This window comes from Mirounga leonina, unplaced genomic scaffold (assembly GCF_011800145.1).
Source record: "Mirounga leonina isolate KUSES-001 unplaced genomic scaffold, KU_Mleo_1.0 Mir_98, whole genome shotgun sequence".
NCBI lineage: Eukaryota > Metazoa > Chordata > Mammalia > Carnivora > Phocidae > Mirounga > Mirounga leonina.
The window spans coordinates 5,694,716-5,836,128 of NW_023270921.1; the positions used below are offsets into that span (position 1 = coordinate 5,694,716).

Consider the following 141,413-nt stretch of genomic DNA (forward strand, 5'->3'; position numbering starts at 1 on the left):
TTCTTTCTTTCTTTCTTTCTTTCTTTCTTTCTTTCTTTCTTTCTTTCCTTCCTTCCTTCCTTCCTTCCTTCCTTCCTTCCTTCCTTCCTTTCTTTCTTTCTTGTAGGCACCATGCCCAGCATGGAGCCCAACGTGGGGCTTGAACTCAAGACCCTGAGATCAAGACCTGAGCTGAAATCAAAAGTCAGATGAACTGACTGAGCCACCCAGGTGGGACCCCTTGGTCATGCATTTATGACTTTCAACCAACTAAGTGCAATAGAAGTGAAGCTATGTGCCTTTCGAGGCTAGATTGTAAAAGACTTTACAGGGTCCTCTTTGTTTTCTGGAACACTGGCTCTTGAAGTCCTTAGCTGTCATTTAAGCACAGACTGCTCTGAGACTGCCATGGTGTGAGGAAGCCCAAACTAGCCCACACAGAGAGTCACGAGGAGAGGGCCAGACAGCCTTCAGCTGCTTCATTCCCATGCCATGTCCCCACCCTGGCCACTCTCTGACTGTAGGTCTATGAGACACCACCCAGTCAAGCTCTTAGCAAATTCCTGACCCACAGAAACTGCAAATTAGCAAAATGATAACTGTTGTTTTAAGCCACTGAGTTTTGGAGTGATTTGTTACTCAGCAATAGATAGCCTGAAAGGAGATCTTTATGCACTGATATGGAACAGCCTTCAACTGTTCATTTGTAAAAAATGTAAAATAGTGTATATTGTATGTCCCTTTTGTTTAAAGAGATATAGTCTTGTATCTGCGTAGATCACTGGTTTGCCAACCCTCTGTGTGCATTAGAATCTCCTGGGGGGCTTTTAAAAATATCAATGCCTGAGCCCACTCTACTCGAATTCAATCGATCATAATATCTGGGAAGGGGACCCAAACATTGTTATCTTTTAAAAGTTCTCCAGGAGATTCTGGTGGGTAGCCAGGACTGAGAACTGTTGGTATAGAATAACCAGAAGGTAACACAAGAAACTGGTGCTGTGTTTGCTTCCAGAAGGAACAATGGGGTAAGAATGGATAGTGTGGGAGAAAGACTTACTTTTCATCCTAAACTTTTTGATCTTTTAAATTTACTTGTACATGTTACCAGTTTTCAAGAACAATCAAATTTAAAAAAAAAAAGTAAAACACCCATAGCAGTGAAAATAAATCAGAATAGCAAATCGGGAATAGTCTATTCAATAATGGGAGTCAGCCTGGGACCCACTAGAGCAAGGCCTCAGAGCAAGTGACCTGTCCTACCTGGGAAGTGTGGCTGGTCAGCAAGTGCTGCAGAGGTAATTCCTCAAGTGGCCTCTCACCTGAAATGACTTACCTCTTGGCCCACAATACCCCCACTTTAGTTACTCTTTGGAAAGTGGTTGGGGACAGAGTAATGGCTATAATATGCGACCCTCCAGCTACCAGCACCTCTGTGAACTCTAAGACCAACAGGAGGGAAAATGCCCAGGCTTACATGGCTTCTGGCTGGCTGGGCAGCTGACCTGCTGTTATTGAGGAAAAGCAGATTAGCAGGGATTTGGTTATCCGTTTCACCTCTTAGATTCCTGCAGCAGGGGCCTAGAGCATTGATGAAGGTAAGGTAGGAATGGCAGACCCAAGTCTGCTTCCAGGGGCCCCTTGGGATGTGTGTGTGGGGAGGCAGAGAGGCCCACTGCATTAAATAGCATTTGGAGATGCTGAACTGGGAGAGAGAGAGGCACCAATGACTTGCCTAAAGCTCCTCTCTAGCACCTTCCCCTTGCATTGGGTCAGTGCCACAGGTTCTTGGGTTTTGGCATCTGGCAGCTCTCAGTTTGAAAATTCACCTCTGTCCCACCTCAAAATCCACTTCTGGCTAGTTGCATGACCTCTTAAGTAACTTAATATTCTGACCTTCAGCTTCCTCATCTGTAATGTGGATTGAAAAGCATGAAATAAGAGAAAGAAAATCATAGCTATTATTAAATTATTAACTAGACACCAGTTTTTATTGGTGTCTATTACATGCAAGGATGCAAGGTGGATTCTTACATTTGACCAACACAATGGGTGTAGTGGTTAAGAGTGGGCTTTGCCATCAGATGTAACCGGGTTAAAATCATATTACTGTCACTTACTAACTGGGACCTTGGGCAAGTCACCTAACATCTCTGAGTCTCATTTCCTCACCTATAAAGGGAGCATCATAACATAGCACCTCCTTGAAAGCTGCTATTAGGATTAAATTAAATAATGAATGTGAACAGTTTTGTGCATCCAGAAATATACATCCAGAAATCAGCATCTGTTGCCACTGTATGTTTTGCAGGCTTACAGGGAGTTGGCAAAGTACTTTACACTCACTGTCTTACTTGACCATCTCCAGGTCTAGGAGGGAGGGGCACATTAGGTGTGGGGGGTGGGGTGGGGGCATCAACTACCTTTGGAGAAATGAGAACACTGATGGCTACTGACTTATCTCCAGTCACAAGGGACAGCATCAGGAGTAGAACCCAGGTGTTCTGATTCCCAATATGGCTTGTGACTTCTGGAAGCTCTGGATCTGATGGTTAACAGAAACTTGAGGATCATCTCTAGACAAGAAATGGAATTCCTTAAAATTACTGTGAAGAGGCTCGCTGGAAAGGGAAGGAAAGGAAGTTAACCATTTTGCTTCTTTCACAGGTCCTCTTGACCTTCCACTCCCATCCCTTCCCCGCTCCCGCCGGCTATAAACAAGAGGAAGAAAGAATGAATAAACATGTATTCAGTATCAGAGAGGGCCCAGTTAGGGGGCAGATCATTAAAGCAGGATGACACGGTAGGATGTGACTGGCAGGGTAGGTAGGCCTCTGTGGGGAGAGAGAATGGGCTTTTAGTTTACGACCTGAGACTAGAAAGAAACCAGGCATTAGGAACCAGTGTTCGGGTCCCAAAAGAGAACAAGCTTGGCGGGCAAAGGAGGCCAGGATGGGTGGAGAGCAGAGAGGGAAAGACAGATGTCCGGTGAGGAGAAAGGCGCCAGGGCCCAGAGTATTCAGGGCCTCGAAAGAATAGGGAGGAATTTGATTTTATCTATATATAAATGTCAAGACAACCCACTGATGATTTTAAACGAGGTTGGAATTACATTTCATATTTATTCTTACATTTTTATTCACATGTTAAAAGGCAACTCTGGCTATTGGGACCTTCAGTGGAGAGTAGGTTACACTGAGGGCAAAATCCCCTAATTTCCCAGCTGACCTTTCCCCATTCTGGGCCTTCATTCCCCATCTACAAGGCGGGGGTGGGAGGGAATGGGGTTCCAAGGAATCAGCGATCAAGACTTTGCCCTCACGCAAACGCAGAACACTTAACAGCCCTAGACAGAACGCTTCCGGATTTCTCCTGACACTTTTTCCTCCCTACGCTTTCAGAGTTAAGGCGGAAAACCGGCAAGAACTCCTCGCAGCTGCGATCGGAGGAGGACTCGCCCTAAGAATCTGGGACTCGTGGCTCCGCTGCCCAGGGCAGCCAATGGTGAGGAGGAGAGCAGCCAGGGGGGCGGTACCCCCGCGGGCCGGGCCGAGTCATTGGCTGGCGGCCGCGTCGCTCGCCGACGGGGCCACGTGACTGCCACCTCCTGAATGGTTATACTGGTTGGGTCTTCCGCACCTCTCGGTCGGGGGCTCCTGGCCGCTCCCCGCGGTCCCGCCCGGGCCCCGCCTTTTTCGGGGGCTGGGCGATGGGCGGAGAAGGGGACGGGCGGGTTAAAGGGAGGCCGGCCCGGGACCAGGCTACCTCTGCTCGCGCCGCGGTGTCCGCTCAGTCCCGCCACGGCGGAGGACGTGCCGCGAGCCCTCGTTGAGCGGGGAGGCCCAACACTGAGAGGTGAGAAGTGGGGGGGGGGGGGGGCGCGAGAAGGGCGAAGGGAGCGGTGCCGCCATGCGTGCGGTCAGCCGGCCCCTCTTGGCGGCATCCTGGCCTGTGTCCGAGGCGTGGTGGGAAGAAGCCCCGGCGTCGTGGCCAGGCCGTGGTAGGTGGGCGTGCGTCGCGGTTGTACCCTCGGGCAGCAGGGGCGGGAGCTGGAGCCAGGCCCCCCCCTCCCACCGCGGCCGTCCCGACCCTGCTTCTCGGCTACCCACCCTCTACCCCGCATCTCGTCGGGGCCCCCGCACCTCGTAGATAACGGTGCTGTTCTTCTCCCTGAGTCCTCATCTGACCGTCTCGACCCCAGATAACTGGGAGAAAGACCGAGGAGATCGGAGCCGCCACCACCACCCGGCCTCCCACCCTTGGACAGATGGGGAAACTGAGGCTTGGACACGCGAGAGAACTTCATTATCTTGGTTTTTAAAACCACACACCTGGTTAGGTACACATCAGGAACTGTGCTTCTTCGTAGACTAAGTTGAAATGCTTTCGCTGGATAGATAGGGATACTGAAAGGACACAGAGCGGGCCAGATCTTTGCCTGACATTATACAGTAAGTCATTTGCAGAGCTAGGACTTGTACCCAGCTGTCCCAGACTCACAGAATATCAGCCTGGGCCCTTTCTTTGCACAGATTGGGGACCACGTGAGTTAGAAATATACAGGCATCCATTAAACTTTCTGGCACCCATTCCAGTTCCTTTTTTCCATTTCCTTATTTCTAGGGCTCTTTATATAAAATCTGGAACTAATGTGATATCCAGTATTGGGGAAAGCAGAAATTCTTGTTTTTGAAAATCGAGTAAGAAATGGAGAGCCAGTCGTGTTGGAAGAAATAAGCCCATTTTTTCCCTTCAAGAATCTCAAAGGACAGACTAGTAGCTGTCATTTATTGAACAAATGCCATGTGCCAGGCACTGTGTTAAGTACTTGTGTTAGCTTTATACAACTTGCAAGTTAGATAATGTTATTCCAATTTTATAGGTGAGAAGTTGATGCTGAGTAAAATGAGGTTTTTCACCAGTGCCATACAGTTGTTGAATAGTGTAGCTGGGATCTGAATAGAGATCTGTCTGACTCCAGTACATACCCAGTGATTCTCCTAGTATGGCCCTCACCTCACTGGCTCTGAGTCACCCAGGGTGCAGTCTTGGATCTCATTCCTGAATTTGCCTGAGAATCTGAATTTTAAAAGATTTCTGCATTTGAATATCACTGTACTATATAATATGCTGCCTCCCAGGGGAAGATCGAGATTTACATATTCTGGGCTTTGGAGAAGTCTAGATTAGATTTATGAGGGGTGAGCATTTTGGGCATTGACATTACTTTTAGTGAGCATAAACCCCCAAGCAGATGGTTGCCAAACTGTAATTTCTTGACTTAGCTTAGTTATGGTGAATGGAGGTGGAGAGAGAGGGGTCACTGCTTTTTCTTTACTCCATAGCTGTTAAGCTATCATTCATCCATTCACTCAACAAATATTTGTTAAGCACTTACTAGGTGCTGTACATGGTTCAAGGCATAGGAGATAACAACTGTCAACAAAACAGCAAGTTCCTATCCTCATGAGAAAGACAATTAACCATAAATGAATGAATGAATGAATGAATGTAGTGCGAGGTGATGAGAAAGGCCATGGAGAAAAATAAAGCCAAGTAAGTACGATAGGAGTGCAGGGCAGGGATGGGCCCAGGAGGGAGGCATGGCGGCAGCAATGGTGCTATTTTAGAAGTTGTGTCTGGGAAGGAACTGATTAGGACAGTAGTTGAACAGAAACCTAAAAGAAGCAAGAGACAAATCCATGAACATAGCCCCAAGCAGCATTCCAGTTAGAGGGTCAGCAAAAGTAGATGGAGGTAGGAACCTGCTTGGCTTGTTTGACTCTTGGCTGGGATACGGATTATTCTAACCAAAGTGTAGTTACAGAGGTAAATTTTACATTGTTTCTCCTGATAGAGAAGGAAAATGAAAATGTTACCAATGCATGTGTGTCATATGAAAGATAAGTAATTTTATTCTTAATCCTTTACCAAACCTGCTTCAATAATGTTGTGTAAACCGCTTCAAGCAGTTTGTTACCTTCACTTATTAAAATTAATAAGATTCAGAAATGAGTTGAGCACTTAACCACGAAATATTGATTTGAGCTAGCTCTTAAAACTTCTTAGCAAGGAAACAAATTTGGGGGTGAGGTGGTATTTTAGAAAGAGAGGGAACCTTGGAAATGGGAAAATGAGGGTTGAGAATCTGGTCCTACTAGTTGAGCAGGTGACCGGAGGAGAGGATTCATAATCGGTTCTCAGATTTATTGAGGAGTCAAATGGGAGGTGTATGTGAAATATTTTTGAAAGCATTGAATTACTGTTAAGGAACTATTTAATAATTCAATCGTGGTTTTACATTAAGTTGTTTCCCTCTTGGGTATTTTACTTTTCTGTCTTACATTGGGCTTTATGCCAGAATAATACATCATAACGCTTGTACTACTGCTATATGGTGGTTCTTCTTTTTGCCTCACGGACATAAATGAACATTGTTAATCATTTGTGATGACTGGAAGATAGGAAGACTTTTTTGTCTTTATTACGTTTACTTGAAACTTCACCTGTTCGTTCATTTCAATAAATATAGGTATACCACTGTCTACACCAATGGGAGGCATTGGGTAAGGTGTTGGGTTATGTAGGAATGAAGATGACTTGATGTTTGCCTTTAAATGAATACTGTAGTTTGAAAGACATGTAACTTTAAGTGCTAAGTAGTTATATGGAATATGTCAGGGCAGCATAGCCAAAGGAGTTTCAGCCCCCTTGCCCTGTGGCATTTGAGGTGGGCCTTTAAGGATTAGGAAAAGGACCAAGATAGATGGCGATAGAAGGAAAAGGCATTCCAGATGAACAAACAACATGAGCGAAGACCCAGAGGAACAAAGGATGCTTAATATTTTCATGGATGCACCAGTGCATGGAAGCAAGCAAAAGAAAGGCAGGTTCAGCTCATTTATGGAGAGAAGCCTATACTAAGCTTTTTAGGTTATATGCAGTAGAAGGTGGGGAACCATTGCAGATTTTTGAAGAGTGAGTGTATCCAAATGGTTTGATCTCATGTTGTTAATGAATGTTTCTCTTGAAGAAGAGGGAGCATAGCATGGTGGTTCAAAAATGTTGGTTCCGGGATGCCTGGGTGGCTCCGTTGGTGGCGTCTGCCTTCAGCTCAGGTCATGATCCTGTGGTCCTGGGATCGAGCACCAGGCTCCCTGCTCAGCGGGGAGCCTGCTTCTCCCTCTGCCTGCAGCTCCCCCTGCTTGTGCTCTCTTTCTCTCTGGCAAATAAATAAATAAAATCTTAAAAAAAAAAAAAAGTTCCCATTAAGTGTTTAAGGCTAAAATATGTCTGTGATTTTCAAGTAGTTGAACGGAAAAAACCCCAAACAAGTATGTTTGGAGAGTGCAGAAGTGCAGATGTAGCAAAACATTAACAATTGGTGAATTGTGAAGTTGTGTAATAGGTGAATTGTGAATAGCCAGTGTTCCATGTATCATTCTTTTAACTTTTCTGAAGATTTGGAAAGTTTCAAAATAAGCAGTCCAGAGACAGAGTAGGTGTGAATCAGACAGGCTTTGGCTCCAGTCAAAATTATTTGCAAACTACACAGTCCACACCAATTACAGCCTAGTTTAACTGAGATTTTTCCACATAAGTGAAGAGAGTCTCTTGGTAGAGAACTTGTTCACCTCAATAATAGGTTCATGTTAAGACTGCAAGTTTTCCACAAACTTTAGATCTAGTTTATTTTATAGGGTTGCTATTTATTTCCCCTTCTCTGTCTGCTTTTGGATTATTCAGTATTTTCTGTGATTCCATTTTATCTCCGTTGTTGGTTTATTAGCCATAACTCTTTGTGATTAATGGAATTGCATTAGGGTTTATAGTAGGAATCCTTAATTTATCACAGCCTACCTTCAGTGATATTAAACCATTTTGTGTATAGCATAAGAACCTTATAGTACTATGCTTCCTCTCCTCCTACTTTTGTTTATGTTAAAATATATATTTAACATAAAATTGGGGGCGCCTGGGTGGCTCAATTGGTTAAGCAACTGCCTTTGGCTCAGGTCATGATCCCAGGACCATTGCGCTCCCTGCTCAGTGGGGAGCCTGCTTCTCCCTCTCCCTCTGCCGCTGCCCCCCCCACCCCCCCACCCCCGGCCCCGGCCGCCATTTGTGCTTGCCTGCTCTTTCTCTGTCAAATAAAGAAAGAAAATCTTTTTAAAAAACCATAAAATTGGCCATTTTAACCATTTTAAATTTACAGTTCAGTACATTAAGTACAATTCCACAATGTTTTGTAACTATCTATAGTCGTTATTTTTAAAACTTAAAACAGAGACTGTAACCATTAAGCAAGAAATCATTCCCTGCAGTCCCTGGTAATCTCTAATCTATTTTCTGTCTCTAAAAATTTGCCTGTTGTAGATATCTCTTGTAAGTGGAATCATGCAGTGTTTGTCCTTTTGTGCCTGGCTTCTTTCACTTAGCATCACGGGTTCAGAGTTCATCCATGATGTAGATAAAGAGTATCAGAACTACATTCGTTTTTAGTGGCTAAACAATATTCCATTGTATGGCTTGTACCACGGTGTTTATCCATTCATCTGTGGGTGGATACATAGGTTGTTTCCACCTTTGGGCTGTTGTGAATAATGCTATTATGAACAGTGGTATACAAATATTTCAGTCCCTGTTTTTAATTTTTATTTTGGGGGGGTTATATAGCTAAGAGTGGAATTGTTGGGTCATATAGTGATTCTCTCTGTTTGAGGAACTACCAGACTGTTTTCCACCAGGGGTTGTACCACTTTACATTCCCACCAGCAGTGTATCAATTATCTTTCAGAGAAACAAAAATCAGATTTTAACAGTCAAAGGTAATTCTTTTTGGAATTTTTTTGTTAAAACAGCTTTTTAAAAATAGAAACCAGTCCATTAACAAAATATTTATTAAATGCCTTCTGTGTGCCAAATTTTATGCTAGGTATTGTGAGAGTTTCCAAAAAATGTAAAATATCTCCTTGAACAATTTTTAATCCAGTTGAGAAGGTAAAGCATATATTCAGCGCGTTTATTGAACATCGAAACAACGGGAATTCAGAGAAAAATGAGATAGCATTTATGTGCTAATGACCAATATATTCCTTCTCTCTTCATTTATTTTTCCAGTTTCGGCTTCTCTCTTGTGCTTGATACCCCATTTCTAAGTGCTCACTGGACACCCTCATTTGGACATCTAATAGAAATGTCAAACCTATGAAACCTAAGTCAAACTTCTTGTTGTCTCCTTTCTTTCCATTTCCTCCTGCATATTCCTATACGTCATTCTTCCTTTTGTGTGATCCACCTCACGATTCGTCTTAGATTTGTCCTCCTTTACTGTCTCTTGTCTGGTTGTACCGCTGAAATGTCAAACCTCTTGCACCCCTGCCCTGCCTTGGAGTTTATGCCTTTGTCAGCTGTAGCCTACAGGATGAAGTCCAGGCTTCTTGGGATCAAATGAGAAACTAATCTTTCAGTCTAGTCTTAATCTCCTGCTGCTTCACCCCAGGAATCTGGCATTCTGGGTGACTTTTTCCTGGGTCTTAGATTATACTAGGACTTTCAACTGCCCTGAGTTTCCTTTCCTTTCTTATTTGCAACTTCCTCACATTGGCCTATACCCTATTTTCCACTCTCAGAATACGACAAACCTCTGTTAATGGCACTTAGAGTGTTATAGCTTATCTGTTTATAATTGTCTTAACCCTTTGATTGTGGGTAAAAACTGGGTTTCTTATTCATTTTAGCAAGAACTTATTGATCTGTTATGTGCTAAGCATTGTTTTTGGTACTGGGGTTACAGTATGTGTGAGAAAGACTGTAATAGTTTCTTTAATGTATAAATACATAATAGAATTTCAAAAGCTACTGTGAAAGTGCTATGAAGAAATAAAGCCAGGTAAGGGTTTAGAGAATAATGGGGTGGAGTATTATTTCATTTGGAATGTTCAAGGAAGGTCTCTCTAAGGAGATGATACATCAGCTGAGACCTGAAGGATGAGAAAAAACCTGCAAAGATCTGGGGTGTGATTATTCCAGGCAAAGAGAACTTGAGCAAGTGCAAAGACCCTGAAAAGGGAATCAGCTTGGCATGTTCCAGGAACAGCAAGAAGGCTGTAGGAAATGAGGGTGGAGAGGTAGGCAGGGTTCAGATTTCGTAGGCTATTAGAATAGCCCAGATAAGATGTGATGGTGGAGGGGAGTGAAAAGTGGTTAGATTCCAGGTCCTTTGGGCAGTAGGGAGAAGAGCAGCCAGGACTTACTGATGGATCATATATAGGATTCGTGGGGTAGGGAAAAGAAAGATTGACCCCTCTGTTTGGGGTCTAGGTTCTGATGCATTGTGTCTAGCACAGTGGTTCGCTTATAGTAGGTGCTTAGTAAATATTTATGATGTGATGAAGACCAGTACCCAATCTCTAGGAGCTCCCATAGAAAAGTTAACCAGTCCAACCTTGGAGGGCTTGTTGGCACTAATGAACATTTGTGGAGTAAGCAAGGGTTGCAAACCCACAGAACAAGGATGGGTCTGAATTTTCATCCAATGGGCAGCAGTCCTTCCTTTTCTTCCAGGAGGCCTGCCCTCTCACAGTGCTAACTTCTCAGTCTTGGGCAAGAGCCTGGAACAGTTGCCTAGGCTCCAATCATCCTGACTGCAGTTACCTGTGAATGGGATGGAGATGGGTATGGAAGCTATGATCTTCCCTGGATTTGTTGGGCAACAGTGAGTTGGAGGATCAGATGGTACTGTGTAAATGGAGACTCTGCCTTAGTTGTACCTGTTTATGGTTTAGTTTTTTTTATCTTAAGCTATTTCTTTATTCATGAAAGGCAAAAAAAGTAAAATGTTAATTGCTTAGTAGGAAAAGAAATATTAGCATAACAGAAGATGGAATAAGATAATATATAATTATTTATCAAAGATGTAATCAGATAATATATAATCAGAAGATGTAATAAGATAATATATAATTGTTTATCAAATGAGTGATATTTTAAACCCTTCTCAGAAACCTTCAGGGACTCTGTACTGTCTGCAGATCAAAGTCTACCTTTTTAAATCTGGCATACAGGATCCTCCAGAATCTCCCCCACGTACCTTTGCAAAAGCTTCCTCTTAAACCAATTTCCCATGTGCATCTGGTGCTGTAAACATTCTAATTTCTTTTCTAACAACCTCAGAACTATCTCTGAGTTTTCTTCTCCCCCATACATTTTCCAAGTCCTCTCTTATTCTTTCAACTCTGACCCAGACTTTAGAGCCCAGGTGAGACATGAGACCGGTTCTTCCCTTGAAGCCTTTCTAAACTATTCCAGCTCTTGGAGATTTCTCCCCTGTGCAGATGCTGTGATCATGGTAGTTGGCAGCTTCGGTTTTATGTAGCAGTGAGTCGTGGTGGCACGTACATCCAGGTCGAACAAAACATGACTATGGAACCGTTATGTTTCAGAGGCCAACTTTACCGTTCTCCTCTGAAAACGATTGCCCTCTGAAGAGGCATTTCAGTTTCACAAATTGCAAAACTGTTATATAAGCACTGTTAGTTAGAATTATATGCTGTAATTACCAAAAGTAGACATTGTTTTGCTTATATCCAAATCTTCAAATAGAAGTTGGCTGACCACTATCGGGCATATATAGAAGAGGCGTAAGCTCTCTTCTAGTCCAGGGCTCTAGCCTCTCGGTAATTCACACGGGAATTGTGCCAGTGCTGCTGATTACTCATCTGGATCCAGACGACCCTCTAGGTGGTCCCAGCTGCATGTGTGCAGTTGAAGAAGAAAGTACAGAAATGTCTTTCCTTTTGGGGTTGCCTGAACTCCTGTTGTTTAATGCATGCCTGTGTAAATGTACTTTGCAAACGTTTTATTGTTTTTCCTTCTGATTCCTGCAAAGTAATGTGGACAGTTCGAGTGTTTTCCTCTTGAACCTTTTCTTTTCTCACTCTTAGTGAGTAAAGTTAGTAAAGGGAGAAACTAGCCTCGACGCTACAGTAGAATCATGTTTTATTGATCTTCATGCAATGTACAGTTTGTATTTCAACTTCCTTAAAATGGCTGTCTGGCTGTAGGCTCTATTCCAAGGATAAACACTGTCATCTCTTAATTTTCATGAAGCAGTTGATGAATACTATAATTGAAAGCAGTAATTGCCTTGGGGAAATGAGAGGATTTTGGTGCAAAAAGGGATATTTGAAAAATATATCCCAAAGGAGGTATTTCCACTTGAAAAGAAATATTGCTTTGCATCCTACTTTTTTTTCTGTATTTGAGTTATTTGCTTAGCAAATGTTGTAGTTCCTATTTTTAGAAAGCATATACCTGGACATTTTGGAGGATACAAAGATGAATTAGAGTGGAACTTGCTTTCAAGGAGTTTAGTTTGTATGAAGGTCATACCTACAATTTAGTTTTAAGACAATTTTTTTTTAAAGATTTTATTTATTTATTTGACAGAGAGAGGCACAGCGAGAGAGGGAACACAAGCAGGGGGAGTGGGAGAGGGAGAAGCAAGCTTCCCACCGAGCAGGGAGCCCGATGCGGGGCTTGATCCCAGGACCCTGGGACCATGACCTGAGCCGAAGGCAGACGCTTAACGACTGAGCCACCCAGGCGCCCCAGTTTTAAGACAATTTTTAAAGTAGCTTTATGTTGCCTTGAGTTTTAATATACGTATGAAAAAGAAAAAAATATAGTGTTGAGGAGAATTTTGGGCGGTGAGTAGGACAGATAAAGGAGACTATAGAGGGCTTTTGGATTCAGACTGATGGCTCTGTCAGTTCCACTGCTAGGACTGTTTGTGAATGAATGCCTAAATTTTTGAGAGCTAGAGCTGAAAAAGGACCATGGCCAAGAGTATAGCGAACGGGGAATGGGGTACAAGTTTGTAGTTGTCAGTGCTAGGTAGCAGGTAGGTGAAAGTGGGATGTGTAGGGTAGCTGAATTCTATTAGCAATAATCGCGCCTCGGATAAACCTCATTGGCTACGATACTGCCACTGCGCAAAGCTTAGGGTAGCTGAACTCTAATGTGTTTGGAAGTATCTGAGGTTAGAGAAAGCTAATTAGATAGGTGATAGGAATAGCGTCATGCTCAAAAAGAGCTATGCTTAGAGTCCTAAAATCTGGATTTTATTACCTGGCTCAGTCATTTACAAGCTAAATAAAGGATTACATTGGGCAAGTGCTTTCTATATATATATATATATATATTATAATCTATTTATATTTAAAGTAGGTTTCTTGGGGCGCCTGGGTGGCTCAGTTGGTTAAGTGTCTGACTCTTGATCTCAGCTCAGGTCATGACGTCAGGGTCCTGAGATCTAGCCCTGTGTCAGGCTCCATGCTGGGCGTGGAGTCTGCTTAAGATTCTCTCTCTCCCTCTGCCTCTCCCCCCACCCTTCCTGTCATGCTCTCTCTCAAATATAAGTAAGTAAGTAAGTAAGTAAAAAAATAAATAAATAAATAAATATTGGGTTTCTTATAGATAGCATATAGGTGGGTTTTATTTTTTTAATCTAATCTGACACTCACTACCTTTTAATTGACACCTTTAGACCATTCACAGTTGTAATTATTTCCGTTTGTTTTAAACTCTACCATCTTGTATGGTACTGGCACAAAAATAGACACATAGATCACTGGAACAGACTAGAGAGCCCAGAAATGGACCCTCAACTCTATGGTCAACTAATCTTCGACAAAGCAGGAAAGAATGTCCAATGGAAAAAAGACAGTCTCTTCAACAGATGATGTTGGGAAAATTGGACAGCCACATGCAGAAGAATGAAACTGGACCATTTCCTTACACCGCACACAAAAATAGACTCAAAATGGTTAGAAGACTAAATGTGAGACAGGAGTCCATCAGAATCCTAAAGGAGAACACAGGCAGCAACCTCTTCGACCTCTTCACAACAACTTCTTCCTAGAAACATCGCCAAAGGCAAGGGAAGCAATGGCGAAAATTGGGACTTCATCAAGATAAAAAGCTTTTGCACAGCAAAAGAAACAGTCAACAAAACCAAAATACAACCGACAGAATGGGAGAAGATATTTGCAAATGACATATCAGATAAAGGGCTAGTATCCAAAATCTATAAAGAACTTATTAAACTCAACACCCAAAGAACAAATGAGCCAATCAAGAAATGGGCAGAAGACATGAACAGACATTTTTCCAAAGAAGACATCCAAATGGCCAACAGACACATGAAAAAGTGCTCAACGTTGCTCGGCATCAGGGAAATCCAAATCAAAACCTCAATGAGATATCACCTCACACCAGTCAGAATGGCTAAAATTAACAAGTCAGGAAACGACAGATGTTGGCGGGGATGCGGAGAAAGGGGAACCATCCTACACTGTTGGTGGGAATGCAAGCTGGTGCAGCCACTGTGGAAAACAGTATGGAGGTTCCTCAAAAAGTTGAAAATAGAGCTACCATGTGATCCAGCAATTGCACTGGGATCCGAAGGGGTACATGCACCCCAATGTTTATAGCAGCAATGTCCACAATAGTCAAACTGTGGAAAGAGCCAAGATGTCCATCAACAGATGAATGGATAAAGAAGTTATGGTATACACACACACACACACACACACACACACACAATGGAATATTATGCAGCCATCAAAAGGAATGAAATCTTGCCATTTGCAACGACGAGGATGGAACTGGAGGGTATTATGCTGAGCGAAATAAGTCAATCAGAGAAAGACATGTATCATATGACCTCACTGATATGAGGAATTCTTAATATCAGGAAACAAACTGAGGGTTGCTGGAGTGGTTGGGGGTGGGAGGGATGGGGTGGCGGGGTGATAGACATTGGGGAGGGTATGTGCTATAGTGAGTGCTGTGAATTGTGTAAGACTGTTGAATCACAGACCTGTACCTCTGAAACAAATAATACATTATATGTTAAAAAAAAAAAAAAAGAAGAAGAAGAAGATAGCAGGAGGGGAAGAATGAAGGCGGGGAAATCAGAGGGGGAGACGAACCATGAGAGACTATGGACTCTGAAAAACAAACTGAGGTTTCTAGAGGGGAGGGGGGTGGGGGGGGTTAGCCTGGTGATGGGTATTAAAGAGGGCACATTCTGCATGGAGCACTGTGTGTTATATGCAAACAATGAATCATGGGACATTACATCAAAAACTAATGATGTAATGTGTGGTGATTAACATAACATAAAAAAAGATAAACTCTACCATCTTGCAAGCTGTTTTCAATGTGTTCTATCTACTTTTGGTCCCCTTTTTCTTCTTTCTTTGCTTTCTTTTGGATTGAGAATTTTTTATGATCCCATTTTATCTCTACAATTGACTTATTATTTATACTTTAAAAAAATTTAGTGGTTACTCTTGGGTTTGTAATATACATCTATAATCAGAGCCTACCTTCAAATAATAATGTATCACTTCACATCTAGCTTAAGACCCTACAATTCCCAATTCCTCTACCCATTTTTTGTGCTATTTTTATACATTTTATTTTGCATATGCTATAAACAAAATACATTCCTATTGTTGCTTAAATGTTTATCTTTTAGAGCAATTAAAGATATTTTAAATTAAATTATTTTATTTTCATATGTTCCATTCCTGGACTTTATTTCTTTGTTGTGCATTGTGTAGACGTACTTTCTGTCAGCTATATGTATATATAGTAGTGCTGGTCTACTGGAAATTCTCTTAGTGTTTGTCTGAGAAAGTTTTTACTTCTCCATCTTTTAAAAGATATTTTCTCTGGGTATAGAATTCTGGGTTGGCAGCTGTTTTTCTGTGGTAAAGGCATTACTCTTTTATCTTCTGATGTTTCAAATGAGAAGTCGGCTATAATTTTTGTCTTTGTTCCAGTGTGTTTAATGTGTGTTTTTAATTTGGCTGCCATCAGGCTGTTCTTTGTCTTCAGGATTTTATCTTTGTTTCCAGCAGCTTGAGTATGATATATGTAGGTGTAGAGTTTTGTTTTTGTTTCTGTATTTGTTCTTTTTGGTATTCTCTGAGATTCTTGGATCTATAGTTTGGTGTCTGTCTTTAATTTTGGAAAATTCTTGGCTACTATGTCTTCAAATATTTTTTCTGCCCGTTCTTTGTCCTCTCCTTTTGAGATTCCAATTGTACGTAAGTTAGATTGCTTAATATGTCCCATAGCTCTTGGATGTTCTCTTACATTATTGTTATTGATTTAAAAAAAAAAAATTCTGTTTTTCTCTTTCTTTTTCAGTTTGGGTAATTTCTATTGACCTGTCCTCAATTTCATGGATTCTTTCTTTGGCTCTGTCAAGTATGTTGATGACCCTGTCAGAGGCATTCCTTCTCCATCTGTTACTTTGTTTTTCACTTTTAGTATTTCAGTTCAATTCTTTCTTACAGTTTCTATCACTCTGTTGCATTTTCTAGTATTAACTTTTATCTTTTTCCTTCCCAGATAGCAACCATGTAGGGCAAAATTTAGATTTTCTTAGTTTTTTCTTATGCCTCTTTTGCATTTCTTAGGTTTGGAAAAGCCTTTTGACCCAGGAATCACCAGAGCTGTTCCAAAATAGAAGGACATAAGAAATTTATTCAAACTAGCTTGGCCTGAGTAGGAAGTAAGAAGAGAGTTATAGACGGGTTGCATTGAGGAATGAAGAGCTGCTGTGTGTATCCACAAATCTGATTGACTTGCTCAGGGTAAGTGGTCATCTAAATCTGTTCTTTTCTTCTTTATCTACTTAATAAGACCATCAAGTAACTATTATTTCACTCTTGTTAAGTGGGATGACCAGCTATAGCCCCTTCATCCAAAAAAAATTAATGTGTGTTACTTTTACAATAAAGGATATGTTTTTCTCTCAGTTCCAAAACAGGAAATTTTCTGAGTCTTCCATCTAGTATATTTTATCTCTGTTTGGCCACAGTCATAAAGTTGTATGTTCATTTGTTCTTTGATTCATTCATTTTGTAAGCCTACTGTCTCAGAGTTGCTATGCATTTGTTGGTGATTACAATGATGAACAAGATATCCTTTCCTCCAGGAGCTAGAGAGACTCTTACTTAACTAACAGAAGAGTGTGATTAGTACTATAATGAAGGTGCAAAATGCTATGGGACACAGAGGGTATAGTGATTCACTTGAGCTAGGGGATTGGTCGGTGTAGAAGAGGTAGCATTTTAACTGGGTATAAAAATGATTAGAATCTTGATGGGCAGAGAGGTCAGTGGCCATTCTAAGCTAAGCAAACAGCTAACTCAAAGACATTGATTTGTGAAGTATCTGGTAAACAGTTTATGGTCTACTCCAAGAAAAAGACCATCTTATGTTTCAGGGACTTGCAGGTAGCAGTGAAGGTTTGAGACTAGATCCTGTTTTGCAGTACACCTGGAAGTGAAAAACTTGGAAAGAAGACAGTGATAGCAGGACAAGACAGACCACCCTGAAACCTTTTCTAGAGGAAAAAACTGCAGGGGGAACCATGCAGAGATGGAGAAGAATTCTTGATGGTTTATACTTTTGGGAAGTCCTATACCCAATGACTTATTTGCTTTGACTTGGCTATTTGTAGTCTGTTTTTTTGTTTTTGTTTTCCCCGATCAAGACATATGAAGCTCAACTAAAGAAAGTGAATATAAGATACCTATCCCCCAAACTGAACTCCTTAACTCTCATGAATGACAAATAGAACTGTTAAAATGTGTGAGCACTGAGAATTACTTAATCCATTAATTCTGGTGTTTTCTTCACTGTAGGAGGCTAAAGCATCTATCTCCAGAAATGTCTTTGGAAAGTAAAGAGCAATATGATCTGTCACCCAAGAATTCAGTTGAAGGAAATCACCAACACAGTCCTCTGTCTGATATGCATCCGGAGCTTGAAAAGGAATCAGGTACCAACTTGAAGCAATTTGAAGCCAGTGATCAATGCACACCTTATCGTAGGATCCATATGGAGCCTCAAGAGAAACCAAGTACTAACTTCAAGCAATTTGTCACTAAAAAACTGCAGAAGAGTTGCCAGTGCAGCCCAGCCAAAGCCAAAAATATGATTTTGGGTTTCCTTCCTGTTTTGCAATGGCTCCCAAAATATGATCTGAAGAAAAACATTTTAGGGGATGTGATGTCTGGCCTGATTGTGGGCATCTTATTAGTGCCCCAGTCCATTGCCTATTCCCTCTTGGCTGGTCAAGAGCCTATCTATGGTCTGTACACGTCTTTTTTTGCCAGCATCATTTATTTCCTGTCGGGCACCTCCCGTCACATCTCTGTGGGCATTTTTGGAATCTTGTGCCTTATGATTGGTGAGGTAGTTGACCGAGAACTACACAAAGCTGGCTATGACACTGCCGAAAACGCGCCTTCTACTTTAGGAACGGTTTCAAATGGGAGCACGTTATTAAACCAGACCTCAGACTGGGTGTGTGACAGAAGTTGCTATGCAATTACTGTTGGCAGCACTGTGACCTTTATGGCTGGAGTTTATCAGGTAAGAAATGGTGGAGGAAGTGGTTACTTCTAGCAAAAGAAATCACTGTACCTGAAATGTCAGATCTGTAAAGGATCGCAGAGATCATGATGATTAAAGCTGTCATTCGTTGAATGCTGCTTAGGATATGTGAGGGATAGAGCCAAAATTCAAACCCTGGTCTGCCTCTGCAGGTAAGTTAAGGCTGCTTCTCTTTTCTCAACCTTAGGCTGCCCTCTTAACCAATGAGTTTCAGTCAGCCAGATTGTCATTATTTGGTCATAAAAATGTTGACCAGAAAGGGACCTGAGATCACTCAGTACAACCCCTTCATTTTATATGTTGAGAAACAATGAGTTTGCTTGAGATGGTGTGTGGTTGGTTATTGGCAGAGTCGGCATTAACAAGCAGGAGGAGGATGACAGGCTGAGGGCTGGCAAAAGGAAGAGGGCAGGAGGTTTCAAATTATAGATGCCTCCCCTCCCCACCTTTAGATTTGCTGCTCTAGTGAGTGACTCTCACCCCAGATAGCAATTTTCTTGGACTTCTGGGGAACAAGTTGAGAACCACTATTTCATGTTATTAGCCAGAAGAAAGGATTAGAAAATGAGATTCTCTTCGGGTCTCCCATAGAATCTACTAACCCACCGTTATCATCATGCCCCTGTCTTTTGGCATCCAGGAGTTAATGCCAGCATTAAACCTCTTCTCCCTTATAGGCATTTGGTTCCAATATGGGCAGGGGGAGAGTAGCTCTCTTCATGTTGTTCCTGGTGAAGAGGAGAGGGAGAAGTGGATAATGTGCAGAAGAGTGATGCTCTGCAGGGTCCGTTTTTGCTTTTTTATTAGTATGTCTCACCAATGAGAAAGGGCTCCGTAGAATTCTGAGGAATCATTGGGAAGAGGAAAAAATAAAGAAATAAAAAAGTTTTGTCTTTGAGGATGCAGATTTAGTATGGGGAGCAGTTTGGCATAAGCACATATACACTGAATGAGAATAGTTTCTCAGCATGAGGTTAAAGAGTGTGTTCTATAATGATTTTAAATGTGATTCTTTGATGTGAATCCAGTGTTTTGTTTTATCAGTTAAAACTTCACTTTTATTGTAATGATTTGTAATTTAATGAAAACACATGGTTTTTTAATTAGGAGAATTGTTCCAGTTTGAGTTTTTATAATTTCTTGTGGATCCTTAAGAATTTTTTCTTTTTCAAAGAGGTCTGAGCTTATTCGTGTTTAAGAAACATTGTAGAGGGCACCTGGGTGGCTCAGTTGGTTAGGCGACTGCCTTCGGCTCAGGTCATGATCCTGGAGTCCCGGGATCGAGTCCCGCATCGGGCTCCCTGCTCGGCGGGGAGTCTGCTTCTCCCTCTGACCCTCCTCCCTCTCATTCTCTCTGTCTCAAATAAATAAAATAAAATCTTTAAAAAAAAAAAGAAACATTGTAGAAGAAGGCGAATCCTAAGTTCTTGTCTCATCTGGGCTGAGTAACAGTGTGACTTTGGGCTAGTTGCTTAGCCCTCTGAGTGTCAGTAAAATGAGCCCTCTCTTTGTAAAACAAGAGGACTGATGTAGAGTTGCGTTTTTTTCTACCTCTGACATTTTGTGATGCCCCAGTGGTATGTCTCCATGCAAAGCAATGCCAGGGTATTTATTGGAGGGTTTAGAAGCTCTTTGACACTTACATGTAACACTTGTATATCCTTCCTTCCAGGTAGCGATGGGCTTCTTCCAAGTGGGTTTTGTTTCTGTCTACCTCTCAGATGCCTTGCTGAGTGGATTTGTCACTGGTGCCTCCTTCACTATTCTTACGTCTCAGGCCAAGTATCTCCTTGGGCTCAGCCTTCCTCGGAGTAATGGTGTGGGCTCGCTCATCACTACTTGGATACAAATCTTCAGAAACATCCATAAGACCAATCTCTGTGATCTCATCACCAGCCTTTTGTGCCTTTTGGTTCTTTTGCCAACCAAAGAACTCAATGAGCACTTCAAGTCCAAGCTTAAGGCACCGATTCCTACTGAACTTATTGTCGTCGTGGCAGCCACATTAGCCTCTCATTTTGGAAAACTAAATGAGAAATACAATACCAGTATTGCTGGGCCTATCCCCACGGGGTTTATGCCACCGAAAGCACCAGACTGGAATCTAATTCCTAGTTTGGCTGTAGATGCAATAGCTATTTCGATCATTGGTTTTGCTATCACTGTATCACTTTCTGAGATGTTTGCCAAGAAACATGGCTACACGGTCAAAGCCAATCAGGAAATGTATGCCATTGGCTTTTGCAATATCATCCCCTCCTTCTTCCACTGCTTTACTACCAGCGCAGCTCTTGCAAAGACCTTGGTTAAAGAATCAACAGGCTGCCAAACTCAGCTTTCTGGTGTGGTGACAGCCTTGGTTCTTTTGTTGGTCCTCCTGGTAATAGCTCCTTTATTCTATTCCCTTCAGAAAAGTGTCCTTGGTGTAATCACCATTGTAAATCTCCGGGGAGCCCTACGCAAATTTAAGGATCTGCCCAAGATGTGGAAGGTTAGCAGAATGGATACAGTTATCTGGTTTGTTACCATGCTGTCCTCTGCACTGATAAGTACTGAAATAGGCCTGCTAATTGGGGTTTGTTTTTCTATGTTTTGTGTCATTCTCCGCACTCAGAAGCCAAAGACTTCGTTGCTTGGTTTGGTGGAAGAGTCTGAAATCTTTGAATCCGTGTCTGCTTACAAGAATCTTCAGACTAAGCCGGGCATCAAGATATTCCGTTTTGTAGCCCCTCTCTACTACATAAACAAAGAATGTTTTAAATCTGCTTTATACAAAAAAACTCTCAACCCAATCTTAGTAAAGGCAGCTCAGAAGAAGGCCGCAAAGAGAAAGATCACAAAGGAAACAGTGATTCTCAGTGGAATCCAGGACGAAGTTTCAGTGCAACTTTCCTGTGATCCCTTGGAGCTTCATACCATAGTGATTGACTGCAGCACAATACAGTTTTTAGATACAGCAGGGATCCATACACTGAAAGAAGTTCGTAGAGATTATGAAGCCATTGGCATCCAGGTTCTGCTGGCTCAATGCAGTCCCTCTGTGAGGGATTCCCTGGCCTCCGGAGAGTATTTCAAAGAGGAAGAAGAGAACCTTCTCTTTTATAGTGTGTATGAAGCAGTGGCCTTTGCAGAATATCAGAATCAGAAAGGAGTATGTATTCCCAATGGTCTGAGCCTTTCCAGTGATTGACTGAGAAAGTGGATGGAAAGGAGAATGATGTCCAGCCAATAGGTTAAGGTTTGAAGTATATAACATTTTCTAGTTCCACAGTGGAAACTGTTGCACTTGAAATTTTAACCTGGGACGCCTGGGTGGCTCAGTCGGTTAAGCATCTGCCTTTGGCTCAGGTCATGATCCCAGGGTGTGGGATCGAGCCCCATATCGGGCTCCCTGCTCAGTGGGGAGTCTGCTTCTCCCTCTCCCTCTGTGTGCTCACCCTCGCTCTCTCTCTCTAATAAACAAATAAATCTTTTAAAAAATTGTTTTAACCTGTTGGTTAGACATTATTCCGTTGACGCCGATGGCCTCTATAGGTAGACAAATGCAGCAGGGTTTATAGTTGGGCAGAATCGCAAAGAAGAAAATATTGCAGTTTCAGGTTTTCTTGCAGATATGAGGTATTCTTGGAATTAAATAAACAACTATTGAATTGAACTGTAAAGTAGCCCCCAAACTCATGCTGTTGAAGATAAGCATTTGGACTCTTCCTCGAGAACCAGGAGGTAAAGCTGACGTTGACGTGGCAAGTGCTGGAGCCCACTTGCTGTGACACTTTGGAGAGGGAGTAGAAAGGATCAAGACGACAGTGTTGTGCCTTCTCTGATACCAGCAGGCCAGGAGACTTCTGGGGCAAAGGTTTGTTCTTACTTGTACTTCTCTGTTCCCAGTCTTTGCTCCCTAGATGGCAGTAGGATCTCTGGCTTTGAGTAGGAGAGCACCATCCCTTAAGGCAGGGAACCACAGGCACAGTCTTATCGGGGGTGGGGTGGCTGAGCAGGCTGGTGAAATCCTACCACCGGCCTCATGTTACCTAGAGCATTCTTTGTAATACATTTGATGTTTTATTCCTGCCTTTTTATTTAAGGTAAGTAGGTAAGTGAAGAGCTCTTCTTCATAATCAGCCAAAATAATAGGAATCCTCCCTGTCTTTTCTGTGATCTCAATCTGTCCCTGTTTCTGAGTATTTCTCTACCATTAAGCTCTATTGTAGCTTTCATTCATTTAGTGTTTCTCATGGAATCTGTCTTATACTGCTGTGGATTACCAGCGACAAGCTTGCTAGGTAAAAGGCACAACGCTGACTCCACAATTCTAGACAGCATTTTAAATGAGCTTGAGGCAACTGTTAAGGATGGATTGAGAAAAGGAATGATTGACGGTTTCCCTTAAGAATTTGTTTACTTAGCAGTGGATTTTTTTTCCTTCCCATGGCATTTTAGCAAGGGTCCCCTGGGGATTGACAGTCTTCCTCAAATAGAAGGTACTATTCATCTTTACTCTTGCAGGAATATTTTATTGTAACCAATGGAAAGGAGTGCATGGAAGTGATAAAGTGCTTCCAAAAGAACATCAATAATTAATTGGTAGATGTTTTAGTGAAAACAAAACTGATGCTTACTGCCGTGCACCCTATTGATGTACAATAAATACAGATGACAGCGACAGCTTTTACCTCTTTAGGTCACCTAAAACTGTCATGCAAGAGGATTTAGAAACATCACATTCATACATCCCAAGTTCTGTGTATATATTATTTCACAGGTTGTGGCCACAGGAATAGTTCCTTTTTAAAAGCAAGAATGTCCAACATTAAAAGCTTTTCATTCTGTATGTGGACCTTGATAGGCAACAACAACAACAAAAAAACAGGTTTTCCAAAGTTAGGACTAGGAGACTAATTGATGTGAGATTGAAACATTTAGCCACACTATTTAAAGCAAGCAAAATAATTACAGAAATGCAAATCATTTTTAACCTGTTACTACATTCTAAACAACTTAAATTTATTTATGAGAAGCAAACCCTATGTGTAGGGCATCTGTTGGAGTGGGACACTTTTAAACATATGTAGCCTCCTTGTTGGCTCCAGAAACTCCAAGTGTTGCGTTTCTATTGGTAGAGCTCTGTCCATCTGTTTACATGGAAAATGCCTTTCTGTTAAAACGAAACTGTTTCTCAATAAAAAAAAAAAAAAAAAAAAAGCTGGATTTCTGTCTTGGAAGTGATTGACTTCATGATTAAATGTAATAGTACTAAATTTTGACATCCGTTTACAACTTAAGTCTAGAAATACTAACTGCTGTTTGTTATGTGGGGTTTTTTCTTTTGTTGGTTTTTAGCCACTATTTGCCCTTTCTGTCCAGTTTTAGGAATAGTAATAATAAAATCACTGTGTCTTGGTTAGTTGTTTGTTTTTAATCCCTCTTAACCACCCCTCCCAAGCCAGGTTTGAATCCAGACCATTATAGATGTCTAATGCCATGTGAGAGAGTAAATGAGTACATGTTCAAGATGACCCTATCATTTAGCAAACACAAGCAAAAAAAAAGTGTCCAAAGAATTTGGAAAATGGAGTAACAGGATCTGACTTTACCTGACACTTCTGTCCATATGTGGATATAAACAATTCTGAAGCTTTATGCAATTAGCAGATTCCTGAATTATGTTCTGGTTTGTTCCTCTTCTACCCAAACAAACAAACAAACAAGAGATTCTACTTTTGGCAGCCACTGGTAAAAACATTTAAGATTTCACTAGAATTTGTACCTCACTTCTCTGCTTGAGTTGAGGTCCACCTATACTGACACATTGTTGATTGCTAGTATTTAAAGAAATCAAACCTGAAACTAAAATCTAATTCACCAACAAAACTATTCTTTCCATTTTCTTTCTTGCTCAAGGCTTGGATTTTAGTTCAGTAGCTGATACTTTTACACACTTTATTGATACAAAAATATCTCGCTTACCCTAAACTTTAGAGTCTAAAGGAAGCATTTTCTCATTGCTTAATAACAAATGTATAAAATTCTAAATATCTTAAAATGGTCATTTAATTGAAACATAGTGTATACATTCTTGATGGTTAAAACTTTACAGTTGGAGGGGTGGAGTATGCCAATGCACAGAAAGAGTAAGGATTACATTCAAGAGGAGTGAAGGGAATACACCGTTGAAAAAAACTCTTGGGGGCGCCTGGGTGGCTCAGTCGTTAAGCGTCTGCCTTTGGCTCAGGTCGTGATCCCGGGGTCCTGGGATCGAGCCCCTCATTGGGCTCCCTGCTCTGCGGGAAGCCTGCTTCTCCCTCTTCTACGCCCCCTACTTGTGTTCCCTCTCTTGCTGTGTCTCTCTCTGTCAAATAAATAAAACAAAACAAAACAAAACAAAAAAAACCTCTTGGACCGAATGGGGAAGAAAGGAGAGGGACTCAGTTGAATAGGATCCAATCCCTGGTTAGCCCCACTCAGCAGTAGGGAGATCAGGAATAGGAGCCACACCTTAGTTTGACAGCAGGGTCAGAACTGGGTTCTGTTTCTAGAAAGGGAGGGCAGATTCACCAAAGCTGAAAGAGCTGAAGAGCCTGTGGTACCCCAGAGGTGGGGCAAAGGCCCAATTGACTGACTCTGGAGCATAGACTGAGGGACTGTAGCCTCCGATGGTAAAAGTGACAAATGTCTCGTTGACAATTTTTTTTTTTAATGGGACCAAAGGAAAACAAATTTGGATAGTCCAACTTAGCTTTTAAACAATAGTAGTCATTGAAACCAAAATTCGGGTTACAGTATGATAAATGGTGATCTTTAAACATGTATCAAGATGTTAGAGAGTTCATTAGACTATTCTAATGCTAATGAATATGTTTTAACAAGAACAGTTATTCTCTGCAGGTGTATTTTCTTAATAGTTTGTCACCAAAGAACACATTATCTGGGTATTAGCCCTACTCTTAATATGTAAGTGAGAAAAAGGCAGTGAATTTCTTGGGAACTTAAATGGAGTCTAGAAGTTACAATGATAAATTTGAGCTCTGATCTTTGTTGATGTTCTTAATGAATTGTTTTCCTCTCTCCGTTGCTATAGATGAGCTATAGGTTCTTTTTGCACCAATGTAAATAAAACCTCAATACTTGGGGTGCCTGGGTGGCTCAGTCATTGAGCATCTGCCTTCGGCTCAGGTCATGATCCCAGGGTCCTGGCATCAAGCCCCGCATCGGGCTCCCTGCTCAGCGGGAAGCCTGCTTCTCCCTCTCCCACTCCCCCTGCTTGTGTTCCCTCTCTCACTGTGTCTCCGTCAAATAAATAAATAAAATCTTAAAAAAAAAAAAACAACCCTCAATACTTACTGAGGACCCGTGCAGGGGTCTAGGGCCCTGGGCCAGGTGCTGGGACTATGGTACTAAATCTAGTAGGTGGGCTATACAGTAACTCTCCTAGGTTAACACCTGGGGCACTTAGGAGGTGCTTTATGGAGGGGCTTAGCTGAGCCTGGACTGAGGTCTGAACAGGAGACAGGCAACTGAGGCAAACAAGGAGGCATGGATGCCCCGGTCTATTCAGGGAATGATTCCACAGTGAGATGGCAAAAACCCAATCAACAGGGTTTAGGCTTTGTTTAGTTTTTCTGTTCTTTGAGGTTTCTCTTTTCCCCCTCTGTTTTCTTTATCTGTTCTAGTGGTGCCTTAATTTGCAACTGGATTTTAAAAACTGCAAGGAGGAGGAAATTAGATCTAGAAGGCTTTTAGGCTTTGAACTAATTTGGCTTTTCTTTTGTATTAAGATTTTATTAGATAATCAAGATAAGAATCATCAAGTGTTAATACAAGAATGAAAAGTATAATGGGGGTGGTGCCTGGGTGGCTCAGTTGGTTAAGTGTCTGCCTTTGGCTCAGGTCCTGATCACAGGGCCCTGGGATCGAGGCCTGCATCGGGCTCCTTGCTCAGTGGGGAGCCCGCTTCTCCCTCTCCCTCCTGCTCATTCTCTCTCTCTCTCTCTAAAATGAATAAAATCTTAAAAAAAAAAAAAAGTGAGAAATATAATGGAACAGGCCAAAATAATGAACCTACTGCTTTGTTATCATAGCCTATTATTATTAAAGTAAAATACTATTGAAATATTGTAAGTTAAGGGTACAGTTTAGTTTTTTAGAAAACTGTTAGTAACTTTAGTGAAGGAGAATTTAGATCTGGGAGTAGGGAAAGATTTATTTTTATAAGGTAATTTTTATCCTGACAAGGACTATTATTTTTAAAAATGTTTGGCACCTAGAATTTTTTAAGTAAACATGTTAAATACAATTGGGAAAGTTAAATAAGCAATATACTAAATAGTGGGGTTTTTTGGTGTGTGTTCTGTTTTTCTCTTTGTGATATAAAATAAGGAGAAATTGAATTGTGAAAACTAGAATACTAAATGCCTTTATTTGAGATACCGTCTTTGCAAGCCTACACTGGAACCTTGTACCTTTCTTAGACTGAATTATGGCTCTGAGAAAGGCCAAATAATTATAATCTTATTACAAAATACCAATGACAAAATTTCTAACTGAAGGCTTTTTAGTTGGCAAATAGACAAGCAGCCTTAGCCAGAAAGGATTTTTAACTGCAGCTTTAATAAACATATTTTAGGGAAGTTCTCTCCACCTCTTCCTCGTCCCCCATCCCTAAAATAATAAGATACTGGGAATCAAAAAGCTCTTGCCCTTTCCATTCAGATCAGTTGGGAAATTACTATTTGAGATCTGATGCTGCTGTGATTTCTCAAAAATTAGTGGGAACAAACCAATCTACATAAAATGCTACCTTTTTTGTCTCCTTTGCAATTTTATATACAAATCAAGACAATACCAGGGTGACAGGTGAATGAACATAAATTCTCAGTTTTGTCTATCCCCTAAAAAGTAAACTGCCCTTTTTTTCCCAATTATTCACAGCTAGTGACTTTTAGGAACACGTTTTATACCACATATATCTTTTTTAATTAAAGCAAGTGCCTTGATGCCATTCCATATAAATCAGGCTTAACCCTCTATGGGATGAGGATGAGTTGATGGATTGCAGCCTGTTGCAGGAGAGGGGGAGTTGGTTAATAGCAAATCTTTTTCTTTTGGAAAGATATGTTCATGTTGTTTATTATGTAAGTACTATATGTGTTGAGATCTAGAGGTGTCATTTCATTTCTACTAATAAATTGTTAATGCTAATAAAATTTTACTCTGTGTCTAAATTATTTAAGTGCAACTAAGAAACACATGTAGGTCACCAGTGAGCTTTGGAATACCATCTCTTTACATTTGGAAAGTGATGCGGTCATTAATTTTTCCCAACTACAGCAAGAAGATCTGTTTTTATAGAAAGACATAATGCATAAAGAAATGCATTTCTTTGCTTTTTTGCTTTGTGGTCCTGAGGGTGTACATTAACCTTTGGGGACTCAGTTTTTTCATCAATGAAGAGGGGAGGAGCACTAGATTGCTGAGGACCTTTCCAGCTCTCATGTTGCATGACTACTATTCTGTACCATGATGGAATCAGAAAACCGGAAACTGGCTCATGTTTAACTACTCCTACCTCTAAATTTTGGTAAGTGAATTTTGAGCCAGATTTTCCCATATAACACCTTATATGCAGAATGAAGGAGTTAGACTGAATGGTCTTCGAAGGGCCCTTCCAGTTTTACCATCCTGTATACTCATTCATGTGCACGCAGCATGTGGGATCCAGAGCCTTGTGAAGTGCTTCACATACTCATTCTCTGGCATCTCTCCAGCTACCTTGGAGGGCTCTGCTTCCCATCTGTCCTTTCAGTGCTTGTGTCCTTGGCCTCTTCTCTCCTCATTTAGCATCATTGCTTAAGGTTTGCCTTTTCAGATCTGATTGAGACTGATGGAAGTATGGCTCTTCTTGGAGAAATACCACATGCGCATGTGTACATACACATGATTTATAAAAAGGCTGGTTCATGGACCCCCATGTCATGAATACTTCGCGTTATAAGCTCTCTTCGGATGACTACATCCACATCCATGGCTTCAACTGCTTTATTATCTGTGTGCTGATGGCAGCCAAACATGATTTCTAGCCTTTCCAGAACACCAGCCAGCATATCTGTCTATATATAAATCTCCAGAGCTGTCCAATAACAGCTGGATGCCCAGAGGCACCTCACATAGAACACATTCTCACAAACTCATCTTCTCTTCCCCTGTTAACCTGTCTTGATCATAGCATGACCCAGCAACTCAAGCCAGAAACCTGGAAAATTTTAGAATATTCCTCTTCAAATCCATCTACCTGGTAAGAGTCTCAAATCCAACAACTCTTTCTTGCCCTCAGTGTTCATTTATCTTCAGGACTATGCCACCGCCTACCTAGTTAATCTGTTTCTCTACAACTTAGCCTCCACACTAGTTATCAATTATTTTCTTAAAAAAAAAAAAAAAGACCTTTGTTACTTCTAAGTGGTTCTTTAGTGTTTTCAGAATAAGTTCAGAATCAATGCTATAGCCAACAAGACCTTAAAAACTTTGCCCTTGGGCGCCTGGGTGGCTCAGTTGGTTGAGCGACTGCCTTCGGCTCAGGTCATGATCCTGGAGTCCCTGGATCGAGTCCCGCATGGGGCTCCCTGCTCTGCAGGGAGTCTGCTTCTCCCTCTGACCCTCCCAACCCTCCCCCCTCTCATGTGCTCTCTCTCTCAGTCTCTCTCTCTCAAATAAATAAATAAAATCTTTAAAAAAAAAACAAAACAAAACAAAAAACTTTGCCCTTGCTTTCATCTTCAACCTCTTGTCCTGTCACACATCCCTTTGCTTGACCAATAAACCTCTGACCTTAAGTGATCCCAAAAGGACCATTTTAAAATACCCCAGGCCTTTATATATGTTGTTCCTTCTGCCAGGAGTAGCCTCCCAGCCCCATATGCATAACTTTTTACTACTCTTTCCAAATACTTCTTACTAAAAATCTCTTGCTCTTGGCAATATTTCTTATTGAATTCCTCTTCTGTCATGCTGTCTCCTTTGGACCTCATCTCTGCCTCTAAAATGGCATTTACCATTCTATTATTTTTTCTTCCCTATCTGCTAACTGGACTCCCTGAGGATAGGGCCGTGTATTTCATCCTTAGAGCCCCTATGGCCAGCAGTGGGTATAATGTCCAAGCATGGATGTATTTGGTGGATAGTTACTTCTCTAGCATTGGTTAATTTGCAGAGCATGTCTGTCTGTCTCAGGTCAATTACATGACCTTTCCAATAGGTTGGAAAAAGTCCCTGGTGAAGGGATAGGTGTGTAATGGGGTTGGTTTAGGTGGCCCAAGGCACAGTTATTTCTAAGTTAGTTGCCTGAACAAGTATTACATCCTATGTCTTTTCTATCTTTCCTTGTCTCCCTTTTCAATCAGAGAAATTAAACATGGCTGCTTCTAAGGGTTCTTGAGTTGGCCAAATTATCTCTATTGTGTAGTCTCCCTCTGCCCTCTGGTGGCCGGAATATGCAACCACGTTTCACTTCAAAGAACTATGGCTTCTGGTAGCATGAACAGTTCTTTAATAGGTAAATTTGGAATACATTATCTGAGCCTATTTGTCTTTTTGCACTACAATTTATTGGAAAGATCAAATGACAAGGAGTAAAACGGTGCTTGGAATGTAATAGGCAACAATTCTTCGCTTCCTCCCTTTTTAATGAAAGAGCCCATCTTAAGAACAGGGCAAAGAAAACTTGAGTTTTATCTAATGATCACTTTTGGTGGTTCTGGAATACTAAACTCCAAGATCTGTTAGTGAAAGGAAGGTCTGGTAAGGGAGGTCCCTGCCTCTAGATAGTACCTGTAAAGTTCCAAATAAGGATGGATAGTAATGACATAGCATTTATAGAACTTAGTCTGTGTCAGATATACATTTTTATCCTCATAACAGCTCAATTGAGGTAAGTACCTAGTTTCAGAATGTTGGCCTACAGAGTGGATTGGTGAACTGGGGCAAACTAATCCTCAATTGGGGCAGGAGGGACCAGAGAGTCAGGGAGAAGCCATGGAGGGCCTGATGAAGACAGCCAACTCAGAAGGGATATCTTCTTCTAGTTTAAAAAAACAAAAGTATCAAACAAACAAAACCCTAATGTCCCAACAGACTCGAAGGTTTAACCAGTGTAAACCAGACTGCAAAAGCTCTCTCTTTTGGATATGATTTCCATCTGTAAGGATCTAATTCATTATGATACATTAAATGAGTCAAGAATATGAAATTTTTTTTTAAAGCAAGTTTAAGCACATATTTACTGAATACTACTATGTGCAAGGCACTTAAAGCCTTTCATACCAAAGTCTTGTGTGTGTAAATCCTACAATGACTTTATGTGGAAGGAAATGGCTTAACTTTATATATGGGAATTCCTCATTATCAAAGAACAGATGATAACCTGGACTGGAATACTATTTGAGGCAATAATATTCATAGAAAAATTTGCAAATTCTTTTAAATAGCGGACAGCCCTATCCTATCCTCAAGTCATATTCTAGTAGAATCAATGCTTCATACAGCTTTAAAAAAAAGTGACACTGACACATTACATGTATATATCAATTTATACACAAATGTTTATTGAAGTGCCTATGATGTGCCCGGCACAGTGCTAGGCATCATTAAAGTTACAAAGTTCCCTGCTCCCACGGAGCTTACAGTCTAGTCAAAGAGCCACAGAACATTGACAAAAATGTAGGTGCTTAAGTGAGTGGTAGAGACAAAAAGTGCCAAGGAGTTGAGAGAAGGGTGGAGCAGGTGCTGAAGTCTTTCAAACAAGGCTGGCAAAAGAGGACTCCAGTTAGTTCCTGGAGGGCCTTATGTGCAGGGCCCACCTCGGTAGCGAGCAGGGTGAGGCATTCAAGTAAAGGCGTGCCAGCCCTCGGGTACAGAGTGAAAGAAAACGGCCTATCGGGGCGCCTGGGTGGCTCAGTCGTTAAGCATCTGCCTTCGGCTCAGGTCGTGATCCCAGGGTCCTGGGATCGAGCCCCGCATCAGGCTCCCTGCTCAGCGGGAAGCCTGCTTCTCCCTCTCCCACTCCCCCTGCTTGTGTTCCTCTCTCGCTGTATCTCTCTCTGTCAAATAAATAAAATCTTTAAAAAAAAAAAAGAAAAGAAAACGGCCCATCCAGGGGCAGCACACACGCTCAATGGTACTGAGCAAGCAAGCTGCAAATGTGGGTTGGAACCAACTCTAGAGGGGGCTAACACTCAACCGAATAATCCAGTCTTTTATATTTTTAGGCATTTGGGAGCCACCACAGACACTTGGGCAGGGGAAATGGCATGATTTCAATAGCTCTAACATTATGTGCCAAATGGACTTCAGGGGAAGAAAGGTGAGCAAAGGAATTCAAAATTGTGTCAGTAATCCTGACACAAAATGATAGCAGTAAATGTGCTGACAATGAGCAGAACCACAGGACTTAGCCAGAAGTTTTCCTCCCCTATGTGTTAAGGATTTAAAATATGTACAGTACTTTTAATTCAAAATCTACTAGTTTGTTAAGAAGAAAAATATACAAAATAAGATTTCAAAAATCCATTTAAATATGTTTTTTGTGACTGTCGTTTTGTTCAACTTGGAAGCAGTCTGTGATTCATCTGTTTTACATGTGTCTCAGTTAAATGATTACAGAAAGAAAAACAACTGAATTGCTATGGGTTTCTGAAATAACCAAAAAATTAACCTGTATGGGGGCGGAAAACTACACTACAACACTGACAGGTATTGTATGTACCTTCTAAAAATGAAACGGACACTTATCTCGCATATTAGGAACAGATACTAGGGTTATGAAGGATATTAAAAATGTCTTCTTTATAGGAGAAAAACTTTAATATAAATCTGATTATAAATTTATTTAGTTCTAGATAATTTAAAATCAACTCTGCTCTAGCAGATGTCTCTGCCAAACAAACATAAAGGAATAAAGGTGAAGTAATTTTAGCAAAGGCAAACAGTGTGCCTTCATCTTAATCACAAAGTCCAGGCTGGATTATCCACAGGTGGAATAATCCAAAGCGGGAACGATCCAAATCCTGTCACACGTGTCCTCTCTCCCACAAACTTCCCTCCCACCTTGTCTGGAAAGTGAGAGGTACACTGGGCTGTATGTTCTCTCCCGGGATTCTCTGATATATAAGGCCTCCTACGTTGCATTATATCTCCTCTTATAATGCTCCTCGTATTCCCCGGTGCCCCAGCTCCCTCTGACTAATAGGCATTACAAGCTGTGTTCACATCCTAGGCGGTTCCTGTTAATTCTTTGGGCACAGACAGATGTACCTCTACTCACTACTTGGCGAGCTGGTGCAGCATTCAAGAGAAAAGCTAAGATTCTAGAGTTACCAAATCAGCAGAAAGGAGTTAACAGATCTGGAATAAGAACTGCTAATGTTTTTTTTTTTTTCCTTTTCTTTTTTGCTAGTGAGTGGGAGTATTCGGATGGCTGGCTGAAGAGAGAAGTACTAGACTCCAGCTAGACCAGTGGTTCTCAAAGTAAGGATCCTGGACCACATTAGCATCAGCATGGCCTGGGAACTTGTTAGAAATGCAAATTTTGGGGCCCCACCTAAGATCCACTGAATCAAAACACTGGAGGTGAAGCCCAGCTATCGGGTTTTAGCAAGCCTTCCAAGTGATTCTGAAGTGAGCCAACATTTGGAAACCACTGAGCTAGACTCATTGGGAAGAAGTTGGCTCCAGACCCACAGTGTGCTTGATTTTCCTGTGGTCAATCCAGTAATTCCCAAACTTCCCTGCACATTGGAATCACCTGGGCAGTTTCACAAACTACTAATGCCTGTGCCCCATCACCATAGATTGTGATTTAATTGGTCTGGGATAAGGCCTGGGCTTTAGAAATTTATTTAAAGGTCCTCAAGAGAGCCTAAGGTGCAGACAACTTTGGAAACCATTTGATTAATCAAAAGATAACATACATATTGGTCAAATTTCATTTCCAAATTCCATTCAAGGAAGTTTCCTGATTATTTCAGAGGACTGGAATGTTGTCATTATAATATTGCTTAAAACTTAAGTTCAATATCCTATCTAAAAAAAAACAAACAAGCTTTGTCCTTGTAAACTACATTTTCTAAATTAAAAGAGGCAGTTAATGCCTACATTATTTTGTTTGGAGGAAATCTGTAATTTTGGAGTCAACAAGAGTTTGTGTCACTTTTCTCATTAAATATTCATCTATGCCATTTAGCTGTCCAAAAACAGCGTCAGGAACACCTACACAAGTGGAAAGGAACTGTCTAAGTTTCTGTACACTTGAGATGGCCTCTGTGATGGTGATTTTTGGCTGCTGTGGTAAAGATGCCTCCCCCTCCTCTTCGCTTCCAGCTTCATCTGTATTTTCACCAGCCTCCATGCCCTGGATGACCTCTGTGTCTATCTGCTCCTGAGAGATGATGAGATCATCATCTGCGGTGACGAAGTCCTGGAAATTTATTTCATTGGGGACACAGGTGGCAAGCGCCACGGAGTGCCACAACTTTTCACTGGCTGCCTCTGGGTCGCTGGCTGCCACTTCCGTGTCCGAATCTGTCAGTTCCAGAGGGATGATGCCTGCCTTCTGCCAGCATCTCACCACTGTGGACTGCTTGACTGACCACCATGCTGCAGCAATCATGTCGATGGCCTGCCTGATGTCCACTTTTTCTTGGTCCTCACTGCTGTGGAGCTTGAGGAGGATCTGTTTCAGGAGGTGGCTTCGGTAGAGCACTTTCATGGCGCGAATTATGCCGAGATTCAGTGGCTGCAGGACGGCAGTACAGTTAGAGGGCAGGTAGCCCACCTGGATCCTTTCCAAGCGTGGCAGCATGTTGTGAGCGGAGCAGTTGTCGATCAGCAGGAGGATGCGGCGTTCCGCCCGCTTCATCCTGGCATCTACTTGCATCAGCCACTCATTAAACAGCTCCTGCGTCATCCATGCCCCCTGGTTGGCTCGGTAATCACAAGGGAGGGAATGGACGTTCTTGAGACAGTGTGGGTTGGCTGACCTACCAACAATCAATGGTCTCATTTTTTCAGTCCCTGAAGCGTTGCAACAAAAGAGTGCTGTCAACCGCTGCTTTGCTTTCTTGCCCCCTCTACAATGGTCCCCTTTAGCAGCAAGCGTGTGCTGGGGAAGCAACTGGAAAAACACTCCTGTCTCGTCAGCATTAAAGATATCATCTGGGCTGTAGTCAGCAATCAGTTTTATAATTTCCCCTGCATGCCACTCGTTAACCTTATCTATTCCTAGACCATTCATTAATCTGTCACTATCCTCTCTACAGACTGCTTTCAAAGCAATTCCGTGGCGATCCCTAAATCTGTTCAGCCAGCCCACGCTTGCTTGAAAATTGTCATAGCCAAGCATGTTGGCCAAGTTTAGTGCTTTTTTCCGAATGACAGAACCAGTCACAAGAATGTTTTTGGCATGGATTTCTTGAAACCAAGCAAAAACAGCCTTATCGATGTCGTCATAGAGAGCGTTCCTCATCCTTTTCCGCTGGGGTCCTACAGATGCCTCCCGTACCTTCTCTTCAAATTTGGCACGATCCTTTAAGAATGTAGACAAGGTAGAAGGAGTGATACCAAATTCTTTTGCCACATCACCTTTCCTCTTTCCTGAGTCTACAGCTTCCACCACCTTCATTTTCTCCTCCAGGGAGAACTGCCGACGCTTCTTGTTCCCCTTGTTTGCCATATTCACAGAATGAGTGCTGGGCCACAATTACTGGGGCTGAGTGTGTTCCTCCTCTCAGCTTGTTTTGCCACAATTGTAGAAAACTGAGGAGACAAAATGTGGAGTACCTGTCAGGAACCAGAGATAATGGATTCCCCCTAAAAGATGGGTCAGATTTTTCAAAATTCTACTAGGAAATGATAATATAAGGCCAAAGTCAAGAGAAAATAGGATTCATGCTACTGACTTTTTGTAGGGATTGCTTATACAGACTCATAGAGTGTTTGAAAAAGAAGAGATCTTACAGAGAATCTAGTTCACTTAAACTTTCCGAGCTTCTGTAAAAATAATGTCTGTTCTGTCTACCGTGGGAATAGACTGAAAAAATAAATGGTGAAAGAGGTTTGCAAATAGCAGTGCACTGTATAAATGCAAGGGATTATTATCCGGCTCTTTTTATAACAGAAACTGAGGCTCAGAGAAGGGGCCTACCCAAGTTCATACAGCTCGGATTTCTTGGCTCAGAATTAGTGCCATTTCTGCAACTCCATACTCCTCCTGGATATTCCACCAAAGTGAGATCTCAAAGCTCTATCACCATTTGGCCTGGAAGGATTTTCACTGTGGGAATACGTTTCTGATAGCCACAATAGCCTCACATTCATTTAGTGTTTATAAGTGTCAAGTGGTAAGGATACAGCGATGAACACCGTCAAGGTCCCTGCCCTTATGAAATATACAATATGGTGGAGGAAGATAAACAAAAAGAGAACAGATAAATAAGGTAATTATAGAGTGTGATATGGCTGTGAAGGAAATAAACATGATCAGACAGTAGCAGTTTTGGTAACTGCCTGAGAAGACATTTATCATGAGAGTCCTCACAGGAGAGGAGAAGCTGCTGTGACCTTATGCTGTGACTGCCCCTTTGCAAGGGCTGACTCCTACTACCACATCCACACATTTATCTATCCATTCTTGCCATCCTCTATGTGCTAAGCACTGTGCTCGATGCCAGCCATCCAGAGATGGATGGAGCATAGTGCCCACCACTCAGAAACCTATCGTGGGGGGGAGGGGAAAGAAGCCTATTGGGGAAGCAGGGAAGACAAACACTAGAGTGCATGAAAACTATAAAAGAGGTTACAGAGTACTACGAACTAGAATATAGAAGTGGGGATGATCAACCGGGTGGGACATGGATGGGCAGTGCACTTCAAAGAGGAAACAGTATTGATGTTGGGCCTTAAAGTATAAACAACTAGAAGTTCATGAAACAGAAGGAAATATGTGTAAAGGCGATAAAATGCTATAGAAAACATGACGGCATGGTCAGGAAAAAAATCTTTGGAGAAGAAAACAAGAGCCAAATCATAGAGATTTTAGCTTGATCCTGGGACAAAAAGAGGCCATAGAGGTCTGTTTATTTGAAATATGTGATCAGATTTGCACTTCAGAAAGAGTCCTTTGGTTGCAAAATGGAGAACCTAAGGGGTAAAATCCAACTTCCTAAGAGGTGGCCCTAAATCTGTAGATAAAAAAGGCCATAGCCAGTTGAGGTATGTTAATTTGAATGCAAAGGGAAGCTACTGAAGGATTTTAATCGAGGAGAAAGATGACTACTATGTGAAGAATGGAATTGAAGGGTGTCAGAGAAATAGCAGGAGACTAGTTAGGAGGCTGCTGCAGGAGTCCAGATGTGAGATAATGGTGGCTTGGATTAGAGTAATAGTGGCTATGGTAAGAAGTAGTCAGTTTGGGGCTATGTTTTTGCAGATCTTGCTGATGGACTGGATGTCAGGTGCAAGAGGAGTTAAGGATAACTCCCAGATTTCTGGTGGGAGCACTGACCAATCCAATGGATGGTTGTGCCATGTAGTGAGATGGGAACCAATCGAGGAGATGGAAACCAATTACTGAAGATCTACTCCATAAACTTGTTACTTTACATGCTTAATACAGCTTAAATATGGCAGGACTTGGAATCAAATCCAGGGAACTCAGCACAAAGCCAGTGTTCTGAACGCTATAGCGTACTATATACCTTGTTCTGGGAGAGGCGACATGGAAAGAGAATGAAGAGCCAAGCCATAAAAAAAAAAAAAAAAAAAAAAAGATCTTGCCATTTGCAGTCAAATGCTCTACCACTGAGCTATACCCCCTTGATCTTGCCATTTGCAACGATGTGGATGGATCTAGAGGGTATTATGCTAAGCGAAATAGGTCAATCAGAGAAACACAAGTATCATATGATCTCACCGATATGAGGAATGTGAGAAACAAGACAGAGGATCATAGGGGAAGGGAGGGAAAAATGAAACAAGACAAAACCATAGAGGGAGACAAACCTTAAGAGACTTTTAATCTCAGGAAACAAACTGAGGGTTGCTGGAGAGGTGGGGGGTGGGAGGGATGGGGTGGCTGGGTGATAGACATTGGGGAGGGTATGTGCTATGGTGAGCGCTGTGAATTGTGTAAGACTGATGAATCACAGACCTGTACCCCTGAAACAGATAATACATTATATGTTAATTAAAAAATTTTTAAAAAAGTTTAAGAAAAAGAACCAAGCCAAAGTCTTGTAGGTCAAGCTAAGTTTGAATTTTATTCTAACTGAACGAAAAGAGACTAGAAGGTTTTAAGCAGGGAGTGACTGATTCAGTTACAGTGCAAAAAGATCAATCTGCCTGTTGTGTGGAGAATAGATTGCAGAGCGACAAGAGGGGAGGTGGGAAAAACGGCATCAGTCCAGGAGGAGATAATGGTGACTAGGAGGTTCGTGACAGTGGTACATGGAGAAAAGTATGCAGATTGGAAATACATCTGCAAGACAGTGAGGGTCGTGCAAGGACTTGTACAAATGTGGAACAATCTGTGACACTGGCGGGAAAAAGTATACTATTCTTGTCCGATTCCAGAGCCTCTCCACTTGGTCATTCAGCTCAGTTTGAATCACTCCAGGAACTCACTACCATAACTGTGTGGGGGACGGTGGGAAGGACGCATTGGGTGAGGAGAACGGCTTGATCCGGCACTAAGAAGAACCCTATCCTGAACAAGCGGGGACAGACTGGGCAGGGCTGGGGTCAGGCCTTGAACACTGTGCTGAGAGGGTGGTGCTGGGGCTCCCCACGGCCCGACGTGGCTGTGAGAGTTCAGGCGGGGCCTCGACCTCTCACGCTCGGCACAGCCCCGCCCCAGTTACCTGAGCGCCCTACGGCAATGCCCCGGGGCTAAGCGGCCCGGGCGTCCCACCGCGGGCGGCCGCAGCTTCCTCCTCCTCCCGGAACCTCTAGCCGGAAACAGTCCGTCCGCCTTATCAGCCCCCTCTAAGCATCTAAGCTGTTCCTATGAGCCCGCCCCTCGACCAGGGCTGGACTGTTGCGCATGCGCAGAGAGACGCACGCAGTCACGCGCAGCCGGCCGCTTCCGGTGCGCCGCGAGGGCCGCCGGGAAGGGTCTCCCTGGCGATCTGAGGTGTGCTGGTGCTGCTGCCGCCGCCGCCGAACCGGTGCTGCGGCGACGACCGCGTCCCTGCTGTCTTCTTCGGGCTCCCCGGGGCTTGACCCCCGGGGCCCTCGGCAGGCGTCGGTGAAGAGCCTGCGGAGCGAACCTGTGCTCCCATACCCGCCCTCCACGACCCTATATCGCGACTCCGAAAAGGGGGAGCGAGAGGAGCTGTCGCGACTCCGCGCCGTGTGTCGCCGGGCGGGGCCGCGGGGCCGGGGCTCCTCCAGCCCCCGGGATGCGCGCGCGAGCCCTCGCCTCCACTTCCTTGTTGCCGCTGTCACGACTGGAGCCGCCTCTCGCCGACAGCGGGGAGCGCGAGTGCGCCGGCCAGCCCCCTCGTCGAGCCCCCGGCCCGGGCGCCTCCGGGAATGTGAGCCGCGCGGCTCGCGCGCTCCTCCGGGTAAGTCCCGCCCTCGAGCGCCTCGCTGCACCGTGCCGCGGACATGCTGGGCGACCTCGAGCCGAGTGCTGGGGCTCTCTGAGCCCTGTTGTCCCTTCCACAAAGTAGGACCAGTAAGCCTTAGTCTTCTACTCCCGCCTTCGGTACGTTTGGGACATCTAAGAGCGAGAGAGGGGAATGAACTAGCCCAAAGGCAAGCCGGGGCCCCTAGCCGAACCGTCAAAGGCCATCTCATGAGGTTTTGAGGAGCATCTGATGGAACAGTGAAAGTGGCTCAGATTTCAAGTACTGCCCTTAATCCTGTTTTACAGATGAGGAAACTGAGGCTTAGAGTACGTAGGGTGCTCAAGGTCATAGAGCTCTATGCGGGTGCTATAAAAATGTGTAACTTGGTCCTGATCTTTTGCTTTCCACAAAAGCCCTTGGTTTTAACCTTTATATTATTCTGCATTTTTTGGCATTGCTGTACTGAGGCCTAGGGTCTGAAAATAATCTTGGACCCAGGCTTAAAATGGGGTATTCAAGCGAGCAGAAACCCTGGGTAGTCTCTTCCTGCCCCACCCCAAGGTGGTTGTAATGGCTCTGCTTCCTAAATTGTTTTGCTCTGGGTGCTAAAACCCTATATGTCATTCTTTACAGATCCTCTTCTTGCAGTTACTGCTTCTCTGCAAGACTCTCAAGGACTGAGAAGTCAATTATTAAGGGTAAAAAAAGCATAGTACCCACATAGTCTTGATTTTAATTCTAGCTACCCTTATTCTGTGAAGGTGCTGGCCTATTACCAAATCAAGTTGTGGGTTATGTTCTCTTGGTTGTGCTGTGACAGAATGCAGGGTTTATTTGTTTTAATGGGAAGGGAAATCATTAGAGATGACACAGAACAAGAAACCTTAGGAATAAAGTGTTTTTAACTGGGGACTATCCTTAAAATTATAGGTGACATATTGCTTGTCTGCGTTTTCTAGGGGAGGGGTTTTTAGCTTTCACAACATTCTCAAAGGTATTCTTGCCTCCCCCAAATTTAGGAGCTACTGATTTCAGCCTTTTCATCTCACGTGAGGAACAATTGAAATTCAGGATGTAGTATAGACTTGTCTGAGATCACATGGTTAGAGTTGAGCCTTGGAGCCAGATCTCCTGACTTGATCTTTTTCTCATTATACCTTAACCAGATACCTCATCAGTTGTAGAGTGAGGTTTAAATGAGATGTGAGTGGGTCTGTAATACAAAGATCTGTCTTCCCAGAATCCTAAGTTCTTTTCTGACAAATTTTCAAGAGCAACTACAGTATATCATTTCTGTCTCATAAAATTGAAGTGGTTTCTGGAAACCTTTCGTCCTCCAAGGATTGAGTCTTTTGGGTAAAACTCCAACTAAGAACGTGGTCACAAATAGTGGCCGCTCCTCTTGAACTAGTCATTCAGGTTTTTTTATGCCTTCCTTTTCCTAGGAAAAGCTGTTAATAGATTTTCTGTTTTTTTAGGCCAGGGAGTTAATGTTGGTCTGTCAGATTACTGTTCAGACCTAAGCTGTCCAATACTATAGCCACTAGCCATATGTGGCTAATTTAAATTAATTACAATTAAACAAAACAAAATTCGGTTCCTCAATCACACTAGCCATATTTCAGGCGCTTAATAGCCATATTGGAGAGTGCACATATAGAACGTTTCCATCATTGCAGAAAGTTCATTGAACAGTGCTGGGGAAATGGGGAGCAGTGTAGTATAAAAAAAAGTTGATTTTGAATGAAAAAAATCTTTCAAGTCCCTGTTTGGTTGTGGTGGTTGTGGTTAGGCTGATCATTAAGCATTTCAGCTGTAGATCTTTAATCTTTACTAATAAACCGTTTCCTTTGCATAGCACTTGACTATTCTCAAATAGAGTTGTATCTGTGGTATTCTTTGGGCCTTATCACTATAAATCTGTAGTAAGGTGGGTGAGACATCTATCTTTTCATATGTGAAAAAATTTGAACCTGAAATAGCTAAAGGACCTGCTCAAAGTCACAGAAGCTAGCAGGGTGTAAAAAAATCTCTTACATACAGGCATTTACTGTGTGTCTGAATGAATAACTGAATGAATCAATGAAGCAGTTCGCTTAAGGTACTGAAACATGAGAGAAGGTCCAGAACTTATGACTACTGGCCAAATATTCTTTTCACTTTTTACCATATGGAATTGTTGTAATGTGGGGCTGATCTTTTGAGTTGAAGAATTATTATATCCCAGGAGTGTATATAAGCAAATGAGTTGTCAAAGCTAGTGATCCTGGGTCAGAGGAATCACCTGGGGCACTTGTTAAGCATACAGATTTCCATACCCTCTGGAGATTCTGATTCAGAAGAGCTGAGGTGGAACCCTGGGATCTGTATATTTATTAAGTACCCCCAGTGCTGCTTAGGATCTGCTGAGTTTGGGAAATGACTGAACCTTGAGGCCCTGGCAGAGATAGGGGATCATTGGATCAAGTGGCTGCCGTCCTCTTTAGGATGGATTCTTGAAACCTGTTTGTGTTTGACTTTCCTCTAGCCATGGATGCATCATATGATGGTACTGAGGTAACTGTCGTGATGGAGGAAATTGAGGAAGCCTACTGTTATACCTCCCCTGGGCCACCCAAGAAGAAGAAAAAGTATAAAATACATGGAGAGAAGGCCAAGAAACCCAGGTTAGCTAACACCTTTCGGTAGCTGGCATTTAGAAACACAAACTGCTTGGGAAACTGTGTTGAGGAAGATTTTAGGCTGCGTCCAGATTCATTGAGAGTGTCGTGTCTATTGTTGAAGTCTCTGGATGGGCAGTGGTGTTGTGGGGAGAGGGAGATGGGGAATAGGAAGTGGTAGGTTGATACTAGCAGTTGCCATTCCTGGCTGGATCTTGATCATGTTTTCAGGCTGTCATATGAGATTGTACCATACAAATGGTGGAAGCTATGTACAAATGAAGTATGTTATTTATTATTAACGTTATCGATATTTAAGCACTTAAAATAGGGAATTAATAAAAAGATAGAATTATAATAGTACCAATGATATCTATAAAGATTATCCATGTTATAGCTCTAATCTCCCTCTTAACTGAACACTCCAAAACTTCTTGTTGAGGTTACCACTTTTGGGTTACTTTGGTAGTTAATTTACTTCCCTTTCTCAGCTCTGGGGAGGTGCTGTTGGCCAATGAGATGACCAGAGGCTGTGTGGAGGAGTAAAGCATGTGGGTGATAACCAGACTGTGATTAGCCCCCTAAGTAACCTTTCCCTGAGAGTGGGATGACAGTGCACCTATAGATCTTTGCTCATATTTGCCTATAGAGCCAATCCTTCTTATAGAAAAAGTGGTCCATGGAAAAGTAAGTCAGACAAGCTTTTGCTTCCAGGTTTCTGGAGGGAGAAACCTGTACATCATCTGGGGCTGTTATTTATGTATATATGTATTTATGTTTTAAAGATTTTATTAGAGTGTGCGAGAGAGCGATCACAAACGGGGGAGGGTAGAGGGAGAAGCAGACTCCCTGCTGAACAGGGAGTTCAGCCCGATGAGGGATTCGATCATCCTGGGACGGTCTGGGACCGAAGATCATGCAGATGCTTAACCGATTGAGCCACCCAGGTGCCCTGGGGCTGTTATTTAAATGTTTGTTTGCTTCAGTTCCTATTTAGATAAATGCTTTGAAATCAAAAGCTCGGTTTTTGCCTCTTTACTCTCAAACCCTGACACTGTACTATTTACTGGTTGAATGAGGGAAAACCTTAAGAAGTCATTGCTTCCTGTAGGTCGGCTTACCTTCTATACTATTACGACATCTACTTGAAAGTGCAGCAGGAACTCCCCCACCTCCCTCAGTCTGAGATCAATAAGAAGATTAGTGAAAGTTGGAGGCTCCTCAGCGTGGCCGAGAGGAGTTACTACCTGGAGAAAGCCAAATTAGAGAAAGAAGGTTTGGATCCTGTAAGTAATTTTTTTCCCCAACTAATTTCTCCATTGCGTCAGTGGTGAAGGCCTTGGGAAGACCCCACACCCTGTTCTCCTGTTTCCTTTTCTTTTCTTAGGAAAACTTTGAGTTGAGTCAGTTTTATCATTCTTTTTTTTTATAGAATCCAGCCTGCTGGGTTTTTTTTTTTTTTTTTAAGATTTTATTTATTTTTATTTGAGAGAGAGGGAGTACATGAGAGGGGGGAGGGTCAGAGGGAGAAGCAGACCCCCTGCCGAGCAGGGAGCCCGATGCGGGACTCGATCCAGGGACTCCAGGATCATGACCTGAGCCGAAGGCAGTCGCTTAACTGACTGAGCCACCCAGGCGCCCCAGTTTTATCATTCTTAATGTAGTAGTTTGTAAGGCATTTCTCCTGCACCCCATCAGTTTTCACCTTACTAATGGAAGGTAATGAATACGTGTTATACTGATTGCTGTCAGTTATAACATAATCAGCAATTGGGCTGGTGAGTTTGGAAGTAGATACAGCTGCCTTGTATGTGTCACATTCTTCTGTTAACACTGGTGGTTGTGCACTATGCCAGAAGCAGAACATGATGGAGGAGACAGGCTTGAATTAAAGAATGCATAAGGACGTGTTCTAGTTTGTGTCTGTCAGCCATTTTGTATTTCTAGTTCACAATAACAGAACACTGACACCTGTTAATACTCCTAGTTTTTTGTTAAACTGAAATTCCTGCAGGAAAAATAACCTTGTTATTGCAAGGTTAACCTTAACTCCTTTTTTCAATTGAAACATTGTCTCTGATTTCTTCTTTGATAATGTAGAGCAAAGGTTCTTTAGGCATACAACAGCTATGTTACAGCAGAAGAGGTTGTGTTTTCCTTAGTGGAGGCCATCTGCCACTGCCATTTAGATTATTTTGCCCTTATTGGCTTGGCATTCCTCTTTCCGGAAGAGTTTTGTGTTATCTAAAGTCTTGGAGATACCAGTCTGTACCCCCTCCTTTTTAAATTTTTTTTATTTTTTAATTTTTTTCAAAGGTTATTTATTTGTCAGAGAGAGATAGCCACGCACAAGCAGGGGGAGCGGCAGGCAGAGGGAGAAGCAGGCTCCCTGCTGAGCAAGGAGCCCGATACAGGACTCGATCCCAGGACCCTGGGATCATGACCTGAGCCGAAGGCAGACGCTTAACTGACTGAGCCACCCAGGCGTCCCAAAACATTTTTTAAATAAATCATCCTCAATGATTTTTTTCTTATCCATGTGGGACTTTATATCTACCATCATCTCTACTATTACTATCAAGAACATGAATGGATTAGCTCTGATATTAACTAGCTGTGACCTTGGAAGAATCACTTAACCTTTGAGTCTTGGTTTCCTCGTTCATAAAGCGGGGAATAATAGTATCTACTCATAGTGTTTAAATTAGATAATATAAAGCATCCAGCTGAGTCATTGGCACATACTGCCTTGGTCAGTAAATATCACTCTTTAGTAGGTTAAGTGTCTAGTGACCATATAATAAGAAAAGGTGGTATTTAATGAGCATCTGAATGTGCCAAGACTGAGTAAGGCTTTGGGTGCTGTGTTAGACCTCTCCGAGATTGCCTGGTATGAAAGCAAGACCCTCCTGCCTTCATACTTTGGGAGCCTGTCAGAGACCTTGTGGCATTCTGGCTTCTCGGCAGCCCTTCCAGTCTCTTGCTAAGTGGCAAAGCCCGTGGTTCCAGTGTCATCTAGCTCTCCCTGGTGTCTAGATGCCTGGATTTGTTGATTAAGTCCAGATCATTCTATGCATTTACTACATTTAATCTTGTTCTAACCTGTCTGCTTCAAAGGGTGACTTGAGAATGTCATTTCTCCATTATCTCTCCAGTAAAGGCTCCAGAAAAGATTTGACCTGCTTTTATGTTTCGTCTGAGTGCTTCTTTCAACTTTCATCTCTGAGTGCTTCCTGTGTACCTTAAGTAGTCTCATTGACTTCTTGCTTTTGATGTACTTAAGGATCCTTTTGTAATGGACTTAGTGTTCCTTTTAAAAGATGCATCTGAAATTATTTCCATTTAATTTCAGTTCTCACTTAACTGTTGACTTTGAACTTTTCTGTTTTTCTTATTAGGTAACTTGCAGTTTAATTTGAAAAAGTAAAACAAAAGTACCTTTTTCTTGGCCATGAACGGTTTTGCTTCTAGTACCTGGTTTCGTTGCTCCTTGGAAGACCTGGCTTGGAGTCTTTACTACTTACTAGTTTTATGTTTGGGGGAAGTTTACCTCCCTGAGCTTCAGTAGGAACAATAATAATACCCAACCTAATAGTGTTGTTAATGTTAAGGTCAGGAAAGTATTTTCTGAACGTTAAGTTCCCAGTCAGTGTTAATATTTATATCCCCCCACTGCTGCCCCCAGTATAGTCAGGTTCTTGTCAGATATTCCCATCCATGCATACTTTCTCTCATGAAGTGATCGGTTCATCCTCTGTTTTGTAAGTCTAGGAGAAACCAGTGTTACCAGAGTCCTTGCTTGCTGCCTTGAGTTCCATTTTGGCTTGTTGACTTGTATTTTGTGCTTTTTGGGGTTTTACTGAACATTATACATTCTAGTTTTTAAATCTTCTGCTACTTTGCAATCCAATGTATCAGAGCTGGAAAGGAACTCACAAATAGCTAAATTCGGATAGGGCAGCAAGACCTAAAAATTGGGAAGTATTTGCTCAGGACTGCAGATCTGGGATTTCAGCTCACAGTTTCAAATGCCAAGATAAGTGCCCTTTCCAGAGTCTGATCCCTGTTACCTATTTCCTGTGTGATTGAGCAAGTAAGCTACATGGGCTAAAGTGTGATTCAGAGGAGGACGACATTGCCCTTGACAGAGGCTGACCCTCTCGAAGTCTTAGGTCAAGAGAGGAGTCTTTATGGTCCCTTTTGCAGAAAACAATCCAAAAAACGAAAAAAATAACAAATGTGCATGTGGTCTCACACCATTTATCTCTGCTTGTCTCCCCTTCCCCGGCTTCCCGGTCCTCAGAACTCCAAGCTCTCTGCACTGACTGCTGTGGTTCCGGACATCCCAGGTTTCCGCAAGATCCTCCCCCGCTCAGATTACATCATCATCCCCAAGAGCAGCCTGCAGGAGGACCGCAACTGCCCTCAGCTAGAGCTTTGTGTGGCCCAGAACCAGATGTCTCCTAAAGGACCATCGCTTGTGTCCAGCACTGCCCCGGAGGCAGTGCCCAGCCATGCAGGCGTGGCAGAGCAGTGCCTGGCTGTGGAGGCCCTAGCTGAGGAGGTGGGAGCCCTTGCCCAGCCGGGTGCCGTACAAGAGATCGCCACCTCAGAGATCCTCAGCCAGGATGTGCTCCTGGAGGAGGCTTCCCTGGAGGTAGGGGAGAGCCACCAACCATACCAGACAAGCCTGGTAATTGAAGAGACCTTAGTGAACGGCTCACCAGACCTCCCTGCTGGAAGCCTGGCCGTGCCCCACCCCCAGGTTGGGGAGAGCATGTCAGTGGTAACTGTCATGAGGGTGAGTGACTTTGGTACTTACGTCTCTGTTGCTTTATCTGGAGTTACTACAAAGGCAGCTAGCACCATGCAGTGGAATTAAGAGTACTGGTGTGGACTTCTAGTAGGACTGCAGTTCTCTTGAACCTTTTTCCCTTGGGCTTGCTTACTTTAAAGTTCTCCTCAGTTTCTTAGGCACTCTTATCAACTCCTCTTGCCCAGCATAGCCAGGACTTTCTTCACATGAGAGAGTACATGAGATACATTAATAGCATTTAAATGATACGGGCTATCCATGAATCAAAGCCGGAATCGCTCAAGCTGTTAGGATTTTATGTTCCCTGAAGATTGTTTCAGCAAACACAATGGCACCTTGAACTGTTTAGGAGAATTTTCAAGTGGTCTTCCTGGGCGCAGAGTGGGTAGGAAAAAGGAAGCTGTCTTCAAGGCCAGCTTGATAGGACTTAGAAGTAAGAGAGAAGTCTCTCCAGTGGTGTAAGTCCAGCCATGCCCAGTTGACGGGAAGAGCAGCTCAGTGATCCCCTGGAAGCGGGGGAGCCACCACCATGCCCTCTATTACTCTGGGTAGTGTGGCATCCTCAGAGTAGGAGTTCTGCTCAGGCCAAGAGGAATGTAGGATGGTCTGGTTGTATGAGAGCAGGTAGCCCCTTGCAAAGGACTCTATGGTGGGCCTAAATCCATTTTTTTGTTTGTTGCCTCAGGGCTGTTTATGATAATGAAGCATGCCACCTGCCTGGTTTAGGCAGATCAATAGGATGTTAAAAACACTTGACAGGGTCAGAATGGTTGGGTTCTTTCACTCACCGCTTATCTGATCTTCAGAGTCCTAAGTCTCCTGGGACCTCCGTTTTCTCATCTGTAAAATGAGGATAGCACGTTCTCTGTGGTAAAAGTTTTCTGTATCTTTTTTTTGTTTTAAAGTTTTGAGATAATTGTAGATCCATTTTTTTGGATAAGCACACTGCTGTGGTTATTGGAGTTGTGGGTGTTGTGGTTGTGGGTGGCCCTGGCTATTCATTCCATCTCAGTAAAACTGTCCTTCTCTCCATGTGCCCACAGGATTCCAATGAGAGTAGCTCCTCTGTGCCAGCCACGCAGTTCATCATGTTGCCTCTTCCTGCCTACTCAGTTGTGGAGAACCCCACCTCCATCAAACTGGTCAGTGTGTGGGGAGTTAATGGAGATCAGGGCTCCGTAAGAATTCTCTTCCAGGTAGTTTTCTAAGTCTTAATAACGTTAAGACAGTAGGACTGTCCAAGGTCTCAAATTATCTGCTCTCCAGGTATTCTTTACTGGGGATAGGGGTGTAGGGGGAGGGTCTTTGAATGGAGCTCTGCAGGATCCTTAAACTCCTCAAGGTACATAAAACTTTTCTCTTTAAGAGCATTTACCTGGGATAGGTTCAGTGCCTCTAATCAAATTTTCAGAAGCATACATGATTTAGAAAAATTGAGGGCCATTGATTTGATTCAATTTTATTATTTGTACATATTACAGAAAAAGCCTAGAGAAGAGAAAGGACTTGTTCTCTGTATGATTCAGAGCCACTGGGCTGCGAAACAAGCCAGAACCAGGACCCTGGTCTTTTGATTATCAGTTAATGGTTTTTCCATCACATACTGCAGTATCTGGGCTGAGATTTATCCTTAAATAGTTCATGGGTTTTTTTTTTTATACTAATGTAAATGGTAGTTCAAAACTTTTTTCAATACCTGATTGTTCACTAGTAATATAACATAGTTGATTTTTTTGCATATTAAACTTATATTCTGCAACTTTGTTAAACTCATGTATTCTGGTAGCCTTTTTGTAGTTTCTCTTGCATTTTCTACATAGATGACTGTGTTGTCTGTGAATAAAGGTAGTTTTATTTCTTCCTTTCTGATTTGGATTCCTTATTTCTTAATACACTGTCTGGGACCTCCAGTATAATATTGACTAGAAATGGTGAGAGCAGATATCTTTGTTTTGTTCCTCATCTTAGGAGGAAAGCCCTCAGTCTTTCACCATTAGGTGTAATATTAGCTATAGGTTTTTTGTAGGTGCCCTCTTTAAGTTTAGGAAGTTCTCTTATATTCCTAATTTGCTGGGAGCTTTTATCAGGAATGGATGTTGGATTTTGTCAAGTGTTTTTCCTAGGTCTGTTGAGATGGTTGTAGGAATTTTCCAGTTTGTTAATGTGGTTAATTTCATTGTTTTCAAATGTTAAACCAATCCTGCATTGTTGGAATAAACCCCACTTGGCAATCATGTATTATCTTTCTAGTATATTGTTGGATTTGATTTGCTGAAACTTTGCTCAGGAATTTTGTGTCTATATTCATGAGGTCTCTAATTTTCTTGTATAGTGTTTGGTTTTAGTATCAGGGTAATGTTTATCTAATAGAGTTAGGAAATACTTTTTCTTCTTCATCTTCCAGGAAGAGTTTGTGTGGTATTGGTATTAATTTCTTCCTTAAATGTTTGGTAATTGCCAGTGAGGTCAATCTGGGCCTGGAGATTTCTTTGTGGGATGATTTTTAATTGCAAGTCCACAATTTTTAAAATATGTATAGGACTATTTAGATTATTTTAAAATAATTTTAGATTATTTAGATTTAGGTTATTTTTGAGTGAGCTTTGGTAGTAGTTTGTCTTTCAGGGAATTTGTCCATCTCATCTAAGTTGTCAAATTTATTGACGTAAAATTGTTCAGAACATTCCCTTACTCTTTTTTTAAAAAACTGGTAAAATATGCATAACATAAAATTTACCATTTTAACCATTATTAAGTGTACAATTCAGGGTCGTTAAGTATATTCAGTGTTGTGGAGTCATTGCCAGTACCTATTTCCAGAAGTTTTCATCATCCCAGACAGAAACCTTGTGCCCATTAAACAATAACTCCATTCTTCCCTCCCCCAGCCCCTGGTAACCTCTGTTTTATTTTCCATCTCTGAATTTGCATATTTTAGGTACCTCATAAAACGGAATCATGCAAATATTGTCCTTATGATCTCATTTTTTTCACTTAGCAGGTTTCAGGGTTCAGCTATCTTGTACCATGTATCAGAATTTCATTCCTTTTTATGGCTGAATAATAATCCATTGTGTGTATAGCCTACATTTTGTTTATCCATTCATAGACATTGGTGGACATTTAGTTTGTTTTCACCTTTGGGCTGTTCTGAATATTGCTGCTATGAACTTTAGTAGATACATGTCTGTTTGAGCCCCTGATTTCAGTTTTTTGGGGGGATATACCTGAGTGGAATTGCTGGATCATATGGTAATTCTGTGTTTAAAATTCTGAGGCATGCCTATTCTTTAATATCTGTAGACTTTAGTGATTTTACCTGTCTCATCACTGATAGTGGTAATTTGGGTGTCCTTTCTGTTTTTCCTGACAAGCCTGGCTAGAGGTTATCAATTGTATTGACCTTTGAAGAACCAGGTTTTGGTTTCATTGATTTTCTCTATTGTTTTTCTGTGTTGTATTTCACTGATACTAGCCCAGATCTTTATCTTTCTTCTGCTTACTTTGGGCTTAATTTATTCTTTTCTAGTTTCTTAAGATTAAGATAGAAGCTGAGTCATTGATCTGAGACCTTTCTTTCCTAATACAGCTGCTTAGTGCTATAAATTTCCCTCTAAGGACTACTTTGGGGGGTGCCTGGGTGGCTCAGTTGGTTAAACGACTGCCTTCAGCTCAGGTCATAATCCCGGAGTACCGGGATCGAGTCCCGCATCGGGCTCTCTGCACACGGCGCGGAGTCTGCTTCTCCCTCTGACCCTACCCCCTCTTGTACTCTCTCTCTCACTCTCTCAAATAAATAAAATAAAATCTTTAAAAAAAAAAAGGACTACTTTGGTGGCATCCCACAAATTTTGATATGGTATGTTTTTATTTTTATTTTGTTCAGAATACTTTCTGATTTATTCTTTGACCCGTAAGTTACTTAAAAGTACATTATTTGCTTTCCAAATATTTGGGATTTTCCAGATATCTTCCTTTTATTGATTTCTGATTTAATTCCGTTATAGTCAGAACTTTGTAGTTTATAAGACTTGAATCCTCTTAAATTTATTAAAACTTATTTTATGGCCCAAAATATGATTTGTCTTGGTAAATGTTCTGTGTGCACCTGAAAAGAATGTGTCTTCTGTTGAGTTAGAGTGTTCTATGTGTGTCAGGTTAGGTCAGGTTGATTGATAGTGGTCAGCTCTTTTATATCCTGACTGATTTTCTGTCTGCTTGTTCTGTCAGTTATTGAGAGAAGGCATTACCTGTCACTATAAATAGTATTTGTATTCTCTGTTATTAGTTTTTGTGTCATGTGTTTTGACTCTGTTATTAAGTATTTAAACATTTAAGATGATTATATCTTCTTCTTCTTTTTTTTTTTTTTTAAAGATTTTATTTATTTGAGAGCAGGGGCAGGGGCAGAGGAAGAGGGAGAAGCAGATTCCCGTTGGGCAGGGAGCCCAGCACGCAGGACCCTGAGATCATGACCTGAGCTGAAGGCAGACGCTTAACCATTTGAGCCACCCAGACATCCCAGGATTGTTATGTCTTCTTGATGAATTGGCCCCTTTATTGTTATGAAATGACCTTCTTTATCTCTGGCAGTATTGTCTGCTATGAAATTTACTTTGATAATGAGCTTTCTTTTGATTATTATTATTAGGAAGTTATTTTTTTTCCCAGCATTTTACTTTTAACCTATTTATCTTTATATTTAAGGTACTTTTTTTGTAGGTGGTATATAGTTTGGATCTAAGAGCAAGACCTATGTGACAATCTCTATTTTTAATTGCGGTATTTAGGCCGTATACATTTAACGTATAAATGTGTAGTTAGGTTTAGATCTGTCATTTTACTCTTTGTTTTCTTTTTGTCCTGTGTTATTTTGCTTTCTGTTGAATTGAATATTTCTTATGAATTCATTTTATTTCTCTTATTGGCTTATTAGCTATTAACTGTGTTTTAGCTATTTGGTGGTTTCTTGAGGATTAATAGTGTATGTCTTTAACTTACCACAGTCTATCTTCTAAAACCTATGGATAAACAGTCTATTTTTAGATGAGAAATTTATCATATCTTCAGAAGGAACAGCCATTGCATCCCAATTCATGGAGAAATTACAGGTTTCTCCTGAGCCTTTGCTCTCCTGGAAATTACTCTTTTATGACTTAATAAGTGTCAGCCAGACTCTTCCAGAAAGCCTTTATAAATAATACTGAAGAATGAAACATCAGCCTTGAACACTAGCATTTTTTTCCTAAAATTATTTCTATAAGCTGCTATTTAGGAGTCTTTCCAAGTTCATGGTAATTTATTTATAGAACTGACCTGACTTAAATTTTTATTCTGCTTTCTGGTGGTGTTCAGAATGAATATTCCATGTGGAGCCACAGTCTGAGCAAAGATGAGAGATGTTTTATAGCCCAGTAATAATAGTTTCTCACAAACCTGTAGAATCTTTTACAAGTTACTAAGCAACGTATTTCCTTATTTCTTACCTCATTTGCTCTTTAGGATATAGGAAGGGCAGGTGATTTTACAGAGGAGGAAACCCAGGGCCTAAGAGCTAAAATGACTTTACCTCCAGGTCATCCACTGTGTTAGTGGTAGAGTATGGAACTCAAAGCCGGGTCAGTCTCTTTCCCGGGTGCCACACCACTCACCCTCATCCCTGACTTGCTACCACTATTACAATCACCTTTTCCCTAGGCGTTCTGGTAGTGGTAACCTAGTGGCAGCTTGAGCTTTTTGCTTTTCGGCCAGTCTCAGGAAGGTGGGATTAATATCTGAGTAAACACCCATAAGTGACAGAACAAATCTGACAGGGAAATGTTTTCTTTTCAGCATTAATCAAGAAATGGGGCATGGCTAATTTCTATTTGCAGTTGAAATGTAATAACCCCTTGTAATCATTCTGTTCAAAGGGAAGTCATTGGAGATGGTGAGAGCCAGTAGCTGAATATATTCATATGCAAATAAATTCTGTTGAGTGTAAAAGAACTTGATTTCTATTGGAATTCCCTCCTTTTTTTTTTTTAAGTGGCCATTGTCTATTTTTATATCTCTGAACCCTTAGTCCTTGGTTCTCTGATTTTTTTTTTTACTATGTTTTTGATGTAGTATTCATGATTCATTGGTTGCGTATAACACCCAGTGTTCCATTCAATATGTGCCCTCTTTAATACCCATCACCAGGCTAACCCATCCCCCCACGCCCCTCCCCTCTAGAACCTGCAGTTTGTTTCTCAGAGTCCATAGTCTCTCGTGGTCCGTCTCTCCCTCCGATTTCCCCCCTTCATTTTTCCCTTCCTACTATCTTTTTTTTTTTTTTAATTTTTAACAAGAATGAAGATGAAGCAAATTCTTTGAAGTATTTAGGACTGTGGGTGCAGCTAAGTGCATGGAAGCAATCTTGGACCAAGAATCAAAGACTTCAGGGTTCTAGGTCTAGGTGTGCCCTTGATTCACTATACAATTTGAGGCAAAGCATTTAACCACTTTGAACCTCAGTAGTTAATAATACCTACTTCATAGGATTGCTGAGAGTGTTAAATGAGATATTGGTAGAACATTTTAGCACTATGTGGTATTTGGCTTAATTAGTAGTAATTATTGCTACCTTTATTCTTCTGATACTTATCTGTGTAACCTTGGGCAGCTGTTTTTCCTCATTTGAACCCAGTTTCTCCATTTCTAAATAGTGAATTAATTGTATCTTAGGACCTTTCCAATTCTGACCTTTTTAGATACCATGAATTGACTATTCTTCTACAAGCTGACATCTTCCTGGCATTGTTGTGGTTATAATGGTCATCAGGCTCCGAGAGGGGTTACACTGTGGTGTTGATTCTGACCTGCTCTTTTCCTTACAGACCACTACGTATACCCGCCGGGGCCATGGGACCTGCACCAGCCCAGGTTGCTCCTTTACATACGTCACCAGGCACAAACCACCTAAGTGCCCTACCTGTGGTAACTTCCTTGGAGGGAAGTGGGTCCCAAAGGTAAGTCCAGTGGTCATTGCTGCTTTGGAGGCCCCACAAAGTAGGCTTCCTGGTCCCCTTTAGAGCAGAGGACTTAAAAAATAAATACTCGTTTTTATTTTCTGACTATTCAAGTAAGTTTCATTGTGACTATTTAAAAAAGAGAATAAAATGTTATCCATAATCTTATGCCATCCAAAGAAAAACCATTGTTAATATTTTGGGGTCTTTTCTTTCAGTCTTTTTTCTGTGAATATCCAAGTTCTGTAGCTTGCCTTTTTTTTTTTTTTTTAACTTACCATGCCATTAAATACTCTTCAAGACTATTATCTTTAATTCCTTTATAACTTCCCATGAATGACTACACCATGTTGATTTATTCATTTCCTGTTACAGTTAAATTTTTAACTAATTTTCCACCCTCCACACTGACTGCTTAGTTACTCAGATGCATAACTCACATCTGCTCTCTTCTTAGCTCAAAGTCCTTTCAGTATCCTATAGTTCCCATTTAATGTAGAGGTCCTTAACCTGATATTTAGGTCTTTCATAATTAACTTTCCAAGTGTATACCTGTGTCTGTTTCTCTCTAAGTAAATGATGCTTGATAAATAAATGAGCACCAGAGCTATGCCCCTGTGAAGTTCAGTTCACCATGTTTTTTTGTTACTTGTTTTATGCTTTGCACTGATTATATAAATCATACATACTTGCCACATTTTTTATATGAGACTATAAAGTAGGGTCAAAAGAACTAGAGTAGTCAAGGATGGGTTATAGAGGAGATGGTCTTGAAGGATTAGTAGAATTTGGGTAGGTAGAAAAGGAAAGAGAGTGCTTTGTTTTTGCGAAAATCCTTAGGCTAGGTTTGTGTTTGTTAGGTGTCTAACTCAGCATGGTCCAGATTTATCCATGTAGAGAAAATTTATGTAGTGGCATACTTGTTAAGTTTCTTGGGGGCAGTTTCCATAGAACATCTCTGAAAAACACTGGGATGGTGACTTTTGCCTTCTGGCTGAGTGTTGGGGGTTCAGGGCATCACTAGTTCCAGAAGACAGAATAGGTTAATAATTAAGAATACACTTCCGGGGGGGCGCCTGGGTGGCTCAGTCGTTAAGCGTCTGCTTTCGGCTCAGGTCATGATCCCGGGGTCCTGGGATTGAGCCCCACATCGGGCGCCCTGCTCAGCGGGAAGCCTGCTTCTCCCTCTCCCACTCCCCCTGCTTGTGTTCCCTCTCTCGCTGTGTCTCTTTCTGTCAAAAAAATAAATAAAATCTTAAAAAATAATAATAATAATAACTTCTGCGGGTGCCTGACTGGCTGAGTCGGGAGAGCCTGAGACTCTTGATCTCAGGGTTGTGGGTTGGAGCTCCACATTGAGTGTGGAGATTACATACATACAGATAGACATACACAAACAAATATGAAAGAAAGAAAGGAAAGGAAAAAGAAAAGAAACGTGTGCTTGGTCTCTGCACCAGGTTCCTGGCACTGAGTTCCTAAAACCCTAGAAATTTCCTGAGTGATAGAAGAGAAAGGAGCATCCTTGGGGGTAGGAGGAAGTACACTTCTGGAATCAGCTTTCCTCAGTTTAAACTTGCCTCCCAGGGATTTTAGCTGTGAAACCTTGGCCAAATCACTTTATGTCTATTCTTTATTTGGTTTATCTTTCATTTGTAAATGGAAATTAACAATAGTGCCTACCTCTTTAGGGTTGGTGGAGGGATCAAATGAGATTATCCCTGTAAAGTGGATGGCACATTCCTAGTATAGATTAAATCCTCAGTCAGGGGTCACTGCTGTTGCTGTTGGCAGCAGTGGAATTGTCTCTCTTATTGCTCTTCACGCTTTTACTTCAAGGGGCAGGAAGGACCCAGTGCTAGTGTGTTTCAGGAAATTTTGTTGAGTTTCTTGTGCTCACCATCTCTGTTGGGCTGCTGTGCAGCCATTCGGTTTCCTCCCACTCTAATTATTCTCCCCAAAATGTACTTCCTCAGCTGCAGTAGAGAGATTGAATAGGACAGTCAGGATCCTCCTTGGCTCTTCTTCACAGATGCACGCTGCTGTCAGGTCTGTCAAATGACCTTATTTCTTGTGCTTTTGCATGGAAGAGTTCTAACGGATCCTGTGGCCTTGTCTCCTTCAGGTTCTGTTTTTACTTTGGCTTTCTTTTCTTCTTCATTTATGTCCATTTTCCCCTTTGATTGAAATAACTTCTGAGCCATGGTTCTTTTTCTAAGATCAAACTTATAATGTGAAATCAATTTTTTTCTTAGCTACTTGTCCCCCATCTTGACTTGCTAAGTCAGATTTTTTTCTCCAAAGGTTTTTATAAGAACTGCCATGTAAAGAGTCGGTGCTGTGATTTCTAAATCTCATAGGATCAGAATAAGTCCGTGTAAGAAGAAAAAGGATAACATTTTAGCATCATTGCACTTGGAATTTTAGATATAAAAGTGACACTGGTTTTTAGATAGTCCAGGTCTCTTGCTGAAGAAAAATACATTCAAGAGAAGTAACTTGTTAAGTTCACATGGCTAATTATGTCTAAATCACACTTCTTAGGCATTGCTGTGCTGTTTAGCTGCAGAATCTTAAGATTTCTGGAGTTCTGGCTTTTGAAGCAAGCATAAATGGTTCCTAAAAGCTCCAGATGTGTTCGTGCCCGTCAGGACATGACTCACCTTTCTTGTATTGTTCCAGAGTTCATCCTGGCTAAAATCAGCCCAAGAAAGTTTGGCACTGTTCCCAGTGAATTGGATGGAACAAAAGATGGGGTCTAAAGCTCTGTAGCCCAAAGCCTCACTCCTTTGGCTCTCTGATAGTGGTAATTGAGGTCTCTGGAAGCGGGCAACTGGTAGTGTTTACCTTCCATCTTAAAAAGAAAGTGACATCTAAAAGGGTAGGCTGAGTTAAGGAAATGTGAGCTCACTAGCTAGCTTTTTGCTCTGATTCCTTAAATTATTCAGTCTCCCTGCAAAGGATTTTTATCTAAAATAGCCCACTTAGTGGGCAGTGCTTTGCTCAGAGATTTCATTGCAGGGATTTAGTTTAACTTGTCTCCTGTTTTCTGCTGACTTTTCCCTCTCCCGCAGTCAGTGGGCTCTGTGCAGTTGGAATTTTTCTCTGTATTTACTTGTCTTTGTGGATTATTATTGTGTGTTAGAATCTGGGAATGCTTTACTGGAGATTTTTTTTAAGGTCATCCATATTGGTTCTTAATCAGAGGCAATGTGCTGCCCAGGTGGCTTTGGAAAAGTGAGGGGTTTTGGTAGTCAGTGACTGGGTGAGAATACTGAAATTTAATAACATTAGCCACAGATGGTAATCTTCTGCAATGTGCAGGGGAATCCTGCACCATGAATTGGGCTACCCAAAAGGCTATTGGACTGCTGTTGATGAACACTGAAAGCCTGACTCTTCTTATTTCATGGTGGCAAAATGAGGGTTCTAATGAAGTTTGTCTTAGGTGACGTAAGTAATTAGATGTGAAGCACAGCCTAGATAGAACCCAGCTTTTATCCTTGTTTATAGTGCCTTTCGCTATTCCCATGGCATCCTTAAAAACTTTCCTGAGACCTGTTCTGGAGACGACACTGTTTTAAAAAAAAAAAAAATTGTTTATGCGTATCTATATAAATATACCTATATTTAGATGTTTATGTGTACAGGTGTGTGCATAAATAATAGTATATTTCCACAGCAATGCTGATGGGATAAAAGCTACCGCACCAAGGAATTTTTTAAAGTAAGCCGATCTGAAATAGCAGCTGGTATTTTTAGTGAGTTTAAGTATTTTCTAGTAAGTAATTAATATGTTTGAGTTAATTTGACCAAGGGAGAAGTTTGTGGCATGGGTGTAGGTCAGCCTTAAGATTCACCTGAAAGAATCTGGGACAGAAGAGTTTTCCCCAATAGAATTGGAAGCTTTCAGTCTCTCCGTGTGAGATTTGACCACATTGGGATTAACTGAATCTCATAAAGGGACCACCAAAACAATCTAGAACTTTTAGGCCCAGTATGGCAATATGTCAGCTTCTACCTAGACGTAGAGAAGCAGGCTTTGAAGAAAGGTCAGGTCCAAAATGCCAGCGTTTGTTTGCTGAAACTTAAAGAAGCTATCAATGAGAAATTTGTTAGGAGGAGAACAGCTTTATCCTAAGTGGGGTGTTGAATACTGTGGTGAAAAGGACCCGAAGTCAGAAGACTTAAATTCAGGCCAGTTTTGTACTTGGGCCCTTAAGTTAGCCTATTACTCTCTCTGGGTCTCTGTCTCCTAATCTGTTACCCATACATTTTTGTTGTGAGGATCGAATGAGAGAATACTTGTGATGTGGTGTCCGCTGTAAAATGCTGTATGCATACAGGCATTCTTTTTTTTTTTTCTAGGAAAAGCCAGCCAAAGTCAAAGTGGAATTGGCTCCTGGTAGCTCCTCCAGAGGCTCGGTGGTTAAAAGAAATCAGCAGCCTGTCAACACTGAGCAAAACTCCCCTAAGGAAAACGCCTCCAAACTGACTCTGGAGAACTCGGAAGCTGTAAGCCAGCTCCTAAGTGTAGCTCCTCCAAGAGAAGTGGGTGAGGAGAATGAGTGGGAGGAAGTGATCATCTCAGATGCCCATGTTTTGGTCAAGGAAGCTCCTGGGAATCGTGGTACAGCAGCCACGAAGACGCCGATGGTCAAGAGTGGTGTGCAGCCTGAGGTCTCTCTGGGGACAACTGAGAATGACAGTCCTGGACCAGACATACCACCACCAGCTGAGAGGACCAGCACCTCCAGTCCTCTCCCTGCTCCTAAGAAGCCTACAGGGTAAATTAATGTGCTCATATATTATAGGATTGTATTTAGAATAGCAGGTTGGGAAATGCTCCTTGTTTTATCCTGTGTTCTTAGAGCATTCCTAAGAGGGAGGAGTTAACCTAGTTAACGGTTCCTATTTTAGAGATACAGAAACCAAGGCCTAGAGCCACGGAATGATTTGTCTTTCCTCTTACACTCAGCTATCCCTGCTTTGCTGTTAAATTCCTGTACATATTTTCTTGTCATTTTCTCTGAAGCAGTTATTAGGGTCCTGCTGGTACAGGCTGAGGGTGGTGTTACAAACTAGTATCCAATCGTGGATACTAGATTTGGAAAAAAAAAAAACCACCTTATTAAGACATCTTATAGCATGATCCCTGTCCTGGTGGTCAGAGAATTCAGTTTTGGTTGTGATCTGTCTCTGACTTTGGGCATTGTCCCTTCATGCCCGTTTGATCTTGGGCATTGTCCCTTCATGCCCATTCTCTCCTGAAAAATCTTGAGTTGGGTATTGAAAAATATCTAAAATTTAATGGCTGACCTTAACAGCCTGAACAAGATTGTGTGTAAAGCATGCATAGCCCAGTGCCTTGCAGATAGGAGGAGGCCCATAAATATGGGCTATTTTTCCTCCCCTTCTCTCCTTAAAGGCCTGACCAGATTTTTCATGTGGCCCCTTCCCAGAGGCGATTGTGGTCTTATGACTAATGGCCCTTATGGCCCTTATTTGTTTATATCGGTGGTTCTCGACAGGGAACACTTCTGCCCCCAGGGGACATTGAGGCAATGTTTAGAGGCATTTGCGGTTGTGACAGCTGTGGGGGAGGAGGTGCTGCAGGTATCTGGTGGGCAGAGGCCAGATGTGCTGCTGAACATCCTGCGGCGCACAGGACAGGCCCCGACAAAGAATTAGCCTGCGCAAAATGTCAGTAGTGCCAAGGCTTAGAAATTCTGGTGTATATTATTTGACTTAAAGCATTTTATTGTTGAATAGGAAATATATTCACACGGTTCACACTCAAGAGATAAAAACTGAAACAAATCTCTCTTCTAGCCCGTCCTTCACTCCCCATTTCCATTTTCCAGACACAGCATTCCCACCTTCCTGTGTTTCTAGACATAGTTTTACACACATACTACATATGTGTGTATGTATAGATGTGTATGTGTATATATATTTTTTCTTGCTGCCTTTTTTTTACACAAATGGTAGCATAACTTACATCCTTCTACATCTTGCCTGTTTTTATTTAACAGTATACTTCAGGATGGTTCTGTATCCTTAGAAAATGAAGCCATGCAGTTTAGACCTTTTGTTTTGGGCAAGTGAGTCACTTGGCAAATGTGTACTGAGGCCCTTTATGATGTAGCCTGTGCTCAGCACCGGGGCTACAGAAAAAAAGTGTGGATTTTGTTCTGCAGGGTCTCTTAGTCGCCCTCACAAGGGAGACTGATAAACTTTAAATAATAATTGGAGGCAGATCAGATAGTATAACTACAATAGCTGTTGGTATTCTGCATTGTGGGTACTATTTTGTGCTTTTTTATCTTCATAATGACCCCATGAAATATCTGTCTAAAGCCTGACAGTTTACTACACTATCCCTTTACTAAAATGCTATTCGGAGATTGTACTTCGGTTTTCTTCCCCTTGGTCTGGAATTTTTAGATTTGCCTTCTTGTTTTTTTTCAGAGTTGACCTGCTCACCCCTGGGGCCAGAGTCCCGGAGCTTAAAGGCAAAGCTCGGGTCAGACCCTCATTACTGGCTGCAGCAAGACCCATGAGAGCAATTCTCCCAGCCCCATCTAATGTGGGCCGAGGCAGCGGCATGGGACTGCCCAGGGCCAGGCAGGCCTTTCCCCTGAGTGGTAAGGGGCTGGGACAAACCTGGGAGTGGAGAGCTGTCCAATGGGAAGGGGACAGGAGTGGGAGTTGTTGAGAATGGACTTGAGAGACTTAGGGAGACTCTGAATGCACTTAAGTCACCAGTTTGGCTCCTGATTGTCTCAGATAAAACCCCTTCTGTGAGGACTTGTGGCCTGAAGCCAAGCACGCTGAAGCAGCTGGGCCAGCCGATCCAACAGCCATCTAACACCAGTGAGGTGAAGGTAAGACCCGTTCTCCAGAGGTGGGGCTTTCTGGGAGGCCTGCTGCTCTGAGAACAGGACTTCTATTTAGTGTCTCAAAGCCATAGGCAAAAAGCCTGTTCTTACACTGTTAGACTTCTGGAATGAAGTTGAGCATGAATGAGTTATTTATTTTCAGTTAAATTTCTTTTCTTGTTATAAAATGAATGCGTGTTTTTAAACTTTTTTTAGAAATAATTTTGAGGGGCACCTGGGTGGCTCATTCGGTTAAGCGTCTGCCTTCGGCTCAGGTCATGATCCTGGGGTCTTGGGATCGAGCCCTGCGTCAGGCTCCCTGCTCAGTGGAGAGCCTGTTTTTCCCTCTGTCTGCTTCCTCCACTTGTTCTCTCCCTCACTCTCTTAAATAAATAAAATCTTAAAAAAAAAAAAAATTTTGAAACTTAGGGAACAAATTGCATTGCAAGAGTAAAGATAGTACAAAGAGCAACCATGTATTTTTTATCCATAGTCACTTATTGTTATCGCCCATTTTGCTTTGTCATTTGTCCTCCTCTGTGCTTCTAAATACAGGTAGTTTAAGGGGAAGTTACATGTCCTTTGGCTTCTTAATACCTCAGTGTGTATTTCCTAAGAAGGGTACTCTGTTACTGACACGTTGATACAATACGTCAGTCTGTCATTTGCATTCCCATTTCATCAGTTTTACCCAGTTATGGCCTTTATAGCATTTTTCCACTGCAGTACAGGATTCAGTCTAGGATTAGATAATTGCATTGAGTTGTCTTATTTCTTTAGCCTCTTTTAAAAAAAATGAATGCATGGTGGTTATAGAAAATTCAGGTAAGGCAGAAAGAAAGTCCCTTGTAATCCTGTCACCCAGAACTAACTACTATTGGCAGTCTGCGCCCATTCAGCCTTTAAGTCCTTTCCTGTATTTGTGTGTGTTTTTTAATAGGATTTTTTAAAACCAAAAAACATGGCTCTTACTCCACATTCTGGTTTGTAGCCAGTATATAATCCATTCAACTTAATGACAGAGTTATTAGAGGCTTTCCAGGTGCCAGAAATTCAGTGTATTCAAGCACACTTGCTCTTAGGTTTTTTGTTTTTTTAGTTCTTTTTCCATATGTGACTAGAATAGTTATGATCAAAATTCCCTAAATCAGCATTTTATTTACTAGACCTCTTTTTTTGGGTCATGACCCTCAATAACACATTTTTACATCATAGCCCAGTAAACTTATCCATACCTGTATACATAAAAAGTATAAGGAAGCTATCTATGCCTTTATATATATGTAGTCACTTTGCTATTTTCCATTTTGCAAAATGCTCGTTTCAACTCATTAATTTCACAACCCCTCAGTGGGTTGCGACCTGTAGTTCGGAAACCCTGTTAGACCAAATTGAAATAGGAAAATCAGGCTGAGGGCAGCTGCTTAACCAACTGAGCCACCCAGGCGCCCCAAACACTGGAAAATTTCATAGATGGTGGTAAAAGGGAAAACAGTCATGATCTTCCTCTCACCCTGTGACATTTTAGTGAACAGTCTCTCAGACTTCATTCTGTGCCAGCATTATTCAACCACATATTTGCATGTATAACCATCATGAGCTTTTCTCACTTTGTATTAGTTGTCCATCTGATTCACAGTGTTTCTAACATGCAGTGTTAGAAGCTGCACAGAAGAGTGTGGCAGCCCTGGACTTGGAAGTGATACTCAACCTTTGGTGGGCTGGTGATGCTGGCTAGCATCCTAGAAGGCTCACATGGAGCATAGCTCTACACATTCCCTTGGGAAACTATCTCCTCAAGCTGTTTCAGGACACAGGACCTCAACAGTTTGAGGTTTTAGATAAACCTCAATTAGATAAACTATCTAAACTCTTAGATAAACTAAATCACTTGTTCTGATCCACAGCTCTCAAACAGTCCGGCCAGTAGGACATCTCAGGTGAAAGTTGTAGAGGTCAAGCCAGATATGTTTCCTCCATACAAGTACAGCTGCACCGTAACGCTGGTAAGTGGAGCCAGGTGATGGGCTGACATGGAAGTGGTTTTGGTTTTCTGGCGGAGGGTGAGTAGAAGTCTGAGGGAGGTGGGGAGTAGTAGTTGGGAGTGATAGTAGGGTCAGGGATAGATCATTGGTCCTGAAGAGGCCATCACTGATACCACCAGTGATAGCTGCTGGGTGAATCAGCTGGGTTTTTCCCAGACGAGATCTATAGAGTGTAGGCCAGCTGAGACCTGGATATTGCTTGGAGAGTAATTGGAGATGAGAATCTCGTCCAGCTTTAGCATTCAACAGTCTTTGGACCTTCTATCCTCAGAAGTGTTTTCCACAGATAAGCTTGAGAAAATTGTATTTATCCTCCTTAACACAGTCACATTCAGTACTGGTATCTGAAAGCATTTGAGAAGTGCTTTGGTAAAACAACTTTGTTTCGCTTGGCATTTCCTACCAAGGTTTTCCCTTCCTACCCACCTTTTATTTTTAACACTACATATATTATCCCAGTAAACAAATGTGTGACTCTGGGGTCATCCTTTAGCAGGGTAAGCCACATGGAACAGTAGAATAAACACTCGAAGGACTTAGTCCAAAAGTGGTTCTGGCTCTGCTGCCAACATGCCACATGACCTTGGGCAAGGCTCTTTGCTTCTCTGGTCCTTAGTTTTCACATCTATAAAGTGCTGCATCATTTTGGATATCATGTTGGGGCTTTTCTTGCTCTTAATATTCTCTAATTTTGTTGATCTTTAAGGTACCAGTTAGCCAGGTACCTTTTGGCAGGTTCTCTGGCAGAGCTGAGTAACACACAGATTTTGAGAGAGCAGCTGGATTTTTGAAAATTTTTACCAGATAAAGGCAGACAGGTGCAGAACCATTCATTCATTCAAAAAATATTTCCTGAGCACCTGCCCTGGCCAGGCCCTTTGCTGGGGATTCCGTAGTAACAAGACAGCACAGTATGGTGGATTAGTGCATAGTCTGGCCTGATCCTTAAGGAGAATATCTCCTTTATCCTGGATACCTGCTCAGTTTTCTTTCCCCAGAGACCTAATTACTATTACCTTCTCCATGCCGTCTGTACCTTTACTTCCCTGTCCCTTTGGCTACAGGAGGCACTAGGGTTACCATCTGGGGGAACTTTCAGGACCTTTCTCTTTGGCTGATTAGATAGCAGCTTGTCGTAGGAGCCTAGATGTCGTAGGAGCCTAGGGTAGTGCAGAGGTCATGGTTGTCTTCATGCAGGGCATGGACTCTTTAGTTCACCACAGTATCCAGCACTCTGTTAGAAAAGGCCTGCTGGTGGCCTGGACCCTGAAGGCATTTGAATTTCTGACCCTTAAAAGTCCACTCGTTTCACAGATGGGGAGGAGGGACTTTCCAAAATTACACAGGCTGTAGTAAGTTGAAAGGGCATAACCGCAGAAAAAGGATCTTGTTTCAAGGCTTTTTGGAAGTTAGTCTACATGTACTTTTGCAGTTGTCACTCTCACCTTTGACTGATAGCTGGTCATCCTGGTTTTTTACTCTGCCCAGGTATAACTTTTGTGGAATTAAATATTGGTCTTACTTTTTTAGGATTTGGGCCTGGCTACTTCAAGAGGCAGGGGAAAGTGCAAGAATCCCTCTTGTAACTACGTCTACACCAACAGGCATAAACCACGGATTTGTCCCAGTTGTGGTTTTAACCTTGCCAAAGACCGAACTGAGAAAACCACCAAGGCTCTCGTGAGTTCCTTCCCTAAACACATCCGTCACCTTGTGTGAGCTCTGTTGGTGCACCTGTTTTAGTAGAAATAGAAAATGATTTCTTAGTACATGATAGTGGTTTGAACACCAGAACTGTAACCAGTTGTTAAGTTCTTAACCTAGCCTCCTTCTCTCTGGGCTCCCTTGTCTTCATTGTTAAGTTGAGAAGGTTGGCTAGGTACCTTAATCTCTGAAAACCTTCTAGCCCAGTGGACCAAGAGTTCATTCCCCAAGGTGAATGGGAACACAGGCTTTAAAGAGAATTCTGAAGAAGAGAGGGATGGAAGGGGGGTTACATTCTTTTAGATCTGAGACCTGGTGGAGGACCTGTAAATAGTGTCGTGGTATGTAGAGAATGCCAACCCTCAGACTTTGTAGATTAGATCACTGCTTCTCAGTTTCCTTGCAGAGCTTTTGGCTCAACACAAAGCTTTACTTCTAGCAGTCTTGGCAAATCTCTCTGAAGTTGGACCAAGCTATTTGGATAGTAAAACACATTCCACTTGGCTCTTTAGGACTTGTTTTTTATTTATTAGAACCAGGAAAAATGGGTATCTTTAGAGGTCCTGTGAATTTCTTTAAGCGAGCAGAAAGGTACAGCACCTGAGGCAGCAGATGGAATGACTAGGATGAGGGTAAGAAGACAGATCTCCCTGATCTGCCTTGGGGGAAAAGAGGATGGCATCCAGAATAGGTCAGGATCCGAGGTGGAGCCTGGCCACTCCAGGTCTAAGCTGGACTTTGCAAGGTGGGCAGGATTTGGATGGAAGGGGAAGGCATTCCATACTCCAGGATAAGCAATGGCAAAAGCAAAGAGCTTTTGAGGGTGTTCCAGTCACCTAAAAGAGAAGGGTATGTAGGGAGGAATACAGAAAATAAGGCACAAAAGGCACATTGGGGCTGTACTGTGGAAGATCTTTAATGCTAAACCGGGCAATTTGTTTTTTAGGCCGTAGGGTCACATTGAGGCCCATGATTTGACAACATTCTGTCTTGACTCCCGGTGACACCACAATCTCTTTTAGGGCAGGTGTATCTATTTTGCCATACCATCTGACCCTGGAGTGTGCATAATCAATGTGTTGATCAGTGATTATAGAATGGAATTGAGTTCCGTATAGGTAGAGGCTCTGAACATTCCTTTCTCCTATTTGATTGTAGCTGTTGGTGTGGTTTGCAGTATGGAAATGGATGTTGGTCCCTAGATTTAGGATAATGAAGTGACCTAATTTTCCAGGTCAGACAGGAATGGTCTGGGGATTTCTAGCCAATTGATTTCAAATCCTAGTCTTTGAAATTTAAATTTATATTCTTCTGTCTTTGGCTGATAGCTGCCTACCCACGGGACACTTATCTTCTGACATTCTGTCACCTTTAACTTCCTAAATTTTAGAGAAATAAAATGTAATTACTGTTTTTCATAAACTGAAACACTGGTCAGAGACCCTGGGGACCTTTGTGTGTGGTGCTCTTTGGGGCCCCCTGGTGGCCATATGTTTCCTGTGCCGCTTGTCCTTGGCTATAATTAAGACTGTCACTTCTCTGGGCAGGAATGGTCTTCGTTCCTTTCCATCTTTCATCTGTGGCTCAGAGCAAAAGGATATAGTATTCCTGTCAACTCTTCTTCCAGTCCATGGTTCAACATAGTCATGACTGGGAACACACTATCTACGAGGGCAAATCCTAGTGTCAGTCAGCTCTCTGCAGCCATTCATTCATTCTTTCAGCAAGCATACATTGAACGCCTACCATAGGTCAGGTCTTTGGAGATACAAAGATAAATAGGACATGGTCCCTTCCCTTGAGGCGCTCACAGTCTAGTGGGGGAGAAAGATAGGTAGCCAAACTTACAGATAATGAGACCTAGAGTTGTTGCAGGTGTGCAGAGTTACTAGAAAGTTCCTTTTTGTTATTTAGCAGTTAACTTCTGCAAAGCAACATGTAATATGTCCAGCAAATATGAATTAGCATTTTTGTGTGCCCTTATGCTGGTATTGGGAATCTGTAAATAAGCAGGGACCTTATCCTCACCAGAGATGGGGGAATAGTCTGACCAACTGTGAGTCAGTGAATTCTGCAGTAAAAGAATGGACTCTGGGAGCATGAGGGAGGGAGGGATTCCTGCTGCATTTGTACAGGGATTGTAAAGGATCTGTTTTTAATGAGCGTTTCAGAACCGTGTTCCTGAAAGCCTCTGACTGGTGTCTAATATAGTTCCCTTGTACCCAGAAGATAAAAGTGTTAAAGAGAAATACTTGAAGCAGTACAGATCGTTGTTTACATATCAAAACTACCATTGATAGAGCTTTCATTGCATCCCCAGAACTGTGCTAAGTGCTTTACTTGCAATATTTTATTGACTCTGTACAACAACTCTAGGGGATCACTAGTATTTCATTCTTTATTTCATAGGTGAGGAAACTGAGGCTCAGAAAGATAACTAAATCGCTTTGGTTCACACATGTATAGTTGTTACATGGCATGTCCAAAATTGAGACCTGGGTGTGTTATTCTCCAAATCCCATCCCTGGTGAATGGAAGCTGACTCTTGAAACTATTACCAAGCAGTGTGTGTCATCCTCTCGTTTCACTGAGAGAGAACCTGGCACCAGAGAGAGAAAGCACCTGCGTTGAGTCACACAACGAGTTACTAACTGAGCTGGTTGAAAGCCTAGGTTTCCCCCCACTGTACCATGGCTGGGCCCATCCCTCTGTCACTTGCAGCCTCTCCGTGTTTTAGCCCGAGGCTGGTGGTACCCTAGGTGCTGGCTGATCCTTCAGTCCGCTCTCTTCCCAGGAGGTCAACTCACCTCTCCCAGATGTGCTGAGTGCCACAGAGCCGCTGAGCCTGGCCCAGAGAGAGATCCAGCGCCAGTCCACGCTGCAGCTGCTGCGCAAAGTCCTGCAGATTCCTGAGAACGAGTCAGAGCTGGCCGAGGTCTTCGCCCTGATTCACGAACTCAACAGCTCTCGACTCATTCTGTCCAACGTGAGTGAAGAGACAGTCACCATCGAGCAGACCTCTTGGTCGAATTATTATGAGTCTCCGTCCACGCAGTGCCTACTCTGTAGCAGCCCATTATTCAAAGGGGGACAAAAGTAAGCACCCCTTTGAGATTTACCCCGTCCCCAGCTGCCCTGTCCTCCTCGGCCCATATTGCCCCTTTCAGACAGCTATAAAGCTATAGCCTTTGAAGGTGTTCTTCTCTGCTTCTCGTAGGTTTCCTTTGCTTTTGAACTGCTAAAGTAAAATAATAATAATTCGTAATCGTCTATTATTTTTAATGAAAAATGCCTGAAAGTTATTGTCACCAAGTTAGGATTTTATTTACATCTGGACTGCCCAGCATAATGCTTGGATTTGGGAGTTCAGGGGGATTGGTTAAATTGGGTAATAAATTAAGAGTTACGTTAACTTCAGGGGTGATTCCACAGACCTCATTCCAACAGAGTGGGAACACGCACCTAGAAAACCCTGGAACGGAGCCCCAGCACCTTCATTTGCCTACTGCATTAGTCTTGAGAATTTTGCCATTGATCACTGAGCCCTGGGACTGCATTAAGTTGATTTCCCTTCTGTTTTTCTGTTGGTGATGTTTTGGTACTAGCTCCCTGGCTGGGCCCCAGGAGTGCTGGCTGCTGACAGCCAGCCGGCTGCAGGTGGTGACTGCCCAAGTGAAGATGTGCCTGAACCCTCATTGTCTGGCCCTGCACAGCTTCGTGGACATCCATACAGGTGCGTGTCAGCCTTTCTTCCCTCGGAGGGCCCCAAAGCAGGCTTGGGCACAGCCTCTGGGGGTTAGACCTTGCTCCTTTGAGCACTGGGCCTTCTCTCAGATGGGGCTTCTGAGAAAGTGGCAGTTTTTCCTTCTGGATATCTTAGCCCCAGAAGATGATGTTTATCTATCAAGTGTTAGGACTCTCATATCTGGGATCTTTAAACAAAGTTCATTGCTAAATAACAAATCCTCATTGTGGAAGAAATGGAACATGCTGACAAGTATAAAGAAGAAACTGAAACCGGTAGTAATCGTGCTGCCATGAGATAAACACTTAGCATTCTGCTCTTTAATCTTTCAAATGTGTTTTCATCCATACAGAATATAAGGCTGTAGGAAGTTTATGGGTTTATAGTTTTTCTTTCGACAGAAGTGGGATTATGCTGGGTGTTATTTTCAAATATTCTTTTTAAGTTTAGCAGTGTATCATGGGCATCTTCCTGTGCCAGCAAGTGGAGAAATACATGACCTTTTTTTTTTTTTTTAGTTTTTATTTATTTGACAGAGAGCAACAGTAGGAACACAAGCAGGGGGAGTGGGAGAGGGAGAAGCAGGCTTCCTGACGAGCAGGGAGCCCGATGTGGGACTCAATCCCGGGACTCCGGGATCATGACCTGGGCCGAAGGCAGACGCTTAACGACTGAGCCACCCAGGCGCCCTTTTATTTTTTTGTTTTTAATACATGACCATTTTTAAGGGTTGCATGGGACTCCATTTTAGAATCCTCCTTGTAATTAACTCATGGTGTGCAGGCCTTAATTATTTCCTTTGGGCACGTGCTCCACACGGAATTGCTGCATGTTCACCCATCCCCCCTAAACATTCATCAACGCCAAACACTATGGAGCATTCACCATGTGCCAACAGTGTCAGAATTTGGATCTTGAATTTCACATGTAGAATTGAGTGCTGAAGATTAAAGAGTATCTGTTACTCTCTTTGTCTTCAGAACCTTATGGTGCCTTGTTTTGAATTCATGCTCTTAATGTCTTGTATTGCCCAATTGAATTTGTCCTATTTTATGGTCTTGCCAGTAGTTAATGAGAATGCCATTTCCCTAGGCCAGTAGTACTTAGGATTAATATATTTTTTTAAATTTTACTTTTAAGTTTACATACAGCAAAATTTACTTTGTTGTTTGACAGTTACGTGAGTTCTGACAAATGCACTGAGATGTTTAACTGCCACCGCAATCAATAGAACAGTTCCATTGCCCAAAACCTTTCTCCGTACTGTGCCCTTGTAATCAAACCCACCCCACGCCCCTAGCCTCTAGCAACCGTTTGATAATGTTCTTCATTCCTATAGCTCCATCTTTCCGGAATGTCACTCATGTCACAGTATGTAGCATTTTTACAAAATCATTTTTAAAAATGAGGGTTTTTTTTTAAAATTTAAGTATAGTTGATACCAGTGTTTGTAGCATTTTTTTTTTTTTTTTTAAGATTTTATTTATTTATTTGATAGAGACAGCAAGAGAGGGAAAACACAAGTAGGGGGATTGGGAAAGCGAGAAGCAGGCTTCCCGCTGAGCAGGGAGCCTGATGCGGGGCTTGATCCCAGGACCCTGGGATCATGACCTGAGCCGAAGGCAGACGCCTAACTGAGCCACCCAGGCGCCCCTGTTTGTAGCATTTTAAGTGAGTCTGGCTTCTTCCATTACACGTCATGCCTTTGAAAGTCATCCATATTGGGAGCACCTGGGTGGCTCAGTCCATTGAGCGTCTGACTCTTGGTTTTGGCTCAGGTCATGATCTCAGGATCCTGGGATCAAGCCCCATGTCAGGTTCCGGGTTCAGCATGTAGTCTGCTTGGCATTCTGCCCCTCTCTCTGTGCCTCCTCCCACTCACGTGCACTCACTCACTCTCTAAAAAAAAAAAAGAAAGAAAAAGTCAAGTCATCCATATTGTTGCATGTATCAATAGTTCCTTCTTCATGTTGAGTAGTTTCCCATTGTGTGGAGTACCACAATTTGCTTATCTGTTCACTTGTTGAAGGACATACATGTTGTTAGGTTTTGACACTTAAGAATAGACCTGCTATAAACATTCACATACAGGCTTTTGTGTGAACACAAATTTTCATTTCTCTCGGGTGAATACTGAAGAGTCAAATTGCTGGGCTGTATGCTAAGTGTAGGTTGGTTGGTTGGTTGGTTGGTTGATTTATTTATTTATTTATTTAAAGGAATTGCCAGACTGTTAGGTAAATGTTTGTACCATTTGCAGTACCTCCAACAGTGAGTGAGAGTTCTGTTTTGCTCCATTTGTGAGCACTTGGTACTGTTTATTTTTTTCGTTCTTGTTTTTCTTTCTGATGCTCCATTCTGATGGTTTTATGAAGTGGTACCTCATTGTGGTTCTGATTTGTATTTCCTCGGTGACTCATGATATTGGGCATCATTTCATGGGTTTATTTGCCACCCATGTGTCGTCTTTGGTGAAATATCTATTCCATCTTTGGCCTGTTGAATTGGATTGTTTTCTTACTGTTGAATTTTGAGATTTTTTTTTTTTGAGAATTCTTTATATATTCTGGATCCATAAGTCCTTTGTCAGGTGATTTACAGATGTTTTCTTACGGTCTCTGGCTTGACTCTTCATTCTCTAAGTGGAATCTTCCACAGAGCAGAAATTCTTAGGACAAAGACCACTTCATCAGTTGTTTCTTCTAGGGATTATGCTTTTGATGGTCTAAGGTGTCTCTGTCTAGGTGAAGATCATAAATATTTTTTCTATTTTTTTCTAGTTTTATGATTTTATGGCTTATATTTAGGTCTCTGATTCATTTTGAATTCATTATTATATAAAGTGGGAGGGCCAGGGGCGCCTGGGTGGCTCAGTCGTTAAGCGTCTGCCTTCGGCTCAGGTCATGGTCCCAGGGTCCTGGGATCGAGCCCCGCATCGGGCTCCCTGCTCCGCGGGAAGCCTGCTTCTCCCTCTCCCACTCCCCCTGCTTGTATTTCCTCTCTCGCTGTGTCTCTCTCTGTCAAATAAATAAATAAAATCTTAAAAAATAAATAAATAAATAAAGTGGGAGGACCAGATTGAGTTCTTTCTTTTCTTCTTTTGCATATGGACATCCAGTTGTACCACCATTTGTTGAAAGGTAGTCTCTTCTCCATTGAATTGCTTTGGCTCCTTTGTTGAAAAATAGCTGATCATATACGTGTGGGTATACTTCTGTGGTCTACGCTGTCCCATTGGTTTATGTTGTCTGTTCTTTTGCCAATACCACACTGGTCTTGATTACTACAGCCCGGATAGTAGGTCTTTAAGTCAGCTAGTGTCTCACTCCTCCAACCTTGTTTTTCCTGAATTGTTTTGGCTCTTTTAGTTCCTTTCCATTTCCATATAAATTTTAAAATCAGCTTCTCAGTATCTGCAGAATCCTGTTAGAATTTTAATTGGGATTACGTTGACTCTATATAGATCAATTTGTGAAAGCTTGACATGCTTAGAAATACTGAGTCTTCTAATCCCTAAACCTGTCCATCTTTCCATTTTATTAGGGTTTCCTTTATTTCTTTCATCAGTGTTTTGTAGTTTTCAGCATATAGATCCTGCACATATTTTGTTAGATTCATACCTAAGTTATTTCGTTTTGTTCCATGGTAAATAACGTGGTTCAATTTCTAACTGTTCAGTGTTAGCGTAGAAACATGATTGGGTAGACAAAACCCATTTTTATCCAGTGACCGTGCTAAACTCACTTACCAGCTTAAGGAACTTTTTGTAGATCAATATTACAATTTTTTTAAAGTTTGCCAATTTGGTAGGTGAAAACTAGTGTATTATTTCTTAATTTGCATTTCTTTGATTACCAGGAGGATTTTATGGTTTTTGTTTTTTAATATCTTCTGTGAGTTTTGTGAACATTTCCATTCTTCATTGGAATATTGACTGAGTTCTTCCCTAGTTTATTCATTGTCTTTTACTTTGTGATTTTTTTTTTTTCTGGATACAAAGGTATTTTTCTGTTTTTTTTTGTGTGGGGGGGGTTGTTTGTCTTTTGTTTTTATTTTAATTTTTATGTAATCATACTTAATCATCTCCTTTATTGGTTTCAGCATTTGGTATCATGCTCAGAAAGGCCTTCCCCACTCCTCTATACTCTCCTTTCATGGGAGCACATATTCTAGAGCTCGATTTTATGCAAATTTGTGCATTATACTTTGTGCAAATATAAAATTGCCCTCTTTTTTTCGTCTTAAATTGACTGCATCTAAATCCCTCCAAGTCTTTTATCTCAGGATTTGGTTAGGGGTGGCTGATTTTGTTGCTTTTGTTACATCTCCTACACATCCCTGGACTAGAGGGTGTTCCTGGCCTTTACCCACGGTGCAGTTGTTGAGAAGTAGAGGAAGAGTGGGCCCTGGTGGTCATGAGCACTGAGCTGGGCGGTACGGAGGCTTTTGGGTTTTTTGTTTGTTTGTTTTAATTAAAAATTCCTGTACGGATTTCATTGCTTGCTTTTTTCATTTAACAGTGTATTATGGACAGCTCCACGCCAGAGCATTTAGGTCTATGTTACTTTTTTTAATGAGGTATAATTTTCTATTTTAGGAATGTACCATAATTAACTATTCCCCTGTTGCTGGATACTTAGTTTGTTTCTAATTTTTTCCATTGTGGATGTTTTACAGTGAGTTTCTCTGTTGCCTCTTTTTAACTTTGCAGGTCTCTTTAATGTGGGGAACAAGCTACTAGTGAGCCTGGACTTGCTTTTTGCAATCCGGAACCAGATCAAGCTGGGAGAGGACCCCAGAGTGTCCATCAGCGCTGTTCTGAAGTCGGTGCAGGAGCAGACAGGTACAGGTTGGCTTCTTCCCTTTCCCATAGTCTAGTCCTGAGTTCCCTGGGAATTTTCAGCGATGGGCTTTGGTTGAAAAAATCATCTTAGAGAAGAATCTGATAGTTTGAAAAAGAGACATTCTTGACTTCCCTGATGCACTCCTCTTTTTTAATTTTACAAATACCAAAAGCGTGAGTCTTTCCATCCATCCAGGGACCTTCAGCACAAGGTTAAGCTGACTCTTTAGAAGTTGATCCTTTGATGATAGGTAGAGGTGGCCTCGCTGCATGTTAATTGGACTCATTCTGAATACACAGCTTCTGGAGGTCTGCTACCAGCCCCAAGGCTCATATTGAGACTTGAAGATGGGGATCACCCTCCTTAATATTAGAAATTCTTTTTCTCCTTGCTTTCCTTCTTTCTTTTGATGCTTTTCCCTTCCTATCCCTATAGACTTCAGTTCCCTTGCACCTTGCCTGCTGTGAGGTCAGATGGAATAGGGCAAAGGTTCTAAGGTCAGAGAGGCCTGTGTTTGAGTCTTGGCTCTGCCAGTTAGTGGCAGCGTGATTTTTGAGCCAGTTATCCTCTGTGTCTCAGTTTCTCCAGTTGTAAAATGGGGATGAGACTAGCTTCGGTTTCTTAAAGACGTGAGAGTTAAATGAAATAATGTATTTGAAGCTGTCAGCACATGGTCTGGTGCCTAGTAGGTGCTAGCGCAAGGCAGTTTTAATAACTCCGGAATTGCCCTTTGGGGTTGCCACCCGAGCCCCCGAAGGCCAGGGTGCTTGACCCTAGGGGTGGTAAGTGCTCTTGGGTGTCCTTAGGGCAGCAGTCTTGCCGAGTCGCTTTTCTTGCTGGCCACTGGCTCATCCCCAGGGGCCGCGGGGTCTTTTTTGTGACCTTCTCAGAGCTCTTGCTCTCCTTGCAGAGAAGACTCTGACCTCTGAGGAGCTGAGCCAGCTGCAGGAGCTGCTGTGCAACGGCTATTGGGCTTTCGAGTGCCTCACTGTCCGAGACTACAATGACATGATCTGTGGCATCTGTGGTGTGGCTCCCAAAGTGGAAATGGCCCAGAGGAATGAAGAAAATGTGTTGGCACTGAAGAGTGTGGAAGTAAGTGCCTCCTGGCCACCTTTAGAACCGTCCTCACACTTCTGGCAGCCACCTTCCTGCGTGCTGTCCCAGGAGCAGAATGGCTCCTGTCCTGCCTGGGAGAGCCGAGTGGCTTTTTCATCTAAGGAAGGCTGGTTGGAAATACAGGCATTTGTTATTTTTCAATGAATTTATTAAACATGAAGCAGGTGCACTTTTTAGACACTTGGGACAGGGCGGTAAAAAACCTATAAAGTTTCTATGTTCATGGGGCTTGAATTCTGGTTTGGGAAGACAGGAAGCAAACATCATTATTATTATTTTTTTAAAGATTTTATTTATTTATTTATTTATTTGACAGAAAGACACAGCGAGAGAGGGAACACAAGCAGGGGGAGAGGGAGAAGCAGACTCCCTGCTGAGCAGGGAGTCCGATGTGGGGCTCGATCCCAGGACCCTGGGATCATGACCTGAGCTGAAGGTAGATGCTTAACGACTGAGCCACCCAGGCGCCCCGGAAACAAACATTAATAATTGCATATGTTATATTAATGTTTATCGTATAGGCAGTATGTAGTAATTAAAAGTAGCATAGTAATAGTAAAGCAGGAAAGGAGAGAACAGCGTGGTGGAGAGGGGGATTCCTGTTTTCTAGAGGGTAGTCAGGGGGAGGCCTCTCTGACATGGAGGCATTTGAGAAGAGATCTGAAGTGCACGTAGCTTTCAGGGGAGGAGTATTCTAGGCAGCGAGAGCAGCAAAACGGTCTCAGGTGGGCTTACTGTGCTTGGTTAAGGAACAGTAAGGAGGCCAGTGTGGCTGGAGCACGTGAGCAGTGGCAAGAGTGGTAGGACGTGTGAGGTGCAAGTGGCTGTGGGGGGCCACTGGGAGGACTTAACACCAAGTGAGATGGAGAGCCGTGGGCAGGTTTTGAGGAAGAGTGACCTGATCTGTGACTTGGTTCTTAACTAAAAAGTGTTCTCATAAAGATAATACCAAATTCAGATGGCTTCATACATTAATTCTAACAGATAGCCAAGAAATAAATTATTCCGATCATAAAAGAATGGCGAAAGCAGATATGTTTCCCTACCTCATTGAATAAGGCCAGATAACCTTGAAAATAAAGCCAGACATTTAATATAAGAGAACAAATTGGGGCTGGTTGTACTCATAAATATAGATGCCACTGTGCTGAATAAGATAATGGCCAGTCATATCTAACAGTGAAGGAAGTAACCCACCATGACAAGCTTATCCCAGGAAAGCAAGATTGTTTCAGCATTAGAAAATATACTAATGTAATTTGCTTCTGTACAGTTTAAAGGGAAAAAACCCATGTGATTATTTCAATAGATGTAAAAAGGGCTTTCATTATCATTCAACACCCTTTTATAATAAAACTCTTAGTAAACTGAGAAAATAGGAATCTTTCTTGACCTGGTACACACTGTTTTTAAAAAATCACATAGATTGCTGCACTCTCTCCCATGATCATGCTGAGAGGTCTCGTCTGCATGCATAGGCATGGAGTGCCCCGTGAGTATGTCATAGTAGCGGGGGGGGGGGGGGGGCCTGGGGTCGGTGAGCTTTCCACCCCTCAACTCCAGCACAGTGACTGAGAGAGGACTGAAACATCAAGTGTCTCTTTAGGCACTGGACCTGCAGCTCACCTGTTCACCACCGGGGGTGGTGCAGGCCCTCTAGAGAAAAGCTTGGATTTTCTCTGCAAAAAGATGCATTTTGGCATGGCCAGCTGAGCCTCTTAGGGATTTAATGCATAATCCTCCTTTTCTTCCCAATTAAAAAAAAATATATATGTACATTTTGATCACATAGCCCATTTGAAGGATGGTGGTGCGTAACAAGATCTATGAAAGTAAGCATAATGCTTTCTGGAGTCTTCTAGGTGTTCTTTGTAGGTAAAATGACCAATAAAAAATTTTGGTTTTGTGTGTTATCTCACCAAGAGGCTATTACTACCCTCATTCAGATCTGCTTATCTAATAGTAATCTAATGGCAGTGGTTTTTTATTTTTTAAGATTTTATTTATTTGACAGATAGCACAAGCAGACAGAGTGGCAGGCAGAGGGAGGCAAAGGGAGAGGGAGAAGCAAACTCCCCACTGAGCAGAGAGCCCGACGCGGAGCTCCATCCCAGGACTCTGGGATCGTGACCTGAGTTGAAGGCAGACGCTTAACCAACTGAGCCACCCAGGCGTCCCTAATGGCAGTATTACTAGTGACCCAGCTAGAGTTCATTGAGCATGTTACTACATATGCCAAGTTCTTACGATGGGCTCGGTGCTTGACTGACGTCTCACCCCATCCCTGTGAGATTTTTGTAGATGAAGGGACTGAAGCCCAGGGGTTTTGTTCACGCTTACCCAGCCAGGAGGGGTAGAGCTGGGGCTTGACCTTGGTCTCTCTGACTCCAGAATCTGAGCTCATAAGCACTGCCATGCTCGCTAGCAACTCCTGGGACTCTGAGCCCAAGTTTTTTTTTTTTTTTTTTTTTTTAAAAAGACGTCTAGCTGCAGAGACCATTTGGTTTCCAGAAGTAAACAGATGCCCACCCTCCTGCAAAAGCTCATGTCTCCTAGTGCTACCTGGCATCTGCCTTGTCCGATCAAGGCTCTTTCTCACAGAATGGAGTAGAATTCCCTTCACTCTCGGTATGCATGTCTCTTCTCTTCTACGGTACTGGGTATATCTTTCTAGAGACCAGGGCCTACTTTATTTTCTCCCTTTTGTGTGTGCAGCGTGGTGTGCATGGGCGGAGAAGCAGGTAGAGGGTATTCTGAAGTCAGTGAGAGGAAACAAGAAGTTACTTTTAACAAAACTCACATTGGCAGTTGTCCAGGAGGAGACTGTCTGGTGGCCTCTCCCCTCAGGGACTGTATAGAGGGGGACCCTCTAGCCTGATGACCGTCAGCACATCAGTCGGTGTGCCCAGCGGCACACGCGGCTGGCATTCCTTGTCCCCGTGTTTTGTGGGGAGGGCGGGCTCAGGAGCTGGGAAGCGTGGCGGGAGGGTTGTGCTGTGTACTCACAGTGCGTACTAGCGTCACACGTGGTGGGGAGCACGGCTTGGCCTTTGGGACTAGACTTTAGTTCGAGTTCTTACTCTGCCCCTTCCTGTGGTAGTCTCGCCCCAGCCCCCCAGACTTGTGCAGTAGTTACGCAGTGTCCGACATGTAACAGGTATTCCGCGGTAGCTCCCCTTTCCTGGCAGGTCAGGGAAAGGACTTGACCAGAGGCAGATGCAGAAGGGACTGAGCGCTCTTCATGTATTGGGGCGAGCTGAGGTATGGGGGAGAGGAATGTGGCCAAAAGGCCGTCGGGTACTAAGATGTCAGAATTGGGGGCGGGCACCCTGGTGGTGCATGGCTGTCTGATACCTGCCCCACTTTGTTGTCCCGAGTGGATCAAGAAGGTGGGCTCTTGTGTTGCTAATACTCTGTGGCTCCTACAGTTTGATCTTTTTTATCCTGACCTTTTAGTTCACCTGGCCTGAGTTCTTGGGCCCTAGTGAGGTAAACGTGGAGGACTTTTGGGCCACGATGGAGACAGAGGTGATTGAGCAGGTGGCCTTCCCTGCCAGCATCCCTATCACCAAGTTTGATGCCTCTGTTATTGCCCCCTTCTTCCCACCACTCATGAGAGGAGCTGTGGTCGTCAACACTGAGAAGGACAAAAACCTGGATGTGCAGCCAGTACCTGGTAAGACCACCTGGTGGCTGACTTGGGTCAGGGAAGGGCCCAGGCCAGAGTTGGGAACATTTCCATGGCCAGCCAGTATGAGTGGCAGAGCGGGGCGGGGGCAGGGCAGGCTCACGGAGAGGGCTCTTTCTAGAAGGATAATGACACGGTGTGACAAAATGCCCTAGAGGTTAAAGTCAAGGTGTAGAGTTTTGAAGAGCTGCCAGCCAACTTTCACAAAACAATACCTTTCCTTACCAAGTGGAATATATTTTGTTTTATTTCATTTTTAAAATCCTGGATATGACCCACTGAGATGATTTTATAAGTATTTAATATGTTGTGATCCACTGGTTCTCAGGCAGTGCTTCCTAACATGAGATGCTGAGGTCCTACTTCATTCTTGCTGTTTCAAGGCCCAGAAGTTGGTTTTCTTTTTTAAGGCCCCCACATAGTTCACTGTGGTTAGGCAGGTTCAGGAGCACAGTGTAAAGAGAGCGTTTTTGAAATGAGACCTACTCCTCCTCGTGTTGCTGCCCTTGTGGTAAGCCTCTGAGATCTTGGTTCTGAAAAACCTTAAAAGATTAAAACCTTACTCATTTTGAGGTTCTTTGCAAGGGGGTTCTGCTGGATCTCTCCCCTAGATGGTCAGGGGCAGAAAGCCAGTTCTGAGAGACTTCATATATCTGCAGAAGTTATAAGACCTGCCTCGAGTCCACCTCCCTCAGCACATAGGGCAGTGCTCAGGGCAGAGCCTGCTTGCACTGCTTGCCGGACTTAGGCCTCGTCCCCTGGTTCTCACCCTCACACACGGACTCCCTGTGACCTCTGTTGCCTGGTGGCAGTGCCCTCCCTTCAGCAGGGTCATCTCTTGCAGGCCATGGCAGTGCCCTGGTGAGGCTGCTCCACGAGGGCACCTGCAAGCTCGAGGAGATTGGCTCATACAGTGAGGAGGAACTGCGGCACCTGTTGAGACAGTGTGGCATCCCCTTTGGGACAGAAGACTCCAAGGTGAGTGGCGGGGGCAGCAGTGCAGATAGGGACTTAGGGAGCAGGCTGGTGGTCTGCTTTCTGGGCGAGATGAGCCACCTGTGACAAGTGCCTGTGTTGGACACAAGGTGCTAGCAGTCAGGGGCCTGGGAGATCGTCCACAGCCAGGTCACGATAGGTATGCGAGGCCTTTCCCTCCAGTCAGTTCCTCTGGTGAAGGTAGTGGGTCTGGACTCTGGGGTCAGGAATCCTGGCTCTCCCACTGACTGGGCGTGACCATGCTAAGCTACCTTTCATTTCTCAGCCTCATTTTCCTGGTTTACAAAGTGGAAATAACCAAAATACTGACCCGATGAGGTTGTTGTAAGGAAGGAAGGCACTTTGCAGTGTGTGGTTATCACCTCTCCAGGCCCTTAGAGAAGGAGTGTCGTTACATCCGGGGGGTGGGGGGGGTGGGGAGTGGGATGGGGGGTGTGTGTGTGATTTACATTATTTACTTTTCTTCATACTAACGTCCTATCGAAAATTTCATGCCTCCTTCAAGTTCAGATCAAATACTAGCTTATCTTTGAAGCATCCGCTGCCCTGTGAAAAGTAGGAAGACCCCCCCCCCCCCGCCCCGCCCAGGCCTCAGAAGTCTGGCACCTTGGTCACTGTGGCTGGCTATCTCTGGGACCTGGTCCTTGCAGGGCCTCAGAATCCCCATCTGTACCTGGAGGACATTAAGCTAGTGAGGCTCCAAGGCAACTCTGGCCTTGATGGTTTATTCTTTCTCTTTGGGTGCTGAAGTGAGCGTTTGGTGCTGGACACCAGGCCTGGTTTCTTAGCATTTACTGCTTTGTTTTTAATCTTGTCCTGTTCCAGGAACAGCTCTGCTTCTCCTTGTTGGCCCTCTATGAATCTGTACAGAATGGAACCAGAGCTAGACAGCCCCCACCTCATCTCACAGGGGGTAAAATCTATAAGGTGTGCCCCCATCAGGTAAGGGGATAATAAGGAGTAGCTTGGGGTGAATTTGTCCATGTCAGATTGCCCATACAGATAATCTGGCTGATCCAGCTCATTCTGTGGGAATTGGCACTTAGGTCACTGGGCGGCCTGTGGAGTAGCTCCTTATGGGTCAGATGCCACCCTTTGGACTAGGAAGGGAGCCTGGGTCATCACCAATGAGTATTAGGCACCCTTTCACATCCTGGCCCTGCGTCAGCTGTTGAGGGTACAGAGGTGAGCAGTGAAGATTCATTCTTTTCTAGTTGATCTCATTTTAGAGGGAAAATAGAGCCACCGTGGCTTAGGGCACTAGCTTTGAAGGAACTAGACAAAGCCTTGAGATAGAAGGCAACAGAGAGGGACCTGCTGTCTGGGGCAGCGAGAGAAGGCTGAGAGCCCAGTGATGAGTTATGGAAAGAATGTTCCAGCAGAGGGAAGGGTGACCACTAAGTCTTGAGTGGGGAAGCCTGGTGAGCCCAAAAGAGGAAGGTTGGAGGGGTGAGCAGAGACCAGATCATGCAGAGCTTTGTAGGCCACAGTAGCAGTCTGGGTTCCCCACTGAGGGTAGTAAGGGGCCTAGTGGACAGTTCTCAGTGGGAATTGGGGAGGACGTAGTTCTGATTTTGGCTTAAGGAGAGCATGCTTCACATCTGTAGAGTGCAGACAGGGCAGGCACTGGGATAGCTCTGGGAAGGTTGTGCACTATATGACAAAGCCGGCCCAGGAAGATACTGGGGTCGAAAACCCCCCGAACAGGTACTGAATGGGGGAGGGATTGCTAGCAGAGTTCACTCAGGTGCATGAGGGGGCATGACAACTGGCTGTCAAAAGAGAATCCGATTTTCAACTTCTTTAGCCAAAGCTGTGTTTGAGGGACAGACTGGATGCCTTTCCTCTGGCAGAACAGAGCCTGCTCAGAGGACTGTGTTCATGTGACTGGGGACCATCTTGTGAGAAGCACTTGACCACGTGGGGCCATGAGAGTTACAGAGCCTCCGGGCTGTGATGGGCAAGCCAAATTACTAGGAGGTGATAGCTAAGACTGGTGGGGGTGAACACGGTAGGGAGATGGAGACAGATGCAGGATCCCCCACTAAACCCAGAGCCCCCCCTCCCCAGCCACAAAGTGGCACCTGGGGGGCACTGTCAGTGGAGGTGTTTACTAGTCTACATTGAGGTTCCCATCTGGGCAGCCTGTCCGGGTCTGGTGGGGAGCTGCTCAAAATACAGATGCTCAGACCCCACGCCAGAGGCTAATTCCCTGGGTGTGGGGTAGGGCCCAGGAACCTCCGTCTCTAACCAGCTGTGGGCTGCCAGTGCTGTGTGGCTGGGAGTTGGAGCCCCTGGACTGGAGGGTGCTTGGTGGGGCAGTGTGGAGGGTGGGGTTGGGAATAGATGCCCTTGGGGGCCTCTCAGCCTCCACTGAAGACCAGATGCCCCCAGCTGTATTCTCTCAGGAAGTCAGGGATGAGCTGGCGACTTCATTTCGGGACAGAACTAGGAAGCAGAATGGGATGGGCTCTGGCAGGATGGCCATGGCTTTAGTCACGAAACCTGACTATTCATCTTTATGGGAAGCAGACGCAGCTCTGTGTGCTGTTTGGCTTCTTAACCCTCTGCTGTGCTCTCCACCTCCCTGCCCAGGTGGTCTGTGGCTCCAAGTACCTTGTGCGGGGCGAGAGTGCCCGCGACCATGTGGATCTGCTGGTCTCTTCCCGCCATTGGCCACCTGTCTACGTGGTAGACATGGCCACACCAGTGGCCCTGTGTGCTGACCTCTGCTACCCAGAGCTGACCAGCCAGATGTGGGGGAGGAACCAGGGCTGTTTCTCTAGCCCCGCAGAGCCACCTGTGGTGAGTTCCCTTCTGAGGAACTGGAAACAGTCCCACTTACTGACCACGTCCCTCCTCCTGGTTGTTTGGGAAGGCCTTCTGGGAACCATCTCCAGCATCCTTTGTCTCCACTAATATTTTGTCTTGATGCTGTGCGCCAGCATTTCCTCCACAAATGTTTACTGATCAAGCCCTGTGTGTGTAAGGCCCCAGCATGTCACTTAGGAGTGCCCAGGGTGTCCCAAACACGGGTATTTTGGAGTCACAGGGGGCGCCTTCCAGAAAAGCCTACGAAATTGCTGCACACTGGTGTACCAAAGGCCCGGACCGTCAGATCTTGGGTCTGACCCCGAACGTACTGTCTGGCATACCTGTTGTGATCTAGAGGCACAGAGGCTTAGAAAACACCACTGTATCCGACCCTCTCCTTTTAGTAAAAGGTAAAGTAAGGTCCAGAGAGGGGACGTGGACTTAGCCAGTGTCGCACAGCAGGTAAGGGGCAGAGCCCTTGTCTCTGTATTTTGGTGCTTTGTACCAGACTGTGATTCCTACCAGACACATGTGCCCTTTGCTGGTAAGAAATGTTAGGCCTGGCAACAGGAAGGAGGCGTCATTGTCATCACTCAACCTTTTCCTTATTCGCTGGACTCACTGGCTCTGTGAGTTTGTGCCCGGCACTGGCAAAAGGCAACTGAGCCTCAGCGAGAGCCCCGCTCCCCACTCCCCTGCAGCCCCGGCCAGAATTGCCTAGGCATGGTAATAAGCAGTAGCAGCTCAGGCGATCCAGCATCTGTTCTGGGAGGTGGCCACTGTGACTGTCCCCGTCTTCACGAGGAGAGGGGACTTGCCCCAGGAGATGTGAGCATATGTGGTGATGTGAGGGTTTAAATGGGGCTGACTGACACGCCCCCCCCCCCCTTCACTCTCACCCACCCCACAGCTTCTACCTTAGTCATTCCCTCATGTCAGAGTGGTTTCTTATCTCTCCTCTAGAGTGTATCCTGCCCAGAACTCTTGGACCAGCATTATACTGTGGACATGATGGAGGCTGAGCACTCTGTCCAGCACCCAGTCACCAAGACTGCCACACGTCACATCGTCCATGTAGACACACAGCCCAGTCCTGGTGACCCCAGTACTGGGCACCACTCTTCAGCCCTGTGCCCTGAGTTGGCGCCCTACGCAACCATCCTGGCCTCCATCGCAGACAGCAAACCAAACAGTGTCCGCCAGCGGCCCATTGCCTTTGACAATGCCACCCACTATTACCTCTACAACCGCCTCATGGACTTCCTCACCAGCCGTGAAATAGTCAACCGGCAGATCCATGACATTGTGCAGAGCTGCCAGCCTGGCGAGGTGGTCATCCGAGACACCCTCTACCGCCTCGGGGTAGCTCAGATCAAGACAGAGGCAGAGGAGGAGGGTGAGGAAGAGGAGGTGGCTGCAGTGACAGTCTAAGCCAGGCTCTTGCACAGGGACTGCACCATCTCAAGCCATAGTGAGGCCCTTACCCGAGGCAGATCCATCCAGGGGACCGGCGGGAGCGTTCACCTTTGGGGAGGCCTCTGATGCTGGGACTGACCAAAGAGCTTCCATTTCCTGAGCACGGTGGGGCCCCGGGTCCGTGGTTCTCAACCTTCTGGGGGTTAGGAGAAGCACCAGGACACTCCTTACTGGCCCTGAGAGAGCACTTGGGGGACATAGAATGTTCAGCAAAGGGGACGGGAGGCCAAGGGAATGCTGGTAGCTGGTGGCTTCCCTGGGGCCTCCTGCGGGTCAGGGTGGAGGTCCTGGGGTAGGGGAAGGCAGAGTCCGGCGCTAGGTGGGAAGGCTGCTGAGGTATCTCTTCCCACCCCTGGGGAACACTCTTTCCAGCCCCTGTAGCCACACGACTTCCTTAGCCTGTTGCCTTTGACTTGGGGCCTTAGGGGCCTCATTAGCTCTAGGGGTCCCTTTGGGCTCTTGATTTTCCCAGAGGAGGGATGCGTTTCCCTCTTGCTCTTCCTGCACCCAAATTTGGGGGAAGCTGAGGAGGGAGAAACAGCCACAGCTTTCTTCCAGGACTGTCTTCTCTGCCCTGAGCTTTGAGGAAGAGGATCCCCTTCCTCCTTTTCCCTGGCCACTGCTGCTGCACTTTACATCCTTTCTGGGCCCTGGACCCTCACCACAGAGGGGATGTGGCCCGTTGGCATGACATAACCTGGCGGCAGTAGGAAAAACTCCCTTCTGTGAAGGGGAAGCAGACTGGGCCATAAGGAAACAGCGGGACTGGCTCAAGTGCCTAAGGTTTGCTTAGGGCACGGGAATTGGCCGTGTTATTTAATTTATTGAGAGGAGTGGAGTAGGTGGCTTTTTTCCCCTCCTTCTTCCCCCACCAAGAATAAAATTTATTAAATTATCTGTTTTGGTGAAGCAAGAGTCAATTCCATGCTCATTGTGTGGGGCACGGTGTGGTTGAGCACCCGAGATGCTGAGTTGGTCACTCAGCATGAAGGAGGATGGAAGAGGCCCCAGGGAATCCGCAGGCCCCCAAGTGGCACAGAGAATCGGAGGCCAGCTGTGTTAATGCTGTTAGTTTAATGACCGAGACATCCCGCAGAGCGACTGTTAGTTACGGGGGGTCAGCTTGGTGGAGTGCATGCTGCTCGCTTGGTGTGGCCAGCCACACAGGCCCCCTGCCTTCCAACTCAGAATGACAGGGGACTGGGCAGAACCCCGAACTTGTAGCTGCCACCTGGCTCATTGTAGCGACCAGATCCAGGGTGGGTGGGGCTGTAGAGAGAAGGCCAGAGGGTGGGGAGTAGGAGGTACAGTTCATTCCTAGAAAGGGGCCACCCTGCTCTGAGGTCCCTGAGCCAGGCACAGTGTCTGAGCACCTGTTTGCTCTTGCCATTTCACTCAGCTACAGAGGGGGTCCTTCTACTCTGCCAAGGCCCAAGGAGCTTGGTCTCAATACTGGGGCACTTGGTAGGCACAAAACCGGTCCATTTCCAACGAGATAACGGGGAGTAGGGAAAGGGGTGCCTGGAAGTGGGAATGAGGTTGAGAGTGAGCTGGGGTTCTTCCAGTTGGCATAGCGAACATGAGGCCATAGCATTGAGAACAGTGGGTGGGGGGCTCAGCCCTAGCCCCTGACTGGCAGTGATGGCCCAGGCCGCGGAAGCGGGGTCCTCCCCAAACTCCCGTGGGTCTCACATCCCTGAGTTTCAGAGCTGGGCCGGGCTGTTGAGTGAAATGACCAAGGGCAGAGTCTGTAGGTTCTCCCCGTGGTGCCCCATCCACGGTGGAGCTGAAGCTTGGAGGAAGGGGAAAGCGGAGCTTCCTGGCCGTCTCCTCAGCAGAACTGGTAGTTGTTGGGCTGCAGCAGGGGCTGGGCAATATCCCCTTGCTCACAGCAGGCCAGGTGCTCGCTGGAGCTCTCCTCTGGCTCACTGCTGCCGCCGCTGCTTGACAAGTTGGTGTAGTCCTGAGGGTGAGAGGCCGGGCGTGGTTGGTCCTGATGGCTCAGGCCCCGCCCAGCCTGCTGGAGCCAGCCACCCGCCCCGAGGCTGGCCCCACTCACCGGCTCTCTCCTGTGCACTTGGGCCTGCTCCTGGAGGAGGGAGCAAATCTGCTGGAAGGTGGGTCTGCGGGTGGGCTCCAGGGCCCAGCAGGCCTGCATGATGCTGTATCTGAGACAGAACAGAAGCGGCCTGTGGGCCTGGGGACCGTGACCCATTCCCCTGTGCACATGCACACACAGCCCCTCAGTCTTGCCCAGCAGAGGGCCTGAAGCCTAGTGAGAAGTGAGCCTGACACGAGACCTGTGCTAAGTCCTTGACATGCTTGTCTTACTTAATCTCCCCAGTAGCCCTTGGAAGGTATTTCTATCACGCCCATTTGACAGCTGAAAGGAGAAAAAGTTGAGGGATGCTCTCGCCCAAGCTCCTAGAACCAAGAAGGGGCGCCCTTGCTGCCCGCAGGTCGGTTTGCCAGGTGGGCTGAGATGAGCAAGCGGCCGACTGTAGCAAGAGACTTAACGGGGCAGGGGGGCTGCAGGGCTGTGGAGCTGGTGGGCCGGCAGGCCGCGAGGGCCTGGCTGGGCACCGGGAGCGGCCGCGTTGAGAGTGGCGGGGAAAGATGTGGTGGGTGAATGCATGGCCCGCTGGCCCGCGCAGAGGCCGTGGTGAGGGGAGGGAGTCGGCGGCTCGCGGTGGGCCGGCTGTCATGAGGCAGTGGAGAGGCTGCCGTGGCTGGCTGGCCCACACCCCAGAGTGCCAGGACAGAAGAGATGGCAGGAGCCTTCCTTGAGGTCGTAGTACGAGAGTCTGACTTAAAAACCTGTCATTTGAGTTAGGACCAGTCCCAGTTGGAGTCCTAGGAGCACATCCTCTAGGCTACCTGGGAAACCAGTGGAAACCCTGACCTCACTCGGAAAAGGGCTTGGTTTGGCCCACGGGGGGGGAGGTAAAGCCTGGTTCTGGAACACTGGGCAGGGAGACTGGGACCACACACACACTTCCGTCCCCTTCAACCAAAGCCTGGGGTGTCCGCTTTCCTCCCTGGGGTCCTTCACTTACATGTTCTCTGGGGCAAATGCAGGCTGGGCCATTTGGTATCCGTCCTTCACCAGTTTATAGAACTTGCTGTTCACCAGGATGCCAGGGTAGGGGTTCAGCCCTGCAAAGGCCAAGATCAGGTAGGAGACCATGCTCAGTGCTCACCTTCACCTGCCCCCACACCCACATTACATCGTGGCGAGGCTGGGGTGTGAAGAGTTACAAAGGAGCGTAGGCTTCAGTGGAACTGGGGAGCCTTCACCCAGGCCTCATCACACCCCACAGAGAATTCCGGCACAGGCTTTGGAATAAAAGGTTAGAGGAGCTCGTTGAAGGGCTTAGCCCAAGTCCCTGTGCCTAGAGCTCCAGAAGCGGGATACACACAGTATGAGAGAAAACCATTCAAGGAAGCAGCAACCGCTCGGGCAGGCACACGAGGGAAGAGCCTGGACGGAATGCCTGGTGGCGTGGAGCGTCCGCCCAGCCCATGCAGGAGGTGCACTGCTTGGTTTTCACTCCCAGCAGCCTTTGCCGTGCCCTGGGCACCAAGTATCCTTGACTGGCATCCTCCATGAGGTATAGGACACCATGGTAACCGAACACGAGTCAGCCCCAGGCCAAGCCTGCCCTGAGCCAGCGGCTTACCTAGTGAGAAGATTTCCCAGAGCAGGATGCCATAGGACCAGACGTCGCTCTGAACCGTGTAGACACAGTCGAAGATGCTCTCTGGAGCCATCCACTTCACGGGCAGGCGGGCCTGGCACAGCAGACCCCAGTCACCTCGGACCCTGGCTCACCGCCCCCTCCCCAGCCCGGCCTACCCTCCCCAGTACTCACATTGCCCTTGACGATGTAGTTGGAGTCATTCATGATGTCCCTGGCCAGCCCAAAGTCCCCGATCTTGGCCACACGCCCACTGGTCAGCAGGACGTTTCGTGCTGCCACGTCCCGGTGGATGCACTGGAGGGAAGGGCTTGCAGAGTTAGTCTCAGCCCCTGCCCTACTTGAGCCTGAGGTGCAGGGGGAGCAGCCAGGGCCCCAGAAGGCCTTGGGCTCCTCATTGAGGGGGTGGGCATCCGTTTTGGCCCTCTATTCTGGCTCCTGTCCCTACCTTCTACCAAGACCCAGGTCTGAGGAAATTCAATGTGGTCGGACGGTTCAGTACTTAAAAAGCACCATCACTGTGGCCCTCTGGCCCTGAGCAGCGGCTGCTGCCTTAGAGTTCGGGCAGTCCGCTTGGGCAAGGAGCAGTGAGCCCTGGTGCTGGGAACAGCCTCTGCGCCCCGTCCCCCGGGTACTAGTAACAGCAGCTGCTACCTCCAGGGCCCTCCCGTGCCAGGCTCTTCTCTAAGCATCTGCCCACATTATTACCCTGTTTTGCCCTTAAGACAACCCTGTGATTGTGCCCATTTTTCCAGGTATAGAAACCGAGGCTCAGAGAATTGCAATAGTTGCTCAAAGTCACCCAGCAAATGGCTGAGCCACCAATCAAACTCTGGACTCCCAAATCTGCTGTAAGGAGGACGGTCACAGCTCCCGCTCGCTGGGAACTTCGTGGGTTGAGTGTGTTGCACATGTCTTCTCGTACCCTCACAACAACTCAGGGAGGTTCCCTTATTAGCCCCACGAGACCGGGGGCTTCACAAAAGGACACAATGGTTGTCTTGTTCACACTGTCGGCCAAAACCGAAGGAATAAAGCCTGTTCTTGGACATGGGGTCCTCCACGGCCTGCTGCACACCAGGGAAACGGGTCTGCTCAGGCCTGGGCTCCCACCGTCCCGTGGTGGAGGAACTCTCAGCCGTAGGTCTCTCCCGCTCACTCCTAGAGGCCGTGTGGCCGCTGCCCACCTGCTCTCTGGCATGCTGGCTCCTCCTTGGCTCCATCATATGCTCTCCTTTCCTCCCCATCGTCATCCAGACTTACGTGGCGGGGGGGCGGGGGGGGCGGGGCTCAGCTGCCTCCCATCCCCCTGGGTGACCACACTCAGACCCAGTTTACAACTCACGTTCTTGGAAGCAAGGAAGGCCATGCCCTGGGCCACCTGGCTCGAGAAGCGGAGCAGGTCCCGCAACTCCAGTGGTCGCCCATCCTCCTTGTCCAGGTCTGGTGTGGGAAGAGGCGTCAGCACAGCCCTACCTCATCCCTGCCCCTCCCTGCCCAGCCCCCAGTCGCCCCTCTCTGCCCTTCCCACACCTGAAACCCAGTACCTCCTCACCTTGTTCAGAGAAGGAGTCGTTTGAAGAAGAAGTAGAGACAGGCCTCATCTCCACATAGGTGTCTACACCCTGGCTGGAGAAGCCGCTGTCCCTATATAAATGGTTGGGGGGCGGGTGAGTCCCTCTTGCTAAACTGCCCAGCTCAGGCCTTGACCTCTAGCTCCCCATGGCCTCTCCAATCGGCAGGGAAGGACGGGGACCTCAAGGTCCACTCAAACATCCCTTTCTGACAGGGAATTCCCCTGCCGCATTCTGTGTGAGTGATCATTGATCTCAGCATGGCCATCCAGGGAAGAAGCTTACAATTTGTTCTATCGTTGGGCAGCTCTCTGCCTGTTAGAAAGTTCTTCACTGTTCCTAATGCCAACCTGCCCCTTGGATTTTCCTCCAGCTGGTCCTTGCTCTGCCCTCAAAGGCCACAGAGAATGAGGCTCCCTTTCCCCCTAACAGCCCTACAGGGATTTGAGCATATTCTAAGGCCCCATCTTTGAGCCTTCTCTGTCTGGACAGTGGTTCTCACCGCTGGCTTCACATTCAGCCACGTGGGGAATTGTCGACTCTCCCTGTGCCCGGACCACCTCAGAAATTAGGGGGCAAAACCCAGTCGTTCGCACTTTGCGCTCTCTCCAGGCGATTCCAGTGTGCAGCCTGGCTAAAGGCCACTGGTCTAGAGGAGTGCTTCTTAAACTAATTCAAGAGCATATGATTCGCCTGGGGGGTCTTACTGAAATGCTGATTCTGACTCAGCAGGTCTGGTGGCCTGAGCTCCTGCATTTCTAACAGCTTTCAGGTGATGCCTATGAGCTCACGCTTTGAGTCACAGTTGGAGAAAGCACTTCTCTAGATTGAATAGCTACTACTGCTTCTAATATTACAACTAGGTATGATTTCTGCACTCCCTCCCACCCCCCCCATCCCTGCCCCCTCTGTGATGGAGACGTGCACCTTGACAATGCCCATACTAGATCTAGTGTTCCCAGAAAGAGAAGGGAGTGTCTTATTTAGGCTTTGACCATGGCAAAACCATCCCCTCCCTTGGTTTAGAAACTATACTTCCATTAATGTAGCCTGGGAACCCACTGGCAGGATTGGATCACATGCCATTTGCCCTTGAAGTCACCTCACTGAATCCTTACCCCATGTGCACATTTGAAGATAAGAAGTTAGTACTTTACTTCAGTTCTCATTTTGATTTGACTTGGCCTGAGGTTCTAGCCTGAGGAGGCCCAGTGTGAGCTGCCCTCTCAGAGGGGCGGCAGAGAGAGGAAGAGGAAGCAGATCCTGCCAGCCCTCATATTCGGGGATACTGGATGGAATGAAATGGCCTCCTTCCCCTTTTGCCTCCCCAGGCTTGGCAGCTGATAGTGGCTGAGATAGGGGCCCCAAGTACACCCTTCTCGTTCTGATCCTGTCTCAGCAGCCTGGCCCTGAGGCCCCACACGCCCCAGGACCGAGACTTCAGGACAGCAGTGAGGCTCACGTGAGTACTGGACCAGGAGTCAAGGGAGCAGAGAGTTCTGGGGTGGGCTCCGCCTCTGCCCCTGACTCATGTGTGACACGAAACTGGCCACTTCCTCTCTCTGATTCCCCATGTGGCTTCATCCATCTGCCTCGGGGTGGCTTCCAGGAATCACAGCATTACAGAATGATAGAGTAGGAAAGACTCTGAGAGGTTCAACCCCCCAGTGGCTCACCCCGGGGAAACTGAGGCCCAAGTAGATCAGGGGCCTGGCCACGGTCACCCTGTTTTGCCCTTTCTCCCCCAACAACCAGCAGACTCTGTCCGGGTGCTGTGTAGCCCCTGACAGCATGAGCCCCTGACAGCATGGGACAAATAGGGCAGTTACCCTCAAGATCTGCCCATCTCTGGCCAGAGCGCTGAATGGATCTTGGTTTATCTTTTACATACATTAAAGTGACGATTTCATTAACGCCTATCTCCACCAGACTATGAGCTGCCCATCTTTGCCCTCCATATTCCTAGAACAAAAGTAGGTGCCCAAATATTTGTTGGATGATAGGAATAAGTAGTAGAAAAGCCGGGTTGGCCCATCTAAGTGGGGGTGACTACTTCCCATGGCAGAGATGGGAAAGTGAGGGCCACACAGCCACCAAGCCTGTGTTAGCTTTACGGACAGACCCAGGGCCCCCCTCCTCCCGTCCCAGCCTCCTTCCTGTCCTTTGCCAGGGTCCTACCTGCGGACATATTTCTTCTCCAGGTGGATGTTCTTGTAGCCAGCGCCTGCCTGGGGGTCCTGGGCCACACTCAGGCTGGGTCCCAGCATGGCCTCGGCCTTCCTTCGCAGAAAGTTGAGCAGGTCGCCATAGCAACAGTACTCGGTGATGACCAGAACAGGGCCTAGTGCAGCCAAGAGAGTGGGGTAAGTGCACTCCTTAGCCCACTCCCCCATGTGGACAGGAACATGGGGTGGGGCAACACGGCCCCCTGGAATGGGACTCAGGAAACCTGAGTTCTAATCCTGCCTGGCTATGGGCAGCTTTTTCTGCTTTCTGTGCCTCAGTAATCCCATCTGTCTAAAACAGAGGAATCTCAAAAAACTAGCCAAAGAATTCTTTCTTCAAAGGAAATCTATGGCGGTTCCATATGGGTCAAGGCTGCTATAGAAGAGGATGGGACAGATTGGGAGTCCCGACAGGCCCTGGGGCACTGTTGTGGACCCTGTCATGAGTGTCCAAGTGTCTTTGGGTGGGAGTTTCACTCCAGGCCCCCAGAATCAGACTCCCTGCAGCAGGAACCAGAGATCTGCACTCTTATCCCCCTCTCTGGCTGACTCGGACACACACCAAGGTCTGAGAACCACTGATCAGAGCTCATAGAACTGACTATCAGTCATAAACAGCTTCTGACCAGTCCAGGCACCTGGTCTAGGAATTTGAGGAATGCTGAGGTAGAGATCCTACCATCACTTGGAGGGGATTGGGAGGAGAAGATGGAGTGAGGTGACCCTGGGCCCTCAGACACCCAAGAGGCTCCAAGACCATGGGCCCCAGTGCCTGCTAGGACCCCTCACCTCCGTGGGTGCAGGCTCCCAGAAGGTTGACTATGTTTTCGTGTTGGCCTAGGTGACTCATGATCTTCAGTTCCGACATGAGGGCCTCCTTCTCGTCCGCGTGAGCCGTGGCTAGAAGATGGAGCCACAGGTCCCATAGATGGGGAGAGGGCAGGACATAGAGAGCCACACAGACAGACAGGAGACACCCAAGAGAGCAAGTGGGGCACACCCAGTGCCCCAAAGTGATCAGTGACCAAAAGAGGGAAAAGGAAAAATGCAGACACGCAGATGGGAGTTAGGGAGAGAGAAGAGATGGCCCATCCCTGAGCTGCTTTCGAGTGGCAGGAAACCAAGCTGTGGCCAGGCCATGGCCCAGGGTGGCCTCTGTGTGCCCCAGCCTCTTTGGGGCTCCATCAGAAGCCCCTCCACACCCAGGAGTTGGAGGGAGGCTGCAGCTCACAAAAGAAGCCAAGAGTCCTTGCCTCCAATCCCAGGCCCTTCCCCAGGCCAAAAATGTGGGTGGTGCCTTTTGTGATGACAGGGCAGGCCCTCCCCTAGCATGCACCACCTCCTCCCCGCTCCCCACAATTCCCTCAGCCCCTTCCCCTCACTTACACTTCAGCATCTTCACAGCCACCTTCAGAACAGCATCTTCCTTGCCCAGACCAAAGGCCGTGGCCTCTACCACCTTCCCAAAGGCACCAGCTCCAAGAGTCTTCCCTGCCACACACACACACACACACACACACACACGGTCTCCTTAGATCCCTGGGTGACAAAGAGCCCTTTCTCTAAGGGCCCACAGGCTCCCTGCGGTCCCACATGGGTGCTAGGATCGCATCTCACCGAACTGCAGGTTGTTTCGGGGGAACTCCCACTTCTCGTTGTAGGGCAGCTGGGTGGGGTCTATGAAGGTGTAACTGTTGCCCTCGTAGCTCTCGATGATCTTCCAGCGCACCTGGTACTTGGGCTTCTGCAGAGGGAGGGCGGGAAGCATACATGAGCGCCCCGCAGGCAGATCTGGGATCTCATCCCCGACCCCCCACCCCCGCTGAGAGCAGGGGTCTGGGGAGTCCCAAGGCGTGCGGGAGGAGGCAGGGGTGGCCTGAGATGTGGTGAGAGGGACTGGGTTGTCCCACGTCCAAGGCCTGTCCTTGCCTGGCTTGGCCCACCATATGACCTTCCCTTCCACAAGTCTTGGTTTCCCCACTTGTGTATTGAAAGACAGGGGACAGGGTCACCTCTGAGAGCCCTGACAGCCCTGATAACTTGGTAATTCCTGAGCCAGGAGGGAGGGAGGGACCTTGAGGCCTATCCATCCGTCCATCCTCCCATCCAAATACTGTCTGGTTTTATTTTTAATTGCGGTAAGATACATGACAACCGAAAATTTACCATCTCAACCATTTTTTAGTATATCATTCAGAAGTATTCATTCACACTGTCGTGCAACCAGTCTCCAGAATGCTTTTTGTCTTGCAAAACTGACACTCCGTACTCATTAAGCGACTCCCCATTCCTACCTCCCCTGAGCCCCTGGCCACTTATCTCTCCAATCTGACGACTCTAGGTACCTCACTTAATTGGAATCATGCAGTATTTGTCCTTTTGTGACTGGTTTATTTCACTCAGCCTGATGTCTTCAAGGTCCATCTGTGTGTCAGAATTTCTTTCCTTTTTAAGGCTGAATAATATTTCCAGACAAATATTTCACCGAATCCCTATTTGTGCCAGACACCATTGATTCAGAACTGAAGAAGATAAAGGCCCTGCCCCCAGGCAAGGGGCTAAGACAGGCATTCAACTCAAATACATACTTATGTCGGACATCTTCCTATAGTACCGTGAAAAAAACAAAGCAGGGTGATAGGCTAGAGAGCGCCGGGTACAACGGAAGGTAAGTCAGGGAAGGCCCTTGAGGAGGTGAGGGGCAGCCGGCCAGATGACTGTCAGAGGAAGCTCTTTGCAGGCTCAGTGAAGAGCAGATGCAGAGGCCTCGGGTGGGCCAAGTCCTGGCAGGTCTGAGGGACCGGAAGTTTCCCCAGGGGCTTGAAGGAGGTGGGGATGTTCCAGAGACAGGAAGGTCTTGAGCGCTGGGATAGGTGAGTGGATTCCCTCCTACCTGCACTGAGAAGCCCTTGAGGGGGTGACGCAGGTGAGGGATACAGCTGAATTTATGTTGTCAAAGGAGAGGGAGAGGGCAGAACCAGACGTAGGGAGGAAAGCAGATGCGTGGCTCTTTCCTGCCCAGGGCGACGGCTGCTTGGGGGCATCATGCCAGGGGGTGCCCATGAGAAGCACTGATGGAAGACAGACTTTAGGGGGAAAGTGGAAGCTGGGCCTGGGTGGTGGAGGACACTGAGGCCTTGGGTCAGCAGTCTTGCTCTTTCCGGTCAGCCTGATGGGACAGGGACCAGCTGGGCTGTGCTTAGCAGCTGGGCTCCTTCTCTGGGCACCCAGCCTGGGGGAGCTAACAGGTATGAGAGTGGGTGTGGGGGAGGGAGGCGGCCTGTGGCTCTAAGTTGCATCAGATTAAGAGAAAAGACTCCAGAGAGCTGTAGGGAAGAACTTTCCAGATGGTAGTTTGGGAGAGGAGATTGTGGGTAGACATAAGGAAGAACTTCCGGGTTCTGATTCAGGAGGGAGGCTGCAGATAAACTTAAGAACATACGAGCTGTGGCTTGGGAGGAAGAGTCTGAAGCGGGATCAAAGGAGGAAGCTCCTGAGTCATGCAGGATTCAAGCCCCGCGTGTGGGTGCCTTCCCAACCCTAAACATGGAGAGAAAGCCAGGAGGGGGTTCCTTGACCTCCCCCAGCCATTTCCATCTCCAGGGGTTTCTGTGGCCAAAGCTGTTTTTTTCTCCTCACCACTTCTTCTTCTGGCCCCTGCAGCTGGGCCTGAGTCAGCCCCCTCCCCAGTGCTGCCCGGCCCCCAGCCAGACAGGGGATACTGGGGAAAGGGAGGGGGGTGGTCAAAGGAAGAAGAGGTCATCTGGCTGGATCTCAGGTCTCTGAATCCCAGACTCTACCTGGAGGAAGACACAGCTCTCCCCTGCCTCCCCCTGCGCCTCCAGCATCCCTGCCCCATCCTGGAAGGCAGCCAGCAGCTCTGCTTCTGTACCACCTTGGCTACCCAGGGCTTCTACCTGGAGGGGTTTCCTCTGAAGGAGAGCCCTTACAGGGAAGTTGGGACGGGCCACCCTCGGCCAGGTTTCCTAACGGTAGCAGTTGTCCCGATAGGAAGGAGTGCTCCCTGAGCAGGGCACCGGGCGGCACGCTCAGCATGAGTCATCTCACTCCTTACAACAGGCCCAGGCCCAGGCTCACCCCAACTTCCCCTTGGCGACTGAGATGGGCAGGGAGACATCCCAGTCCTGTGACCCTCCCCATCTAGGCCTGATGGTTCTAGGCTTCTGGATGTTCTCTGTCTTAGGAAGGTAGCGACCTCAACACTTCCCACTGGAAACCTTGGGGACCCTCCCGCCTGGCCCCAGTCGGCCTCCAGGTCCCAGAGCTCAGTTCTGACTCCAGAATCCCAGCCTTCGTGCCTCCCTACCTCATCCTTTCCTCCTTGTGTCCTTCCTCCTTCCAGCCTGCTGACTCCTGCCCTTTTCTCCTCCCCCCTTTGGCCCCCCTTGTGGTCTCTCTGGGGGCCAGGAAGGTGATGACTCAGCCCTGAGGCAGAACCAACCCTTCCCCCCAGCCAGAGCCACCCCTCACCGCAGGCCCAGGCAGTGAGGCCGGGCCAGGCAGAGTCCCCAGTGCAGAGGCAAAGCTCAGAACCCCATGGGGCAAAGCAGAGGGGAATTGGACGGAGGGCCTAGAGGCAAGGGCATGACCATCTTGACCTCTCAAGGTCTTGTCCCACGGGATGCCCTCCTTTTCTTGGCCTCGGATGGGTTCAGGGGGCAGTTACATTTCCTGGATGGGAAATGAGGTGGCTGGGACCACATGTTCCAAAAATGGTCCCATGGAGAGAAGGTAAGGTGTCCCCAAACCAAAACTGGCCAAGGGGGCTGGGCATCTAAAGGTAGAAGGGGCTGGAGAGGGAACTGGGCCTTCTCTGGAATCTCTGCAGAGCCTCTGGGCTGAGGAGGCAGCTCTGTGGGGCACTGACTGGGAGGCAATTTTCAGCTCTGTAAAAGGAAGAAGCTTGCAATAGTCAGAGCTGCTCAGAGAAGGAACTCACAAGAATGAGTTAAGGCCTGTCCATAGAGGTGGGTGAGCAAGGCCCGACAACCACTGTGGGTATGTAGTCAAGGAGATGCCCAACTTCAGACACTCCTACAATCCCAAGATGCATGAGCTAACTCAGGTTCCCCAGTCAGCTTCTTCCTAGAGCAAAGGCGTGCAGGGTCCATCCTGAGCGCTGTCTGTGCCCAGCACCCTGCTAAATCCCCTCCATGCGGTCTGTCATTGAATCCTCATGACAGCCTGGTGGGGTGGCCACCATTATTAAACCCATTTCACAGATGGAGAAACAGAGACAGAGACAGCCCCAACTTCCCCAGAGTTACAATAGCTGGAGACTGGCAGAGGCAGGAGCCTCATCTGTCCAACTCCCAACCCCTGGCTCTTAAACCAGACTATCCATAGGCTTGTGGAATGTCAGAGGAGGAAGACTGTGACCAGTCCCATGGTACAGGTGGGGAAACTGAGGATCAGAGTGGGCAGTGAGTCAGCCAAGGTCACAGGGCAAAACAGTTTTGGAGCTGGACCCAGATCCCTGAAGTCTTGACCCAGGACCTTCGTTTCTTGGAGGCTGCATTCAGAGCTGCCTCTTCTGGGTGCTGGTGTGAGCATGAGAGCTGCCCCCATGGGCCCCCACATCCCATCCACACTAAGTCCTCTTCTGATACTAAAACCCCTAAGGCAGGGGTGCAGAAGAGAAGATGCAGAGGAGACCCACAAGGTGGGCTATTCACCCCTAAATCACATTGCTCCCTTGTTTGAACCTCCTGATGGCTCTGAGCCTACAGGATGGGGCCCAACTCCTTGGACCCCCAATCTGCCTCCTCTTCCAAACATCAGTATTTCTGGAACTTGCCTTGGTCTCCCCCCATCCCGCCCTCCCCTTTGTTCACATTACCCTCTCCCCCAGAGATACCATTTCCCTGAGTCTTGTCTCCCTTTGCTGCACCCCCCATTCTCTAAGATCTGTCCCCTCCATGCCTACCACCTTCTCCAAGCAGGCTCCCTTCCCCGCCAGGGACAATGGACTCCATCTTTTGTGTAGGAAGGCAGCTAGGCAGGTGGCAGAGGCCTGAGGCTGTCACGTGGGAGGCACCTGGGATCCTTGGGCAGGTTCTTCACCCTTGCCAGCCCTCAGTTTCCTTACTGTAAAATACTGACTGCTTCAGTCCCTGCTTCCAGGTTGTCATGAGGGTAAGATCGGATGACTCAGTGTTTCACATAATGGCTAAAAACATGGCTTCTTAAAACCCAGCCTCTGCCACTGACCAGCTGTAGGCAAGGGCAGCTGCCTCCGCCTCTCAGAATCTCAGCCTCCAGCTCTGTAAAATGGGGTTAGCGATGCTATCCACATACTGTGATCGTTGCGGGCATTCAACGAGAGGATGTGAGTAACAGGCTTCAGGAAAATGCCTCTTAAGTTGCTAAAGCTGACTGAGAACTCAATGGCAGCTTCAGTGAATAATAACTAATGAAGAGGATGATGATGGTCAAGCCTTCCTCCTCCACTAGACCGCCCACCGCCTGACCTGAGACACAGGCCTGGCCCCGTGATGCCCTCTCTGTGTGCTTGCATCCCCCTCCCCGCGCGGGGACAGGACCCCATGTTCCCGCTCTCCGGAAGACCCCACCCCTCTCCCCACTGCATCTTTTGCTCTGTAATCCGCACCCTCACTTTTATGCAACCATCGCTGCTCTAGACAGTGAGCCCCACAAGGGGGAGAGCCTCAGATCCTCCGAGTTCTGGCTCACTCGGCGCCCAGCCGCTCACGTTGGCATACAGTTGGTGCCCACTAAAGAGCTGTTGGCTGAATGGCTGACAGAACGAGTGGGTTCTCGGGGGCTACAGGGTGGATCCTCGCAACCGGGTGGCCCCGTGCCAGGGTCGGGCTGGTTCAGGTGCCTGGACGCCCCCACCCCCGCCCTACCCAGGCTCACCTGCTTGTACTTGTAGAAAAGCAGCATGAGCAATAGCAGCAACAAGGCCATGATGGACATGCAGGTGACCAACACGGGCGTGAAGAGCGGCTCGTCGGGGAGCTGCGTGTGGGCTCCTGCAAGGGTGGGGGGCAGAGGAGTGAGCCTGCAGCGGGGCCTCCAAGCCCTCCTGCCACCACTGAGATCAGGCCACTGCATTGTCTGGAACACAGTAGGTGCTCAATAAATGCCCGTTGACTGAACCAAGAGTCTTCACCTGGAAGCCCCCAGAGCCTCAGAGTCTTCCTATAGACCCTCCCCCAGCCAGGAGCCGGGACGACAGCCCCTCCGGGTCTGCTCATGCGCAGCCCAAGCCCCGCCCACAGTCACAACCTCTGCCGCTGGGGAGCCCCTCAGGTCGCGCAGTACCCCCTCCTGCCAATGCGAGGCGCTCTGCGGCAGAGGCTTGTGCCAGTGCCCAGCTGTGGCTTGTGCTCACACATACACACAGATGCACACACCACACACACAAACAGATGCACACCACACACACACCCCAGTGATGGGCATTCACCCCCTACACCTTCAGGCAGCTCAGACAGAAAGACCCAGAAGTTAGGCTGAAATCTGCCCTCCCAGCGTTTCCCCCCTGCTCCCCCGAGCGCCCCTTGGAACCACACAGGCCTTCGGAGGGTCGGAAAGCTTGACCAATGGCCCCTGGGTCTCCTCCTCCAGATCAATATCCTTACTTCTTTCAATATGTTTGAAGGACACAGTGTCCATCATCTTGCCCAGATCAACAGTGTGGGTCTGAGGCCAAATCTCACCTCTGCCACTTAGGAGGCGTGTGACATCGAATGTGTGACTTCTCCCTAAACCTCCGGTCCATCGTCTCCCAAGTGGGAAGGAAAATAGTGCTAGCCTCCTAGGGCCGTGTGAGCTCACTGAGCTAACAACTGTAAGGTGCTCAGCACAGCACCTGGCACAGAGTAAGCTCTCAGTGAAACATCCGTTTGGCATGTTTAATATCGGACCCCCGGCCCCGAGACAGGCTGCCACAGGTGGCTCGTGTGGGGTCTGGCCCTGGTCTCAGCTGCTCCGAGGCCCCTGTGGGGCCGCCTCGGAGCCAGGCAGAGGCTCCCACTCGGTGCTGCCTGCCCAGAGAGTCTGGTCAGGGCCTGGCACACAGTGGTGCTGAGTCCCGGTTGCTGGAAGGTGCTGTGGGTCCCCGCAGCTGTGGGCCTCTCTCACTCAGGCAGCTGGAGTCTTTGTGCCACACAGGGAAGGCACGCCTTCCTCTGAACGGACGCAGCCCAAGTCAGTGCCCGGGGCTGGCCATCAGCCCCGCCTGGGGACAGTGGCCCCGAATGGATAGGACCATGTCTCTGGAGGGAAGAGAGTCCGAGAGGAATGGAGGAGGCTGTTGGGGCTGACCCGGGGGGACGGTTGGCCTGTCTCTTCCCCCAGGCTCCAAGCTCCATGGACGCAGTGCTCCCCTGCACTGAGTGAGCGCCCGGCACGCAGCTCATGCCAAATACATACTTGTGCGTTCACGGGGGAGTTCGAATGCCGGAGTAAGAGCAGAGGGGCCAGATGAAGCCACGCTTCAGGCTGCTTTCTCCCTCTGCTCCTCTCCTCCCTGCTTCTAGTCCCATGGGTCCTAGACTCCTCTGCCTGGCCTCTTCAGGAGACCTTCGGTCGGGAGGCGGCTGCAGCTGGACCCAGAGAGGTGGAACTCGGTATGGCTGGGATCTGCTCCACTCTGGCACTTAGGCCCTGGCTGCCAGGCTCCCTGGGGCGGGGGCAGTTTCCTGGGCCCACCTCCCAACCTGGCCCGGGAGGGGTGAAGGCTCACCTATAGAGATGGGCCTGAAGGCCTGGGAGCTGTTCCCCACGCTGTTGAGGGCCCGGCACTCGTAAGTCCGGTTGTGTTCCAACGTCCCCATGGCCCGCAGGCTATGGACGATCACCTTGTGGAAGGGCTCCCGGCTCAGCACCTCCAAGTGTGCGTCCTCTGGGACCAGCTCTTGGGCCTCATCACACCTGGAAGAGCAGAGTGTGGCTTAGAGCTTCAGGACGCCCCGCCGTTCGGCCCCTCAGCCTGGGGTGGAGAGGACGAGTAGAGCCACCTACCTATCCGTGTGGCTCCTGCACTCCAGCCATGTCACATTGGGCTGGGGGTACCCGGAGGCCTCACAGAGCAGGGCGTCAGAGCCATTGATGACGGCCCACGTGACCCTTACCTCTGGGGGGTCTGAGGAGTAAAAGAGGGGTGGAAGAAGGAGGGATCAGCCCCAGAGGCCCCAAGTCCCTGTCTGCCCACCCTGCACTGAGCTGCTTTCCCTCCATTGCCCATCCGCCAGCCTCAGGGACATACAGGCAGCCCCAGGCACCTTAGTCCCCAGTACTCCCCCCACCAACCCCCTGCGCGCCCACCTGCCCCATCACTCACAGCGCAGCGTGAGCTCAAAGGTCAGAGAATGCTCGCTTCCAGTGTTTCTGGCCAGGAAGGAGTAGCGACCGGCCTCCAAGGGCTTCAGGCGAGGCAGGGAGAGGATAGACGTGTACCTGCACAAGAGGGGCAAGTCGTCTGGCATGAACCCAGTCCTCGTACGGCCCCGCAAGACAGTGGGCTCAGACAACCTTTGAAAGGGCTTTGTTTTATTTTTGGTAAAGTGTCCAGGACGCAAAGGCCTTGGCTGAGCCAGGGACCCAGGCTGAGTGCCATTAAGACATGGGAAACCACCAACCCAATTTCCTTAATTGCTTCTCTCATTTTTTAAGATTCTATTTATTCATTTGTCAGAGAGAGAGCGAGCACAAGCAGGGGGAGCGGCAGGCAGAGGGAGAAGCAGACTCCCCACTTAGCCAGGAGCCTGATGCAGGGCTCGATCCCAGGATCTTAAGTTCATGACCTGAGCCGAAGGCAGACATTTAACCGACTGAGCCACCCCAGCGTCCCTTCTCCTCTCATTTGTAAAGTGGTTTTGTTCCGAGGTTTAATAGAAATGATGTCTGTGAAGTGCTGACACTGGGAGGCACATCACAAGCTCCCACTGTATGTACCTACTTTCACCATCGTCACTGGGCTAAGCAGTCCCTGCTCAAAACACCAGCCCCCAGGTTAGCTGCGGTTCCTAAAGCACCAACCCTGCCAGGAGGGACTGTGAGAGGGATGAGAGGCAAGAAGTAGCCATGGGGCTACAGAAACCAGGGTTCAAGTTCTCGTGCTGTCTGTCTTAGCTGTGTGATCTTAGACAAGTACTTAACTTCTCTGATCTTTGCTTCCTTTTCTATGAGGGTAACACCAATGGTATTAATTCACAGGCTTGGCCTTAAGATTAAAGGGGCATACATTCAGGGTGATTGACACAGAGCCCGACTCATTGTAGCTACTCAGTTTAACGGTGACCTCTGTTACAGAAAAGACCCGGAGACAGATGCGGACAACATAAATTATCCTCAGCTGATTCCAGGTAATTTTTCATTTTTTTTCTTTTCTTAAGCTCTATTTTAGCATTTGTCCATAATGGACATGTATGGTTTAGGTAATAAATAAGTTTTTTTAAAAATAGATTATAGCATATAATTATAAATTATACCAAACTAATACCCATGGTATTCAAAGGGCAATCTCATTCAGCTGGACCTTTGGCATACAGAACCCCTCTACACATCTACCTCTTAAGTGGAAAGAATTTAACTTTTTTGCATGACTCAATGCCACCATTATGAACACACCCATCACATGAGCTAAATTTGGTGGCTGTTTGGTGCCCGGGCTTATCTGCCCTGTGCCCAATGGCCCCACACTACTGTGTTTTGGGGGATTTCCATGATTTCTTTCTGCAATGTCCCTGTTGCATATGGACCCCTGAAACCTGTCCATGGACCAACCCCCCTCCCAGGGGTCTATAGACTCCAGATTCAGAACTTCTGCTTTAGACAAGGGGAAGCTAGAAATCCTGACCAGAATAGATGAGAAGGGAACTGGGAGGAGAAAAATGAGGACAAGGAAACATTTTTGTCCTGTTGAACATTTTGTTCTGTTTTGATTCTGACAATTGGCAAGCTGGAGGCCAGGCATTCATGAGGTCTGGGCTTCAGGAGCTAGGAAGAGAACCCCAGAGAGTTCTGGACTTGGAAGATGGCTAAGGGATTACCTAGCAAATATCTAGCAAATCCCCAAATAATGGCAAACACATCTCCTCTCCTGAGTCAGTGATGATGAAAATACTGGCTGGGAGACTGTGTTAAGAAGGACTCGCAGGCTGCATTCGGACCCTGCAGGAAAGAGCTCAACAGGGATTAGCGATGTCTGTCAAGAGTGTGGGAGGGGGACGGGTTGCACGCACAGCACAAGCTTGCTGTCCTTGAGTGCTGTGCTCTCGTTCAAACACAAGTGGGTAAAGAAGCTATTGTTTTAGCACATGGTATCGGTGTTCCTTCTGTGGAGGAGACTCTCTTATGTAGTAGACTACCAAAGTGAGGCCACTTTGGAGGGGCAAGTAACACTCTGAGGACGTAAGGAGACAGGAAATAAACTTCTAACATGCTGTGCCTGTGAGATAAGCCAGATTCTGGAAGTGGAGAGAAGGGAGGAACGAGGAGATAGAGTCGGATGGCACTTTATGAAAAGCATTTTGAGTCTGTGGAGAAGAATGAGTGAGAAATTCTCAGGGGTGGGTGACCACAGGCCCCTAAAGAACTTTTGATGTATCTGTGATCGTGTGATGTTAATTCTCTCTATCCCCCAAACCCGGGTATGTGGCAGATTCCCTGTGCCATCAGTATTAGGAGTGTATCTAGGAGTAGAAATCATGGAGCATGTCTTCTACATTTGGATTGGCCATGAAAGAAGAGATTGAATGGGGTTAAGGGCTCTTGAGTGAGCATGAGAATGCACGTCCCAAGAAATGGTAGAACTCTTGAGGAGGGCGTTGGATTTCCCATGGATGTGGGACAGAGGGGCAAGCCAATTTTGTCGACGTCTCAAACACGGATGACTGATATTGAGGTTCTATCGTCAGGGAAATTGAGACCCAGAAAGGGGAAGGGATTTACTCCAGGTCACCAGCAAGGTTGAGACATGACCCAGTCAGTGTCCTGCCTCCTGGCTGAAGCATTTCCCTTCTGGCTATGGGGCTCTCCAGATGGGAGCTGATAGGCTGTACCTGTATGTGTCCTTCATCATGACAAAATTGAGCTTGGGCTGGTGGTCAGAGAAAGGTCCCAGGTAGGTCCAGTTAAAACCTTGCAGGCCCGGGTAGGCCTCCACCTTGACTTGGAGATTGACCTTCTCACCCACGGTCACCTCCTGGAGGAGGTTCTGTTCAGAGGTCAAGTTCAAGTAGGCACTCTCTGGAAAGCAGAACACATACAGATCGGGCATTAGTGGAAAGACGTCTCCGTTTGTTTGCTCATTTGGTGATCTACCCATTGATTCAGGCATTCAGCTGGAGCCTTCCTGAGTGCCTACTGTGTAAAGCCCCCACCCCTAACCGAGACTCACCCTCAGACACCTCTCTTCCCACCACTGCCCCACAGAATCCCAAACTCTTCTCTTTGCTGAGTCCCTAGGAGAACCTGGACAAATTCCTCTCCTCCTTGGTACCTCTATCCTTATTTATATAACAAAGAGATTGAATATATTTGTGTTGTTATAATTTTTTGAAACTTTTTCAGTGGCAAAAAATTAAAGTCTGCTGGTTTTTTTCTGGACCTCCTTACCCATTTCCCCTTCTCCTGCTAACAGTTCAGGCAGTGAAGCTCCCACATCCAGCTCTAAGGGGAGCATGTGAGCCAGGCCAGCCAGCCAAAGTACTATGTCCCCTTTGGACCAGTGAGTGGTTTGGGGTAGGCACATGAGCCCATGGGTCCTATGACACTTATTTCCATGATTTTTGCTGGAGCTCTGGGAAAGGAGAAGCCCCAAATCCACTGGGGTTGTCAAGCCTGATGCTGCAAGGGTCCACAAGAAAAATGTGGAGCTGAGATGTAGAGGTGAGAAGCAACAGGTTCTTGTCCACATCAACTGAACACCTAGATCCAATTTACCCGAAGCTCATATCCATGAGCTTTTTAGCTATAAGGCCGATAAAAATCCTCTTGTGATTAGGCCAGCTCTAGTTGATTTCTGTACCTATGCCTGAAAAAGTCCTGACTAGTTTCTTCGAATTAAATCTTGCATGAATTAAAATCAGTTGATCTGGTTGAATCTCCGGCAAAGGAGCTATGGTAGGAATTCCCATTCACTCAGCCTCTCCATACCTCTCATGGAAGCCCCTGAAATGCTTTCTTAAGTCCCCAAGACTTTGCAAAAAGCCCTGGATTATATGATCTCTAAGGGTTCCTCTCCTTACTCAATTCTATGAAATCTAAAATTTATTCTTCTACCCTGTGATATACCTGCTCCAAAGCTTATGGGTCCCTATTGTCTCCACCATACAGAGCGGCATTCAAGGCTCAATCAAGTCTCCTCCTTATGCCCATCTAGCCAGCCCCCTCTTCCTACACACACACACACACACACACACACACACACACACACACTACTCTACCCATCTGGGTCTCCTAACATCCCCTGAACACACCAACACACCACAGTCATTCCTACATTGGAGGTTTTGTTCAAGGCCTTTCCTCCACCAGGAGCCATGTGTCCTCTTCCTCTTTTCTATTTAAATCCTTCTCATCCTTCAAGGTTCATCCCTATCAGGGGGTATCCACCCACAGGCCAGGCCACAGGGAGCTCTCCCTCCCTGGACTCCTGCGGCCCTTATAGTCTACACATTCATTAGGCACCACATCCATACTACTTCCTGCATCTGCTTCTCCCTTTGGGTAACCATCCTCTCTGTCCAACCAATCTGTGAGCTTTTAGGGCAAGGCTTTTGTCCTCTTCTCTCTCTTGCCCTCAGCCATCTATCTGTCTATCCATCCTCCATCCATTCTCCCACCACCTCCACCACCACCCTAATCAAGCCATCGTCACCTCTAGCTTGGACAATCGCTGTAGCCTCCTACCTTGTCCCCCTGCTTCTACCCTCCACACAGCACCAGAAAGCCATGTTAAATCTTATTACATGCCAGTCAGATGGTGTCACACTCCTTTACTCAGACTCTCCAATGGCACCCCATCTCTCTCAAGGGGAAAAGACCCAAGTCCTTACATTGGCTTCCAGGGCCCTGGGGAATCTGCCACCTCTCCTGCTCACCTCTCTGACCTCCCCTTGTACCACTCTTCCTCCGGAGCCCCCCCCCCAGCCCCCCAGTCATGCTGGCTGACTTGTTCCTTGCACGTGGCGAGCACAGTCCCGCTCGCCCTCTGCCTGGAGCTCTGTGCTGCCGTGCATCTGCGTGGCTTACCCCTTCGCCAGCTCCAAGCCATGGCTCACACGGCAGCTGACCAGTGAGACCTTCCTTGAGGACACCCTATCTTAAATGGCAAACCCTATAGAACTGATTTGGTTTCCAGAATTTATGTCGCTCGTTGCTTGTCTTTCCCCAGCGGGAGCGCCAGCTTCCCGTGCGCAGGGGCCTCCGTGTTTGCAGCTGCGTCCTCGGCCTCCAGAGCAGTGTCTGACCAGGGGCGCGCACGGACGCACACACCGAGCGACTGCCAGACCCGTGCACTAGGAACCCACCACTGGGGACAACTTGATGTGCTCCTCTCCTCCTTCACCCCGCACAGCTCCCGGCGCAGGACGGGCCCCCCCACCCCGCGGAGCTCACGGTGACCGCGAGCCTCGAGCAGTGTGGCTGCTCTCCGGGGGGTGAGGCGCACGCGTGCTCTCCCCGGCGCCCCTCTGCCTCCCCTAACATTGAGCACACGAGGCGTGGCCAGACCGAAATCACTCAGCCTGTCTTGACCGTGAGAAATTCCCACTTAGCCTGTCCAGCCTCGGATCTCCCATCCAATGCACAGGGCATCGGACTGGCCTTTCAGACGACGTCTCCTGTGCACACTCAGGCAGCCAGAGTGGGTGGGTAGGTGGGTAGGTAGGTCGATGATAGATTCACTGCACTCTCACAACAATCCCACGAGACAGCGACTGCCAGTATTGTCGGTATCCCCGTCTTGCAGTTAAGTAACGTGCCAGTCACTGGCGGAGCCAGGTTGGGGTGCGATGCTGCCACCACGGTGTACCCCTCCACGCACTCTGATCCCGTCACTCTCTCTTAAACTCTCAGTGACTTCCCAACAGGATAGGCTGCAAGCCACCCGCCTGTTTTACCGTCTGGATGCTGCCTCCATCCCTGCTTCTCTCTGGCCCCTTGTCGCACCACTCACATCCCCGCCGTTGCCAGCTTCTCTCCACGTCTCAGACGCTCTCTGCTCTCTTTCCCTTTGGGCCATCCACAAGCTGTGCTATTGCCCTTCCTTTCCCATCCTTCTGCCGCGCTAACCTACCTCCATTCTTTGGGGCTTAGCTTAGGCCACTTTGTCCAAGCCAGGGTTAGGGGGCCCCCCTTGGTGTTCCCAGGACACCCCGTGCCTCCTGCATGATCTCCCTGGGTGAGCGTTGTCTGCTCTTGCGTCCGTGTGGCATGGGTGTTGCAGGCATGGGGGGATGAATGAAGGCGTGAACAGCAGTCTAATAGGGAGCTCCTGGACGCCAGTCACAAAACAAAATGCAGTAATGCACTGTAGGAGCTCCAGGAAGGGAGTGAAGGATTCTGGGGAAGGATCTGGGAGGGGTCCCAGCGGTGGGGCTCCCTCGCCAGGCCCAGGATAAGGGGAGGCTCGTGCAGGTGTTCTTAACAGTGTCTCCTCATTGTCCGCCATCAGCTCCCTCCTTCCCAATCCTCTCACACACTCGCTTGCCCCGGGATCCCTGGCAACCCTCCCCTGTCGCCCTGACGCTCACCTACCACCCGGAAGACCATGGAGGTGGAGTTGATGCCTCGGACATTGGTGGCCACGCAGGAGTAGTTGCCGGCATCTTGGAAGCTTACGTGATCGAGCTCGAGGGCCAGGACTTTTTGGTACTGGTTGCCTTGGAAGTCGGATTGCTGAGGGATTGTGAGCTGTAGCCAGAAGGAATGAAAATGGGAGACCAATGTTGTTTAGGGATGAGAAAACTCTGGGTTCAAATCGTCAGCCTTTAAAGATTACTATCTGCCTTTCCTTGGGCAAGGGACTGAACTCAGTGTCCTCATCTGTAAAATGGGACTAACACCAGCCCACGCTCCTAGGGTTGTAGCGAAGAACAGTAAGCTATTGCATGTAAATGGGGGTAGGGTTGTGGCCAGCACATAGTAGGGCACAGTGGTGCAGGAAGGAGCTCTTAGAAGCAGCCCAATGCCATTCCCTTTGGGGGATACTCCCCCTGCTTCCCTCTTTCCTAGTCTTTCTGAAATGGCTTTTATATTGTTGAGCTTCGAGGTGGCCAAGGAACCCCTTGCTAAGTCAGAAGTGAACTGACCTCTGGCTCTTATCTACAGGCTGGGACAAAGGTCATGGGTCAAGGGGGTAGAGTACCACCTCTCTCCCCCCCACAAGAATCAGTGACATGAGCCCAAGTCCTGGTTCTGAATCAGCTATTGACGGGCAGTGAGATCTTAGGAACTGGGCCGTGCCCTCAGTCCAGAGAGCCAGCTGGTAGTGGGGCTGGGGCTCCATCCTGCGGGGCCTGGTGTTCTGGGAGGTTGGGCACCCTTCACCTTGCTGTCTCCCCATGGACTGACCTTGGTGTCTCCGTGTTGGAGGAAGACGTCAAAGTTAACGTCAACGTTCCTGGCTGAGCACACGATCTTGGCAGTCTCTCCCTGAATCCGTACCAGCTCTGGAGGCTCCAGCATCAAGGTCGGGGGCCCTGGGATGACTGAGGCCAGGGGAAGCGACCCATGAACACTCAGGCCTGAGCTGTCACTCGGCTCCCTGCCACAGGCCAGAAACTGGCTGGGGCCCCCACCACGCTCCCTTCGCAAATCCTGGGAGGCAGCCTGGAGGCCTCAGACAGCACGTCGTGTCTTTGAAACAGACTCTGAGAAGTCCACTCCCCTTCGTCACCACACCTCTCCCCAGTCTCAACCTGTTCTCTGCTCTGGGCGCCTGCAACAGCCGCCTGGAAGGCCCCCACTTCCCCTCTGGCCCCTGCACGAGGCAGACTCCTCGCAGCAGCCCGAGGGAGCTCTTGAGAACGTGGATTGGATCACGTGCGCTCCTGGGCCCGTATCCAGTGGCTTCCCATCACTCTTGGGATGCAAGCCCCGCCCGTTGCTGACCACCGGAGCACCTGCCGCCTCGTGCTCACGCCCCCTCTGCAGCCGCACCGGCCTTCCCGCCACACAGACTGCACACGGGCCCCCCCCGCCCGGAGTGCTTTTCCTTCCACACCGTGAGCTGGCGGCCGCTTTCATCCTCCGGATCTTTCGCTCCGAGAAGCCTACTGTGACCAGTCAGCTGAATGAGTCTCCCCCAGCCCACACACATCCAGCTTTCTCCGGTGCGGGTTCTTGTGGATCACAGTCGGCGTGTTATTTGCTCTCTGTTCTGTCTCCCCCTAGAAGATGGTGATATCCCCAGTGGCTAGTACGGTGCCTGACGCAGAGTGGGCGTTGAATTCAAGTTCATGGCTATTGCTGGTGTTGAAAGATGATCTAATCCAGTTTCTCAAGGCCCAGAGACACTAAGGGCCTCATCCAAGGTCACCGAGGGGATCCCGGCAGAACGAGGGCCCATGGCTCTGTCAGCTGGAGTGCGGGGGAAAGAGACCTAATGGCCCCCTCTGCCCACATGGTGGGGTCCTGTGACTTCCTGAACAGGTTTCATGGCTTCAGAGCCCAGGGCATTGTTGCCAGCCATGTGGCTGTGACCCTGGCCCTCGGTGCAGGGACCTGAGTCCTGTCTCAAGCCAGGTGTCAAGCCTGGGGTCCTGCGTATTCACACCAGGCCTTCCAGAAACCAGAATCTGGTACACTAGCCTAGCTGGAGCAAGGGGGAGAGGAGGGAGACCTCACCACCATTGTCACCCCCACGGTGAGAGCTGTCGCGTGCATCCACCCCCACCTTCCCATCACTTGGCTCACCGCCCCACCTGCTTGTGCCCAGCACCCAGCAGTGGGCCGGCACTGAGTGGAAATCCATGTGGGACAGCTTTGGGCCCTCATTCCATTCCTGGAACAGTCAGAGCCTGTATCCACCTCATGACTTCGTACCTGCTGTTTCCTCTGCGGAAGCAGAGCTTTCACGGCCACCTGCTTCCCATCATTCCCAGTTCAGCTCGACTAAAATGTCACTGTCTCAGAGAGCGCCCCCCCACCCTCTCCTATCCCCTTGTGGAATGATTTGCATAGTGTGTCTCATGAGCTGAGACGATCCTGGGCTGTCTCTCTGTGCCCCGCACACCTTGCTTGTTTTGCCCCCGCAGGCGCCCTGCGGATGACCATGGTGCAACTGGAAGGAAGAAGTGAAAGAGGAGGGACAGCCCGTTGCTCCCCATCAGGCCTGGGCCCTGCCGGGGCTCTCATGTCTGCCATCTCTCTGTCCCTGCCCTCCACCCTGGCCTGTCCCTCCCAGCCCCACGCACCTTTCTGCACTTTGAGCCAGATGCTCGTGGATGTTACCATCCTGTTGCCTACTCGAGCACCGCATTGGTAGCCGTGGCTCTCAGTGAACTGCGCCTTGTGGATGGTGAAGCCGTACCAGGGCGAGAAGGAATAGTTGGTCTGGCGCATGACGGGCCGGCCTCGCACCCGCATTAGCGAGACGCCTGCCTCCAACGCGGGGTCGGTGAGCAGGCAGGGCAGCAGTGCGTCTTGGCCCTCCATCACTGTCACTTCCTGGGCCAGCACCTTCCAAGGCCGAACAGGGTCTGGGGTAGAGGGGTGCGGGGTTACAACTGCCCTCCCTCCACCAGGCCAAGCGGTCCCTGGACACTGGTGACAGGGAGGCTCGGAGAAGCTGATCGTTTGCCCGAGGTCCACACCACGCCAGAGCAGCTCCACGGATGCTTCAGGGTGGGGGCGCTAGAGCCAGGGTTCAGCCCTCCGGCTTGGTGCTGTGTGACTTTGGGCAAATGACTCAACCTGTCTGAGCCTCTGGAAAACGGGCATAATCGTGGCACCTACGTCACAGGGTTACTGTGAGAACTACATTAAATCGGAGGCACTGTCGCTGGTCTTTGTCAAGGGCAGGCACTCAGTCAATGTGGAGCTGCTTTATTATGCTTGTTAATACTAGGGCCCAGCCCTCTTGCCCACTCCTGGCGGAGCCTGTTGGGCCAGGCCTCTTGGGAGTGCGCCCAGAGTCCTCACCTTTGACATAGAGGTGGATGGTGGCACTGCCCCCCAGGGGGCTTCCAGGCTCAGTGCAGCGATAGGTCCCGGTGTTTAGGAAGGTGGCGTTATTCGTGGTCAGGATGCTGCTGGGGGCATCAGTGTCCAGGTTCCAATGGGGGAAGATGGGGCCATCCCATTCCACACTGCCGTTGCCCACACATCGCAGGGTCACCGTTGTGCCTGGCTCCACGACGAGCTCAGGGCCTCTGGGTTCTATCACTGGGACTCCTTGAACTGGTGGGGGGGGGCGGTGAATAGCAGACAGACAGGAGTGAGCCCTGAGGAGACCCTCCCTGGTCTGATGATCCTAGCCTCTGAGATCCTCCTGGCAGGAGACCCGTGGTGCTGGGGTTCAGCTGTGACTGGGGATCACCTTGAGCAAGTCCTGGCCCTCTTTGCCATTTGCTCAGCCCCCCACCTCCAAGCTGCTCAGGGAGGGACTGATGTCCAGCAGCCCCGTCCTCTGAGAAGCGGGCACCGGGAGCTTTCTCAGCACCCAGTCAGCTGCTGTTCCACGGGTCTCCCCCAGCCTCCCGCCTCAGTCTTCTCAGCTGTGACTGCAACATTCTCCCCACGGGTGGACCCCTTCGGCCCCATGTACAAAATGGGCTGTATCCCTAGTGCCAAACCCAGGGCCTGGCTCGAAGCAGGGAGCTCAAACAAGCAAAGGAAAAAACAAAGGAGTGGAATGTTCGTGGCAAAGTCCTCCAATTTGATTTATATGAGGAAGAAGAGAAGGGTCGTAGGATCTTGGCCCAGCAGAGTTAGAAGGGTTCTGGGAGTCTTGTGTTGGGCCCACTCCCACCACTGGACATCTGCTCTGCAGCGCAGTGGGACGGTTCAGAGGCTCTGTGCCTCAGTTGCCCCCACCTATAAAATGGGGGCCATAATTGTACACATTTATCGGGATGCCAGGAGGTTTAAGTGCATGGAAAGCCTTTGGATGGGGCGCCTGGGTGGCTCAGTCGGTTAAGCGACTGCCTTCGGCTCAGGTCATGATCCTGGAGTCCCGGGATCGAGTCCCGCATCGGGCTCCCTGCTCGGCGGGGAGTCTGCTTCTCCCTCTGACCCTCCCCCCTCTCATGCTCTCTCTCTCTATCTCATTCTCTCTCTCAAATAAATAAATAAAATCTTAAAAAAAAAAAAAGAAAGCCTTTGGAACCTCATCTGTCACCAAATAAACACTCAGTAAGGGCCGGTCGGCCTTCTAGGCCAGCACACCACCACCTCTGTGTTTACTAGGAAGCCAATCTCTTTTAAGGAAAATTTTCTTGAAGGAGAAAAGAGAACTTGAAACCCGTATCAGGCCCTCCGGGAAGAAGGCCCAGCGCCTCTGCCGTGTCAGCACTTTTCCAGGCCTAAAATAGGGGCAAAGGAGGGAAGTGAGAACTGATTCAAGGCCTTGGAGGGGCGGCCAGGCGCCCCCCCGAGCCCGTGTGGGCGGAAGCACATTGCTGGTGTCCAGCCCGGCCCCCAGTTTCTGCTCGGCCTGCAGCCCTCCTCCCAGGGATGTTCTCACTTCTGTTTCCTGGCCCTCCTGGCTACCGCCCCCTCTCCAACGGAGGGACCCCCAGGAGAGGGAGTGCCACCTGCTGCACACTGGAACGTTCTGGGCTGCAGGGCCTAGCTCTGCCACTGACCAACGGGGTGCCCCTAATGAATCCGACCGCTCTACTCCAGTGACGGGCCTGGTCACTGCTGCCCCCAGGGCATCGGCTGAATTCAGGGTTCTCCACTGGCCTGCACAGAAGTGCCCGAAGTGGGTTTTTCCACCCCATCCCCCCCATAGACTCCAGAATTGGAAAGATCTTCTTTGTCGAATTATTTCAGGATGGCTTTGTTAGTGTTTTGATGTTAGACCCATCTCGAGGTGGTTGCCTCGCTGCCTGAGCTTCTGATGAGCATAAAGCGTTGAGGGAACTGGTGAATACCGCCAAGGCCAGCCCCTGAGGCTCGTATCCCTCCTGCGCCACATGACCACCAGGGAGAAGGGCAGCGTCCTTTCTGGCTGGCTGTCGGCAAATCCCAGCAGAGCTGGGGCTGACTTATTGCAGCTGCAGCCATGGGGGGGCCCCAGCTGGGGTTTGACCCCAGGGAAGAGCTTGGACTGTGGAGTCACACCCACACGGGCTGACACTTGGTTCTCCCTTTTACGCTGGGTAGCTTGCTTACCCTCTCTGACTCTCAGGCTACTCTTCCTTCCCCTGGGAATAGTCCCTTTCCACCTGGGAGGTCCTGGGAGGATTCAGTAAGGTGAGAGCGGCCCCAGGTTCGGTCCACTGCCCTTGCCCTGGGCTACTGCTTCAGTTGCGACATTTCTAACCCCCCCCTTCTGGTCCTGACACTCTGATATCTAAAGTTTTTAACTTTCGGTTTTTTGTTGTTTTTTTTTTTAAGTAGGCTCCACGCCCAGCGTGGAGCTCAGCATGGGGCTTGAACTCACGACCCTGAGATCAAGACCTGAGCTGAGATCAAGAATCAGATGCTTAACTGCCTGACCCACCCAGGCACCCCTAAAGTTTTTAACTTTTCAAGGTCACAGTCTGTGTACTGTCTGAGGTCTCGGATTCTGTGATTCTCGCTGTGTTCTGCTTTGCACCCACCCGGTCTCAGCAGCGCCTTCTCCTTCCCCTTCCCTGCCCTGGCCCTCTAGCCCTTGTCTCAGCCTCCTGGAAATGTGGTCAGAGAAATGTGTCCTGTTTTGTCGTGTCTTGTTGTCCCGGATATTCACGCAGGGCCAGGCTGACACCCTCAACTTCTGCCCCTAACTTCCCCCTGCTGGTTTGGCTGGCAGGAAGAGAAAGCCTGCTCAGGCCCGTCCTCCTTGGGGTGGGGGCTGGGGCTTGGCAGACACTGACCAAGGTCCCCTTCTGTGCCTGTCTCTCATCTCAGCTCCCAGGATGTGGCCCAACCTCCACTCCTCTCCCTCAATGTCCCCTCCATACTGCACACCAAGACCCGGGACATAGCCCCCTCCTCAGCCCAGGATCTTGGCCCATCTCTAGGGTATTCAGAGCCTGGCCCTTGACTCCCTCACGGCCGCCCCTGCACCCCCACTCTCTCACCACTGGTCTGTTGGGCTGAAACCTGAGGCTTCTAGCCTGCTGCCTCCTATCTTTTCTTTCTTCTGGGTCTAGATGCTGGACAATCCTCCCACCCCCCAACAGTGCCCCACAGGCAGGTGCTGGGCAGGAAAATAGGAGAAGGCAGTGAAATAAAACTCATGGGACTTTCTGGAGAGAGGGGAATAGTTTCTATCTTCGTTGGGATGGTGGGTACACAAGCATATGCATTTGTCAAACCTCATCAGACCGTATACTTAAGAATCTGTGCATTTTACTGTATGTAAATTACATCTCAGTAACAAAGAACAGACACTCAAGCCCAGAGAGATTGACTGGGCCACAAAAAGACCTTCGGCGGGCCATCTCCTCATCGGGGACCAGATGCACCTACTCCCCAGGGTCCTGCAGCCCCAGCACTATGGGGAGGCCAGAGCTGAGGCTGCCTTCCCACCCCACCCCACCCCATCCCCATCCTGGCCCAAGATCCCTCCAAATAAGCATGTGGTAAAATAAAACTGTAGCTACAAGCCAAGCAGCCAGCCCCTCACCCCCAGTGAGGCACCTTCCTGGATTGGAGCTACACCAGATCTGCTGCTACCAGAGTTGGAGGCGGAACGGGGTCTGCCACACAGCTCCCTGGGCTGAGGCCCGGCAGCCTGCGTCTGGGAGCACTCTGGCCAGGGAGACCAGCACTGTCCTCCCCGCAGGCCCTCCTCTAGTCCTCCTTTACTCTCCTCCCAAATTCACCTCACTTGAGCCCTGAGCCAGAGAGGCTACCCTCTCATCTCCCCTTCCAGCCCCTTACCCAAGCTTCCCAAGGAATGACTGCTGCCCCCTCAGGCCCCTCCAAGTTGGGTCTAGCCTGCTCTCTGCGGCTACAAGCAGAGAGCTGGCAGAGCCATCAGGAGCTCTCTAGGGCCTCCTAGAGAGCTGTAGGTCTGGACCAGCCGCATCAGCATCTCCTAGGAGCTTGTTAGAAATGCAGACTCTCACTTTGCCCCTGGGACCTACTGAGTCAGAATGAGCATTGTAACAAGATCCCCAGGGAACCCATCTGCAGAGCAGAGTTTGAAGAGCATGCTTTAGTGCAGCTCACCTCTGCCCCCAACACCTGCCATTGAATAGATGTGGCCACCGAAGCCCCGGGGCATCAGGGGCTTGTTCAGGACACATGGTGAGTCAACCTCTGAGCTGGAACAGATCTGCAGCTGTCCTGGCTACTTCCCCCCAACCCACACCCTCTTTTCCCTCCACTGCCTCTCCAAAGCAGACACCTGCAAACCTGCGGTCCAGAGCGGGGATACCCAGGGAGAAGCAGGGGCTTATGGGGTCCTTGCACAGGGGCCTTCTCTGTTGTCATTCATCCCCTCCAACCCGCAGAGTCCCCTGTTTTGCTCTTACCGTGCCAAGTTGTGGCCCCCAGCAGGACCAGCAGAGCCCCTGGGCCCATGGCCTCAGTGGGGAGGTGGCAGGTTGATGCAGGGCTGAGAGGTGGGCAAGGCACTGGGGTCTCAGCTCCTAGCTCTGCAGGGACCAGGACCGCTGGGCACACGTTCCTCTCTGCTGTACTGGCTGTTTCTCTTGTTTTCCTCTTCCTCCTCCTCCTTCTTGGGCTGATCCCCTTCTTCCCCTTTTAGCTAGGCAAGGCAACCACAGAGTTTGGAAATCTTGGGTCTTTAGAAGAAAACAAAGCCATGACCCCCAGGGGGAGAGGTTAGAGTCTGGGACAGGGCCAGCCTGAGCCTGGGGGAGCTGGTTAAGTTTAGGGCCCTTCTGAAGCCACCTCCAAAGGATCCTGGGAGAAGAGACATGCCCAAGGTCAGGCAGTCAGTCAGTAGCACAAATGGGGGACTCTCCAGGGTGACCAGACAGCTCTGGCTCAGCCAAAAGGAAAGTTAGTTTGGTCTGGGAGAGCCTGATGATGGAAGCAAGACGCTTCTATTTCCAGGACACTCTGCAGTGAAGCCCTTTACATTCACTGCTTCTTCCAGTTCCTGTAGAACCTTTCTGTAATGGGTACTACTGCCATTCCCATTTCGCAAATGGAAAAACTGAGGCTCAGAGAGATCAAACACCTTAAACTTACCCATAGTTAAAGGGCTACCGAATGGCAGACGTGGGGTTTGGATCTAGACAGCTTGGTTGTAGAACTCTTTTTACATCACTTAATTAAGTTATTTGCTTGTTTGTTTTTACAAAGAGTCTAATTGTGCTGCTATATTTCTTCAGAAAATTAGAATTCCTCTGCCCCTTCCTTTCTTGGAGTCAATTGCTTTTACCCCTTTTAACGGATTCCCTTAGTATTTTCCTATTTCTCAACGACATGGTTGTAAAGTTACGTCTTAAAACTAAAAAAATTCCAATATAACATCAATCCAGGAAAATGACTAGTCTTTCCATGTACTCGGGTATATGTAATATGTTTTATATATACATTTTTTTTCAGGTAAGTGTTTTGAACCTCAAGTAACCATGAATACCAACAAAAACTGACTCAAGAAGAAATTGAAAATCTGAATAGACTTATAACTAGTAAGGAGATTAAATCAATATACAAAAACCTCCCAACAAAGAAAACCCCACGACCAGATGGCTTCACTGGTAAATTCTACAAAATACTTAAAGAATTAACCTCAATTCTTCTCAAACTCATTCAAAAAATAGAAGAGGAAAGAACACTTATCAACTCATTCTATGAAGACAGCATTACCTTAATATTAAAGCCAGATAGAGACATCACGAGAAAATAAAACTACAGATCAGTGTCCCTGATGAACATGAACATAGATGCAAACATGCTCAGCAAAATGCTAGCCAGCCAAATCCAACAGCACCTTACAGTGAGTGGCCAAGTGAGACTCATCCCCAAAATGTGAAGACGGTTCAACACATGAAAATCGGTCTAAAACACTACATTGATCGAGTGAAAAAAAAAACCCATGTGATCATCCCAATTGATGCAGAAAAAAACCTTTGACAAAATTTATGATTTAAAAAAAGAAACCAACAAACTAGGAATATAAGGCAACATCTTTAACATGATTAAAAACGTAGATGAGGGGTGCCTGGGTGACTCAGTTGGTTAAGTGTCTGCCTTCAGCTCAGGTCATGATCCCCGGGTCCTGGGATCGAGCCCCACATTGGGCTCCCTGCTCAGCGGGGAACCTGCTTCTCCCTCTCCCTCTGCCTGCCGCTCCCCCTGCTTGTGCTCTCTCTCTGTCAAATAAATAAATAAAATCTTAAAAAAAAAAAAACTGTAGATGAAAAACTCACAGCTAACTCAATGGTGAAAGATTGAAAGCTTCTCCCCTTAAGTCAGGAACAAGACAAGGATACCACTTTCACTGCTTCTTTTCAACACTGTACTAGAAGTTCTAGGCAGAGGAATCACAAAGAAAAACAAGTATCCAAATTCAAAAGGAGGAGGTAAAACTATCTCTCTTCACAGATGACATAATCTATGTATAGAAAAATCCTGGGATGCCTGGGTGGCTCAGTCGGTTAAGCGTCTGCCTTCGGCTCAGGTCATGATCCCAGGGTCCTGGGATCGAGTCCCGCATCGGGCTCCCTGCTCTGCGGGGAGCCTGCTTCTCCCTCTGCCTCTGTCTCTCTCTCTGTCTCTCATGAATAAATAAACAAAATCTTTTTTTTAAAAAAAAAGAAAAATCCTAAAGAATCTATGGGTTTTAAGCAAAGTTGCCGGGTACAAGATCAACACACAAAACTCAATTTTATTTCTATACAGTAGCCATGAGCAATCCAAAAAGGTGGTTTAAAAAATTATTTTATTTACAATAACACCAAAATGAATAAAAATACTTGGGAATAACTTTAACCAAAAGGATGCAAGGCATATGATATGCCCTGCAAACCACAAAACACTGCTGAAAGAAATTAAGAAGAGTAAATAAATGGAAAGACATCTTGTGTTCATGGATTGGAATATTTAATATTGTAAAGATGGCAATCCTCCCCAAAGTGATCTGCAGATTCCATGCAGTCCCTATTAAAAGCCCAGTGGTCATTTTCTCAGAAATGGAAAAGCTGATTCTCAAATTCATATGGAATTTCAAGAGACTCCAAGTGGACCAAACAATCTTAAAAAAGAACAAAGTTGGAGGAGTCACACTTCCCAGTTTCAAAACTTACTACAAAGTGACAGATATCAAAACAGTGTGGTATTGGCATAAGGATAGGTATATAGATCAACAGAATAAAATTGAAAGTCCAGAAATAAACCTTTACACTTATGGTTAATTGATTTTCAACAAAGGTGCCCAGAACATTAATGTGGAAAGAACAATCTTTTCAACAAATCGTGTTAAAAGAACTGGATATCCACATGCAAAAGAATGAATTTAGATCCTTCCCACCATATATAAAAATTATAAAGGATCAAATACTTAAATATAAAAGCTAAAACTAAAAAACTCTTAGAAGAAAACATAAGGGTAAATATTCATAACCTGGGCATGGAAACGGTCTCTTAGCTATGTCATCAGAAGTGCAAGCAACCAAAGAAAAAGTCAGTAAGTTCGATTCCATCAAAATGAAACATTTTGGTGCTTCAAAGGACATTATCAAGAGAATAAAAAGACAACATACGGAACGGGAGAAAATATTTGCAAATCACATGTATGATAAAGATTAGATCTCTAGAATATATGTATCTCTTCTAACTCATGAACAAAAAGGCAAACAACTCAATTAAAAGTGAGCAAAAAAGTTGAGTATATATTTCTCCAAAGAAGATGTACGAATGGGGTGCCTGGGTGGCTCAGTCGTTAAGCGTCTGCCTTCGGCTCAGGTCATGATCCCACGGTCCTGGGATCGAGCCCCGCATCGGGCTCCCTGCTCGGCGGGAAGCCTGCTTCTCCCTCTCCCACTCCCCCCGCTTGTGTTCCCTCTCTCACTGTGTCTATCTCGCCAAATGAATAAATAAAATCTTAAAAAAAAAAAAAGAAGGGGCTCCTGGATGGCTCAGTTGGTTAAGCGACTGCCTTCGGCTCAGGTCATGATCCGGGAGTCCCTGGATCGAGTCCCGCATCGGGCTCCCTGCTCAGCAGGGAGTCTGCTTCTCCCTCTGACCCTCCCCCTCTCATGTACTTGCTCTCTCTCATTCTCTCTCTCTCAAATAAATAAATAAAATCTTAAAAAAAAAAAAGAAGATGTATGAATGACCAATGAGCATGAAAAGATGCTCAACATCATTAATCATCAGGGAAATGCAAATCAAAACCACAATGAGATACCGCCTCACACCAATTAGGTTGTCCATAACTGAAAAATCAGAAAATAACAAGTGAATGATGTGCAGAAAAGTGAACCCTTGTGCATAGCTGGTGAGAATATAAAATGGTGTAGCTGCTGTGGTAATCAGTTTGATAGTTCCTCAAAAAGTTAAACACAGGGGCGCCTGGGTGGCTCAGTCAGTTGAGTGGCCGACTCTTGACTTCGGCTCAGGTCATGATCTAGGGTTCTGGGATCGAGCCCCGTGCTCAGCAGGGACTCTGCTTGAGGATTCTCTCTCTCCCTCTGCCCCTGCCTCAGCTCATGCATTCTCTCTTTCTTCTCAAACAAATAAATAAAGCTTTAAAAAGATGTTAAACACAGAATTACCACATGACCCAGCAATTCCACTCGTAGGCATATCCGAAAGAATTAAAAACAGGAATTTGAGCAAATACTTGCACACGAATGTTTAACACAGCAGTATTCACAATAACTAAAAGGTGGGAACAGTTGATAAATGGATAGACAAAAGCGTGGCATCTCCATACAATGGAATGTTATTCAGCCATAAAGAGAATGAGGGGCACCTGGTTGGCTCTGTTGGAAGAGCATAAGACTCTTGATCTCAGGGCTGTGAGTTCGAGCCCCACATTGGTTGCAGAGATTACTAAAAAATAATAATAATAATAATAATAATAATAATAAAAGAGAGAATGAGCACTGATAAATGTTACAACATGCATGAACCTCAAAAACATTATGCTGAGTGAAGGAAGCCAGACACAAAATCACATATGGTATGACTACATTTATATGAAACATCTAGAATCCATCAGTCCACAGAGACAGAAAGCTGACTGGTGGTTGCCAGGAGCTGCAGGGAGGAGGGAACGGGGAATGACTGCTAGATGGGGAGAGTGTTCCCTTTTGGGGTGATGAGAATGTCTCCCAACTAGACAGAGGAGATGGTTGCACAACATTGTGAGTGCACTAAATGTCACTGAATTGTACATTGAAGTAGTTGATGTTTAAGTTCATGTTATATGAATTTTACCTCAATTTAAAAAAAAAAGAAGAAGGGATATAGACTTTCTTAGAAAAGCAAAACCATAAAATTCATTGCCAGGAGGCCAACACTACAAAAGAAAAAAAATGTTAAGGGAAGTTCTTTAGGCAAGAATATGATACCAGAGAGAACTTGGATAGACACATAAAAACAAGCTGGAAATGAAAAAATCAAGGAAAATATAAAAAAGGCTTTTATTTTGTTTTTAGTTGCCCAAGAAGATAACAGACTGTCTAAAGCAGACATTGGGGAATTTTTTTTTTTTTTTGGTAAAGAACCAGATAGTGTATATTTTAGATTTTGTGAGCCTTTCAGTTTGGGTGGCAACCGCTCAACGCGGCCACAGAGCGCAGAAGCAGCCGTGGATGACAGCCCAGGTATTGACCGTAGCTGTGTTCCCATAAGACCTGACTTACAAACACAAGTGCGGGCTGGGTGTGGGCTGACTTAAGGCAGATGTAATAGCCACGTATTATATGCGTATGGCCTCTGCAGAAGTACAATGTAGGACAGCGATATTATAGAAGATATGCAAGTATACTCTTGTAAGGCCCTTATACTATATTTGGAGCACAATAATATGATTTGCAGGCAGGTTTTGATCAATCAAAGATGCATATTTTAAACCTGGAATAACCACTAAAATTGTTTAAAAGGTATACGTTGTAAGACAACAGTGGAGATAAAATAGAGTCATAATAGAGTCATAAAATATGCTCAATTAATCCAAAGAAGGAAAAAGAGTAGGAAGGGAAGACCAGCTGAAACAAATAGAAACGTCTAACAAGATGATAGATTTGTCTTATTACCTTACATGTAAGCCAGTCTCCTATATGTAAGCAGCCTAAATATACCAACTGAAGGCAGATACTGTCAGAATGGATCAAAAAACAATCTCCAGCGATTTGCTTTCTACAAGAAACCCACTTTAAATATAACGACATAGACAAGATATGTGTAAAAGGATGGAAAAAGATATCCCATGTAAACAATAATCAAAAAGAGTGCTGGTGTGTTACACTGATGTCAGACAAAGTAGACTTCTGAATAAGGAACACTTCTCAGGATAATGAAGGATATTACATAATGACAAAGGAGTCAGTTATCCAAGATGACGTAATGATTCTAAATGTATGTGCACCTCAGTAAGAGCAGAGCTTCAAAATATAGGAAACAAAACCGATGGAACTGAAAGAACAGACAGACAAATCTCTGGCGACACTTCTCTCTCCATAATAAATAGTACAGGTAGAGAGAAAACAGTAAGGATGTAGACCTGAACAAAGCTATAAACCAACTTGGCCTAATTGATATTTATAGAATAATCCACTTAACTGTAGCAGAATACACATTCTTCTTTAGGGCACATGGAACATTCACCAAGATTGCTATATTCTGGGAAATTAAAATAAAATAAAATAAAAACCACAAATAACTAGGTTGCACCTGGGTGGCTCAGCTGGGTTAAGCATCTGCCTTCAGCTCAGGTCATGATCTCAGGGTCCTGGGATTCAGCCCAGAGTCGGCTCCCCACTGAGTGGGGAATCTGCTTGTCCCTCTGCCCCTCCCCCTGCTCATGCACTCTCTCTCTTTCTCTCTCACTCTCTCAAATAAATAAATAAAATCTTTAGAACAGAACAAAACACAAATAACTAAATTTTACAAATTATTTCTTGCACCATAACAGAATTGAACTTGAATTCATTAACAGAAAGATTTCTGGGAAATCCGAAATATTTGGAAATTGAATAACACAGTTATAAATAACCCATGAGTCAAAGAGGAAATCACAAGGGAAATTAGAAAATATTTAGAATTGAATGAAAAAATAATCAATGATTTGTACTTCTATCTTAAGAAACTAGAAAAAGATGAACAAATTAAACCGAAAGCAACTATAAGGAAGAAACTAAAGATACCACCAGAATTCAATGATATCCCGAACAAAAATGTTAGAGAAAAGCCAGTAAAACCATTGAAAAAAACAATAAAACATCCAAGAAACAAAAAACAAAACAAGAAAGACACAAGTTACTAATATCAAGAATGAAAATGGGAACATCACTACCAACCCTATGGACACTAAAAGGCTAATAAGGAAATACTCTATACAATGCTAATTGTTAGGTTAGGTTCGACTAAATTCATTAGGTTAGATAAAATGGACTAATTCCTTGAAAGACACAAAGGGCCAATCTCATATGAATGGCCCTGTATTTATATAAAGCCTTCTAACAATAACAACAGACCCCCAGAAAATGAAAACAAAATTCCAGGCCCAGATATTTTGTTGGCAAATTCTACAAAACAAGGAAGAGATAATACCAAGTCTACACAAACTTTTCCACAATGTAGCAGAGGAGAGAACACTTTCCAACTCATTGTATTATGCCAGAACTACCCTGATAACATAACTATACAAGGTCATTACAAGAAAATAAACTACAGGCCAATATCACTGATAAACACAGATGCAAAAAATCCTCAAAAATATTAGCAAACCAGGGACACCTGTGGGGCTCTGTCGGTTAAGCGTCTGCTTTGACTCAGGTCATGATCCCAGGGTCCTGGGATGGAGTCTTGCATCGGGCTCCCTGCTCAGTGGGGAGACTGTTTCTCCCTCTACCTGCCGCTCTCCCTGCTTGTGCATGCTCTCTCTCTCTGACAAATAAATAAATAAAGTCTTAAAACAATATATTAGCAGACCAAATCCAGCAATACATTAAAAAAAAATCACTCACCACGATCAAGTGGAATTTATTCCAGGGATGCAAGGGTGGTTTGAGTATTTGCAAATCAATCAGTGTGCTACATCACATTAACAAGAGAAAACATAAAAAACAATATGATCATCTCAATAGAATGCAGAAAAGGCATTTGACACAACACAACATCCATTCATGGTAAAACCTCTCAACAAAGTAGGTTTAGAGGGAACATATCTCAACATAATAAAGGCCATATATGAAAAACCCACAGTTAACATCATACTGAATGGTGAAAGCTTTTCCTTTAAGATCAGGAACAAGACAAGGATGTCCACTCTCACTACTTTTATTCAACATAGTACTGGAAGTCCTAGCCACAGCAGTCAGATGAGAAAAAGAAATAAGGGGCATCCAGATCGGTAAGGAAGAAATAAAACTTTCACTATTTGCAGATGGCATGATACCATATATAGAAAACCCTGAAGACTTTACCAAAAAATTACTAGGACTGATAAATGAATTCAGTAAAGTCACAAGATACAAAATTAATGTACAGAAATCTGTTGCATTTCTATACACCACCAATGAAGTAGCAGAAGGAGAAGTTAAGAAAAACAATCCCACTTACAATTGCACCAAAAATAATAAAATACCAGGAATAAAATTAAGCGAGGAGATGAAAGACCTGTACTCCAAAAACTATAAAACACTGATGAAAGAAATTGAAGATGACACAAATGGAAAGGCATTCCATGCTCATGGATTGGAAGAACCAATATTATTAAAATGTCCATACTACCCAAAGCAATCTACAGATTTAATGCAATCCTTATCAGAATACCAACATTTTTTACAGAACTAGAATAAACACTACTAAAATATGTATGGAACCAAAAAAGACCCTGAATAGCAAAAGCAATTTTGGGAAAGAAGAACGAAGCCGGAGGTATCTCAATCCCAGATTTGAAGATGTACTAGGAAGCTGTAGTTATCAAAACAGTATGGTATTGGCACTAAAACAGACACATAGAACAATGAGCAGAATAGAGAGCCAAGAAATAAACCACTTATATGACCAATTAACCTACGACAAAGGAGACAAGAATATGCAATGGGAAAAAGTTTCATCAACAAATGGTGTTGGGAAAACTGGACAGCTACAAGCAAAAGAATGAAACTGGACCACTGGCTTACTCCATACCCAGAAATAAACTCAAAATGGATTAAAGACCTAAATGTGAGACCTGAAACCATAGAAATCCTAGAAGAAAACATAGGTAGTAATTTCTTTGACATTGGTCGTAGAAACAATTTTCTAGATATATCTCCTCAGGCAAGGGAAACAAAAGCAAAACCAAACTATTGGGACAACACCAAAATAAAAGGCTTTTGCACAGCGAAGGAAACCATCATCAAAACAAAAAGGCACACTACTGAATGGGAGAAGATACTAGCAAATGATATATCCGATAAGGGGTGATGGAACTATGTCGTAATTGTGGTAGTAGTCACATGACTATATACATCTGACAAAAGTAGCACTATAGGGGTGCCCGGCTGGCTCAGTCCAAAGAGCATACAACTCTTAAGCTCCAGGTGTTGAGTTCGAGACCCAACCCGGGTGTAGAGATTACACAAAACAAAACATAAGTAGCACTATAGACTACTCTAAAGAACTGTAGACGAAAAAGGGTGAATTTTACTGTTACTTAAACCTTAACAAAACAAACGGGGACTGAAAGTATAGGGCTGAGAATAGCCAAGGCACTCTTAAAGAAGATGAAAGAGGGGCGCCTGGGTGGCTCAGTTGGTTCAGCGCCTGCCTTCGGCTCAGGTCATGATCCTGGAGTCCCGGGATCGAGTCCCGCATCGGGCTCCCTGCTCGGCGGGGAGTCTGCTTCTCCCTCTAACCCCTCCCCCTCTCATGCTCGCTCTCTCTCTCTCATTCTCGCTCTCAAATAAATAAATAAAATCTTAAAAAAAAAAAGAAGATGAAAGAAATGGAAAGCCTTGTTCTACTACGCATGAGGAAATACTATGAAGTCAGTATGGTTGCGTTTGCTACGGACTCACACACAGATCTCCACATGCAGGCACTTGATAAATGATGGAGATGGCACGGTGAGGTTGCAGGGCGGGGAAGGACAGTCTTCCCAATAGAAGGATCCCAGGTAATTGGTTATCGACATGCTTTTTAAAGTGTATTTCTTCTACAGATATGCTTTGTCCATTTTCCTATTTGTTTTTGTCTTTCGTTGATTTGTTGGGACTATTTCTATTCTGTATTATGTCTATTAACCCTACCATCACATATGTGGCGGTATCTTCCACTAGTCTACCGCTTCTGTTTTTAACCCTCTTTTTTGGTGTCTCCATGTACACAGAATTTTTTACTTTATACGTAGTCAAATCTGTTGGTCTTTTCATTTCTGGCTTCTGGGACTCATGTCTTGCTTAGGCAGGGTGAGCCATTTCTTATCTACAATGCACTGTCATTTCAATGTTCTCATACCCACAGGGACCCTGCGAAGTGCATATTATTTCCACCGGAGAGATAAGAAACGGGAAGGTCAGCGAGGGTAAGTGACTTACCTCGGGTCACCCAGCTACTCTGGGGAAGACTCAGAGCCAGATTTGGGATTCTCAGAGTTTTAAGCCAAGGTCACCACTCCTTGCTCCTGGGGCCATTGGGCCAATACCATCCCTCCAGCCCCTGCTCTGCAGGTCACCTGCACGCCTCCTGCTGTTGGGGACCTATAGCCCATGCTTCCTTACCAGGGAACAGACTGCCTCCCTGGGGCATCTCCTGTCCCTTTTGGTGCTGCATTCTGGAGTCTCAGACAACTTGGCTCTTTGCCTCTCAGTGGGCCTCCCATGATGTGGAGGCAGCCCTGTGCTCCTCAGAGCACCGCATCTCTGGGCTGGGCACACTGGTCCCTTAGCAGCCCTCATCGGGCCTGCTCTGCAAATGCATCTGGTCATCCTCACCCTCATCAGATCTTCAACATATGTGTGGTCAACAACGTGACATTAACTTTTTCAAGTCCAACACATTTGGAGGGAAACCCTTCATGTGGAGACAGAGGTACAAAGGGGTAAAGATGTCGTGGGGGCAAAGAGGACAGAGCATCTGCGAGGCTTTAGAGTGGGCCTCGGAGGAGTCCTCCAGGAGGAAGGGGAATCTAGGAGAAGGACTGGTGTGGGGGGCAGAAGAGGGGGAAAAATCAGGGCCAGCCAGAGGGAGGGAGCAGAGGTGGAAGTAGGAAGGGGTGAGGTCCAGGTGCAAAGAGTCCCTGACAACCCCACCTGGAGCTCAGACTTTATCCTGTTGGCCATGGGCTCTTAATGGGAGCCTCTAGATGGGTACCTCCAAGTATGGTCCGGGGACTCCAGGCTCAGACTCATAGAAGTACCTGTTAAAATGCAGAATCCAAGGCCAGCCCAGGCCAGCTGAATTAGGGGTGAGAGATGGAAACCTGCAGAGGAACCATGCTCCCTAGGGAGTTCTGATGCTCACTCATGGCAGAAGCCACTGCCCTCAGAATCCCACGGATGGTCTCAAGGAAACCAGGGCACCCCTAACATGTCTGTAAAGTCTGCATCTGATCCCGGGATATGGTGCCCAGCTTCCATGCTATTCCCACTAAGTCCCTGACCCAGTCTAGCAGAGACCCCTCTCTGGTGGAGGGTGTGGAGATAGAGAATGGATGTGGCCTGCGAGGGGGTTGGACGCCACAGTGGCCCTGAGGGGCGGCTTAGGCCACCTCAGCAGAACCTGTCTCTGTCCCCAGCTCAGAAGGTGCTCGCTCTGTCGTTTCTGCCCACCCAGCAAACTCCCATCGCTCCTCACATTCCCTACCTCCAGGAGGCCTCCCTAGCCCTGACTAGGTAAGGTAAGGTACTTACCCTGAGGTAAGTCACTTACCCTCGCTGACCTTCCCTGACAGACAGGCAAGTGTCCTTCCTACGCACCCCAGGCCATTCCAGTGCTTTCCTCACTTGGCAGATGAGGTTTAGCAAAGGTTGATCAGGTGCTTACAACGCGTTCGCAGCATCCCACGCACTCTGAAGTTTTCTCATTGAATCCTCAACCCTAGAGGTAGGCGTTGTTATTATCCCAAAGCTCAGAGACGTTATGTCACTTTCCCAAGATCACACAGCGAGTAAGGGTATTCCTGCCTCCTGAGCCTACGGTGTCCATGACCATTCTGATCCACCGACTTTAGATATTTGAAGAATGAATGAGTCCATGAATAAATGCTGTGTTCCCAAACTCTGCAAGCAGGACAGTACTCTCCCCTCCTGCGAATATGGCCCCTGGAGGCCTCATATGTTCTGAGTGTGGTTTATGCGTCAGGCACCATGCCAGGCCCTTTGCACATTTATCTTGTTTCATCTTCTCAGCCATGAGTCTGATTCTAGTAATTATTCCCATTTTGCAGATGAGGAAACTAAGGCTCAGGGAGGTTAGGTCACTTGCCCGAGGCCCCAGAGCCGGCAGGTGACACAGCTGGGGTTGGAACCCGGCAGCCTGGCTTCAGAGCTTGTGCTAATGACCGCCACACTGCACAGGGTGTGGTCCCCAGCAGCAAACATGCTGACCGCCACGGGCCATGGGATGGACGTGGCCTGCGGTTCAGGGCAGTGATGCCCGGCGAGGAAGCCGCAGTGATGCAGCTGGGAGGGCGATGAGCAGGAATCCTGGATTGACATCACTCCTTCCTGCAGCAGAGGAACTTTAAAAAGGGTTTGCACGTCAGCCCACGGATTAGGAAATCCCAAAGTAACTGTGTGGGCCGTGTCACACTTCTGCACATACGAAGGGCTTGAAACTCCTCTCCCTGCCTGGCTCCTGACTCCTGGCACTTCCAGACCTCACGGCAGGGACAACTTGGCCCTCCGGATTACTCAACCCCAGCCCCAACCCATGCCCTGGGATCCGGGAAGTTCCCCCATCTTGGAGTGGAGGAGCCCAAGCCAGGAGCCAGGGACCCAGCATAGTTGGCTCCTGATCCTGCTTCGACCCCCGGCCAGAGAGGTCCGACCACCCCTCCCTCTGGGCTCGAGGAGTCACTGGGCTCTAGCATCTGGTGTAGGACACTGTGGGGCACTGTTCCAGCCCAGCAGTGCAGCTCAGCTCCCTTTCTAGCAGGGCGGATAGCTGCCCTATAAGCTGTTCACTGCGGGTCTCTCCTCCTCTCCCCGCCCCCCTCCCCCCCTCCTCCGGCACTGCACGCTGGGTTTTCAGCAGCTGAACTCACTTGGCTCCTTCTTACTTACTGCTGGATGTGGCCCTGCCTCTGTCTGGCCTGAGCTCCCCGCCCCACCCTCTCCCCCTGGCCCCGAGTGCACAGCACAAGCACTGTTCTAAGGGGGGGGTTACTGACCGACTCCATGCCGACCCCCCCCCCCCCCCCCCCCCCCCCCGGCCCGATGCAAGCTCCCTGGCAGGGCCACTGTGTCTCTGGGTCTCCTGTTCACTCTGCACTTGGCCCACGCCTGGCAGACGGGGGAGAGCTCAGTGAGGGCTGGGCATAGGAATGAAGGAGGGAGCAGAGCGGGTGGACAAATGGGGAGAGTGGAGGGAGTTCTCCGCTCTCAGAAGCCACTTCCCTGGGTGCTTCACGCACCTGGCCCTGATCTCGGCCCAGGAAGGAGAAAGGTCAGGGCTCTTCCCTGCCAGCAGGGCCCTGGCCATCCTGGTGGGAGGTAACACGAGCACCTAAGTGGCCCTACAATCCTGCAAGGCCGCAGTGCCAGCAGTGATCCATATTGACACGATCCATCATCCGAGTGGGGATCTTTGAGAGCACAAGGGTTGCTATGCATAATTGCACTAACGCAGGGGCACGAAGAGGGATCATTCTCCATCACCCTGCCCACTGGGCACGCCTTTTGTGCCAGTCTCTGCACAGATCATCTCATCTCATCCTCACAACCACCTCTGGGGATAGCTAATCCCATGTCACACATGAGGAAAGACAGGCTCAGAGATGGTAAGCGACCTGCTCAGGGTCACACAGCTGACAAGTGGCAGGACTGCATTTGAATCCAGGAACTTGGCCCCAGAGTCCATATGCTTAACCCTCTGCCTTCAGCAATAGCTGGGGCTCTCAGAAAGGTCAAGGCTAGAGGGGAATGACCTGGGCTTTAGAGGCAGAGAGACCAGGAATCGCATTCCCCACGCCATAGCTGTGTGACCCTAGCCAGGTCCCTGGCCTCTCGAGGCCTCAGTTTCTTCATTGGTGAAGTGGGGGAGGGGTTACTGACTCAGATCCAGTGAGACAATAACCCTTAGTGTACTCAACAAATATTTATCTAGCGTGTACTCTGTGCCTGGCCCTAGGGACACAGTGGTGAACATGGCAGTCATCATCCCCCTCTCTGAAGCTCCCAGCCTGGTGGCAGAGACAGGAGAGGAACCAGGAGCTCAGGGGGTGGTAGGACTTCTGGGGAGCACTGAAGAGGGGAGTCGAAAAGGGGTCTGCCCAAGTTGACCAGGAGTTGGGGGAAGGTACAGGGAGGAGTGGGGAATATTCCAGAAAGGAGAGCCAGCATGGTACAGGCCTGGAGATGAGAGCGTGCCTAGGACATCCAGAAACTGAGGCTGTCTGGGAAGAAAAACCACTTCCTGGTGAGTGATCGGGGAGGCTTCTTGGAGGAGGCAGCTTTGATCTGGGCCTGTTTGCCCTTCAGCCATAGTGGGCTGGGCACCCTCAGTGGTAAGGAGAGCACCAATAAAGGTGCAGAGGTCAGGCTTCTGCACAGCAGAAGAAAGTCAACAAAATGAAACAGCAACCTATCAAAGGAGAGAAAACATCTGCACACCATCTATCTGATAACCTAACTGACAACCAAAATATATAAGGAATTCATATAACTCAACTCAAAAAAAAACAACAACCAAAAAACACATGCACAAAGTAACTGATTTAAAAATGGGCGGAAGTGGGGCGCCTGGCTGGCTCAGTTGGTGGAGCATGCCTCTCTTGATCTCGGAGTCATGAGTTCAGGTCCCACATTGGGTGCAGAGATTACTTAAAAATAAAGTCTTTAAAAAAATGGACAGAAGAACTGAATAGACATTTTTCTAAAGAAGACGTATAAATGGCCAACAGGTACAGGAAAAGATGCTCAACCTCACTATAAGTGAAATGCAAATTAAAATCGCACGAGATATCACCTCACACCTGTCAGGATGGCTAGTATCACAAAGACAAGAGATAGCAAGTGTTGGCGAGGCTGAGGAGAAAAGGAACCCTTACACACAGTTGGAAGATTGGAAAGCTTGTGGTCCCCATGGAGGTAGGCAGGCCTTGGAGGGCAGATGTGGGGGAGGTAGCGGGAGACGTTGGAACCAGGTCAGGGATGGCCTTGAAGACCACGCTAGGGTGCCTAGACTTTGTTTGTTGGGCCATGGGGAGCCACTGAAGGTGTCTGAGCTGAAGAGAGTCAAGATCATGGTATGCTTCAGGATGATCAATCACAAAGAAGAGAAACTCTCAGGCATGGAAGCTTCCACCTTGTCCTTTCAGAAGGGGAACAAGCACCCTTGAGAATTCTGTGATTTTCCAGAAGCTCTGTTACTTCCCCATGTTTGTGACTTTTCTAGTTCCTTGCAGTGATTACCATGAAACCCCAAACCAGAAAGAGGCTATGGAGCTGCCCCACGCCTGTCAGGCAGAGAAGAACCCTAAGAGGGTGTGAGGAGCTGTTGGAGAGGGCAGGCAAAATACCACCGGGGGCCCAGAGAGAAGGGCCAGGGCTAAGCCAGTGGGAGGAAGTCCCAGGGAGACAGTCTGGCTTCTGTGGTATCCCTAAGTCGCTGCTGGATCCGGAGAAGAGCCAGGCCCCTGCCCAGGCTGGGAGCCCTTCATCAGGCCGTGGAGGCAGCCGTAGCAGATTTTATTCTGAGCTGTGGGCCTCTGTCATAGCCCAGAGAAGCCCCGGGACCCCACTCCAAGAAGAGCCCTCCCCCCTCCCCCAGGGTTCCAGGAGCCACACCCTGAGTGGCAGCCAGCAGGCTGATGCCAGGGCCCAGTCTGCTGCTCCCTCCAAGTCTGGGAAATGGCCTTAGAAACTCCCTGAAGAAGGCGGTAGAAGGACACCAGACTGGCAGGCAAGAACCTGCTATGTGTGAGCTTGGGCCAGCACTCGATGGCGCTGAGCCTCAGCTTCCTCCTCGGGAACTGAGCCCTTGGCTTCTCTCCTAGGCTGATTGTGAGCATCACATGGGACCGCTGTCAGGAACAGCAAGGGACTCGGGCAGGGCCCAGGTAATCAGGACGAGCTGGGTTTCCCAACAAGTGGGTGCCCTCTGGATGTGGGCTGGGGGCCAGCCCCCGGGAGCCCTGAATATCAGCGTCGCAGGCAAGTTCCTGCCTTGGCGGGTCTTCTCAGCCCTCTGGTCACTCCAGGGAGAAAGTCTCCACTCGGCGCCCTCCGTCTTTAACTCTGTCCTACCCCTTGTTTGTGGCTTTTCTCTACAAACACACGGGGCTCCAGACTTCTTTCAGGAGGTCAGAGTACCTGGCCAGAATTAAATAATGTTGTTTTCATCACTTTTCTGTTCGATTTTCTTAGCTTCTCGGAAGCCTTATGATTTTGCGTATTTTAAAGGCAACTTTTAGACTCCAGTAACATTTTAAATGTTTATTCTATTTACTAAGCAGCTCTGTGTCTAGGAATTTAACCTATGGACACATATACTTACAAAAATGTACAAATACAAATATACTTTACGGGGGCACCTGGGTTACATGTCCGACTTTTAATCTCAGCTCAGGTCTTGTTCTCAGGTCATGAGTTCAAGCCTAGCGTGGAGCCTACTTTAAAAATAAATAAATAAATAAACAAACAAATTTTATGAACAGTGGTCATTCCAGCATAACTGAGAACTTGGAGGACTGGTCAAATAATTTATGGCACAGCTATACTTTAAATTATGTGCAGTTCTCATAATGAACACATTACTATCTACACGTACCACTGACCTGTGAGTGTGCCCGTGATGTGTTCTTAAGAAAAAACAAAAGTTGCAAAATGGTAGTGGTAGTTTTATTTAAAATTGTAATTTACGCAGATAGGTACAGATATAAAACACAAGTATTAGTATAGATGTAAGGCGGGGGAAGCCCCAGAAGGATATAACTAAACTGTTAATAGTGAGAGGTGAATTTTCCATAAGATAAATTCTTACACACAGAGTTGCCGAATGAAGAAAAGACACATTTACTATGTTACTGGAGTCTAAAATACAAAATACACAAAGAAAAGACTTTCTATGTTATATATTTTGAGAATGGATTTTTTTAATACAGGTGTATGTTACATAAATACTTTTATAAAAGTAATTTTTAATTATTATGAAGTTGACCAGACAAATGAAAGAGGCCTTTAGACCGTGTGCCCTATAGCACAGAGGAAGGGCATCAGTGGGGGTTGTGAGCTGTGCATCAGCTGAAGGTTAGGGTCCCACGAGCAATTACTCCTTCCAGTCTTTCCCTCTTTTTCCAGGAACAAGGCCCTTGGCTGTGAATAGGGCAGCGGAAGAATTGTTCAGTCCAAGTGGCTCATCCGTCTGGAAGGAAAATTCCAGCTCACCCGTTCCCTTGGGCCCGCCTGAGTGGCAAGGCTGGGAGGAAGGAGCCAGCAGAGGTGACCTGTGGTTCGCCGCCCCCCGCCCCCCGCCCCCCGGCCGACTCCTGCACGCCCTCCGCTAGCCCTCAGGTTCACTTAGCTCTTTCCTCTTACCCAATCCTTCCCTACTCTGTCTGGGCACCACACAGGTCTGGAGTCTGGAGACAGGGGTTGGGACCCAGGCTTCCCCCGTCCCCAGCTCTGCAACCTTGGCTGAGCACTTTACCTCCCTGAGCGCTGACTTGGGAGTCAGCCGGGATCCTGTCCCTGCTGCCCTGACCAGATGGCCTTGGGCAGGTCACTTCAAAACCTTCCTGAACTGGCTTCACGTGTAATACGGGGAAAGTAGCGATCCCTGGTTCCTAGGGTTGGTGTGAGGATAAAATGAGAAAATGGGCCAGGACAGGCCTGGCACAGAGTAGCTGTTCAGTGCTCACCGGCTTTTCCTCATCCTTTCTCTCTCTGTGACATCATTAGCTCCATTTACTGCTGGGGAGATTGAGGCCTGATGTGGTGTAATCTAGCCAAGGGCCCCTAAGGAGCAGACCTGAAGTGGAGGGAGCCCAAGTCTCCTGACCTCCAGACAGAGGCTTGTCCCATGAGCAAAGATAATCCCCGTCTGGAATGTGGGTTGTTTACTCTCCTTCTGGGGGCAGATCCAGGGATTGGCTTATTCATCTTCTACCACAGCCAGGAAAGAGTAGGTCACAGGCTCCGGGTGCTCTCTGAAGCCAGGCCCCCCAGGAGGGTGGGCTTTGTGTGGCCAGGCCATGTAGCGGGTGGGGTTTCCCCTGGCATGGTTCGGCTGGCCCTGCGTTGGCGGCCGGGCCTGTGAGTCAGAGCTGCCCACGTCTGCCCGCTGGCAGCCACAGCCCAGGCCCCTGGCGGCAGTCCAGGGAGGCGTGTGGTTCCAAAGAGAGGTGCCTGTGCCCCAGAAGCTAACGGAGATGCCCCTTCCCCCCATCAGAGAGAGCAAGGGATGGCCAAGATCACACAGTGACGTATGATAGATCTTGGGCTGACAGCCGGTTCTACCTTGGGTGACCCCTGCCAAAAGGCCCAAGTGAGGACGTCAGGAAGCCATAGCCTGGGTCTAAGACCCTTGCACTCTGGCCCTTGCCCCCGTTGGCTCTGTTGCCCTGGCCCCATGGTCCGTCAGGCCTGGCCTGGGCTGTGGAGCCTATGGGCAGGATGGAGCCGGCCAGCAGGTACCAGGATGCCTGGCTCATGCCAGCCCCATTCCACTGAGCCGCTGCAGTCGCGAGGGGCCTGGGGCCTGCTGGGTCTGCACCCCGATGCCCGGCCTAGCTAGACTGCGCTCAGAGACACAGCTGGGCCCCGTTCCCTCCCTGGCCTCACCCTGGCCGCTCCCACCTCCCCTCCCCGCCCACCTTCCTCTCTCTCTTCCTCTTCCTTCTCTAGTTGCCCTCTCTCCTCGCTTCTTACTGCTCTCCGGCCCCCATGGGTGCTCTGTCTGTCCTGCTCCTACTTGAGACCCAGCCGCTACTCACCAGGGCCTGGAATCCGGGCTGGAGCGGATGCCTGTCACAAGCCACACCAGCCTCCCTCTGGCCCACGGGCAGAATGGAGGGGAGGGCAGGGGGTGTCCCAGCTTACCAGCCAAAGCCAAAGCACATGGTGGGGTGGGGGGTGCGCAGGAGGAGCTCAGGCTTCTCAACAGGAGCCTGTGAACGGTCCGGCCTGTCCCAGAGCCAGGCACCGCAGAGCCGGAAGGGCCTTTCCATTTCACACCTTGGGAAGCCAAAGCCCAAGGTCCAGGCCGTCCAGATGCTAGCAGTGGTGGAGGGAGTGTGCGAACCCCATTTTACAGATGGAACTGAGACTCCCAAGCTGAAGGACCCTGTGTGGGGACACTGTGGCTAGGGCTCAGCCCCATCTGCCCCACTCCACTCCTGCCACCTCCCAGGCACAGGGCCTAAACCCGCGAGAGACCACGAAGTCCATGAGTGAGAAGCACCAGGTTTAATATTAAAATCTTTCTCTTAAAAAAAAAAAAAGTACACAGATAGGAAAATTTGATGGCATATAAAATAGCACTTCTGCTGTATAAATGTGAGTTAATGTGAGTCCTAAAAATACTTGTAAACCTAGGTGATTACATCTTTGGTACCGTAGTGAGAACCTCCTCCCTCTCCTGGCCTGGCAGAGGGGGCTCGTGCCCACTTCCGGCTCTCCTCCTGCCAGGAGTCTTGGCCATGGCCCTCGCTCCCCTGGCACCCCCGCTGCTCACCTAGCCGGGGTGTGGTTGGCAGAGAGAGTGCAGCAAGCGGGCCTGGGCAGTGATGCCCTCAGGGACCAGGCAGCTACTGGGTGAGAAGGCAACCCCCAAAGTACCCACCTCTTGCACCCCTCTCAGGTTCCCTACAAAGGCTTCTTGTACTTTCTGGGGGCCCCCAGGAGCCCTCACTGTCCATGATGTCTGTGTTACAGACTTGGACAGCAGGTGCTAGAGAGCAGACTGCACAAGGGTGTCTGATCTGCCCCCTCTGCCTCCTTTGCTCAGGATGGCTCCAGAGGTCATTGGTGGGTCTGAGAGGGCCCCGTGGTCTTCCCATGGGGCAGCTGCTGGGGGCTTTCCAAGACACTGGCTGTCACTCCGAGTCAAGATCTGTGCAGCTGGCCTTCTGGGACTTGCTTGGGGGTCTGGGGAAGGGGCATAGTTCTGAATGCCCAGAGTGTGATGCATGGTCCGGAATCTCCCCAGACCCCAGCTGACCCCTAGGACGGAGGTTTGGAGTGTTTGGCTTTGCTTCATCTGGGCAAGTGTGCCACCCCCTGCAATGTTCGAGAACGTTAGTGCCGACAGGGCACCAGAAGTCAGCGAGTCCATCTTGCTCATTTTTCAACAGGGCAAACAGGCCTGGAGACGGTGCGGAATTCCTCCAAGGTCCCATATCAGGTCCAAAGTGCATCTTGATCCACACACGTGGACATTTCTCGCAGGCACATCCACACGCTCATCACAGATGTGGGGCCCGCCTGGCCCTGGAGACTCTGGTGGGTGGAGTAAGACCGGCGGTGATAAGGAAGAAGACCCCAGCACTTATGGGGCCAGGCAGACATGGACACGGGCACTTGTATGGGGAGGTGTGTCCCAAGTGCCTGGGACAGGGGCTGTGGGCCAGAGTGTCCTGGACTTGGCTCAGCCCCCAGCATGAAGCGTGGATGGCCCCAGACCAGCTCGGGCCTGGGAAAGTGGAGACTGGCATCAAGGAGAGGTGGCTTCTGGATGAACATCACTGTCCGAGGCCAGGCCCCTGCTCAGCCAGGAGCCAGGGATGCCAGGGTCCCTTCCCCAGCTCTTAGGTGGATGAAAGTGCGAGGAGAAAGCTACAGCTTCTTGAGGAGTAGCTGGCTGAACAGAAGAACATTAATTCATACCTCCTGAACCCCGAGAATCTCTCTAGGGATTCCGACCTCCCCACCTGTCAGCCGGGGAGACAGAAGCCCAGATTCTGCGTCACCGGGCCCTGCGCTCCCATCCTACAGATGGAGAAACTAAGTGTCCCGGGAGAACCCTGGCTCCCATCACAGGGCCTCCCCAGAGGCAGAGGGCTGGTCGTGACCCCTGCAGCAGCCCTAAGGCAGCCCCAGCGGCTGGGGTGCCACATGCCAGGGACAAAAGCTTTCTAGAAAGTGGCGGCTGATGGGAGGCCAGGCCAGGCCAGGAGGCGCTAGGTGCTGGGAGGTAGAGGGGGAGCTTCAGGTGGGGCAGGGTGGGGCCAGCCCCCTACAGGAAGCTGTCTTCTGCCTCAGCCCGATGCCCAGGGCAGCTCGAGTCCAGTGGTGGCTCCAGCTCCGGCTCCACCTGGGGTTCGGGCTCCTCTTGGGGCTCCAGGGGGCTGTCACAGGAGATGGTAGAGGACGTGTTCGCTTCGTTCAGGGTGGAGCTAGGAGGAGAAGGTGAGTGAGTGAGGGGCTGGCAGGGAGCCACGGTGAGATAGCAGCCATCAAGGGCTTTCTGAGTGTTCAAGCGTGCCCCCCGCGCCTCACACCCTCGAGTTCCTCTAAGCCCTGTAAAGACCACACAGGGCGGGCGTGGCCTCTCGGACCGGCGATGGCAGCGGCCTGCAGCTCAGTGAGACTTCCAGCAGCAGATCCAGCCGGCTCCGGAGCCCGTTTCTCACTCGTCAGCACCTCCGTGCCTGGCACTCCGGAAGGCGCTTGCCATCTCACGGAAGCCACCGACAAGCCCCACATGGATGGGCGTTACTGTTTTCATTTCAGACAGGACAAAACGGAGGCTCGGGGCGCGGGGGTGGCTTGTGTGAGGGCACCGGACAGGCCGGCGGTCCCCCCTCAAGCTGTCTGAGCTCTGAGCTGAACTCCTCCGCCCGCTGGCTACCTGGAGCCTGGCAACCTGTGCTCCTAAGGAAGGCGGAGGGGGCCTTCTAGTTCTCGGGGGTGCTCCCAGTGCCCGTGCGGAGACGGAGGCTCGCAGAGACGGGGCCTGGCCGGGCCTCACGGCAGCTGGGGCCACAGCTGGAGCTGGAACCCTGCCTGCGGCTGCTGCCACTCCACCACAGAGTGGATCTGGTTGGAGGGGGGGGCGTCTGGCCTCATGGAGGGGGGACGACTCTCCTCGCCAGCTGAGGGAAGGTCCTGTCTGAAGGTGAAGTCCAGGCAAAGGCTGGGCCTTCCTCCAACCCTCACCCACTGTAACTTCACCACATCCCAAAGGCAAAAAAAAAAAAAGCACGAATCTCCTTCCCAGTCAGAATTCTGGCCCCAACTCCTGTGGGCACCAGGCCTCCTACGACCACGCCTGGCTCCCGGGGGCCCTGAGGACGTGATGCTGGAGAACAGAGCACAGGCCAGGGCTGGCGATGACCCCAGAGTAATACACAGGGGGCTGGGGATGCTGATTAGATTTCCTACTTCTCCTTAGGGCCTGGATAAGGCCTAGGGAGAGGAGCGGAGAGATGGCCTATGGGGGCCACATTCCAGGAAACAGCTCCCTTGCAAGTAAGTCCCAGTCTTTCTGTCTCTCACCAGCCTGCCCTTTCCCCCTGAGGTCATCAGAAGTCAAATGAGTTCAGTTCTCCCTTCTGCTCACTGGCAGGAATCAATACTCACCCCAGGTAACTGACTTCTAAGGCAAGCCTGGCGGCATGAAGACACAGACAGACAGAAAGACACACACACACACATACACACTGCACACTATTGCCTTGGGCCTCAGGCCACAGTGACTACCTGGCAAGGCTGGGAGAACTCTCCAGTGGGCCCTCATCAGCAACTTCAGGTTTGGGGTCAGGCAGGGGGATGATATAGTCGTTGTCACCCTCGTTGGGCTGCACAGCCGTGTAGAGCACAGAGCTGGTGTCCAGGGGGGATCGGAGGCCATGGAAGCCAGGCAAGCGGGCTTGGGACCGAAGGACGGCTGGGTGGTCGCTCCTCAGAAACTCCTCATCCACCTGCTGGTACTTCTGCTCCACGGGGAGGGAGAGCCGGAGAAACAGGGAGGGTCAGACCACAAATGCCCGTGGGGATAATCTACCATTAGACCCTGACCTGGCCCCTCCTGCCTTGTGTGAATTAGGCAACTGGTGCTCGGAGCAGAAGGGGAATTGCCCAAAGCCACACACAGCTGGGCGGCTCTCCCAGCTGGCATCGCACAAGACCAGGTGAGCTCGGGGCCACCCAGGGAGGGGACAGTCAGCAGACTAGTGCCCGTGACCCTAGCACTTCCCCTACTTCAGAGTAGACAGGTGCGGGCTCTCACCTTGCCTCAGCCTCCTGCAGTGCGGCCTCAGTTTCCCTAGCTGCTAAATGGTGACAACCCAGTCTATCTCACTGGGTGCTGAGCTGTGACCGAACGTGGCTGGGAGTGTGGTTAGGAACGGGTCAGGGGAAAGGGGACGTGCGTCACCCCTCCCTGTAACTCCCTCTGGTGGACAGGCCGGGTTTTAAGGCCCTACTGGCTCCATTTGCCTTGACTGAGCCTGCAACAGGCTCAAATGGTCAGGCCCTTAGCAGACAGGTAGCCTGAGGCTGTTCAGACTTCTGAAGGAGCCCCAGGCCTTGGCATGGGTGTAAAGGCATGAGGAGGGACGCAGGATGAAGGGGGCTGTGGGCATCGGCTTCCACACAGGATTTCATTTCAAAAAACGCTGTGCTGCTAAAATAAATTCAACTCACAGCTCCAGCCCATCCCTTACTAGTACCAGCAGGGAAACTGAGGCCCAAGCAGGTACAAGGTGGTCCCTCAAATACCAGCATGACACACAGAGCCTTGTACTCAGTGTCTGATTTCTGGGCCAGAACCCTCTGTTTTGCTGCCTCAGCATACCTTTTTGTACCCCTCGCCCAGCAGCCTCTCGAGAAGCAGCACCAGCTGGGAGAAAGGAGGCCGGATCTCAAACTTCTCTTCCCAGCACTTCTGCATGATCTCATAACTGGGGAGAGGCAGAGAGAGGGTCAGGGTCTCTGGCTCGAGGTCTGCTGCCTCCCAGAACCAGGTGAGCAACGAAGGGAGTTGGGGAGGACAGGTGGAGAGGGACTGTTTTTCCTGTTCCCTGAGGAGGCCCGCCCCCCATTGGTGGTTCCATGCGGCGGGCCACCTTGTTGAGCACATGACCCAGGTCTGGCTGGTAGGAGTTTTCATGGCTCTCAGTTCAATGGCTGGCTCTGGATGGGCACGTGACGCCAGCTGAGCCCTTGACAGTCAGCTCGGGGCCTTTTGCCCGAACTATGGTGAAAGCAGTGAGCACGTAGCCATTTGGCCTGAAAATGCGGCCAGCACGGAGGAAAGCAGGGCCAGGTAGAACCAGATTCCTGATGACAGCCTCTGAACACCAAGATCCAGCTATACTGAGGTTTTTCTACATCTCTGGACTAATCTATCTTTGCCTTAAGCCAGTTAAGTTGGATATCTACTGTTTGCACCCAAAAAATCCTCCCAAATGCTCCACTCACATCTCATCGGAGGCGTGGGCAGGCTGGGCCATGCGGTATCCCCGCTTGATGGCATTATAGAACTGCTCATTCATGGGTAGCTCTGGGTAAGGGGTGCCACCTGCAGAGAGCAGAGACAAGAGATATACAGGCTCAGAGGTGTAGAAGAATGGCAGGTGCCCTATTCTATGGGACAGAGAGAGGCACACCAGCCCTAGAATGGACGAGGGTACAGCGGCCTTGGCACTGAGAAATGTGAGCCCCCTTTAGAGGCTCGGGACAGAGACTGCAACCCTCCCCAGAAACAGAGGACCAGAGAACACCAGAATCAAGTAGGCTTTCTGATGTCGCTTCCAAACCCATCCATAATCAGCTGGGGAAGTAAAGAGACCCAGAGAGGAAAGGGACTTGCCAAGGTCACATAGCAGTGAGAAAGCCCCAGAGAGTGGTGACTTGAACCAGAGCCCTGCCCCCTGCCCCAGAGCCTGTCCCCACAGCCCCACCAGGCTGGAGGTATGAGTGGTTAGGGTGGAGGCTGCGCTGTGCCCCTGAGGGCTGGGGGGAAAGGAAGCATACCCAGGGTGAAGATCTCCCAGAGTAGGATCCCGAAGGACCACACGTCGCTCAGGGTGGTATAGAGGCTGTTGAAGATGCTCTCAGGAGCCATCCACTTCAGAGGCAGGAAGGTCTGTGGAAGGGCAGGACGGTACGAAGTACAAGGAGGGCCAAACCCCACTCTGCACCTGGCAATTCCTGCTCCAGCCCCTGGCTCCCCGGGCCCTGAGAGCCCGCTCCTACAGGCGAGCAGATCCCACAGCCATCCCAGTACTGGCCAGAGGACCGGAAGGCCAAATTTCTTTACCCACAGCTGATGACATGGAGCTCTTATCCCTGAGCAAGAGCCCCAGGGTCTGCAGCTCCTCTTCCGGACCCCAGTAGAGACCTCTGGCTTGGTAGAGAGTAGGAGAGCCAGAGACACGCCAAGGTACCACCCAGCTGTGACCTGGCCACCTTCGATCTCTGGGGTCTAGAGTCCCTCCAGCTCTGGGATTCACTGTCCCCTTGTGGAAAGTGGGAACATGAGTGGCAGGCAGGATGGTCACATTTAACTAAATACACATTTGACCTGTTCCGTTTCCACCCTTCCCAGGACCCATTACAGCTGGTCCTGTCATGACCGGTGAATCTGAGCCCTGGGCTCACCCTCACACCCTTAGCATCTCCACCCCACTCCGCACAGCTGGTGGCTTCCCTTCCTGGGCCTGCACACATGGCTAGGCAGGCCAAGCCTGTCACCACTGGACAGGGCAGGTCACAGGGAGCTCCATCCTGATCTCCCTTGTGCCACAGCCATGCTGACCAGGAGAGAACTTGTTCCCAGGGTCAGAGACACACAGGATCAGGCAAGGTACTCACGCTGCCTTTGGAGATATAGTTTGAGTCTCGCATGATGTCACGAGCCAGGCCGAAGTCACAAATCTTGACCAGCTTGCCCTCACAGATGAGCACATTTCTGGCTGCCAGATCTCGGTGGACACACTGGTTTGGGGGGGATGGGAGCTGAGGCCTTGGAGGCAGTTGTGGGGAAAGACCTGCCTGTCAAGGGCTTTGGGGAAAATGTATGACCACACAGGTGTGAGAGGCCACACAGGTGAGAGGGGCCACATGGTGAGGGCGTTCACTGTCCTCACCCACCAGAGGGGACGTCGCTGCCATATGGAGCTGTGTACTTGGAGGACCCTGGCTGGCTGGGTGGCCCACCTCCCCATGACCCTAACTGCCCACTGTGACCACACGTACGTTCTTGGAGGCCAGGAACTCCATGCCATTGGCCACCTGGTAGCTGAAGCCCACGAGATCTGTGTAGCTAAGCACTGGGGACTCGTTGATCAGAGTTACCCGACAGGTCCTCTCGGGAGCTAGGGGAGAACAGAAGTTCACCGACCATCTTGTGTCTCCACATGGCCCACAGAACCCCTGCCCTTTTGGTCTTGGAGGCTGACGGTCTAATACAGGTGGCTACTGATCCTCCAAGTCCCCCACAAAAGGAAAACAATTTCCGAACACCTAATGTAAACCTCTCCTACCTCATCAGTGCTCTCGTTGGCCGGAGAAGCCTTTGGCGTTAGCCCCGGGCCACCTGTACGGAGCCTGACCCGCTTGGCTTCTCAGGGACTGGGTCAGCCTGCGGCCTCCTCTGTGCCCATGCCCCAGGAGGCCAAGGAGTCCCCCAACCCCAACTCTTCCCACTCTGGATCCAGAAACAGAGGTTAATGCTGGGGGTCCATCACAGAGCAGCTTTGTGCAGATGGTTAGCCTCAGTTTCTGCATCTATGAAACGGGGACAAGGCCACCTTCCTCCCAGGGTTGTTGCCAGCCAGGGCATACGAAAGGCTTTGATAGGAATGCACGACGGCAGAGGGGTGGGGGCTGTGCCTAGGTGAGGACCCTGGGCGCACCCACCGGTGGGAACATAGTTGTCATAAGGAGCCATGTAGCTGGAGGACTCGATGTCTGCATATTTGACGCCTCCTTTCATGTCCAGCATGGGCACGTAGTCCACCGACTCATCCTTGCTCATGTCCATGTAGCCACCGTCGCTCTCCCCGGGCAGAGACACGTGGCTGGGGGAGAGAGGAACATCACAGAAGGAGGGCCCACGGGCTTTCCTTTGGCTTCCCTTCCTGCCCCTGCTCACCCCTAGGCCCCACAAGGCCCTGCACTCATGGCTTTCCTCTCTCTTTCCACCACCCATCTTCCTCCAGCCTGTCACAACTGGAATGACCACGCAGTGAGCCCTTCCAACCAGCCCGTGGGGCGCTAAGCTGGGCAGCGGGGTGCTGGAGGACACAGGTCCCAGGGCATGTCCTCAGGGAGCTCACGCCTAGGCGGGATCACAGCATCCCACAGAAGGGCAGGGAGCACGGCACCTTTCTAGGGAGCACAGCCTTTCCATCTGGCTGTGATGCCCTGTGAGGGCCCAGCCACAGCCCAGAGTGGGCAAGGAGTTGCCCCAAGGCCTCTGCCTGCAGCGCCAGCTCCCTGGAGCGCTACGGGGTCACGTAAGCCCGTGTCTCCGGAGGCCAACCAAAGACCGCAGGAAATCGGTCCGATGCCGGGGAGGACAGGGTGAGTTCGCATGTCTTTCGGCGACAGACCCACGCCCTGGCTCCTAAACTGTCTCTGCCCGGCCTGGCCTCAGCTTCCGCGCCGGGTGGGGAGGGCGTGCGCAGGTTCTCCCCGGGGCCCCCCGAAGCCTCCTGCGGT

The 141,413-nt window shown here is 47.3% G+C and overlaps 5 protein-coding genes and 1 pseudogene across 11 annotated transcripts in view; 2 read left to right on the forward strand and 4 right to left on the reverse strand.

Moving 5' to 3' along the window:
* The first annotated feature begins 3,574 nt into the window (after positions 1-3,574).
* LOC118006625 (sulfate transporter) lies at positions 3,575-21,851 on the forward strand. Its single transcript, XM_034999338.1, has 4 exons — positions 3,575-3,834; positions 16,476-16,652; positions 17,709-18,441; positions 20,135-21,851. Exons 3-4 carry the CDS (start codon positions 17,734-17,736, stop codon positions 21,650-21,652), a joined length of 2,226 nt encoding a protein of 741 aa, XP_034855229.1. The 5' UTR covers positions 3,575-3,834; positions 16,476-16,652; positions 17,709-17,733; the 3' UTR covers positions 21,653-21,851.
* On the reverse strand, positions 12,749-12,982 carry LOC118006700 (annotated as a pseudogene).
* An 11,542-nt stretch (positions 21,852-33,393) lies between the features above and the next one.
* LOC118006672 (tigger transposable element-derived protein 6) lies at positions 33,394-35,201 on the reverse strand. Its single transcript, XM_034999406.1, has one exon. The coding sequence runs from the start codon at positions 35,180-35,182 to the stop codon at positions 33,608-33,610; it is 1,575 nt and encodes a 524-aa protein (XP_034855297.1). The 5' UTR covers positions 35,183-35,201; the 3' UTR covers positions 33,394-33,607.
* A 3,332-nt stretch (positions 35,202-38,533) lies between these two features.
* LOC118006673 (HMG domain-containing protein 3-like) lies at positions 38,534-84,153 on the forward strand. 3 transcript variants are annotated; one of them, XM_034999408.1, is made up of 21 exons: positions 38,534-39,071; positions 41,605-41,743; positions 42,849-43,023; positions 46,041-46,538; positions 47,597-47,695; positions 53,414-53,545; positions 57,914-58,060; positions 58,157-58,332; positions 60,017-60,192; positions 60,335-60,432; positions 62,334-62,432; positions 64,002-64,151; positions 66,970-67,271; positions 67,781-67,908; positions 72,632-72,763; positions 73,675-73,859; positions 77,340-77,559; positions 78,416-78,549; positions 79,393-79,509; positions 81,163-81,372; positions 82,345-84,153. In XM_034999408.1, the coding sequence occupies exons 1-21, from the start codon at positions 38,549-38,551 to the stop codon at positions 82,810-82,812; spliced, it is 4,308 nt and encodes a 1,435-aa protein (XP_034855299.1). In that variant the 5' UTR covers positions 38,534-38,548; the 3' UTR covers positions 82,813-84,153. The 3 variants fall into 3 exon arrangements, with proteins under 3 accessions (XP_034855299.1, XP_034855298.1, XP_034855300.1); XM_034999407.1 differs by having other exon boundaries at positions 57,914-58,332; XM_034999409.1 differs by lacking the exon at positions 47,597-47,695 and having other exon boundaries at positions 57,914-58,332.
* Positions 83,913-114,180, reverse strand: LOC118006674 (macrophage colony-stimulating factor 1 receptor-like). Its single transcript, XM_034999411.1, has 21 exons — positions 113,985-114,180; positions 109,495-109,752; positions 108,768-109,052; positions 106,924-107,060; positions 106,104-106,263; positions 102,408-102,594; positions 99,686-99,801; positions 99,367-99,487; positions 99,089-99,276; positions 97,255-97,370; positions 91,972-92,098; positions 91,741-91,845; positions 91,144-91,254; positions 90,308-90,470; positions 88,111-88,202; positions 87,901-87,998; positions 86,730-86,852; positions 86,538-86,649; positions 85,914-86,013; positions 84,917-85,025; positions 83,913-84,820 (listed from the first exon to the last, which is right to left on the reverse strand). The coding sequence occupies exons 1-21, from the start codon at positions 114,031-114,033 to the stop codon at positions 84,689-84,691; spliced, it is 2,889 nt and encodes a 962-aa protein (XP_034855302.1). The 5' UTR covers positions 114,034-114,180; the 3' UTR covers positions 83,913-84,688.
* Positions 114,181-133,192: 19,012 nt separating this feature from the next.
* Positions 133,193-141,413, reverse strand: part of LOC118006692 (platelet-derived growth factor receptor beta) — a 36,212-nt gene continuing 27,991 nt past the window's right edge. For all 5 annotated transcript variants that reach the window (XM_034999452.1, XM_034999451.1, XM_034999454.1 and 2 more), the window contains 8 exons: positions 140,610-140,770; positions 139,947-140,065; positions 139,563-139,685; positions 138,723-138,834; positions 138,168-138,267; positions 137,542-137,647; positions 136,446-136,678; positions 133,193-135,139 (listed from right to left, as the gene is read on the reverse strand). In XM_034999452.1, the coding sequence (XP_034855343.1) occupies positions 134,980-135,139; positions 136,446-136,678; positions 137,542-137,647; positions 138,168-138,267; positions 138,723-138,834; positions 139,563-139,685; positions 139,947-140,065; positions 140,610-140,770 (1,114 nt within the window). In that variant the 3' untranslated portion in view covers positions 133,193-134,979. The remainder of the gene's footprint in view (positions 135,140-136,445; positions 136,679-137,541; positions 137,648-138,167; positions 138,268-138,722; positions 138,835-139,562; positions 139,686-139,946; positions 140,066-140,609; positions 140,771-141,413) is intronic.

Coding starts and splice junctions, on each gene's coding strand:
- LOC118006625 (XM_034999338.1), top strand. CDS start 17,734: ATGTCTTTGGAAAGTAAAGAGCAATATGATCTGTCACCCAAGAATTCA. Junction 18,442..20,134: donor TTATGGCTGGAGTTTATCAG/GTAAGAAATGGT, acceptor CCTTCCTTCCAG/GTAGCGATGGGCTTCTTCCA.
- LOC118006673 (XM_034999407.1), top strand. CDS start 38,549: ATGCGCAGAGAGACGCACGCAGTCACGCGCAGCCGGCCGCTTCCGGTG. Junction 41,744..42,848: donor GAGAAGGCCAAGAAACCCAG/GTTAGCTAACAC, acceptor TGCTTCCTGTAG/GTCGGCTTACCTTCTATACT. Junction 78,550..79,392: donor TTGGGACAGAAGACTCCAAG/GTGAGTGGCGGG, acceptor GTCCTGTTCCAG/GAACAGCTCTGCTTCTCCTT.
- LOC118006672 (XM_034999406.1), bottom strand. CDS start 35,182: ATGGCAAACAAGGGGAACAAGAAGCGTCGGCAGTTCTCCCTGGAGGAG.
- LOC118006674 (XM_034999411.1), bottom strand. CDS start 114,033: ATGGGCCCAGGGGCTCTGCTGGTCCTGCTGGGGGCCACAACTTGGCAC. Junction 109,053..109,494: donor CATCCACCTCTATGTCAAAG/GTGAGGACTCTG, acceptor CCTCTACCCCAG/ACCCTGTTCGGCCTTGGAAG. Junction 99,277..99,366: donor TGCAGGAGCCACACGGATAG/GTAGGTGGCTCT, acceptor CTGCTCTTCCAG/GTGTGATGAGGCCCAAGAGC.